General features: G+C 37.9%; 2 protein-coding genes across 3 annotated transcripts; both read right to left on the reverse strand.

Moving 5' to 3' along the window:
• Positions 1-26,264: 26,264 nt before the first annotated feature.
• On the reverse strand, positions 26,265-113,798 carry TLK1 (tousled like kinase 1). Its single transcript, XM_039361766.1, has 21 exons — positions 111,832-113,798; positions 68,914-69,032; positions 67,596-67,667; positions 63,100-63,175; positions 61,983-62,029; positions 54,871-54,957; positions 51,603-51,692; positions 49,532-49,624; positions 49,084-49,194; positions 48,258-48,394; positions 47,521-47,709; positions 46,026-46,092; positions 40,948-41,045; positions 39,216-39,297; positions 37,915-38,006; positions 37,739-37,828; positions 37,419-37,588; positions 35,876-36,011; positions 33,040-33,151; positions 32,462-32,569; positions 26,265-28,080 (listed from the first exon to the last, which is right to left on the reverse strand). The coding sequence occupies exons 1-21, from the start codon at positions 112,013-112,015 to the stop codon at positions 27,904-27,906; spliced, it is 2,337 nt and encodes a 778-aa protein (XP_039217700.1). The 5' UTR covers positions 112,016-113,798; the 3' UTR covers positions 26,265-27,903.
• Positions 80,016-93,226, reverse strand: LOC120316322. Of its 2 annotated transcripts, none has more exons than XM_039361767.1 (2): positions 93,119-93,226; positions 80,016-91,542 (listed from the first exon to the last, which is right to left on the reverse strand). In XM_039361767.1, the coding sequence occupies exon 2, from the start codon at positions 82,254-82,256 to the stop codon at positions 81,294-81,296; it is 963 nt and encodes a 320-aa protein (XP_039217701.1). In that variant the 5' UTR covers positions 82,257-91,542; positions 93,119-93,226; the 3' UTR covers positions 80,016-81,293. The 2 variants fall into 2 exon arrangements, with proteins under 2 accessions (XP_039217701.1, XP_039217702.1); XM_039361768.1 differs by lacking the exon at positions 93,119-93,226 and having other exon boundaries at positions 80,016-88,397; positions 88,885-91,892.
• Positions 113,799-144,179: the final 30,381 nt, after the last annotated feature.

Raw genomic sequence — 144,179 nt, forward strand, 5'->3', positions numbered from 1 at the left:
AGCAGTCAGGGTTGATCTCTAGGACTGATCGGTTTGATCGCCTTGCAGTCCAAGGGACTTGCAGGAGTCTTCTCTGGCACCATAGTTCAAAGGCCTCAGTTCTTTGGCGCTCAGCCTTTCTTATGGTTCAACTTTCACAGCCATACATTGCAACTGGGAAAACCATGGCCTTGACTATACACACTTTTGTTGGCAGGGTGATGTCTCTGCTTTTTAGTATGCTGTCTAGATTTGCCATAGCTTTCCTCCCCAGGAGCAAGCATCTTTTAATTTCTTGGCTGCAGTCCCCATCTGCGGTGATCTTGGAGCCCAGGAAGATAAAATCTGTCCCTACCTCCATTTCTTCCCCATCTATTTGCCAGGAATTGAAAGGGCCGGATGCCATGATTTTGGTTTTCTTAATGTTGAGTTTCAAGCCAACTTTTGCACTCTCCTTCTTCACCCGCATGAAGAGGCTCTTTAGTTCCTCTTCACTTTCTGCCATTAGAGTGGTATCATCTGCATATCTTAGGTTGTTGATATTTCTCCCGGCAATCTTTTGATTCATCTAGCCCTGCCTTTCTCATGATGTGCTCTGCATATAAGTTAAATAGGCAGAGCGACAGTATTCAGCCTTGCCGGACTCCTTTTCCAATTTTGAACCAATCAGTGGTTCTGTGTCCAGTTCTCACTGTTGCTCAAATTTAATACTCAATGCATTTTGACATGAAAATTTTGTCCCTGTACTCATTGTTTGTTTGGTACTCAATGCACAAACTAGAACTTGTCTTTGTTGGCTGCCTTTGACTCATTATTATTATTCCTTATGGGAAAAATCTTTTTTTTAATTAAAAGTTTTAAAATTTTTACAATATATATCCCCAATCCCTCCCCCCTCCCCCACTTCCCAGAACTGATTACAGGGTTACAAATAAACAATCATAATCTAACTAACATTACCCAACTATACTAACAATCAAATCCATAACATACTTTAACTCCTTTTCAAGATAAATATTAACCAATTAAAAACTAAAATAATAATATGGGAAAAATCTTTTTTTGGTACTCATTGTTTTAGTTACTCATCACACCTCCTGGAATCAATTAATGATGAGTACTGAGGTACCATTATAATAGAGGAAGAAAATTGTTTTACTGACAAATTCTGTCCCAAGCTACTTGTTAAATAAGTTTCTAAATTCTGGATAAATGAAAACCTTTCTTAAGATCAAGCTTCCCTTCTAATGACTATATTAGTTTTCTTAACAGCCATACAGAAATAGTTTGCCGCTACATTCTTCTAGAATATATTTTCCATTTCTTCAGCTTTCTTCTGAGTTATGTAGTGGTGATAACTGCACTTTGCTCTACTTCTCTTTATAGGTTCTTTCAAGAGAAAAAGATCTAGCACTGATGATGTTACCCAGTTTGGGTAATGAAACATCGGCAAGAAAACAACCAAGCTCAGAGAGCGCCAAGGACCCCTCAGAAAAAGATCTGCATTTAGCATTTAGTAATCTTTGCTTACCATGACCATTTGTCTTTGGCAGCTGCCTCTGCCCCAGCAGTCCTGGAGGCCACCAACTTTTCCTGTCTGTTTTAGATCACTCCATAGCCTGAAAGAATTAGAAACATTTTTATCAAAAGTATTTTTTATCAAGAAGCAGATAGAGATATTATTTTGTTTTTAATTATAAGACTGGAGAGTGGCCAGTGATCCCAGTTGTTTCTTCTGCTCCAAGAATCCACCAAAAATGGACCCAATCCCCAAGCCTGACAGTGATTAAGATTTTTTTTAATGCTCTCTGTTAGTCAGTTTAAAATATTTTTATAGCAGGGCATCTTGAAAAACCAATGATTTTTTTAAATCACATTAATCTATGCAGCCTACTCTTTAGTAGCCTAGTAACAGAGGATCTCTGGTGGGTTTACATATAGAGCAAAAATTAAGTTATGTTTAAAGCATTGACATGAAATAAAGATCGACATTCAAATGCAACAAGAAATCAAAATGCATTACGCTGCAAAACAGAGATCAAAGGAAATAGAGCCATACTGTGCCGGGGGGGGGTCCAACCCTTTCTTAGGCTGATGGTTAGCTAATATTACCTACCTTATCACTTGATAGTCTACAAGGACAAGAGATGGGAATCTCAAGAGAGCTCCCTGATTCAGCTGTCCTCTTCATCCGTACCAGGAGGAAAGCGGATTTTTCCTTCTGCTGACCTTGCCATTCATCCATTCAGAAAGTAACAGAACACAACTGGCTTCTACTGAGTGATTCTCCTTGTGAATCGTTATCCTTGGAGGAAGGCATTTGCTCAGTGAACTCAGTGAAACATGCAAGATATGGTTGATGACTTCTTGCTTTGCGCTTCACACTGCAAAATTGAGACCTCATAGTGTTCAAGCTTAATGGAAAGAAGCCTAAACATCTGATACAGCTGCTTTATGGGATCTCATTGATCGGAGTGTGATTGCAGATCTAGATTTACACCTTTGAAACCTTCATCCCATTAACTGAAGTAACGTCATCATGTTATTTTTAAATGAAGCCTACAGGCTAATTTTAACAAGGAGAAAAATCTCTGTTAATGAGCTCCCTTTTTAAAAATTTTAGGGGCAGAGGCTTTACCGAACATCTGAAAAATGCTCAGTTCAGAATTAGTGTGTGAAGATGGACTAGATCTCCTTTTTTGCCAATTGAGAAGCATCTTGATTCAGATAACCCAGAACTGGGTGGCGAAAAAAGCTAGATGAGCAATAAAAAAAAAAAAAACAGAAAGAAGAGGGGGAAAAAAGAGAAAAGAAAAAAGGGAAAAGAAAAGTCTCATTGTTACCACTTAGTGATCGATTGTCTTGGTTTTTGTAGTTTATATGATAAAGCTACTCTTTAAAAAACTCTTTATACAAAGGAGCCATGAAGTTGATCAAACTTTAATTTTTTAAATTTATATACACTCCTGGGCTATGAATTCCCAGGATAGCTTCAAACCATTATTTATTTATTTATTTCTTCATAGCTGTCCATCTGAAATATGGGACTCTATCACCATTGCCATCATTTCAATGTATTATGGTTGATTGCACAGTCAGCCAGATGTTTAGATTGGGTCTGGCATTTTTGTCCACCTATCAAGTCCTTCCCAAGGACCTGGGATAGGCAGGTGTTGTTGTTTGCAGGTGTTAAAGGTATTGTCATAGAGGCGGCTACTTTGTAGCTGTCCTCCTGGGTAAGTGTAATGAATCGCTATGAACAGCGGACACCAGCTGTTCAGCGGTTCAAAATCCCCCTCCCGGGCAAAGGGGGGGGGAATAAGTTGTCTGAATAGTGGTAGAGCCTCTTATACACCCCCAATATTTTTTTGGGGGGTGAAAAGAGTGCTCCCACGGAGTTCAGACTGTCTCCGCTTCCCAGCTGCTTTTGTCCTTAGGGACAAAACAAGCCGTTGCAACCACCTCCGCGTTTAAAGAGATCTGGTGAGTTTTTTAGAAGCGGACAGAGTTGACTGGAGGATTAGCTTTTACTTTCTTTGACTTTATATGGATTTTTAGTTTAAAGATTTATTTTTACGTTTATATTCCCTCTTTTTACTTTTTGCTGAAAGGGAAAGTAAAATGGCGATCGGCAGACTTTCCGGTGTTTTTTTTTTATTATTTCTTTTATTTTTCCTTTTGGGAAGCTAGAATGGTGATCGGTAGGTTTTTTGGTGTTTTTCTTTCCCTTTCTCTTTTCTTTTCTTTTTAATGATTGGAATGGATGTTTTATTCTTCTTTTTTTTTTGATAAAAATGAAAATAAAATGGCGATCGGCTTTTTTGGATTTTAGAAGCATTATTATTTTTGTTTACTTTTAAAGGCAGGCTTCCTGGTGTTTCTCTTTCCCTTTCTTCTTCTTTTTAATGATTTTTTTTTCTTGCTGAAAGGGAAAATAAGATAGCGATCGGGTTTTTTTGGATCTTAGAGGCATTATTATTTTTGTTTAACTTTTCTGTTTTGTTTTTTGTATTTTTTTTAAAAAAAATGGAATGGATTTCTTTTTATTTAATTCCTTTTCTTTCCCTTTTTTTTCTCCCTTTTTATTATAATGATCTCCCTTTGAAGGATTTATTGATTTTTTTTTCTGGAGTTAATCTTTCTTTTTCTTTTGTTTAATTTTTGTGGCCCCAAAGTGTTTAGTATTTTTTTTTTTTGCTATAATGATTTCCTTTTGAAGGTTTTTTTGAAATTTTTTTTTTGGATTTAATCTCTCTTTTTCTCTTGTTTAATTTTTGTAATTCTCAAGAAGGAGTAAAGATTTTTTTTTTTAAGATGGCTCCAAAGCGTCCAGGGATTCCTACAGCTCCCAAATCAATAGCCTCACCTTCTTCCTTGGCTCAGCCAATAATGGTGAAGGATCTGCAAGATATGATGGGAAATGTTATATCTCAAATTAGGGCAGAAATGAAAGAGATTTTAGAGGAAAATAATAAGATTTTGAGGCAAGATATAGTTTTGGCTTTAAAAGGAGTTGCCTCTGTTTTTGAAAAGCTGAATTCCCGTGTGGAAGAGGTAGAAGAAAAAGTGGAATTGATGGAGGAAAAATTTGAAAGTATGGAAAAAGAAATGGAAAATGAGATTCTTATGCTTCAATATGGACAAATGGAATACGCCTTAAGAATCAGAGGCTTGAGAGAGTCTTTGCAAGGAGATCTGAAAGAGATGGTTGCAAAGGACTTTGCTGTGATTTTGAATAAAGAAAAAGAGGAAATACTTAGTGAAATTGAAAAATTATTTAGAGTTAATTCTGTGGTGGCAGTGCAAAAGAATTTGCCAAGAGATGTGGTAATTTACTTTGGGAAAAGATCCCTGCGCAATGAAATTATACAAGCTTTTTATAAAAAGAGATTTCAAATTGCCCTACAAGACATTATAATTTTAAAGGAGATCCCATCTAAAATTTTAAGAAGAAGAAAGGAGTTTGCTTTTTTAGCAGATGAACTTAAAAAGAGACGAATCTCGTTCAGATGGGATGTTCCGATTGGAATGGTGGTGAATTACCTGGGGATATGTTATAGACTTAATACTGTTTTTCAAGCAAAAGATTTTTATACTTCGGTCCTGGGGGTATGTTCATCGCCATCTACTAAGTCTAAAGCCTTGGAAGAAAAGAATGTAGAATTATACCCTGAAGAGCCTATACTTATGAAAATTGGGGAACCTCAGCTTGAGGGGCCTCAACAAGTTCAGATAGAGGAGCAGAAGATAACTTGTGCAACATATAACTGTAAAGAGAAGCAGCAACAGAAGAAGGTTAAGGAAGCCTCACATCTATTGGTTTCTAAACCTGCGGGAGAAGCAAGACTTATAAAGATTTGGGAGCAACCCTCAAGGGTAAAATTGCTGTCTGAAGAAATGGAAAATGGGAAATCTCAGTCTGAGGGGCTTCAACAAGCTGAGAGGAAGAGGCGGAGGACAACTTGTGCAACATATAATAGTAAAGAAAAAGACCAACAGAAGAAGGAGTTTAAGGAATCTTCACATGTATTGGCTTCTGAGCCGGCGGGAGAGTCAGGATTTATAATTTCGGAGCAACCTTTAAGGGCAGATCTCAAAGCATTTCTTTCGAGCCTTATGGATAAGAGAGACTGATAAGGATGGAGATCGAATGAAAATTTTATATGGACAATCGAGACTGATAAGGACTGTGTTTTTTGTGGATGGAACTTACTATTGGTAAAGATTTAAATGTTTAATGTGTCTATTGTGGATGGAATTTATTATTGGTAAAGATTTAAATGTGTATAAGGGAATTTTAATGTTTTAAGTTTTAAGTAATGTTTAAAGTTGTGTTTTGGAGGGAGTTTATAAAGAATGATGGATAATAATATAAGTATGATATGAAAAGGTTTGGAGTATATTATAATGTGTTCAATGTTTGGGGTTTTTTTAATTATTATTATTATTTTTAAGATGGAATTTGTTATTGGTAAGATTTTAATGCGTATAAGGGGATTTTAATGTTTTAAGTTTTAAGCAATGTTTAAAGTTGTGTTTTGGAGGGAGTTTATAAAGAATGATGGATAATAATATAAGTATGATATGAAAAGGTTTGGAGTATATTATAATGTGTTCAATGTTTGGGTTTTTTTTAATTATTATTATTATTTTTAAGATGGAATTTGTTATTGGTAAGATTTTAATGCGTATAAGGGGATTTTAATGTTTTAAGTTTTAAGCAATGTTTAAATTTGTGCTTTGGAGGGAGTATAATTTGTTTAATTAAATGTATTCAGATTTGCCTATGATTTATATTAGATTTTATATTGTAGGTACATTATAAGTATATTAGAAAATGTTTAGAGTATTTAATTTAAGGTATCCAGATTTGTTTAGGATTTATATGTGTTTCAAGTTTTTCTTTTCTTTTTCTGGAAAAATTTAATTAAGCCTGTACTCAACTCTGGGAAGGTTGGGGGAGGGTTTGGGAGGTTTGGGGAAGTGGGGGAGGGTAAGGGAGGGTGGGGGGGTCTGGGGAGGGGATTTGTTTTGTAAAATTTAAAAAACTTTTCAATAAAAAAAAAGGTATTGTCATAGAGCAGTTCTCATCTGCCCTATTAATACCTTCCTTCCAGATGTATAATAGCAAAGGAAATAAATTGCCTAATCCTTACCATGTTACTGAACTTCATTTTAAGGCTTATCTTTCCTGAGGGGAAATGTGCACAACCCTTCCCCCATACAGATTTTGCTACAAGCTTTTTTTAAAGACCTTAATTAATTCAGAAGCAGAATAAATGGAAGCTGAAACTGAAGTTGAAGAAGGATAAAATGACTTTGACAGATTTATTCCTGTCCTTTGCAACCTTCTGCTCTTAGGCCAGGCCTTTCTTTCTTGAAATTCTAGGGTCACATGGTTCTCTGCAAAACCATGGGGAAAGACAGGTGCTCTATTGGAAGAAACCACCTTAAGCTGGTGATTTCAGTCAAAGTAGTTGTCTATTGTTACGACTCAGTGAGGTTTGTGGAATTTAATGCCACAATTTCTCTACTTCTTTCTCAAATGATCTTTGTAGACTAATGTACCCATGCAAATTTTTGTTCTTCTGCCTTAGAGGGCAGAAGGCAATGTATACATTGATTGGATGAGGTTAAAAAAAAAACCTCAACAGTTTTTTCATTTGTCCAAATATGCATTACTTGTTTTTAATGTTTATAGTAGGTAAAAATGCAGAAGAGAGCCTGTGGGAAATAATACGGATTGAACTGACAAGATTTCTTCATTTACTTCTTTGTTGTTGTTGTTGTTAATTGCGAAGTCGTGTCCGACCCATCGCGACCCCATGGACAATGTTCCTCCAGGTCTTCCTGTCCTCTACCATTGTCTGGAGTCCATTTAAGTTCACACCTACTGCTTCAGTGACTCCATCCAGCCATCTCATTCTCTGTCATCCCCTTCTTCTATTGCCCTCAATCTTTCCCAGCATTAGGCTCTTCTCCAGTGAGTCCTTCCTTCTCATTAGGTGGCCAAAGTATTTGAGTTTCAACTTCAGGATCTGGCCTTCTAAAGAGCAGACAGGGTTGATCTCTTCTAGGACTGACCGGTTTGAACGCCTTGCAGTCCAAAGGACTCGCAGGAGTCTTCTCCAGCACCATAGTTCAAAGGCCTCAATTCTTTGGCGCTCAGCCTTTCTTATGGTCCAACTTTCACAGCCATACATTGCAACTGGGAAAACCATGGCCTGGACTATACGCACTTTTGTTGGCAGGGTGATGTCTCTGCTTTTTAGTATGCTGTCTAGATTTGCCATAGCTTTCCTCCCCAGGAGCAAGCGTCTTTTAATTTCTTGGCTGCAGTCCCCATCTGAGGTGATCTTGGAGCCCAGAAAAATAAAATCTGTCACTACCTCCATTTCTTCCCCATCTATTTGCCAGGAATTGAGAGGGCCGGATGCCATGATTTTGGTTTTCTTAATGTTGAGTTTCAAGCCAACTTTTGCACTCTCCTTCTTCACCCGCATCAAGAGGCTCTTTAGTTCCTCTTCACTTTCTGCCATTAGAGTGGTATCATCTGCATATCTTAGGTTGTTGATATTTCTCCCGGCAATCTTAATTCCAACTTTTGATTCATCTAGCCCTGCCTTTCTCATGATGTGCTCTGCATATAAGTTAAATAGGCAGGGCGACAGTATACAGCCTTGCCGGACTCCTTTTCCAATTTTGAACCAATCAGTGGTTCCGTGTCCAGTTCTCACTGTTGCTTCTTGACCTGCATATAGGTTTCTCAAGAGACAAATAAGATAGTCTGCTATTCCCATTTCTTTAAGAACTTGCCACAATTTGTTGTGATCCACACAATCAAAGGCTTTAGCATAGTCAATGAAGCAGAAGTAGATGTTTTTCTGGAACTCCCTAGCTTTCTCCATGATCCAGCATATGTTGGCAATTTGATCTCTAGTTCCTCTGCCTCTTCGAAATCCTGCCTGTACTTCTGGTAGTTCTCGATCAACATACTGCTGGAGTCTAGCTTGTAGGATTTTAAGCATAACTTTACTAGCATGTGAAATGTGTGCAATGGTGCGATAGTTTGAACATTCTTTGGCATTGCCTTTCTTTGGAATTGGAATGTAAACTGACCTTTTCCAATCCTGTGGCCACTGTTGAGTTTTCCAAATTTTCTGGCAAATTGAGTGTAGCACTTTTACTGCATCTTCTTTTAAGATTTTGAATAGCTCAGCTGGAATACTGTCACCTCCACTAGCTTTGTTGTTGCTCAGATTTTCTAAGGCCCATTTCACTTCACATTCAAGGATGTCTGGTTCGAGGTCAATGACCATCTCATTGTGGTTATCTGGGATGTTAAGCTCATTCTTGTATAGTTCTTCTGTGTAGTTTTGCCATCTCTTCTTAATCTCTTCTTCCTCTGTTAGGTCTCTGCCATTTTGGTCCTTTATCATGCCCATCTTTGCATGAAACATTCCCTTCATATCTCCAATTTTCTTGAAGAGATCTCTGGTCCTCCCTATTCTGTTGTTTTCTTCTATTTCTTTGCACTGTTCATTTAAGAAGGCATTCTTATCTCTTCTAGCTATTCTCTGGAATTCTGCACTCAATTGGGTGTATCTTTCTCTTTCTCCTTTGCCTTTCGCTTCCCTTCTTTCCTCAGCTATTTGCAAAGCTTCCTCAGATAGCCATTTTGCTTTCTTGCATTTCTTTCTCTTTGGGATGGTTTTAGTTGCTACCTCTTGTACAATGTTGCGAACTTCCATCCATAGTTCTTCAGGCACTCTGTCTATCAGATCCAGTTCCTTAAATCTATTTGTCACCTCTACTGTATATTCATCAGGAATATGATTTAGTTCATACCTGAGTGGCCTAGTACTTTTCCCTACTTTTTTCAATTTAAGCCTAAATTTTGCAACGAGAAGCTCATGATCTGAGCCACAGTCAGCTCCTGGTCTTGTTTTTACTGACTGTATAGAGCTTCTCCATCTTTGGCTGCAGAGCACATAGTCAATCTGATTTCTATGTTGACCGTCTGGTGATGTCCATGTGTAGAGCCGTCTCTTGGGTTGTTGGAAAAGAGTGTTTGTTATGACCATCGTATTCTCTTGACAAAATTCTATCAGCCTGTGCCCTGCTTCATTTTGTACTCCAAGGCCAAACTTGCCTGTTATTCCGGTTATCTTTTGGCTTCCTACCTTAGCATTCCAATCCCCCATGATGATAAGAACATCATTTTTTGGTGTTAATTCTATAAGGTGCTGTAGGGCTTCATAGAACCGGTCAATTTCATCCTCTTCAGCACCAGTGGTTGGGGCATAGATTTGGACTACTGTGATATTGAATGGTTTGCCTTGGATTCGAATTGAGATCATTCTGTCATTTTGGGGATTGTATCCCAGTATTGCTTTTCCTATTCTTTTATTGACTATGAAGGCTACTCCATTTCTTCTGAGGGTCATCTGAGTTAAATTCACCCATCCCTGTCCATTTTAGTTCGCTGATTCCTAAGATGTCGATGTTCAGTCTTGTCATCTCTTTTTTGACTACGTCTAGCTTGCCTTGATTCATGGATCTTACATTCCAGGTTCCTATGGAGAAAAAATCTTTACAGCATCAGACTTTCCTTTCACCACCAGATATATCCACAGCTGAGCGTCCTTTCGGCTTTGGCCCAGTCGCTTCATTCTTTCTGGCGCTACTAGTACTAGCCCTCTGCTCTTCCCCAGTAGCATATTGGACACCTTCCAACCTGAGGGGCTCATCTTCCAGCGTCATATCTTTTTGCCTTTTAGTACTGTCCATGGGGTTTTCATGGCAAAGATACTGGAGTGGTTTGCCATTTCCTTCTCCAGTAGATCACATTTTGTCAGAACTCTCTGCTATGACCTGTCCGTCTCGGGTGGCCCTGCACGGCATAGCTTATAGCTTCATTGAGTTACATAAGCCCCTTTGCCACGACAAGGCAGTAATCCATAAAGGGGATTTACTTCTTAGAGATGGAGTTGAGACCTGGTAAGTTCAAAGCAATGGGCCAGTTATATTATTAGGTGGCCTGAGTTCACTACTGCAGGCCTAGGATTGTTGGTCAGGGTAGCATAATAGCATTATTAAGTAATTTGGGCTGTGTGTATATGTGTGTCTGTGTCTGTGTCTGTGGAAAGATGAGTTCCATCTGAGGATGGAAGACAAAATTGAGAAATGTTCTTCTTTAAATACCAAACAACGTGGCTAGTGTTTGGCTCCATACATTTTGACTTCAGAGAACAGAAACCATTTGTCTTAAGCAATTCTGTAAAGCAACTTTCTTAAATATTGCCCCACTATCATATTCCATCTGTAGCTTCTTTGCTCAAATGAGGACTGTTGTCTTGCTATCATGCTTGAATTTGGGGGCCTCTGTACCCTGAGATTCCAATAATGACATCACAGGGTTTCTATGTACATACTTTTTTAGATGCTTCTTGTTCAACTGTGTGAATCAATCAGTTGCGTGGATTTGTTCCAAATCTTGTACTCCTAGGATTATGTCAGATGATTTGTCAGATGTTTGATTTGCCCTCCAGGATTGAAAAATTATTACCCAAAACTAACATAAAAGGAACAGGTGGAGATAGGGTGAAATTTATGCAGTTTTCATATGAATGTAAATTAAAATTAAAACAAAAGACAACCATTCTCTAATGCCATTCCCCAGAGTTGCCACAGACAGCAAGATGGATGACATATAAATTTAATAAATGAATAAGTAGTAAGCAAAGTAATAAAAATATTCATATTAGATGAAGACATACACCACAGAAAATGTGAAATCTCCTTCACCAGTATTAACAAAAGCTTTAGGACTAATTGGCGTGAAATTGTTATGCTGTCTAAAGAATAATCACAAATACAGAAACAAATCAAAACAAATTTGACAATAGAAGAATAGCAAAATGGAAAATATTATAATGGTCAGATCTTTTTAATTTTAAGGAATAACATGCTGCCAGAAAAAATAAAGCTCCTAATTAGACAATATTTTCTTTTAGGACTATTCAAATTTCCCCAAATAGTGAGCAAATTCTCAAGAATTCTTACTCAGGTGAGATGGTAAACCAAATGAATAAGAGAAGGAGAACAACATGTAAAGCTAATTTGAAACTGAAAGGGCAAAATGCACCATTATGTTCTTAATTATGAAGTGAAACTCAGATTACAGCTGGAGTAGCTGAGGTAAATAAAAAGCTAACATGCCCTTTCCACTCTGAAAATATGAAATCGGAATATATTAAATGCAACTTCAGTCATAAGCCAAGCATAAACCTTCTATGTGGGGTAAACAATATAAGAGAAGAGAAATAAAGTGGCTTCCTGTTAGTAAAACTAGAGATGAATGGAAAAAACTTCAGGAGAAAAATAATTATCAGTATGCCAGAGAGCAGAGTTGTGTAATTGCTTTTTTGTCCAGTCAAAACTGTCCAGTTTAAACATGCTGTTAACAATTCAACAGTAAAACCTTTAAAACGTTATTGGCACTACAAAAGGGATTGAGGATCTATAGCTATTCGTGGGATATGATGTGGTACAACATGTTCATCTTCATCCCTTTGCACTGTCCACACATTGAGAAATCAGGAGAGCTTGTCTAATTAAAATCTAAGATTCTTGAATACACAAAGAGTCTACATGAATAGAGTTATCATAATGTCCTTACAGTTCTATGCAAAAGTAAAAGGCTTTCAGGGTCATAACTATTAACAGGATGGAAATGTAATTTTACAGCTAAAAATCAGCTGACATAAATCTACAGATAATAACCTGGGTACATTTTGCAGAAACAATGTATTTTGCTTTTATAAGACTATGCTTTGTTCTTTGTGATCTTTTACTTCTGAAATCAAGAAACAAATAGCTTGGCTTTCTAGCAGGAGAATAGAGAGAGGAAATTAAAAAGATGGCTTTGAAATCTCAATATGCCAATGGATGAAGGACCCAGGGTGAGAAATAACTTTCCTAAACAACAAACATTTTGGTAAGAAACAGATTACTAAGAAACAGATTATGGTTGTTTATGTGCCACCAAATTGTTGTCAACTCTCGGCAACCATATAGATAGACCTTCTAATAGATGATCTGTCCCCAACCTGGTCTTTCAGGTCTTCACAGAGTGCAATCACCGAATCTATCCACCTTGCTGCTGGTTGTCTACTTTTTCCTCCTTCCTTCTACTTCTCCCAACTTTTTAAACTAACCAAGAAAGGTAAGGTCTTTGCATAACATGTCTAAAATTGTCTGATCAGAGGTAACTTTAGAGAAGACAATTGGAAACTGAAACTCTGTATAGCATCCCCTGTTTATTATGAGGTGGTTTTTTTTTTAAAGGATGGAATTGAAGGAAATCTAAAAGAAGATACATTAATTAACAAGAAAAATATATCTTAAGCAATAGGAATGAAACCCAAACATATCTAATCTGTGATGCTTCTCCAACTTACTATATGAGAAGTAAAGAAAGTAATGAAAGTGTAAGAAAGGAGAAAAAGAGAAACATGTAAGAAGTCCTGGAAATAAGCCACAGAAATCCTAATTTCAAGATCATCACAAGATGCAAGAGGAGAACTGAATGCCCAGTCAGATGTCTTTAACAGAGCAATTATTAGCTATTTTTGCTTGTATTATTGTTGCAAAGAAACAGCAGAAATTAGAGAAAGCTGAAGAAATTTCCTCTGCACATGTGTGGCTCAACACCTTGGTAGAGACTAGATAATGAATAGCCTGAAGGTCCCACTAAGTTGATGTCTATAGCCTCTATTTCAAGTCATTGTGGTCACCAAACTGCTCCCCAAGTAATGGATAGCAGAGGTTTTACACACCATACAGGTGTTAGAAGCTGGTATAATTAAGGAAAATGTCGGCCTGGCTCACTCATGGGTGAGAGTGTCAGAACCTTAATTTTTAAAGTTCTCCTTAATTCCTATGTTTAAACTGTCTGGGTTCTGCCATTCTCCTGAGGGGGGATGGGGAACATGTATCGCATGTAGAACACTTCCTCTATCTGCTTTAATGTATTCTCTTCGGAGTGTAAATGGAATGCCTGGGGCCATCTGTCTTATCTCAGTGTGGAGGGAGGAAACAGCGAGGACCTAATAACCCTGAGAGAGGCACCTTATTGGCTCGTTTCCCACAGCATGGTGTCACCTGTGGATTGGCCTGTTTGAACTGTCCAAATGGACCGTTGGGGTGGGGTTTTTATTGCGTGGTTTTACCTATTGATTCAGGCGGGAAAGCTCTTGGATCCTGCCTAGATCTCCTGCTGTCTGTACCTGCCAATAAAAGTTCCTGTTGAAATGATGCAAGTTTCGAGAGTTCTGCTTTCTTGGTAGGGGCAACAGAAGTAGATCCTTACATTGGGCAAGAATGAAACATTACAGAGACACATTAGAAAAAGATATTACAGGACTACCTGTAAAGTAGGTGATGCTTGCCTTTTCTGAATTTCCCCCCTAATCTTTATACGTAGTTATAAATTATTGGTATCTTTGCAAATGTGTAAATATTGAGTTTTATTTCAATTCTTTATGTTTTAATTCTACTGTACGATTCCTTTCCAACTTCTTTACATTTCTGAATAAAGTTCACGTCCAGCAACCAATGATTCAACATTTAAAGATGTCACACCTATATTCTGGATTTACTTATGAATGTACCACACGTAGCAATATAGATTAGGCCCTGATGTAGATTAGGCCTGGAAAGATGGTGAGTTCTCATTCATTTTTTATTATGTACTATGAATAGATTGACATTTCTGTGGTTTATATTACTACACACTTTTCCTATTTGTTTCCATAGCTGCTTCAGGTATTCCCAGAATTCATTGCTTCTAAGCACATCCATAGATATCTGAAATCCCTTCTCAATTTCATAGTTTGAACAGAGCTGAGTTTTCAGAATTTTCAAACTGTAGTTAGCACACTATAGCAGCTGGATTTTTGTAGTGGTCTTGATGCAATAGCTTTTCAGATTAAAAACTTCAGCTCAGTAGCCAAAACCAAGGAGGCTTTCACATTAATAATGAGCTGTCAACTGAGTGCAAGTAAATTATTACAATAGTTACATATGATAGCTGGATCAACTATTCCAGTGATGGCGAACTTATGGCATGTGTGCCAGAGGTGGCACTCAGAGCCCTCTCTGTGGGCACACGTGCCGTCGCCCCAGCCCCACCTCCCACATGGCCCCCTCCTCCCCAGCAGCCCCCCCAGATGAGAGTCGCCCCCAAGCGTGACCTGCACAGAGCAGCGCAGCCAAGGACATGGCAGCCGGACAGCGGGAACAAGACTCCGCCCTTGCACCCTGTCAGGTGCAGATGATGCTGCGGGGCACGGGCAGAGGTCGTGGCCGCCATGGCATTGCTGGGCTGCCTGGGCGATCAGTGGGCCGTGGAGGCAGTGGGTGGCCCTGCAGGTGGGCGGAGCGCGGAGCAGGGGTGGAGCAGGCAGAGCAGGGGCGGAGTGGGCAGGAGCGGAGTGGGCAGCGGCAGAGTTGGGTTTTGGGTACTCGATCTCTAAAAGGTTTGCCATCACTGAACTATTCTATAGGTATTTTATCGTAGACCACTAATTTATGAAAAAAAATTAACCAGTGGAATAGCTAAGGGTCTTAGTCTTTGTACAGAAGCGGGCAATTTTCTCTAAATGAATTCTGTAGACAGATAATCTTGCCTTGTCAGTGAGAGGGGTGGCATATAAATTTAATACAGGCAGTCCTCGACTTACGACCATAATTGAGCCCAAATTTCATGTTGCTAAGCAAGACATTTGTTCAGTGAATGTTGCCCCATTTTCTTTCTTTCCACAGTTGTTAAGTGAATCATTGCAGTTGTTAAATTAGTAGCATGGTTGCTAGATGAATCTGGTTTTCCCACTAACTTTGCTTGTCAGAAGGTCGGAAAAGGAGATCACATGATCCCAGGACACTGCAACCGTCGTAAATGTGAATCAGCTGCCAACTGTCTGAATTTTGATCATGGGACCATGAAGATTGCTGCAATAGTTTAAGTGTGAAAAACGGTCATAAGTCACTTTTTTCAGTGGTGTAACTTTGAACCGTCACTAAATGAACTGTTATAAAGCGAAGACTACCTGTAAATAAATAAATAAATAAAATTAAAAAAAAAATCCTGCAGAGATTTTGAGTACAGCTGTCGGTGCAGAATTGGCTCTACATAGGAAAAGATTCTGGGGTTTAAAATGGCTGGAAATCACTTTTTTTTTTTAAATCCGGAAGTCTTTTCTTCTCATTGTACTTTTGGGTTGATTGATTTGAATATTAAGTGATGAGGAAAGGGGGGATCAGGCCGTGCTTAGGGCCATTTCTCTCCATCCAACCTGCAGAAAAAGGGGAAAAAAAGTCTCATCAGAGAGATATTTGGAAAAAAAAACTTTGTAAATCAGAGTGTTGACTTTCACTTATTATCTTATTTTCACAAAGATAAATTCTGTAGCAGCTTTTCATTTCCAATTATATTAAGACAAGTCTAATTACAAACCAAAACCCGCTGAGTGGGAAAGCATTAGTTTAAAAGCCATCATTTCAGTATTAAATTTGTTAAGCATTTAATTATCAGAGATTTCACAACCAATTTTGCTGATTAGCTGTCCTGCCATTCAAGCGGATTATTGCCCAATTCATGAAGTCTGAGTTTCTCAAGTCCATTTACCTTAAAAGGAAAATTGCACTGCTGGGTAGAATGATATTCTCTATGTATTATTAAATACTTCACAATAATCAAGTTTAATGTTTTAATTCTTATTCCTGACCATTTATAATGTTTTTCATGGTTTAGTATTGTGTTTTTATTATGATGTCAGCTGCCCAGAGTTTCCTGGTAGTGAGATGGATGGCCTATAAATTTAATAAATAAATAAAACTAGCAGAAAGATGTTGGTGCTTTGCAGATATCACTTCTGATAAAACATTCCATTATTTAATAATAATAATAATAATTAGTCAATTGCAAAAGGCGGCCTTACTAGGAACTGCTTCCATCCTGCGACGATATCTGTAATACCATCAAACATCCATATCTGCCTATCCCAGGTCCTGGGTAAGGATTCGATAGGTAGACAAAATGCCAAATCCAGTCTGAACATCTGGCTGACTGTGCGATGATCAATAATAATAATAGTAAAGTTGGAAGGGACCTTGGAGGTCATCTAGTCCAACCCCCTGCTCAGGCAGGAAACCCTATACCATTTCGGACAAATGGCTGTCCAGTCTCTTCTTAACAACTTCCAGTGTTGGAGCATTTACTGCTTCTGGAGGCAGGTTGTTCCACTGATTAATTGTTCTCACTGTCAGGAAGTTTCTCCTTAGTTCTAGGTATTATTTATGCGAATGTGTGTACTTTAGCCTATTCCTATACTTAGTCATTCTATTGAAGCCTCCAAGCTATGATGCCCTGAAATCACAAAATTTTAATTTATAGAGCCATGGTGGTGCCATTATTAGAATGCAGAATTGCAGGCTAAATCTGCCAATTGCCAGCAGTTCGATCCTAACCGGCTCAAAGTTGACTCAGCCTTCCATCCTTCCGAGGTCAGTAAAATGAGAACCCAGATTGTTGGGGGCAATATGCTGACTCAGTAAACCCCTTAGAGAGGGCTGGAAAGCACTGTGAAGCGGTATATAAGTCTTAAGTGCTATTGCTATTTGTGGAGAAGGGGTTTAATCCATCTAAAGCAGGAGCTGAATTCTAAGTTTACTTGTCTATTACTGATCTGTGTCTTCTGAATCAGTATGGCAGAGTACTAAATAAGGCTACCAAATCTGTGTTGCAAAATTGTGAATGACTGGAAGATGATAGCAAAGAGTCAGAAGGAACTCAATTCTCTGCATCATTTAGCAGCAGTCATTGCAATCTTTGTAGCACATTATGGTAGTCCTAAATCTTGCCTAGTTGCTGATTTTCAGTAAATAGTCATGAAAATTTCAATGACTATAGATTAAATTATAGGAACTAAATAATAAACAAAAACTGAGATGAAAGGAGAAATTAAAAAATAGATTAGATTCCTTCCTGAATCATAATCAGAAAGTTAATCAGTAAAATAGAACTTAATTTTCTTTTCTTTTTTTTTTTTAAAAAAGCAAGCTTATTACAGGGTTAACTTAAGAACGTATCTCGTTTCACCTCCCCTTTCTCCCCCCAAAAGGGATATTTCACAGTTGGAATTTTTTCCTGACTAAATGAACCTTGATCCAGCAACCATATTGCAATAATTAATTTATTTGTACTCAGAGTTAAATTTATTTACTGAGAGGTTTTTAAAGAAAAATGTTCACCAACATGGAATAAAATTAATTTTGATTAAAATAAGACATTAAAAACAGTTATGACTAGAAAGTTATCAAAATAATAAATATAGTTTTAGGATGTAGAACAGCTATGATTTGGTATTATAAAATATATTACATTGATTATGGACAGTTTTATAAGTTTGCATATTGATTTTCAATTTGTTCTCAATGGGATTTTAATTTTGTGAGCCTCTCAGAGTTGCTTAGATCAGTGATTCTTAACCTTTTTGAACGAATCGCCCCCTTGAGCCAATGAGGAAGTTGTCATCGCCCCTCTCCCCGAGCATAACCTCTCAATCACAACATAGGAAATAATTCTTCAATTTATGCAAACCCTTTTTTTGTTTTCTTTAAAATTGTCATCAGGACATATGATGCAAATAATTTATTTCCAGTCTTTTTCCCATATCTCAACTGTGTGAAAAATTTTGGTGCCATCCGTCACTTTATTCCCGAACTTCGTGATACATGTATTTCATTATTATCTTATTTATTCAAGACACTTAAATGTAATGACCACTGAAAACAAAACACTGGGAGCCGCAAAACTCTTTTGACATCTAAAATGAAGATAACACTGCATACATCCTTTTTTACCTTTATTATATATATATATCTTCAGTGTTATCTTCATTTTAGATGTCAAAGGGGTCTCTCTCTCTCTCTCTCTCTCTCTCCCTCCCTCCCTCTCTCTCTTTCTGCTCTTGATCTGCCAGTCCTCTTCCTCCACTCAGTGTGTGTGTGTTTGTATGTGTGTGTGTGTGTGTGTGTGTGAGAGAGAGAGAGAGAGAGGCACTTGCGCTTCCTCTCTTTCCTCTCTCTTTCTCTCTCTCTTTTCTCTTTCCCTTCTCCCTCTCTCTTTCTCTCTTTCCTCTCCCTCCCTCCCCCCTTCTTTCTCCAGGTAAGGAGAGAGAGAGAGAGAGAGAGAGAGAGAGAGAGAGAGAGAGAGAGAGAGAGAGAGAGAGAGAGAGAGAGGGAAGCACAAGTGCCTCTCTCTTTCTCTGTCTCTCTCTGCAAATGGCGGAGGAGGCTCGGAGCTGCAGGGGAAGGCTCAAAAGTGTCCCCAAAACATGGGTAAATTTTGTTCAGAACAAATATGGGATTAGAAAGTATTATTTAGCTTTTGAATAACTTATTGTATAAAGTTGTTATGGTTAGATTTGTTGATTTTATTGTAATGGAGTTAAAGGGGTTTTAAAATTTTTAGGATTTATGTATAATTGATTGATCTTTATTTAATTTTTTATGTTCTTTTTTTGTTGTTTTTAGCTCTGTACTCAGCTCTGGGAAGGGGGGGAGGGCTAATGGGAGGGGGGAGGGAGAGAGGTGGGGAGGGATTTTATTGTAAAATGTTTATAAAAAATTTTAATAAAAAAAGTGTCCCCAAAACATTGTGCTCCATCGCCCCCATATCACCCCCTTTTCGTTCCTTTGCCCCCCGCGTCACCCCTTTTCGTTCCATCACCCCCCTGAAAAATAAAATCACCCCCTGGGGGGCAATATCGTCCAGGTTAAGAACCACTGGCTTAGATGATATGGGTGGCTTTATGAATTGAATAAATAATAACACAATCTTCCATGGGTGCTCTCTTGTCATGAGGGAGAGGCTTGGGATGCTCTGATGAGGTTCAGAGCTATGGTGCTGGTAGCGTGTCTACCAGAAGGGTCACAGGATTTAGCAGAAAAATCAGAATAAGTGCATTCATCAACCTATTTATTATGTTAAGAAAACAGAAAAAGAATCCTATACTGGATTGATCATTGCCTGATCAATAAGGACCATATGAGGTAGTAGAATTCCTAGGCATCTGTCAACAAATGGATAATGGGATTCAGGAGCTATGTCAGGGCAACCAGGATTACTGGAAGAACAAAAAAACTATAGACAAGACACAAATATACAAATATGGCTTACTACCTGAATAAAAAGATTAAGGTTAGGGTTAGGGTTAGGATTAGGGAACTGAAGGCTTGATTTTGGCTGCACAAGAGCAAGCTATTAAAACTAATGCCAGAATCAAAACCAGAATTGAAAAATCATCAAATGATTCAAAGTGCAGATTATGCAAAGAAGCAGAAGAAGCAGTAAATCATACACTTAGCTCTTGCAAGAAAATCACACAAACTGATTATAAACAATGATGTAACGCAGTCACCAAAATGATTCCCTGGAACACGTAAAAATTTGGGGCCAATAATAAAAAAATAGTGGAAACATAGAGTTGAAAAAGTAATCAAAATTGAACTGGTTAAAATATTGTGCTATTTCCAAGCACAAACTGATAAAAGTCTTGGCTTGAAATACGCCAGATATAACTGTGATTGAAAAGAAAACACTGTGATTAATTGATGTGGCAATATCAGCGGACAGCAGGGATCTCCTTATTTGACAAGCTGATCATTCTCACTCCCTAATTTATAAAAAGCCTCAGTTTTAGTCAAAGGAAACTTTATTGTACCAGATATGCCAATAGGAGAGAATATTTGTAGCTCAGGGTTGAAGTGCGGGGTCCTTGCTGCTCTCGTAGTATCAGGTATAATTGCAGAGCAGATAAATTGCATAATTTATGAAACTGGGAAGTGCTGGACAGTTCTAAAATTTGATTTATTATGCAGTTCACTTATACCCATAAAGTGCACTACAACAACATTTGGACAGGAAGCCAGCTGTGCCAAAACACTTGGTGTCAACCTTTCTAGCATTGGAAAACAAAAAAAACAAGGCTCACCTTCTCACCTCTTTATCCCCAGTCCTCCGCTGTTCCTGCACTCTGTTTATTTGGCATTTGCCTACAGAGTGGCTGTGTAGAGAATACAAAAGCTTACCAGTATCATTTTAACATGATGGAGTCCTAGAAGAAAACTACCGTAATTTTATGGAATTAGGGCGAATTAAAATAAGAGATCAAATCCACTATTTTGCATTTTAAAAGCCTGGGGCAATAGAAAGATCTTCCATTGCTGTCTGTATGTATACAGATCTGGTGCTATGGGAGCCTTTCTAAATACAACCACTAAATAATCTTTTTCCAGGTAGATTCTATCTTTTAAAGAGAAAGTTAATTCAGCTGTGAAGATTACTTAAATTGATCATTTACAGAACTTTTACAATGACATTAATTTTAGGGGAATTTCTCCTAATGTCCATATTTTTTCATAAGTCCAACATTCCCTTTCTCAATAACTTGCATCCTAACTTCAATCCTATAAAAATGCTTTCTCTCCTTGTGCAATTCATTCTACTGTCTTCCTGCTCTCTTTAAGTATATAAGCATTTCCCTTGGATCCAACTTTCATATGCTTGCCTTTGGTCTTATTCTACAGTTCATGTGAACAAGGCTTAAGTGGATAGCTTCCTTGTCTCCTTCAGCATGGTCTGTCTTTAGTGTCTGTCACTTGCAAAAGAAGTAATGTATCAAAATATGGTGAAATATTAATTATTCCAAGGTTGACACATTCAAGCTAAGTTTATCTGGTAGATTTTTCCAGTCTATCCTACAAGGAATGCAATAAGATTAAGCTTGCCTGCATGTTGCTCAGTCAGGTCAACCAAAAGTGAAAATGACATAATCAAATGGCTTAGTTTCTCTTCTAAACTGTTTTGTGTCCTACTTTTTCTCACCTGTTACAGGTAGGAATAGGATCAGCAGAACACTAGGCATTAAGGAGAGGAGTTGAAACTATAGGCCTGCCTAAATGCCATTGGGAAGAATTCCCTCATCCCCATGCTAATCAAAGTAAAGAATGAGTAAAAACAAAATGCATGTTGTCAATTACATATTGTGTGTCTGACTTTGTCAGTTATTTTATGGCAACAGATAGGCCAAACTTTGTTTAGGGAAATGGGCACTTAGTTCCTTCTAAAAAGGCTATTCAGCTATGAAACTGGATGACTGGATAATCTCTGGATTGTAATCCAAAGTAAGAGAAAAAGTGAGATAGTTGTTGGATACCTACTCCCAACTATCAGGCTATAAACATAAAATATTTTAAATTTTGTAATTGCCCTTGGTCCTAAATATATCTGTCTCACCAACAGGAAGGGTGTTCTTCAAATGGTCTTCTTGTTAGTAAGATAGGCATATATTCCTATCCATCATAATAGATTCTCCATGCTCCTCCTGGAGATTCCTTGGAACTGTATCTTTGCCTCTTGCATCTTCTCAACAAAGCATACTATTTCATATAAAGTGGAGGCTGAAGATACATTGCAACTCTTGTATATTGTTACTGGATCCCAAGCTAAAGATACTCAAGGTGACAATGTATATGAAAAATTGGAAAAGAGTATGGCAGAGGTAGTATTGCTTGCATGGAGTCTCTGGACCAATTAAAGGATATCAGGAGTCTTGGCCTTGCATGTTTACCTCTGTGGACAGTATGTTTTGCTGCAGTAGTTTCTGCCTGCAAAACCTGTTTCAAAGAAGCACTCTGATGGGTAAAGATGCTTTGCTTACTTTCATAAAGCAATGGCTGTGCATGGAAATAACAGCAAAGTATCCTGCAAGATCAACAGTGGGGACATCTATAGATTGTGGTGCATAGGACCACAAAGCTTAAGACAAAAGTTGGCAACTTCATGTACACTGGGCATCATTGTCAGCCACTTGAGTAACCAAAATCTTGTGAAAGAGTCAAGTCTCATGAAATCTTGGTGATTTAAGTCATTGCACGAGGTGGAGCCACCAGAAATTAGGAACAAAAGGAGTGACAAATATAGACAGAAAAGTTGCATAGGAAAGCAGAAAAGCAATCAAAATCACTCAGTTTAGAGATCTTTTTTTATGGTTTCTAATTGCTGCAGTGATTAGAACAAAAGGCTCAAAAGAAAATATAAACTTCCAAACATTGTCTGTAGTATGCAATGTACAAAAACACACATACACTTACACAAGACAGAGACACACACATATGACAGTAAACAAAACTGCATAATATATAGAAAAATCCCATTCTAAGAAGGTGATATAATCCAGGCGAGATGTCTAAGGTCCCATCTGGCCTGAGTATTTGAGGAAAGACACGTTGCTGAATTGGAGAGATGACAGATCCCTAAAAATCGGACAGAAGGGCAACTGTGCTTGATAGCAAGACAAAGAGAAAAGTCATGGTAGTTGATGACTCACTGCTACAAGGTAGTGAAGCAAACAAATGTGAATCAGCCCTCTCAGTTTAGGAAGTGTGCTGTCTGCCAGCAGAAATTTTAATGCTATGAGGACAATTTCCAAGATCTATCACGTCCACTGACAATTATTTCTTACTGCTGATGTATGTAGGGATGCTATAAAGAACAGCCATAACAATATCACTACCAACTCTGAAATTCCCAGATGGAAGCTCGAAGTGCTTCCATCCAGTTCACTGAAGAGGAAAGAATACCACAACCAGCCACTGTCTGTGTAAGTGATGGTGACAGAGAGATTTATTTCTGAGACTACTACCTCAGATAAGCTGAGTTTCACCTCACAAATAATGACAAAAATGCATCTGACCCAAGTAGAATGAGGTAAATTAGAAGGTGGTAGAAACAAACTTCTTAATAAAGACCTGAGTAAGAATCATAAAATGAAGATGTTAATGAAATCTAACTGCTTCTGAAAATCAGGAAAAAAATGCCCATTTAGGTTTATAGCCCTCATTATCTATACATTAATGCTCACAATATGGGAAATAAGCAAGATGTGCTTGATCAATGCAGGCAGAAGGGCTTCCATGACTGAAATGTAGAATTCTGCCATTCTCAAAAGCATCAGAAAAAAATGGCATGGGAGGAGTTGCACCAAATAGTTTCTTTCCTGCTCAGAAGTTGAAATGAACGACTGGGCAATGTTACAAATGGCAGAATAAATAAAAGCAGTATGCACTCCTATCAACTATCACACTTCCAAGGAAGGAGATGTAGATTATGGATCTTTCAAAGAGGCAAGAAGTTATATTGGGGGGGGGGGGTGAAGTTATTTCAATTTTCCTGAGATCTGTTAGAAGAGGAACTCTATCAAAGATAATCTTAAGGAATCCCTCAGTTTTCAAAAAAGAAAGAAGCCACTATGTTGAAAGAAAAGCTTATTAAAGATCTGCAAAGGATAAATGCTGGAAATGGATAGTGAGATGAGTCACAAAGGAAGAAAACAGACAGCTATTCCTGAACTGTAGAATTGATGAAGGAACGCAGACACTCAGAATGAACTGAGTGAAGGACGCGGAGAATAGCAAAAAGGACTTCCTTAGATATATATGTAGTCCTCGACTTACAACCATTCATTTAGTGACTGTTCAAAGTTACAACAGCATTGAAAAATGTGACTTATGACCGTTTCTCACATTTATGACCATTGCACCATCCCCATGATCATGTGATCAAAGTTCAGATGCATGACAATTGATTCATATTTATGACAGTTGCACTATCCCAGGATCATGGAATCACCTTTTGCAACCTTCTGACAAGCAAAGTCAATGGAGAAACCAGATTTACTTAACAACCAGGTTGCTAATTTAACAACTGCAATGATTTACTTAACATCTGTGGCAAGAAAGGTTGTGAAAATGGGCCAAACTCACTTAGCAACTATCTTGCTTAGCAACAGAAATTTGGGGCTCAATTGTGGTCGTAAGTCGAGGACTACCTGTACTCCAAATAAAAGAGATATTGGCAGATCAGCTGCTAAATGAAGAAAGCAAAATGTTGACAGGCAACATAGGGTAGAGCTCCTGAAGTACTTTTGTTGTTTCCTCCAACAAAAAACCAGCATGTTATTTAAGGAACTAGTGAAGCATAGGATGACTAAGATTGAACCTGGAGATTTATAGAAATGCAATCAGGGACTATTTACTTAGAAGGAATTTATGTCTCTAGGCGCAGATTAATTGCATCCTAAGGCAGGGGTCTCCAACCCCCGGTCCATGGACCGGCGCCGGTCCGCGGCATGCCAGAAACTGGTCGATGCAAACAAGTGAAGCTCCATCCACGGAATGCAGCCACATGCAAAACTATGCACTCTCCGGTCCACGAAAAAACATCTCTCCACGGAACCGGTCCCTGATTCCCAAAAGATTAGGGGACCTCTGTCCTAAGGGACCGAAGGAATTAGAAGGCAGTACTGTTTAGCTGAACTCTTACCTGTTGTGTTTGAGAAAACTTTGAGAACAGATGAAGTGACAGATGACTGGAGGTGAGCAAGTATTATCTCTGGCTAGCTTTCCCTCTCAATAATTTGCTAAAACAATGAAGATATCCATATAATTACAAATGAGGGACTTGTGTGCAAAACTTGAAAAAGTAAACAATGGGATGTTTTAGCTGTGAGCTGTTGAAGAAACTGAATTTAGCCTGGTTCACACTAAAAGCTGGAAAATATGCTTTATATGAGCGCTAGGTACATACTATTTACAGCTCATTATCCTCGCCAACTAACCTAGCTATTGTTTCTTAATACTTCCCCCCACACCTCAGCTTAGGCACTGCATTCTTTTGTGCTGATGTTCATTTTAATTTCCACAGAAAAATTAAAATGAGTAAATGTGGAGCAAGTTGTGAAAAGCAAGAAAGATTAAATAAGCAATAATACAAATGCTGAAAAACAGAACTGCAGTCACAAACCAGAGGATTTTCAATGTTCTTGAATAACAGGAATCATTTTACACATTACGTACAAGAGATGTAACCCTATATGTGCACTTGTGTGATCAAGCACACATACATTTCACCTATTGTGAGATGAAGCTTTTAGAACTTGTGGCAAAAAATATAAAATCTTCCCTTCATGTGCCATTGCAAAAATTATAATCACAGGGGCCGTTGCTCTGATTGGGTTGGATAATGTCAAGCGCCAGAGAAATCAGGTGATTCAGCAAGCTCAAATGTATTGTAAGCTTAAATTCTCTACAAGAATCTGACAAAAGAGTCTATCAAGGGAAATGAGTGGGAGATTAAGAGGCCTTCAAGGGGAGGCAGACTTAGATCTCTTGTGGGCACGTAGGGACTCATGACTTATGACACATTTGACCTCTCCCTCGGGCTCATCCTGGTCATCTCCAAAAGATAGGGTTTCACAATAAAGAATTTTTTTTCTTAAATCCCCCAATCCTCCTAGGACTGCTTTGGAGGGCTGCAGGGCCCTGTAAAATAGTGTATGGGACTTAAGAGATAAGGAAATAAATATACAAAATATACCAGATTGCTTTTTCATCCAATGGGATGCTTTTACTAATTTATTTTTTCTCTCTATTAGCAGAAAGAATCCTTCAATTTGTGATTAGGCAATTCTAAATTTGGTGCATTATACTACATAATAGATGGACTGGCTCCAAGACAGAATGTAGTAGTCTGATTAAACACAATTGAACAGAAAATAATTGGTTTTACATTGAGTGACTTAGGGAAACTATTCCTTGCATTATGAATAAAAGATATTGTAACTGTCTTTTATATTCCAAAATAAGACCTTGAAAACCAGTTTAAATTTCAACTCTCATTATTTTATTACTGTTTTGGCTACATTCTCTACAATTTCAGCAGCATTTTGAAGAGACAGTTAATGTATCCTTATGTACAACAAAAACAAAATGGCTTGCAACATCAGAAACAAGAGCCACATTTTAACTGTACAATATTAAATGAAAAACCTGTGGTAATACAGCCTCCCTTTCTGCAACATGGACAAAGTGACATACAAGTATTCAGCATTATGAATATGACAAGAGGAATCTTGTATGGGAGAGAGATACTGCATTCGGAAAAAGAAAAAAATCTTACCATACAAGGCAGTTAGAAAATGTTTCACATTTTAAAATATCTGTACAAGCCACAAGAGACATCTCTTTAGAGGAACATCTTCCCACCTTGTAGACAGTACTTCCAGAAACCGAGAATAACCATAAACAACTTCTACATCTAGTATCCACGTGCTCCAGGTCAGGAAACTGACTTGAACTGTACTGTATAGTTCCAACACAGATCGGTTTGACATGCCTTGATTGTTAATGAATTATCTACTTTCAGTCTCTCTAGGACCTTCAGCTGACTTGCACCTTAAGGAGGTTGTTTTGATTTTTTTTGTTTTGTTTTTGTTTTTTGCAAAAGCAAAAGCAACATTTAGCAGCAATTAAAAGCGCCTTCAATGAGACTTAAAAAAAATACAATATCCAATTAGAAAAAGCCATACTTTTAAACATTTGTACAGAAATAAGTTGCTGAATTTTTTTAAACTGAAAATATGACATCTGTACAATACATTTACAATAAAATTAGAAGGGAATTTGTCATTATCCTGCATAGAAACATTAAACACGACCAATTTGCTTTTGGTTACATACATGGCCTTGTAAATCCTCCACAAAAAGCCTGGATAGCAGACATCAGCTGAAAACTCTGCTAAATATCAAAATGCCACTTAAATAGTTGAGCTAGTTTCAAACTAGATTTTGCTCCCTCACTGGAACTGTTATTTTTATCCCTTTGAAAATACAGTCATTCAATCAACAAACACATTTTTAAAAACTTCGCACCAGCCCTACCCCCATCCCACCCCGATATTAAATCCCTTCTATCCACTGAAATTAAGAAACAAAGCTGTGTCACTCAACTTGACTTTGGTTTTTGAAATGTTGACTTCTTGGGAAGAAAGATTCTTTTATTTAGCTTTTTCTTTATCTTGTCCAGGCACTGAGTTGTTGTTCTGTGCTCCATTTTCTTCTTTATTGAAATAATGAAAACTACCCCTCTTTATAAGAACTCTCCAGTATCAACCAAAAGGTTTTTTTTTTAAAGTAAAAAGATTATTTACAGTATTCCCTCCCTAGAAGTCCAAACACACATTTTCTTCAGTCTTAATAACACAGTACATCTGGTTGGGAGGCAGCGGGCAATGCTGTCCTTCCAGGTTTTCAAAGTGAACATCTAAAATAAAGGTACCCTTCTCAGATCATGATCCAGTCTCCTCAGAGAAACAACTTTTCTTTGAAGGGCCACAGTATAAAGACACCATTGTTAAACTTGTCCTGCCGTAAACAAGGCTAACAGGATGCTTTCAAATGAAAGTCCACTGCAGCTAAATATCATGAAGGTGTCAAGCAAACCATCTTGGTGAAGAAGCTTCAGTAAGGAATAATGCTTGATATAGGTGGTGTGGGAGAGGCTGCCAGTCCAGTCATATGCAAGTTTCCTGAAGAGTTTGATCTTCTCATGTGTGGAAGTAGGTAAGCATCGTTAGCCAGCTGATGGACATCAAATCGATCCTCCTTACGGTATGCCAAGCAACGCCTGATAAAGGCCTAGAAGGTAAAAAAACAGACAGTATGGTGTGGAATTAAATGCAGTTTGCTGATGGAATGTCAACCAACAGCACATATTCTTCCTTTTTCTTCCATCTCCCAAATGTGTCCTAGAGATTGAGCAACCTCAATTTGAAGAGCATGTAGGTGAAAATCCCACTGTTCTAATGGAAATCCATTCACATAAACGATGAAGTAGCAAAATATAAAATTTGAAATCTCTGATTCAAATTTCACTTTACATTGAATTTTGCAGATGTTTTCAATAAGCCATGCTTGGCTAGATTTGTTCAGGACCTCCTAACAAATTCAGAACCTGTGTTTCATTTATAGTTAAGTATAATATGTTAAGTAATCAGAGATGCTAATTATAAGTAACATTTTCTAAGTATTACTAAGAAAATGCAAGCAGGCCATAAATGAATTGCTCAACAATGTTGTATTAGGTATTCTTAACAGCCACATTATAATAGTGGGAGTAACATTGTTCTAAAATCTATTGAATTTAATTTAAGATTAAATCATTGTAAAGGGATGAAAAATCAAAATCAGTTACTGACGTACATAATAATATATATTGCCAATTAATTTTTTAAAACGTTTAATTCTGTGCCATTTCTCCCTGATTTTTCCTTTTAAATGTATAATCTTGTTATTGGAGACAGAAATTACTTATTTCTTCCAATCATCATTTGCATAATAATCTTCGATAAAACTATAGAAAGCAAACTCAGAATTAGTGTGCATCTAATGATCCCTCCATTTACATAAATCCCTTTGATTCAGGAGAGGCATCAATGTACCAGGGAGAAAAAAGTGAATATGCTGATTCACTTTCCTTTCTGGAACCTCACTTTCTTCCTGTGATACTAAAGAGATTTCCCAATCCCTGGAAACAAATATGGAGAGGCAAAAGAGAAGATGAATGGATGAAAATAACGTTTATTTAGATACTGGGCTACTTGATGCCAAAACAACTCTTTTCTTCCTGTTCTGCTAATAAACGTCCCTGTTTTCTAGCTGAGGAGCCATGGTGAGTTAGACATCCCTGCAAGCATCCCTATGAGAAAGGAGAGCACTATGGCCAAGCTTGCCAACCAGACAGCAAGTTCTAACCAACCAAATTCCCTCTGGAGGAGGAGATATTAGGAGATTGCCCAGTTATAGTCTGGATAACTGCTCCTCACAAACAGATCACAGAAATTGAGTTTCTTGTGGTCAATCACAAGTTTAGTGGCTTAGGAGACAAGAGATTAACATTGTGTTCAAAACTACTGTGTAGTCTTTATGGACATATAACCAGCAAAAGTCTCACCTTCTTAAACACTTCTGGGCACAATTAATGTGACTCGGGCAAGTCACTCTCTTTAAGCCCAATTAAGCTCACAGAGTTGTTGTGGGGAAAATAGGAGGAAGAAGGTGTGTTGGATATGTCTACCTTGAGTTATTTGTAAAAATAATGCAGGGGGAATACAAAGCAATAAACAAGCAAACTTAAGAGGGATCTTTGGAAAGACAGGAAAGAACAAAGGCACTTGGGAAGTCACCTTTTTGTAATTAAGATAAAATAAAAACAACTTAAAATATTTTGACTTAAAAGATAAAAAATTAACAAAACTGTCAATAGTTTGGATGCTTTTTAAAAAGTAGTGGAAAAAGGATTTACCGGGATTGAAAAAGAATACGAAAGAAGTTAAGAAGATTGAGAAATCTGTAGGACAACTGGCTGAAAAATGTAAAACAAATTAATGACAACACAGAAGTTTTGGAAAGTCAGACAGAAGTTATAACTAGAGAGGTGGAGAAAGATTTAGACAACTTGGCACAACTGGAAGTGAGAGAAAAAGACTTTTGTTTTAAAATTTAGAGCAGATCTGGGTATTCTATGGCCCATAGGCCACCTCTGACTTTGGATGTTTCTATGAGACCCGCAATAATTCATGGGGAAGACATCAAAGAAAAAATGATTACATTTCCAACTTTTTAGACTGGGATGAAGATGACACAGAAGCAGAGATTGATAAGGTTTACAGGATCAATATATGATTTGCAAAATGAAGCAGTGTTCTAAGGTATGTACATGTTATCATGAAGAAGAGATCATGTTTTGCAGCAGCACTGTAATACTCAACTGAAGATTGATGATGATAACATAGATATATTTAAGGAAATTCCAATTAGAATACTATGTAAAAAAAAAAAGAATTTGGGAGGAAGTTTTTGGTGTGATTTATAGTGAACCACATCTTCAAAGGAGTGGAGATGGCATTGTGGCAGAAATCAACACCCAGAAAGTCAACATTGAACAATCAACTCTCTCTGAATAAAGAAGAGATTGTGAGATAACCCACTTGTTATCTCACAGCTGCTCCTCATAGGTAATCAGTGGGAAGAAATTTTTTTGCATTTTGCTTGTTGAGTTAGCTGAGCAGCTGGGAGGCATGAGATACATGTGATAGAAAAAAGAGAATCATGATGTAATCTTAGGCAGGTTTGGTTAGAATTGCACTATAGCTGCCAAAAGGAAGATTGGAAGCCATTTATCTATATTTTCTTCTCATGTTTTCTGTTGTTTTTCTCCCATCTCCTTTTTTTTCATAGTTCTTTTTTCCATGATCATATTTACTATACTTGTAACTATATTTTGCTTTCTTTGAATGTGTTTATTATCAATGTAAATTTTTTCAATAAAAACTATGTTTTTTTTAAAAGTCTCTGCATTCCATCAGCACTGTTTTTATTAGATGCAAATCTCCTGTAGTGATTGACTTAAGAACTGCATTTTTTTCTTGGTTCAAAAATCCTATTTCTTCTAAAACCTGAAAAGTTTGATTCATTAAGAGGTTCTGTATCATGCTGTCTTTTATATGTATTAATATTATCTTCAGAATTTCTCAGCTCCAAAAATCTATCCAATCAGTACAATTATTCAGCGATTTGCATATATAAAAAACAGTTTGCTTTACTGAGATGGGATAATGTGTGGGGTAAACACAACTCCAAATATCAGCCTGTTTTTACTTTAGATTATGATTGTTCTGGACTAGTAACTTTCCAAATTTAGCATTCACTATACTTTTTGTGTTCTTAGATGTGGAAAGTTATTGATGATAGAGTATTAACAATTTTGTCAAGAGCAAAGCAATTATAGAATGAAAGAATGGATCAGGTTAGATAATAAGTTACAGTAAAAAGGATGACACAGTTGGAAAGAAGTAGCACTATACAATATAAAAATATTTAATCCAAGCCCAGAAGCACCAGGCAAGCCCAGTCTTGCTAAGCTCACAGAACTTGTTTAACTTGGATGGGACTACAAACAAATATAGTGTCCTTGGACATATTCTTCTGTGGAAAGTAGAGAGAAAATGCAATATTCTCCCTTCATGTGAAAAGGATAAAGAGGCTATCAACATGGAAAATTAAGCTACGTATGGCGGAATTCTATGAATAAGTTTCCACTTGACTCCATACAAGGACTAATGGTTAAACAAACTATTTCTGTTTAGTCAGAAATTATGGCTAAACCAACCAGAAATTGTGTCCGAATGCCATGGCTGATTTTTTTTTTTAACATAAACTCCATTAAAACATGCCATTTTATTAGGTTAGCTTGGAGGAAATAGATAAAACTTGTTCTGAACTATTTACGTAAGCACATCAATGAGCTAAAACAAAGATTTAGGTTGGATAATCCCTTCTTTCCATTTCAGGACATTTGCAATTTCTTTTAAATCAGAGATGTTTGAAATAGTCAATGATTAAATTTTAAATTAAAAATTTAAATTTAATTAAACTAAGATTTATAATGCACTGCTTGAAGCTGGCTTGCTGGGAAAGTAGTAGTGTTCATTTTAACCACATGCTTGATTTAACATTACATAATGCCTAGTTCACAAAATAGCAAATATAATTTTAAAACAAATGACAGTGATACTGTACTTTAGGATTTAGGACAATATAACTGTACTTTAGAATTTTTTTCTACAATTGAAGATTACAGAACAAAACAAATTGGCTTATCCAGTTAAAATTTCTGCAATTACTGATATTGAAAGTATTTTTAACGTCACTCATCTTAACATTTAGTTACACTTATTTTCTATTCAACAAGATCAATGTTCAGGATTCCACAGAATCATTTTCAGTATCTGATAGTTTTTTCCAACATCTGATAACAGATTTACATAAATTGGGGAAACACAGAAAGTTTGAAAAAAAATGCATTTGCTTTTAAATGTATGAATTCCCATTTGAAATTAAAAAACAATTCTTACAAAAATTTAAATACATTTTGTTTGTAGTTAGCTTCAAATGTTTTGTCTGACTTTGTGTCAGAATATATTACACTCTATCAAAATTGATAGTTGAACTCTTTTACCTTGGCTTCATTGCTCGCAACAGGCTTTACTGGGAACTGTACTTCAGTGGCTTTTAATATTGTGTTTTCTTGAAGTATATCTTGTTGTGATTGGTTATGACCAAATGGCTGGAAAGAGGTTAAAAAAAATTTCAGAGTTCATTATACCAAGCATACATATATTTGTTTGAAAAAGAAAACTTATTTTTTAAAATCTAAAATTATGCTACATTAAAATATTTTAAAGTATTTCAGAACAATGGGAAATGAAATTATGTGTAAGTTGAATGGAGAGCCCTTTTGGTGTAGTAGTTAAAGCATCAGGCTAGAAACTGGGATACTATGAATTCTAATCCCACCTTAGGCACAAAGCCAGCTGGGTGACCCTTGGGCCAGTCAACTTTCTCAGCTCTAGGAAGCAGGCAATAAAAAAATTATTTCAAAAAATCTTGCCAGAGATTTGACCAGGAAGTCCCCGAGATTTGGACACAATTGAACAGAAGAAAAAAAAATTATTTGCCTGCACATATTCTTGATTAATGGAATTATGCTAGTCAAACTTTTCTGTATGGAAAATTGCAGCTATTGTGCACGCTTACCTTTCGGCCATATAGACACTGGAAAAAGATTACTCCAACTGACCACACATCCACCTTGTTAGAAATTTTGGGTGGTTCTTTTCCTACAACAAAGCACTCTGGAGGCAAATACCTGAACGAAAACAAGAAAGGAAAAGATTCATTCAGGGTAAACAGGCATGCTGTCCACTAGAAGATTGATATGTTTAAAAACCTAGTCAAAAATGGTTAAGCACAAACATAAAAATACCATGTATGTTGTAAATGCAATTCATAAGAACCCTAAGTTATTTAGTTAGTTAGTTTATATTAAAAGTTTATTAAAAGCTTTCAGGACCCAATATTGTTGATCTAAGAGTTTATTTTAATTATTATGAGTAGAAATATTATTTCAGTCAGAGTATAGAAAAACAAAATCACAGTCATAAGTATATAAAAATGCGAAATCATTGCCTCATAAGCTTGTCATACTAGTAAGAAAACATTAAAAACACTCAAAATTTGCATCTTAGGATCAGTTATATCTTTCTTCTCTGACTTGTGAACTACACTACTACATAAAATTTTTCTACTTTTATCCATATCTCAATGTCCAAGCTATAAAGTAAAATGAAGCAAGCAATTCTTCAGTCTCATCCAAATAAGTTATGATATGTGGCAATTAGTATGGTGAACTAATACTACACTATTTGTTGCAAGGCTAATAGTACAGAACTTTGGAGCACATGGTTTACTGTGCTCTACCGCTCCAGATCCTCAAGGGTAGACTCTCTAATTGAATGGAAATTTCCTGTTTTCTGTACAGCATTGCAGAGGGTCAGGCATTTCATCTTACTAATGAGTGTGCTCTTCTATGTGTAGGAGTTGTTAAGACATAAACACACTAAGTTGGTTTATGGGAGCAATTTATTTCTTCGAAAGCAACTCAGAAGCAAAGAGGTCTATTTGGTGCTCTGAATTCCTGACTCAAAAGAAGAGTCATCCCGATTAAAAACCATATGAATGAGCTTAATGGTGGCATCATGAAAGAAAGCCAGTGTTAAGGAACCAAATTCATATGGCTAGACTTAACTATTCTCAAGCTATTCTCCAAAGCACTTGGAGGCAGGACAAGACGCAATGGATGGAAACTAACCAAGGAGAGAAGCAACCTAGAACTAAGGAGAAACTTCCTGACAGTTAGAACAATTAACCAGTGGAACAACCTGCTTCCAGAAGCGGTGAATACTCCAACACTGGAAGTTTTTAAGAAGAGACTGGACAGCCATTTGTCTGTAATGGTATAGGGTTTCCTGCCTGAGCGGGGGGGGGGGGGTTCGACTAGTTGACCTTCCAATTATTATTATTGTTGTTGTTGTTGATGTTGTTGTTATTATTGTTACTGTTATTGTTATTACTTTAACAAACATAAGCATACAGTCCAAATCCTCAGCTCTATCTTCACTAGTCTGGACTTAAGACAGCATTTGATATGCATCTGGAGTCTTGAAAGTAGTTCTTACAATTCAGATTGGACCAATAGGGAAGTTAGAATATAACTCACACTGGGCTCCACAGAGAACTAAGCAAGGTTGCAGGAATGTATGTGCCACCTCTAGTTGAAAAGATATTCAGTACTATGGCATTGATGCACTGTACATTTTGACTCACATATTTGGTATGTTTGTTTCAGACTCTAGAATGAAGGAAACCTACTTTGAAGGTCTGGACCTGTACAATATCTACCTCATTTATAAACCAGTGATGGTGATAACATTTAGGTCTCTATATAATGAGTGCTACTGATTTTGAGTTATTAATCTTCATCTTAATATCTGTACTCCATTGTGTAAAACCATTTAACTCTCTCCTCCAAGTAATTTCTGTTCTATAACAAATGATACGATTGCAGCATATTTAACAGCAGAACAAAAATCCCATCGTTTTCATTTTTCTAGAGTACAAAGACAAAAATGCATCTGTTTTACACTTCTCAGTGTAGGAGGACTAGTAAGGATATATCATAATATCTTATTACAAGTATTGGTTTCTAGTTCTGGATTAGCAAACAAGCTCAAATTTACTGAATTGTAATAAATTATGGTAGACCAAACTAGAAATTGAATTGATAAGAGAATTCAAAACCCAGGTCAGAAGTTGGTAAGATACATAACTGAGATGAATACAAGCCACTCTGAATGCTCACAAATTACAACTTTATAAACCAAATACATTCAAAACATGGCCACATCTTCATGCACTTGCAATCACACACTTTGTTGTTTTTCCCTATGAAGGAAAATGGCTTGGCCTGCACGTGTCGTTTATGCACAGCTTACAAAGTTCTACAGTCACAATACAATGCTGCTTTAAGGATCTGAGGAAAAATCCTGTCCTTGATATGTTCTTGTCTGTTGCAAAGCATTTTTCCTGAAGTATCTGCAAAGTGCTAATACTGGTGAAACTTTGATTTCAGCATTGAAACATTTAATGATCACCACAATTCATAAATCAAATGTTATCTGTTTACCTTCCCCTTTTCAATAGAAACAATGTTTTACATTTAAAATATATATATAAGATGGCTGTTTCTCAGCCTGAATGTATATGTTGAATATTGAAATGCCTTCAGTGAATACTTCTCAGTTTGTATATGCATATCAGATTTTTATTAAGCTAAGCATGATAAAAGATAAATTCTATACCATTAAGATATAAACTGAATTAGGTACAATACCTGTCTTTTTACTATATTTGTATGGCAGCTGTACATAACCTTTGTTATTCATGAGAATAACTAAAATATCATGTAAAAATTTTATTTCATCTTTTTGTTTAATAAAAGAAAAAAAAGTTTGTGAAATGAAAAATAATATACCAGTAAGTCCCAGCTCCTTGTGAAGTTAGGTCCATTCCATCAACACCATAGCTATCATCATCCATTATTTTGGACAGGCCAAAATCTGTGATTTTTATTTCTCCACATGCTGTTCCATCAACCAACAGGATGTTTCCTATCAAAAGAAGAAAATCTCATTATAAAAAACAAGTTCTAGCCCATTACAGTGTCTCAACAACATTTCATTCAGATGATGAGAATGTAATTGTTTTTAGGGCTGAACAAAGGATTAAAGATGTGTTTCATGATTTGCAGGAGCATGAACAAAGCACCTCTCTTTGAATCATTCAAACACCCACATCTTTTGTAGAGTTCATGTGGCTGTTTCAAAAGTTGCTCCAATTCTCAATGATATACATACTTGCTTAGCTCCTTTGCTTCATTGGTGGACACAGGAAAAGTATTGTTATGCTTACACATACCCACGGAGTTAACAGAGCATAGCTTTCAAAGCAACCAACGAGCCTTACAGCGTCAGTGAATCACTTATTCTGAGATACTCTGCTTTCAATTGCATTGCACAGCCCTAATGATTTTACAGAACTGAAATATCTAACAGGTATCTTACATATTTATAGAACTATCCCATGTAGCACTTGAAACCTGTGAAAGGCAATTTATTTACTTTATTTAATGGATGTGCTGCCCATCTCACCAGTCAGATGACTCTGGAAAGCTTACAACTGGTAAAAAGATAAAAGTTCCTGTATCTCAAACATATTTAAAGTCACAGAATGCATGCAGACTTAGTTATTTACAACTAAACCTACAAAAACTTTACTAAAGATTAGTACACATTTCACAAATTCAAATCCAAATGATGGATTTTTAAATAAAGAATGCAGTTTTGGGTATTATAATAATGTCATGCTATTTGTACTGAATTTTATAGTTTTCATGTATTAAATACTTTATAGAAAAACAAAAGCTTCAAGAATTGGACAACAATGCCTGCAATTATAGTTGCATTATACTTGTGTTGTATTTCAGTTTTTCTTGATTGACTAAGCTCTGTAGCTGCTGTATTTTGTTATTTCTATTTGTACATTATATTGAGTATCTACTGAGAATCAATCCCAAAATAAAGAAAATAAAAATTTTTTCCTGCCTATTCAAAAACATACAGAAATTAATAGGTTTCTATGCAGTGGAAACAAATTAGACTATAGTTATTTTATATTCCGGAATATTACACAATAAAATAAGCAATACATTAACTCTCTATATAGATTAAGTAATTCAAATTAGATCATAGTTTCACTTAGCAGCCCCTTCCAATTTTTCTCTATTACAACTATTCTGAATGGTAAGTTGGGTTGAGAGAGAACGATAGGGCCAAGTGAGGCTCAATCTGCCCCTTCTTGTCCTAACCTAACACCTTAAGTTTTACCCTATGCTACCTCTTTTTAAGCAATGCAAACCTGATGGATTCAATAAGGACAAAAATAGAAAATTGAAGTGAATGATATATTTTACAGAAACGCTATATAAAAAGGAAGTTGTATTGGTATTTCTGACTTACCTGGTTTAAGATCATAATGTATAATGGGCGGTTTAATTTCATTGAGATATCGCAGCGCATTTACAATCTGCATTACGATGGACCTAGCTTCCTTTTCTGTCATTAGTTTATGTTGTTTGAGATAGAAATCCAAATCATTGCCTTCACAATATTCTAACACTGTACAAAACCTATAAGAGAAGAAACAAAGATAGTCCAGATACTTAAAAAAATCTATGTATTTGTTTTAAGCACAAAAGAAAAATATGAAATTGGATATTAAAAGTATTAATATAATTCAAACTGCTCTTAAACAAAGAAGCATTATTTTATATACTTACGTATCTGTATCCAAGGAGAAGTAATCATAAAGTTTTACTATCCGTGGATGATCCAACTCTTTGTGTATTCTGTACTCTCTGCAGGCATGCCTTTTGAAAGAAGGGAATCATTAATCGTGGATACTGGAGTATCATTTTAACTTGCTACCAGAAGAAGTGTTTTTAAAAATGCTTACTTGTGATAGTTTTCCTTTTTCTCATCTCTCCAGCTTTTGTTAAGTTGATGTATTTTCACAGCAGCATATCTTTGTTCATAAAGATCAAATGCCTGCAAGACCCGTTAGATGACGTTAGTAAAAAGAAAAATACTGTTCAAGTTTCAAGTAAGCAACTCCTAACACTTCCCTGTGTCATGTGAGTCTATAGAATTTATTAATTAAAACATGTAAAACGGAGATAAGTAAAGCTTGAGAGTTCGTGTATTATGGGATAAACATTTGAATTTGGGGTGTTGAAAGAGCTTCGGAGATATTTTCGTCCAGCAATTGTCCAGGCTGACAATTAGCCTTTCTCCCCCCCCCCTTGTACTTATCGTGATTCATCATAAAACACATGTTTTTATAAGGAAAAATTGATGGGGTTAAAAAGAGAAATATAGCACAAAATTGAATTAAAAAATGCATTCTAATTTCTGTAAATATTCTGGGAATTATGCTAAAGGCAGTCAGTTTACTGTATCCAAGGAGAAGTAATCATAAATTTTTACTATCCGTGGATGATCCAACTCTTTGTGTATTCTGTACTCTCTGCAGGCATGCCTTTTGAAAGATGACTACTCCTAAGTTTAGAAATATTTTTTTTAAAAATCACAAGAACTAGGCAATACAGTGGACACTATTTGAGTTTTCTATCATGGAAACACTAAGTGATTTTTACAATTTGATTTTTTTTTTATTTATAGGCCCGGTTTTGTAAACTGCTTTGCAACTATGATTTTTTTTTCCTTTTAACGACCCTGTAATCCCTTGCATTGGGGTGGAGTAGGGGCGATTTTGCAACTATATGATTAAAAAATATGTTTTTTTAAATTACTATCAATGTAATGTTTTATCCAAGAGCATACATAATCTTAACTATAATTAACTGAAACAACGCAATTTCATAATCTATGGTACACCACTTGTCTTAACAAACCATAGCTCTATACCATTGATAAGTATAGCAGAGACAGCATGCTGTTCATACAAATAAAAGTAGAAGTTTCTAAACTTCTCACAATAGTGCTAGAAGAAATGTATTGCTTTAAACATATTAACAATGCCTTAGGTTAGGGGTGTAAAACTACCAGCCTATGGGCCAGTTTCATCATACCAAAGCCGCACCCACCCCATTGCCTGGCAATGCAAAAAGAGTTGTGATATGTTGCGACACGTCACGTCATGTCACGTCACGTGGCGAGTTTGACACCTGTGCCTTAGGTAGGTTTCTTTAGAAGTGTGTTGGCAATCGGTGTATAACAACAACAACAACAAGTTACCTTATATACTTCACTAAATCCACCTCGACCAAGTAAATGAAGTAACAAATATCTCTCATTTAATGTTGGATGGTCTTTGAACCTTAAAAAAATTAAGCACAAATGTGGTTTATATACAAGACAGGGCTTTAAAGTTAGCGCTATCTACAGTAAGTCTTTAAACAAGCAAGGGGGAAAAAAGAAAAAGAAGAAGAAAGCTACTTATTGAACTATTTCAATTCCTACTAGTAAAGGACCACAGGTAAGATGCATGCCCACATTCTGCCCATTTCCTCAAGCACACAAAATTTCCCCTGCAGAGGGATAATAGGCTCCTATACTTAAACACTTCTAAAACGGGGCCCTCGTGAGAATATATATTTGAACTACTGAAAGCCCTAGTAGTTCAGGCAACTCATCTCGGGGGGGGGGAGTCAATATGAATTCATGTTAATGAATAAGATTTTTTTAAAAAAAAGAAATGAACAGAGAAATTCAATTACTGATGGAAAGGAACTTTCAGAAAATACTTGCAAAATTACTACTATTGTGGGAATCGATGGGAACTGAGGAGACAATAAAAGGCAACCTTACCCAGCAAGTGAAATGGGACGAAAGAGCACTATCTTCAACTAAGAAGGACAAATTGACAAATAACTATTCAGCTTCTGTTTAAACACTTTGAGTGAAGGAGAGTTCACCACCTCCCAAGACTGTATTATGTCATTAACTGTGTACTTGGTACTTTTAAAAAAAACCAGATTTTTAAAATGAGCAGTCAGTCAATTCAGACTTGTTTCCAAGCTAATAAGATTTCTAACTGGACTTGAATGGAAACATTTAAAACACTATGAAAGGGATCCCAAATAACTGCTTCATGAATTGCTTCTACTCATAGAAAAAACATTGAACTTGGGGAATCCATGAATGACAATGTTCACGTTATAGAATAATACAAGGTTTATCAAGAAGTACAAAACCTGTAGGTTTGACTCTTTATTCTAAAAAAAACACAAAACCCCCACCTTCAGATAGTCATTGCTATGGGTCATCCTTTCTACAAAAAGAACAGGATGCAAGTTTGTGGAATATAGTTTTCCCATAGTCTCCTTTGCAACCTCTACAATCTGATGACATTTGGGAGCCCTGTACATGAAATTGGAGGGACTTAATCCAGTCCTTACATGAAAGAAAGAGCCATTCCCACCAAAATCAAACACAGATGGCAAAATGCCAAACTAGTTTAGCAGTAAACAAGGACTATGTGAAAATAAGATATTATTTTCTACTACTTCAGAGGACTCTTGAGATGGATAAAAAGAAATTGGAAGCCTTTTTTAATTACTATGAACTACCACACAAACTTTCAGGATATAAAGAATTTAATGGGGTAAGGGATATTACAAGTGGAAAAGGAATGAATTGGCTTGTTAAATCTCCTAATAGCGGATTTTCAAGTATCTTGAAGGAGGGAGGATCGCGAGGTAACAAAAGCCCGCTCCCTGCATTTTTTATTATTATTATTATTTTTATTATTATTATTATTATTTTAAGACAGTAAGAATACAAAGGAACAAGAGCACATTTTCCATTTTTTAAAAAAATCATCATTAATAAGTGCATTTTGCTTTTTTAAGATAAAATTTTCAGAATTACTTTAGGAAGTTAGTATGTTTCGCTGATTGTCACATTTTACCTAGAGCCAGTAAAGATTGAGAAAATGAATATGTGAGATTAAAATCTAGACCCTTACTGAGAATTATCTTCATTGTTTATTCTTTTGAGTTCTCGTATATGAAGATTTCTAACTCTTTCCAAACGTTCAAGTTCTGCTTGTATCTCAGCTTCTTCCTGCAAAATATACATTACAAAAATGAACAAGGAAAAAATAATTATTTTACCCACATCTCAACTGCAGTGATATTTTTTTTTAAAAGTAGCACATCACTACTTTTATTTGTTGTATCCATTTTTTTATTGATGCCAATTAACAGCTTTCAGCCAATCTCAGGACAAATGAATGGCAATATGGACTACAGGGGAGCTAAAGTTGTTCTTATCTTCAAAAAAAAAAAAAAAAAAGGTGGGAGAAAGTAGGACAAAGGAACTGTAGACATGTCTGCATTGATACCCAGGAAGATTCTAAAGTAAATAATATTAAAATGGTTCTGTCAGGAATAAAACTTTGCCTCATCTTGTTTTTAATCAAGTTGAAATGCTGGAGACATAATATCACTGCCTTTAGCCAAACGTCTACCAAATGCATATGACATACTGATTAGTAGACTAATGAAGCTGGTTGACAGAAGATTAAATGGATGTAGACATCTTAGAAAAATATTATATTTATATTTTACACAAACACACACACAATCATGTGACACATATTTACATTAAACTGGAACAAAAAGTGGAAATGAAGTGCCACAAGATTCTATCCTAGATCCAACACCCTTTAATATTTTTATGATTTATTTGGAGGAGGTGGCTGAAAAACCTCCTGATTTACAAATGGCATAATTTTTGGTGGAATAACTAATTTCTTAGAAGACAGAAATAAAACTCAAAATTTTAATATGGGTAAAAAAATAGATTAAAGAGAAGAGTTAAAAATAAAACAAAAATAAAATAAATGTAAACAGCAACTAATGCCAAATTCATTTAGGAAACAAAAATCAAATGCATGGGCACAGAATAGGGGATGCCTAATAATAAATTACAAAAAATATGAATAAAGAAAATAGGATTATAAAAAAGGCAAAACCAATTTTAGTTGTATCAAAATAAGCATACAGTGTATTCAGAAAGTATTCAGACCCCCTTCACTTTATGTTGCAGCCTGATTCTACAGTTGCTGAAATTCATTTTTTTTCTCACTAATCTACACTCAGTAATCCCATAATGACAAAGTGAAAACAGAGTTGTAGGAATGTCTTGCATGTTGAGCTACATGTCTGCGCTCCGGCCAGCCATTCATATGGCCCAATTCCAAATAGGCCATGGCCTGGTAGTGGCCTGTGCCCCGGGGGATTGGGGTGCCTGTTCTAGATTATTCTGTCTTGATCATTCCTCCCCCCCACGAGCTTTGAATATTCTATTTAGTTCTCAGGATGAAACTGCAAAAGGATTCAGACAATTAGATCTAGAAACTAAGCTACAAGACAAAGTGAAGAAACTGATAATTTTGATAAGGAAAGAATGAGAGGAGATATGATAGCACTTTTTAAATACCTGAAGATTGTTACATAAAAGAAGATCAAGATTTTTGGAGAACATGGAGTAATGAATTTATCTAGACAAAGCTAAATTGCAACGAATTGTTAGAAAATGTTTTCTAACAATAAGAGCAGTTTTACTTTTGAACAAATTACAGAGAAAGAGTAGGCACTTGTTCACTGGGTGTGTTCAAGCAGATGTCAGGCAGCATCTGTCAGAAATATCTTAATTTAGATAGCTGCATTGAACAAGAAGGTATATTGAATAGCTTAAATTATTTTTTCCAGCTGTATGGCTTTTTTTCATAGTACAAACTGAAATGCAGCTAGTTTCAAATGAAAGTAAATAAGTAAGTAAATGAAAAGTTTGCCTGACTGACCAATCAAAATTAGTCCTACTCAATGACAAGCATATATATACATTGCTATATGTGTCAATTTCTCCAGCATATTTCTCATTTACAATCTTGGTATGACACAATTGATAACCAATATCTACTTTGGACTTCAATCCAGATAATACTGGAGATATACAATACCACTCACTGCTTAAAATTAATCAAGATTTCTTCAAGAAACTAAAAATTAATCATTTTTAAACAATGAAAAATATAATAGATCTCTTTTAACTATTTTGTTCTACCTTTTCTTTGGATGTTGCTGATCTTAAAGAGCTCAGATAATATAAAAATGTAACATTAGTTGGCAACCTTCTATTCTTTCCACAAGCAAGGATACTGTGATGGCCACAACTTTAAGGTCAGGTTATAAGTACCACTCATTCGGCACCACTGTAACTTTGAGCAGTCGCTGAACAAGTAGTTGCTAACTGACTAACTATCTGTAGACATATCTATTGTCAACAATATAGACTACATCTGTACCTACAAGAAAACATTTATGCTCCATAATATTAAGTAGAGAGAAAAGGATTTAGTTATCTGCAAGTTAGAATCTTAAGCAATCTTAAGCAATCCGTTTCTCTTTTGTATAAAATCTTCAGAACCTACAGTAAACCCTTATGATAAACTGTTTTGTGTTTTTCAGTGCTGTACTATGTTCACATCAATCCTTTATTTAATTTCATGTATTCAGGTATCAATTCTCATATTTGAACATATTCATATTAAGGATGATTTGTGTTATCTATCATTCTTAGTTCTGAATATTCCAAAATGTTATTCTAACATTAAAGATCATTAAAGATGTGCTTTGGAGGCCTAGAACAGTGGTTCTCAACCTGTGGATCGGGACCCCATTTGGGGTCGAGCGACCATTTCACGGGGGTCGCCAAACCACGCTGTCCACCAATTTTTTCCCTTTTCCCTAGCTGTCCTACTCCCTCTTATTGGTGGCCACACCCATTTGGGGGTCACCACAACATGGGGAACTGTATTATGGGGTCACAGCATTAGAAAGGTTGAAAACCACTGGCCTAGAATATCATTTACAGCACATTTGGGATATACATACAAGTTGGAGGACAGGAAACCAAAAGAAAATATGCAAATTAAAGCCCATTCAAACAATATAGTTGTATATATCAGGTACTATGGGCACAAGTGTACAATCACCATCATATCAAATGGTACAAAGAATACCAAACGAATCCAGCATGATTGGTTAAATTCTGCAAAACTTTTTATAATTTATTTTAAATACTGAAGAAACTTTAACCATGCTTATCCATGTGTAGTGATACAAAACAGCGGAGAGAGCGCGGAAAATGCACAAAAATCCATTTTGGTTTGGTTTGTGCATTTTCTTGTTTTCTTTTTTGTTTTTGTTTTGTTAATTCAGACTGATTAACTACACCAACTACTTTTCTGAATTTTTTAAAAATATGACACTACCCAGAGACTAAAAATCAACTAATACAAATGAGACTTTTGCTTAAAAGAAAACTGATATAATTTGAACAACAAATGAATATGAAGTAGAATATTAATATAAATAAAATGGATGTCAGAAATCATTGATATAAAATTATGTGTACACACAGACATACACACAAACATTAACACAGTATAGTTTAGCAGTGTTAATAGTGGAACTCGTAAAATGGCTCTTGATTTCTTCTCAGATAGAAAAATCTGAACAAGATTTAGAAGCTTTAATGGCAAGTAATAAGAACAAAAATATTACTATTTGGTAAACTGTTCAATTTTTGGTATTTCATGAACATATCCATATACTTTTATTGGCATGGATTTGGTTTGTCATTGCCTTCCTCCAGAATGCTTCTTGACCTTGTAATCTAATTTATAGTCTGTGTATTCCTTGGTAGTCTCCTGCCCAATCCTAGCCTGCTTAGCAACAGAGCCCATAAAAGAGGAATTATATTTTGCCAAACTGGAAAAGGTTTTATGTAAGCTAGAGGCAGATCTGTACTAATTTTTTGATTTATTCTAATACTTATACACAATTATTTATAAAACAGAATCCTGGAACAGTAGCTGTGGCTAGGAACACACTGGATCTCCTTAAAAGTGACTCATGCAAATATATTGAAAAATGGACTGTCTGAAGTAAAAATACTTATTAAGAAACTTTCAAAGACCAAAGGAAGGCAAGTCATAATGAAACCATAATGAAAAATTAAATTAAATCAATACGATTTTTACATACTTAATTTCTTTTTATTATTCTTTTTATTTCTGCTCATCTTGTTTTGAAGCGACTGGATGACTTACAACAATACAATATTTTTATATTTCTGATTTCACATATATATACAGTTAGGATTCGTGTGTGTGTGTGTGTGTGTGTGTGTGTAATAATATCAAATATAAATAAACATATGGGATTTATTTTTCTAAATTCACCTCCAACTACTGAGTGGGAAAGTTTAAGTAGCATAACAATCACATGAGAATGAAAATAATCATAGATCTAAAGAAAATAGCTTGAAGAAATTGTGAAAGAAAAGACAAGTGAAAAATCTAGTTTTTAAAGATTAGTTGTTAAAAAATTGCAGCACTGACCACACACAAAAAACAATCTTTTAAAAATAATCAGCTGCCATGATTCTGAACAAAAACATTGTTTAGAAATTCACTGCAACTGGCATTTAAGCAAGCTAATTAATTCAAATGTGCATCTTCATTAATGTATAAATATCAGCAATTCTAGGAAATAATTGAAATTGTTTTAGGAAAATGTGGTTATGGATGACTAATAAAAGACTGATTAAATGAATTTTGGAAAAATGTGAATTAGTATAAGTTAAAAAAAGGGGGAAATGTAATCTAACATGAATTTCAAAACCAAATCTTTTCTTTGAATTATGGAACATATCTTTTCATGAAAAAGTAACTTTTTAAAATTATTTAATGAAATCAAGTATCTATCGAACACTGCAGGTTGGCTTGATGACATTTATTTTTACTTGTGTATGTTCACTGTACACAGTACTATGGATAACTGTGCTTGTTGATACATAATGATGTTTTTTACAAGCATTTAAAATGAAATAGCTATTACACGCACAATATAGAATTAAGGGAACGAAGAGACACAGGAGATGAAGTTTAATAGAGTGGTTTCTTGTGTGATTATAGCACTTCAAGGTAATCAAAACTAAGAGTGGATTAGGAAAACTGATTACATTACATACCTTTTTGAGATGTCCTAATCTAAGCTTGAAAATTTCTTCTTGTTCATGATATTCTGCTAGTGTTAGCCTACAAGAGTAAATAAAAGTAATAAGATTTTTAAAATCAATGAAAAATATAACTGCATATAAAACACATTGCTATTCTAAATACAAAGAAGCCTGTACATGATTTAAAATGATAGGAAACAAAGCTTGTGCTTTGATCTGACCCAAATGCTATTCACTAAAATAGTTTGACATTTTTCAGACTTTTGCATGGGTCCAGCAATTGTTTTAAGAAATCTATTTACTGAAGTTCAAGCAACTTATAAAGCAGCCATAACTTTTTTTAGGTTCATTTAGAACTCCGAAAAAAAAAATCAATCTGCTTTAACAAACCTGAGAAAGCTATGCTCCCCCCCCCAAATCAATACTGAAGTGTACCCAGCCCTATTCTGCAGACTTTGCAAAAACAATTGCCTCTTGAATAAGCAAGAGTTGAATTAGAATTGAAGTACTTCAGAATCCAAATTAATTCCCTTCTTCTCTCTCTCTCTCTCTCTCATCTCTAGGAGAACCAAATACTGATCTGCATTGTTGGGTATCTTCAGTATTTTTGGTCTAAAGAGCTTCATATGTTAGTTAGATAAAGAGAAGTGGTACTAATAATGGTGACACTAGAGTCTTAATCTAATTTAGAAATAATTCAATAATACTGGAGATCTAATAATGTGGGATTACCCATTAAGAACTATGCTTTATTTCAACACTAAACCACTGATTATCCTAAAAATAGTAGTTTTTAAGAGATTAAACTTTACAGATCAGGAACAAGATTTTAAGACTCGTCCAGAATAAAATCCTTCTATGAATTTATTTTTAAAAGTATATTCAGATGCTGTACTTAACTGCATTAACTTAATTTACCCACCAATAAAACCTAGTCTAATCTAAGTTATACATTTCCATAAATATGGGTATTTATAGAAAACAATTTTTATTACATATCTGCCACCAAAATGATCATGTAAGAAACAAGTTCTTTTTCAGAGAGGTGGGAGAAGCTATAATTAGCACGATCAAAAGAATTAGTTCCTAGTTTCTTTGAGTTGTATGGGGGAGAGCAAGCAAGTAACAAAAATGTTGTTACAGAAATAACCTTAAAAATAATCTAAGTGTTCAGTACACACTGGAAATTGGAAGAAAATATAACTCCACTCTATACATGACCCCATTCACTTTAATACTAATGAATTCCCACACAAAGAAGACTGAGTGCTGCTTTATCCATTTATACTGTTTGTATTGACATGTGCACATGTGGAGTGTATGTATCAACAATATCAAAACTATGGGCATGACCAGGTGATCAAACACCTTTCCTTTTCTAAAGCTTGTTAAAGGAGGGAGGGGATACTTTGATCTCTTGCTCATGCCTGCCATTTGGCATTGCTGACCCTGCCACAGATGCCCCTATATACATCCATTTGTCTTTAAGTAAATGTTCTGAGCTTACAGTTGTGGCAAATTGGGCCTAACAAATGGGTCATTTTCTGCTCCATTCACGGCTTTGTTTTTCCTCTGTTTAGGCTCTGAATTGGCAGAGGGTGCTTGAGAATTATTTGTAGTTGGAGGTTTCCGTTTTGCCAGAAGTTTTCTTTGTCTTTCAATATCTTCTCTTTGTTGGTTTACCCACTCCTGTTGCCTGCAAATCAAAACATTGTCTTTAAATTGCAGAAATCGTACTTCTTAAGAACAAGTTACATGTTTTATTAACTTTTGCCTTACTTGTTGCTTTTGGTTTATTGCAACCATGCAGACTAATTACACATAGATCTCCTACATTGTGGATTTGAGATCTTTAACAAAAGACCAGCAAGTTATTTGATCTATGTTTATAATAAACTTTATGCAAAGTGGTCAATATTCTTCTTTTAAATTAGACTCAACTAATTGTGGGTGGGTGGGTGGGAGGGAGGGAACTAATTGTGGGTGGGTGGGTGGGTGGGTGGGTGGGAGGGAGGGAAGGAAGGAAGGAAGGAAGGAAGGAAGGAAGGAAGGAAGGAAGGAAGGAAGGAAGGAAGGAAGGAAGGAAGGAAGGAAGGGCAGTTGATTAATCTAAGTACTCTGTCTTTTTGATTTTCAAAACAGAATAATACTACTGCGTATAAAATTAGCTGTTTGAACTAATATAAACCAACCACTCCAGGGAACTGATATTACTAGCAATTTAAAAACAAAACATTGACTAACTTTACAAGATTCTGAAATGCAAAGCCATCTGTCCACTGTTCAGTAAACGAAGCACCATGTCGAACAGTTGTAAAATGCCCAAGGCGTAATCTGTCTTGCATACTTTTCTCTCTGCTTGCCAGCTTTTCTTGTGTGCTCTAAAGAAATGAAAATATTCAAGAGGTGTGACTTAACTGTTTCTGAAAAGGCAATTTTATCTACTAATAAAAAAACAATATAGATATGTTCCCCTGTGGCCTTTTTAAAGCATTTTGTAATGTTATACAATTATTTTTCCTAAAATATTAATTTTATTGCTTTTATTTATTGTGTAAGGACCCAATAATCTTTATTCAAGATTTTCTCAGATTAGAAACAACAGCTTGTTTCTGTCACTTAGTATATCAGCTGAAATTACCAAAGCTAAATAGAATATCATGTTTCAGTATCACAAATGCCGTACTACAGGGTCACAAATGTTTTTAAAAGTGAGAACTTCAAAAACTGAATTGTTAAAAAATAATTATGGATTTCACCACAATATGGCTGCCACGGGATACCAATTTATTCAGTCAAGGTAGCCACAAAGTGTTTTATTCACTGATTGGAAACTGCTCCACCTATCAGCTGCCCTGATTTTAGAACATCTGTCTGACTATAGATAGGAAAGCGGAGAACTCTCACAAGGTGTCAATCACAGCAATTCTGTCAGTATTTTGATCTCAAGATTCTTTTACTAACTCAATACTGGTTGAACTACTTCTGGTCCCATCCTCTATTTACAAGGTCAAAGCAAAGTGTCCCCTCCATAACATTCTAAATACAAATAAAATACAATCCAACTTACTTTTTCAATTAAAAGTTTCTTGCTCATTGAAATGCATTTATTTAATCTTTCTTTATATTTTTCAAGTAACTTTTGTTGTTCATCTATTTGCCGTCGTAGATCACAATTAGCCTGAGGATTAAATGAAAGTATATACATATTATGAATACCGATTATAAATTGCATATAAATAAAAGTACATTTTGTATCTTTTCTTTAAAACCTTGGCATTTATTTACAAAATAATTTGCAGCAGAAGTGAGGCTAAAGAACTCACTTTAAGCATATGGAAATGTGGGAGGACATTATATTTAGAACACGATAAGCAAATTTTATGCCATTTTGTTTTTGTATTTGAGTCAAATACAACTATATAAGTTACCATTTTAAAACAGCATATATTTTCTCCTACTCCATTAATTTAGCACATGTAACCCAATATTTCTATTGATCTTATTATCACATTTACCCTGAGCAAATCATCTATACGGCCTTCTTTTTTTTCCAAGTCTTGATTTTTATTACTTTCAAGTGCAGTTAATTTCAACATTGTGAGATCAGTCTGTATAAAAAAAATGGGAGTGGGGGAAGAGAGAGGAGAGAATGTAAAAACCCAGCAAATTAAATGAATATCATAACAGACCTTTCTAAATTATTACTGGTCTCTTTCACCCAAGCAAGACAACAATTTCCCATAGGAATACAGAGAAAAAAATGAGCACTATATAAATTTCTGTGTTTTATTTAGAGAGCACTGACTAATATTTAGGTTGTCCCTATGCATTAAAAACTCCAAGCAACTACAATTTACAACAGAAAGTCCAAAACCTTCCAAACCCAAGGAAAAGAAAGGGCAATCAGTCTCCCCACCCCTATTAGTGCAAATGTATCTTAATGGCTTTTATTATTTGACTTGAACAACTAAGAAATATGTTAATGTGCCATAAATGATTTGTGTCAACAAAAAAGTCAGTTCAAGCTCCAGTCAAAAATTTAACTTTAACAGAAATTTCAGAGATTAAAAAAACTCAGATGTACTAATAAAGACAAAATGTCCATTGACAGATTTTTAGGTCTTAATCTTTAACAAAAATGAAACAGCCTTATAATCAGAGCAGTGTATGCTGTGCAGAATGTGAAAGTAGATTCTCAACTCTGCTTTCTAAGAATTTTATATTTTAAGTTTCCATCTTTATGTAGGATAGTGAGTATCTATGGAAATTAAAAAAAAAAAAAATCAGAAAGATGACAAAGTAAGATTTTCCAGTATTGGAGGAAGATTCTTGCCTCTTTCCCTCATTATGCCTGGACTTAAGGACAAAAAAATTAACTTGTCTATATAAAGAGATAGGGGGACTATAGTTCTGCATCCCTCACAAAGAAGGTTCAGATTTAATCCATGGCATAACCAGGTAGAGTAAAAACATCACTGTTTAATCCCATAGACAGCTCCTTCCTTCCTTCCTTCCTTCCTTCCTTCCTTCCTTCCTTCCTTCCTTCCTTCCTTCCTTCCTTCCTTCCTTCCCTACCTACCTACCTACCTACCTACCTACCCTCCCTCAGTGTAATAAAAAGAATTTCAAATTTCAAGATCCAAAGATATTTACCTACCTACTTACCTACCTACCTACCTACCTACCAATCAATCAAATTTATCTAGCCATTCATCTTGTTAAAGACAACCCTGGACGGTGCACAACAAATATATAAAATATATAAAAACACATATAAAAATATAAAATCACATAAACAGTAAATATAACAAAACCAGACACACAAAATCTAGGCAAAGAGAGAATAAAAACAGCCAGCTCAGCAATGGAGCTATCGAAGCATGACTGGCTACCAGGTCGTAGGTAATTTTCTGGAATATCAAAAGGGAAGGAGTTAATCTAATTTCAGGGGAATTGAATGTTCTGTAAGGCAGGTGATATGGCACAGAAGGTTTGTGTTGTGTGGAACTCACCAAATATAGGTCCCTAATTGATGATATCCCTCAGATAACCTAATCCTATGCCATGAAAAGATTTATAGATCAAAACCAGCATTTTGAATTGAACTCGGAAGCAAACTGGCAACCAATGCAGCCCACAGAGCAGAGGTAGAACACACGCTGTACTAGGAGTGCACCTAACTACACGTATTGCTGCATTTTGTAGCAGCTGAAGCTTCTGGGCATTCTTCAAGGGCACATTGCAACAGTCCAATCTGGATGTGACTAAGGCATGAGTGACTGTGACCACAGCCTGCCACTCCATGAACGGGCGCAACTGGCATACAAGACAAAGTTGTGTTAAGGTCCTCCTAGTCACAACTGCCGGAATTGTGAGCCAAGGACGATCCCCAGATTGCACAATGGGTCTGTATGGGGCAATGAAACTGCACCCAGCACCAGGGATGCATAGTTCTGACATCTATGGATCCCAAAATCCAGAGCCACTCAGTCTTGCCAGGATTCAGTTGAAATCCACACAGAATGCCTTCATTCATTCATTCATTTACTTAGCACTAACTAGATAGTGACAAGTCAAGATACATACCTGAGTGATTTTAAATGATAACTGTTTGGGTTGCGTAACAGGGTGGTCCCCAAAAGACAATGCCGTAGGAGAAGGGCTGTTTTGTCGAACCTAGATAAATAAATAGTATTTATCATATAGCAGAAAACTGGAGGATATCTTTATAAAAATGTTTTGTCTGAAAGGGGAGGCTGCTTGGATACATACCAGCTTTTTCCACCACCAAGGTTTGGTAAAACAAATAAAACCCTCCGCCCCTTTTCTCTATTAAATAGCTCTGTTTTACTAACGTAATTACAGTGAGGGGAAAAATTATTTGATCCCCTGCTGATTTTGTACATTTGCCCACTGACAAAGAAATGATCAGTCTATAATTTTAATGGACTATAGTCCCAGCTGCCTTGAGATCATTGACAAGATCCTCCCTAGTAGTTCTGGGCTAATTCCTCACTGTTCTCATGATCATTGAAACGCCACGAGGTCAGATCTTGCATGGAGCCCCAGACCGAGGGAGATTTACAGTTATTTTATGTTTCTTCCATTTGCGAATAATCCCACCAACTGTTATCACCTTCTCACCAAGCTGCTTGGGGATAGTCTTGTAGGCCATTCCAGCCTTGTGTAGGTCTACAATCTTGTCCCTGACATCCTTGGACAGCTCTTTGATCTTGGCCATGGTGGAGAATTTGGAATCTGATTGATTTATTGCTTCTGTGAACAGGTATCTTTTATACAGATAACAAACTGAGATTAGGAGCACTCCCTTTAAGAGCATACTCCTAATCGCAGCTCATTACCTGTATAAAAGACACCTGGGAGCAAAAAAAAATTTGGAATTCTGATTTTATATATGGTGACAGCAGCAAGATTGCTCTTTATATAAAAGTGACAGATACCTCAATTCCTACCCCGGACAAATGGTTACAAAAGCTGAGGGAATTAGCAGAGATGGTCAAATTAACTGTGTTGATAAAAGAAAAGAACGTAAGTACTTTTGTTTCTACTTGGAAACTGCTTCTGGACTTTGTGCTTGAGATGGAAAAAAATGATACTATGATTTTAGGTTTTACCAATTAGACTGATTTGCCAATACAGAAATGGCTAGCGCATGCTATTCTAGAAATGTAAAAAGTTGAAATTTAATTTTAATGTCTGATTTTACTGCAACAGAAAGAGTCGGAAATCAATGCCTTTTGTTTCTTCCCCTCCCTTTCTTCACACTTTTTTTGTTTTCCCTTTTTCTTCCTTTGTCCCCTACTATTTGCTTTGGTATTTTCATATTTTATGTTATAAATGAAGAAAACTAAATAAAAAAGACACCTGGGAGCAGAAATCTTGCTGATTGATAGGGATTCAAATATTTATTTTATTAAAGCTTGAAAGGTTATTGGGGGCAACCCCATTGTTGTACCTACCCCTGTCCCAACCCCCTCCCTGAACCCCACCCTGAATCCCACCCACTACCTACACTGACCTTATCCCTTATAAAATCTAATAAAATATCTTTAAAAATACTTATTTTACTCATTAAAATGCAAATCAACTTATAACTTTTTAAAAATGCGTTTTTCTGGATTTTTTTGTTATTCTTTCTGGATTTTTTTTGTTGTTATTCTGTCTCTCACTGTTAAAATAAACATACTATTAAAATTATAGACTGATCATTTCTTTGTCAGTGGGAAAACGTACAAAATCAGCAGGGGATCAAATAATTTTTCCCTCACTGTAAATCATGTGACTCCTGGTGCAAATCAATCAACCCGTATGCAAGCTGTTGAGAGTTATGTATCTGCATTAGGGTTTTCAATGGGTGACAATTAGACAACAGGCAAGAGTTTTATTTTTCATCCTCCAAATTTAAAGGTATCCATGATGCACAAAAACCATGAGATATTATTGCAAAGTACATTAAGGTTTTTTTTAAAAAAAAATCAGTAAAAATAAAGCATCTTGGAAATACCACAGAGTATCAAGAAATTTATTTGATTTTTCATGCACTGAATATAATCACTCCTGAAGAAAGAAACACTTTACACATCACTATATAAATACAATAACTATGCCATGAAAATTCCAAACACTGTTGTAGAGATGTTCCCATAGTACTATGTTTTTTGTTTAAAAGCTGGTTGACTTACATTTCCCCTACTATAAAGAGACACAATGGAAAAAACAATGAGAGCATTTGCTAGCTTCAAATTCTTCCAGTAGCAACTATCATCCATTACAGTAAGTCGAAATTGTGTTAACTTTCAATAAGCAACGCAGCAACTTCAAGTAACTAAAAATAGATGTGGGATGAAAGGCATTTACCAGACAATAATCAGGAAGTCTTATTGCTATTGATGAACTAAGTTGATTTATCTATTTTTAGCTGTCTGAAGCTTTATGAAGCCCCAGACAAAGGGACAGATAAGGACATTCCGAGAATTCACCGAAGTATAAATGCTACTCACTTTGCTAGATTATTGGCTAGAAAAGATGCACTATCCATGGATACGGTTATAGATGGTAAAGATTTGTCTGGTTTTAAAATATCTGCTATTCATGATAATAATGAAAGTGCAAAACTTTTATCAGTGCTGAATAAAATGTCCAAAAAAAGAAAAAAAATGGGATGGGGATTCTTCTCAGCTAAATCTTTTTTCCCAAGTAAAACTGGCAACTACAAATATTTAAAAAAAAAAAACTGGGTACTTTCTCTTATATATATGTGATATAATTGCAAAGACTGTTTACCTCCCTTGGATATTGCAGCTTCCCTCCCTGAATTTTAAGTTTTTTATTTTTAAATAGCTTATAAATGTTTCCTCCCAGTTGATGAAACAAAAGCAACCACAAAACTCCTCAGTAAAAATAAGCTTTCATCTTCCAAGATTATGCCACTGTGAAGTAGTAGGACTCAATGGACCACATTTAAACATTCAGGACTTTAAATTTATTTAGGTTATGGAACAACATTTAACATTTTAGTTTATTTTTAGACTTCTTTCTTTACATTTCCTTGCAATGGCCCTTCATAATATGAATTTTGGTGTTTCTTAGAAGCATCGACCTATAGGTACCTCGTGCTAACTTCACCCCAGACATTATAAACAAAGGAAATTAATTTTACTTCTGTACAGATTTATGGCCAAATAATTAGTCAGTAAAGACATAAAACAACAGGATAAACAATTTTGCTCAAATAACATCATATAAAAACAGTCTTTGTAATACTAGTTTCTAAGGTGCACAAGACATTCTACATTGGATGCTGACCATAATGATGTCTATAGATTAAACTTACAGAAGAAGGGGCGGAATGTGAATTTTGAGGAGAACGAATTGCAGGAGGCATTCCTCTTACTGGACTAGACCCATTTCCACCTTGATACTAAGGGGGGGAAAAAAGATGTATTATTTACTTAAGCATCAGTTGATGGCAAATAATCAACTCTTGTCTCTCCATTATAATTTACCAGTTAAGGCAAAAATGTTGCTTCCCATGTACTATTGGCTTTATTCTTAATAAGTGTGATTATTAGATTATTATTATTGATGTTAAATGCGACAAAAGTAACACTAACAACAATGACACGATCTGAAAGCTTTGTACAATGGTTTCAAATTTTTTAACTTCACTTTTGCTACATTCTGAATGCTACAAAATTCTAGGCATGCCTAAACTATACAACAATGAAAATATTAAAAGAAATTGCTTCGAAAAAACAAATATCTTCTCAAGAGATATAAATAACCCGTCTTATAAGATTTTTGCAGTTTGTTTGATTTAGGTGCTGTCTCTGAAGTTCTTGCATCATGTAACACTTATTTATTTAAGAAAATTTGTATTGCTGCCCACTCTTAGTGACTTTAGGCAGCTTACAAAAATAAAAACCCAATATACCAGTGATGGTGAACCTTTTAGAGACCGAGTGCCCCAACTGCAACCCAAAACCCACTTATTTATTGCAAAGTGCCAGAGCTGCATCAGGATTGTGGTGCTCTCGGGGGGACAGGGGACGTGGCTCACTGGGTAGGTGTGGCTGCAGTGGTCACGGCAGACTGGGTGAGTGTGGCTTGGGCCAAGGTGGTGTGGGCCAGTCCCTCATCATCTCTGGGGCATCCCTGGGGGGGGCAACGCCGCTTGCTCACTCACTTCCTGCCCTGTCGCTTCCAAACACCACGTGCTTGCTACTCTGGTGAACTCTGCTGGGGCAACGGCGCGCGTGCCCACAGAGAGGGCTCTAAGTGCCGCCTCTGGCACGCGTGCCATAGGTTTGCCACCACTACAATATACAAACAATAAAAAATAATAACTCACTCCTCATACCTCCCCCAGCAACAACAATCAATCAGACAAGCCACTTGATGGGTTCTATCCCAACTGTGTGTTCTCTAGCCCCATTGGCACTAGTGGGCCATGAGCTTTTTGCAACTGGGCTGCAGAAATGGTGAGCGCGTGTTCACGCATCCCCATGTGCATGAGAAGGAGGCAACCATGTGCGTGCATGCATGCTTCATTTGCATCAGGCACGCATGCATACCACACACGCGAATGGAGCTGCGCATACATGCATGCTTGCCAGCTGCTTGTGTGGAACCATCCCCCCCCCTCCTGTCTGCAAAGCTGGAAAGGTTGGGGAACTCTGCTTTAAACTATATGTATAGTTTAGAATTCAGAGTGGCTTGTCAAACTTTCCACTGGCTTAACTTTATCAGTGCTAGCACAGGTGAGCCATCAAATGAAGTTCTACGTCTTAACTTCATGTATGTTGAAAGGGCATCAATAACACAAATAAAAAAACTGCATGGTTAAAAAAACTGAACACAAATTTGCCTTTCGGAAGCTAATATAAGCTCAACAAAGCCTTATTAAGATTAATATTAGATGCCCCAATTAAATTTTCTTTAACACTAGTGGGTAAATCAGGACCTATAATTTTAGACTAGTTTCTGATATTAAGTACCATCTGGATATGAAATGAGCACAATGAAAATGAAGCTGAACTTTAATTACTAAAAATATCACTCTACAGGAAGAGTAGCATCCATCAGCAGGAATGTATTCCCAGTGAATCCCCCCAATCTCTATTAGATGTCAGAAAATCTTACAGAGCTGATTTCAAGGCACATACAGAGGGAAGGGAGCAGGGAAGAAAGATGGAAGGAAAACCACATAGTGCAAAGGGAAGTCTGGTTATATACTACTGGATTCAGACCAACACTATTACCTATCAATGACTAAATGGAAAAATAAGCCATACATTTTTAATACGCAGTCTTCTCTTAATGTAGGCACAGGAAGTTAACAGGAAATTTAGCTACGCTAATACTTTCTTGCCAAACTATTTGTGTATTAGTCTTGGAACAGCTGGGGATTTCTAATTAAGAAGTTGTGTTAATTTAGCCAGCTTCTTCACCAAATATCCAAAGGTTTGCCTAATATGTATTAGGATGCCTAATACAACTTCAGATTTTTTTTTTCAGCTCTAATCATTCAAAGCCTAGGGCAGTGTTTCTCAACCTTGACAATTTTAAGGCATGCGGACTTCAACTCCCAGAATTCCACAGCCAGCAATGCTGGCTGTGGAATCCTGGGAGTTGAAGTCCACATGCCTTAAAATTGTCAAGGTTGAGAAACACTGGCCTAGGGTAAGAGAGATGATTAAATGAAAAATGAGTTCTATCTATCTGGAAAATGTTATGCCATAATTAAATCAAAAAGAAGCCATAATTTTCTCAGGTGAGGAAAAAAAAATAATACAACTTGATCCCTAAATTGCTATAAGGACCTACTTTTAAACAGAATAAGAAAATGTAAGAAAATACCAACTATTGGGAGAGAAAACTGAGAACACATAGCGAAAGGGAAGGCATCAATAATTTTCAAGAACAATACACAAGCTCTTAAACTGTTATTCTAGCATAACTTCTAAACCAAGTCAAAGAAACTCATTATATAGGATCATTAAAATTATAGGATCCTTGATTACTGTTTGCACAGAGGGATGACTGAAGGAAAAAACCCAAAACTAATAGTAATAAGCAGGTATCTATAGTTTGGTTTCCATATATTTGTGAGAAAATTCTACTCCTGGCTTATTATTATATTGATTTAAAAGTAGGTGACTACTGTAGCAACAGTAATGATTCAAAATTGAAATCTGAAATGTTTTATTCTTTTCCCTGAAATGTTTTATCTGAGTCTTGAAATACATATCTTTTGTTCTTATCATGTCATCTTTTGTACTATCCCATTTTCCAAGTATTTTTATGCAGAAAAGATTGTCTATAAGTAATATAAATGATGAAATGAAGACAGATAAGCAAGTTTGTTGTCTTTTCCAAGCCTCCATAGTTCACTTAAAAATAGAGTGGAAGTAGAATTGATAGTCATTTTAATAAGATCAGCATAACACGTCAAACTTTTAATCCTCCTTTTGAAATTTGCTATTCAGACCAAAACAAACTACAAAGCAGGTTCTAAGTTGGCTACAATTCCTAAAATATCTCTCACCTATGCAGCCTAATAATACAATTTGAGATTCAGAATACCCAATCCACTCTCACCTGTTTTAGCATTATGTTGTAAGAAAGCCTCAGTTTTTAGCTTGCCTGATTGAAAGCCAAAAATAATTTCACAATTTTGCATTGTGAATGAAGATAAATTAATTGAAAGAACCTGAAACAATTATTTGCACCAAGGGCTCCACTGCTATTATAAACAATAATGGAGTGCAATCAATTATATGCTGATTATGGAATGGGGGTGAAAGATATATACATTGCTATTTAAATTCAAAGACTGTGACACTAGGCGGTTTGAATAAACCAAAAAAGGTAAACAACATAAAACAATAAATAGCCCTTAGTTGGCAATCAGCAATTTAAAATTATTATTTTATGATGGGAAATCCAACCGTCCTGGCTCCAATATACAAGGCTGGGCTTAAAAGGTCTCCTAATGGCCAAAAGAGTTGGGATCAACTGTATGTTGGTGGAGGAGACTGTTCTAGAGCAGGGATCCCCAGCCCCCGGTCTGTGGCCCATTGCCAAGCTGAAGCCCACTCAGAATTGGGCCATGGAAGTAGTGGGCAAGTCGGTACAAAACTGCATTTATGAAAGCGCTGTGCATGTGCAAAACCATCGCCTCTCCCCTCCTGCCGCCGGCAGCAGTCCACTAAGCCGGAAAGGTTGGAGACAGCTGTTCTAGAGAGCAGGTGCCTCAACTGAAAGAACATGCCTCTTAAGTTCTACCAGAGGGCAGAGTTTTAAGGAAAGGAACTAAAGAATGCTGACAGTTGACCAATTTTGTTACAGTATGGCCAGTTGAGAGATGTAATTGTGCCACTAGGTTTGTAGGAGATACTTGATACTACTGAAGGAAGAACCCAAAGAGTGGCTTAAACAAATATGAGAGCTTTATTCTAGTCTTTCTGCTCTGCTAATTGCAATAGGATCATTTCCCTTGTAATTAAGATGCAGTGGGGAACTCTTCAAGATTTCTATTCTCTCCTATAATATTTAATTTGGTAGGGAACTTTTGGCATCCTTAGTAAGACATTTGGGTAACGTTGAGGAATTGAACATAAATTGTTGCTTATTTCAATTATCTCTTGGCTCTTTTTAATAATTATCAAAGATCTTAATACAAATTTGTTTTTACAGTAATTTTATTTAGAGTTAAAAAGATACAAAACTAAGAAAGAAAAATGTTAAGTACAGAAAAAAGAAAAATAGAATATAAATGAATTAACTCTTTATCACAAGTCTAAACAATTTTAATAATTTATCACCTTCTCTTAAAATACAACAAATGATCTTTTCTTCCCACATTCCAACTCTTATCTAAAAACAAGCCTCCTTGTTCAGTCCTGATCATAAAAAGTCCATTAAAGGTTACCCAGAGATAAAAACATTATCTATTATAATCTTAATCAGCTAAACCAACTTTATATTCCTTCTTTTTACTTTGAATAACCTTGATGTTTAATCTCTTCAAATATACTAGAACTTGATTTCATTTTTTTCTTTTTCCCTTCTCACAAGATACTTCAAAGTTTTAGTAAGTTTCTTTTTGTAAATTAAATATAGAAAAGTTATTCAGGTCATTCTTTTGGCTTGTTATTTGAATATCCTTTTTAGCTAGATTTATTTGTATATCCAGTGTAGCATCTTTTTTCCTAATGTTCCTGTAACCAATCATTTTAAAATTTACTTTATCAGTTTCACTCTCCTGATAAAAGTTGTTCTCCTTCCAAAATATCTTTTAAACACAATCTGTCTATAAAGGCAGATACCCTTAAGATTAATTTCTGAGTCCATTGTTCAAAAATATCCTTTAATTGTTCTTCTCCTTTAACAGAAATCTTTAGTTCCTTCTAGTGTTCTTCTCTTTTAACAGTAATCCGTTTAGCCCCTTTAGAGACTTCCTTCAAGATCTCAACCTATCATTTTTTTAAAAAAAGAGCATTTTTCCATGGTAAGTTTCTAATGATTAATTCCATAATGAATTCCAAATCAATCTAGACTCTTAGCTTGTTTGGAACTTTCCAAAAGAAAAATTCTAATCGTCATTTTGCTATTTATTCCAAAAAAATGTTAAAAGTCCAAAAGAAAGCCCTTGAACTTGTATTTAAAATTTCTTTCACTAACATCAAAGGAAACTCACCCAGTGCTATAAAACCTATTGACTCTAAGGTGCTCAACAGCTGAAAAATGGTTAAGAAGCAATTTCCAAAAGTGATTAGAAAAGAAAATATGCAAATGCAGTGTCTTTTTGAAGGCACTGACTGTGGTTGAGCTAAAAGATGACTTTCTCTTGTCCCCTAGAACTCTAAAGCCACTGGATACCGTCATCTCATGGTCTCTTCCTGAGAAGCAAACATACACCTGGGCGGAGGGGTGATCTCAATACCTCTCCATGTTCAGAGAGGAATTACAAAGAGCCAGGCTATCCAGGCTATAATCATCATTCTATTTATTCATTTCAAAATGAATAAATGGATACATTAAACAGATTAGGTTTATTTTTCTCTGAGGAAAACACACTGAAAATGAATATGGGTTTAAGTTTAAATACATATCAAGCGTGTAAGTCCATATGGCTCCCTCCCTGTGGAACATCTTCCCTGCAAAGATAGGATTGGCCCCCCACTCTGACACTCTTTCACAATGCCTTGAAGATGTGGCTCTGCCAATGGGCCAGAATGATGTGGAGTCCATCAAGTTGCTCATTTGGTTTTTGTTGCCAGAGGGAGAGTTATTGCTTTTCGTATTGTTTCTGCATGGGGATTTTATCCTTGTATATGCTGCCCAAAAGTCATCGAGAGGAAGTTGGGTGGCCATATGAATTTTCTTATATAATAAATAAAAATAAAATGTACTCAGGAATCAGACATTTGGCTGGGAATATTAGAAATAATTTTTAAAAATCTAGCGATTTGGTGATTTAATGTGTTGGTAGCAGCAAGAAGGGTGATAATCAATAACTAAAAGCCTCAACTTTGACCCTTAAATGAGCTTAAATGAGTGGGGGAATAAGCTTTGGTATATAGCCACAACAGAGAAGACAAACTAAGCTCTATTCCTTCTTTTCGATATGACAAGATTTAGTAACTTTTTTAAACCAAGAAACTATGGTAAAGAGTGCAGGTAGTTCTCAAATCACAACCATTCGTTCAGTAACTGTTCAAAATTACAATGGTATTAAAAGTGACTTATGACCATTTTTCACATTTACAACAGTTGGAGCACTATATTTAGCAGAATCAATTTAGGGAGCAAAGAAAAGGTCTTGTATCAATATCATGGTCACATGATCAAATTGAGGCGCTGAGCAATTGATAGGTATTTATGATGGTTGCAGTGTCCCAGGGTCATAGGATCACCTTTTGCGACATTCTGACAGGCAAAGTTGATGGGCAAGCCAGATTCACTTAACAACTATAGTACCAGCTTAACCACTGTAGTGATTCACTTAACAACTGTGGCAAGAAAAGTAGTAAAGTGGGGCAAAACAAGTGTTATTGCCTAGCAATGGAAACGTTGGGCTCAATTGTGATTGTTAAGTTGAGGATTGCCTACTGTGCTTACTATTCTCTGATATGGCACAATATATGTTAGTAATAAAAGAATTTAGAGCCAGTAGGCAATAGTTTTGAAGCCAGCAGGCAATGGTTTGGATTGGTAATACTTAAAATAATAAATATAATTTTGTATTCTAGACACTTACTGTACATGAATATTTATGTATGCTATGAAAACTATATTATAAGCTCCATTTAAAAACTACTTTTTAAAAATAGATATCAGGCAATTTCCTATCAAATGAAGTACATTTTAATGTACGGATACTTTTTATCAGAATCAAAATAAAAGATCTATCAAAATAATTTATATTAAAATTGAACTTACCTCAAAATAGTCACTAATTTTGTGCCCACGTCCCCCAATGTTTTTCCCTGAAATAAAATCAAGATTAAGAAAAAATAGTTAAAAAACATAAATAGTGTAGTTTATATTTCCTAAAAAGTTTCCTTACAGCATATTCTTTTTAATCTGGCAAATATTTAAATAAAATTTGCCTAAATATATCTACTTGAGAAAGGGAAGTATGAGAAAAAATCTAGTTTTCCCAGATTTATTCTTACAATTGACTTACATATAATAAAGGTTGGCTAAAGTTTGTAAAATAGCACCAATTAGTTTGCTGCAGAAAACAAAACTACAATCCATGACTAACAGATTTATAATAGCATGAATTTTGAAATAGTGTAGCTTACTGTTTTTATATGTTCTTGTTAAAATAATTATATTTAACTTTTATTCATATCTTTTCAAACTGATTCTATGATTTTTCTATGATTCGAAATATATTTAGCAGAATAAATTTAGGGAGCAAAGCAGAGGAAACTGGCAGCATGGAAAAAATGGATTAGTTATTTATTGTTATGGCTCTTAAAGACTAAAGCATTGTAATTTTAAAATATTATTTACCAATTATAAAATTAAAAATGTCTAATCAAAATTCTGAATTTGAAAATATTTTCTTCTGATACTTCCAAAGGAGTTCACTTAAAAGGCCTGAAAGTCTATTGCATAAGAACAATCTTTACTTAATGCCATCATGATAAGTTTTTTTCTTAAATTAACATTTTATTTTGTCTCACAAAATATTTAAAACATTTGAAGGAAAAATATGAGCATAATGTTAAATATTTACCTGGCAATCATAAAAATAAAGAGCTATTCAAACAACTATCTTTTCAAAATACTGTTAGGATTAATAACTTAATAACAATTGATAGGTATCAGTTCTGTTATAATATTAATTACTGGGGTTTTCGTTTTTTTTAATTTTGGCAATCCAACTATGAAATATGGATAATAATTAAAGGAACCATGAAACAGAAAGAGACTCACAACAATGTCTAATATTTCAAAAAGCTGAACCTTTACTGAATATGGCATTTTAATCATCTGACAACTTTCATTCATATTATCAAAATGATTCCATAGTAATATATCTTACCTTGACTACTTTCACTCTGGTTTTCTGCTTTCCTTTTTCTACCCCTAGAAGACTCCAATTGTTTTTTCTCAGGAGTCTGGCAAAAAAATTAAAAAATGTTTTTCCAACAAATAAGAAGAGTTAGCAATTAATCTACATATTGTATATCTGTACCAAAAAGAAGGAAAAATGTGTAATTTACTTCTGTAACTCACATATTACTTTTGTAAGAGAAAACTGTGTAATTACCTATTTACCATCTGTGAGTAATTACATAATTACCAATATGATGTCATTGTATTAGCACTCAGAATTTATCTGAGATAATTTAAACAAAAAAATAAAATGCTTGTATAGAAATACCAAAAATATCCTTAAATATTGGTATCTAAACAAATACATCTACTCTGTTATAAACAAACAAACAAAAAAAAACATTAAGTGCCTTTCCACAGAGTTCATTTAAAGTCCTTTCCATTTGTTAATGAAATTATACATTAATTTTGACCAAGGAAAGAAAAAGTGGAAACATACAAAGAATGCAGCACCAGAATATGGGGATAAGATCAGATCAGATAAGATAAGATAAGATAAGGTAAGGTAAGATAAGATAACCTTTATTGTCATTTTTTTACTGTGGGAACAATGGCACACATCAAAAATGAAATTTAGTTGCCCGCTCTCAAAGTGAAACACATACATAACACACACCTAAACATACTATGTACAACACACCATTTACAACATGTACAACATGTATCAACTGCATTAGTGACTCTTGCTTACCAGCATACAGACTGCTGCATTTTGTACCAACTAAAGTTTCTGGATAGTCTTCAAGGACACCCTTAAGTCAACTGCACCACACATATCAAACTACAAGGTAATGAAGGCATGAATCACTGTCCCCAGCTCTAAAAATGGACATAATAGGCAGGCCAGCTGGAAATAAGCAGAGTGTTCCATAGCCATGGCTTCTACCTGGTGCTCCAACAGGAGCCATGAATCCATGAGAACCCCCAAGTTATGCACCTGTCCCTTTGAGAAATAAGATACAACTCCTTTAAAGCCAGACTATGGGATACAAGCAAACTTCCTAGATGAACAGCAACTTCAACTTTCTGGGAGTTAGTTACAGTTTCATATTTTACAGTTTCTAGATAATAAATCAAGAGAGCTACTGTATCTCCTGCTTGGCCTAAATTAGAGATATAATACAGGGTATCATCAGCAGACTAATAATAATTCACCCTAAACTGATAGATGACCTATCCCCTAAACTGATGGATGACCTATCTCAGCATTTCAACATAGCTTTTAAAAAACATTCTATAGCAGCTCTTATAGGAACAGCCAAGGTCTTGTTCATTCACCCATCATTAACACTGTCTGAACTGTCCACTCAGGTAAGAGTGTAATCACTATAAAATTATGCCAATCTCAGCCCTTGCAGCTGATCCACAAGAATATTATGATTGATGGTACTGAATGCCAATGAGAAATCTAATACCAAAATAGCTGTACTCCCTTTATTTAGGTCTTGACATAGAGCATCAACAAAAGGGAGCAAGGTACCTTCCACCCCTTATTCAGGTCTGATATCTGAATGCAACAGATCAGGGTAACCTTTCTCATCCAGCACTCATGTATCTACATTCCAAATACCTTTTGCAAAAATCTTCCCTAAAAAGGGATTCAAAGCATTGCATATACTGCCCTGACCAGTCAGATCTTTAGATGTTCTCTTCCTGAAGAGTGCACCTCCACATCTTTCAAGGCTATAATATTCCTTCCTTAAGGAGTCATTACTCATGTCCCAAATCCAATCATTTCCTTAACTTTCACTGCTTAACAGAGCCAAGTGGCAGGTTCCCATCCCACCGGTCACTAAATTCATAATTCATCACAGAATCACCCAGATCAGCAGTCAAGGAGAGGGCACAATTGGAGGTGGAATGTGAAGATGTGTCAGATTTTATTTATTTAAAAGGTTTGTATGGCTGCCTGTTTTATTCAATATAGTGGATAACAACAGCAAGACAGAAAAATAAAGCAAGAATTCCACAGAATTAAGACCAACAAGGCAACACAGCACTCCCCTGCTTGTAGACAATTGTAGAGAATTAAGTAAAATGATCTTGACAGAACTAAACAAGAGCAATTACTGAGGCAAAATGACCAAAATATTTTTTAAGCCCAGAGTAAAGAAACAACATTCAGAAGCAACTCAGGCAGACATCTCCCTAATTCACTGGAGTATAAGAAAGGTGGTATGTATACCATAATCAGACTTCCATTATTACATTACATGATTACAGCCAATCACAGTAACAGTAGTTCTAGTCTTCTGGTAGAGTTTTCCTGGTCTGGTATGCCTGACCTGGGCTCAACTCCTACCTTGAACAAGTGTGTGTGGGAAGAAATTGTCTTCACACTTCAGAGGTCAACAATTATTCATGGCAGAACTACCTGTCCCACCTTAGGCATGAAAGCTTGTCAGGTGACTTTTGTTCACCCACTCTCAGCCCAACTCATCTCACAGGGTGAAAATAGGAGGAAAAGAAATATTAGGTACTTTTGCCTCTTTAAATTACTTAGAAAAGTATTAAAGGCAGTTTCAGATCTGCTATCACACCGCTTCGCTTTAATGGCAGCCTGCCATAAAGTATGGGAGGGGAGAGGGAGGATGTAGGGAAGGGGAATGATAGGAACCAGAAGTGCCAACCAAAGACATCAGTTGAACAATCCAAGGACACACGGATGGGAACGGAATGTGATCGGAATACAAACCAAAGAGGCGCCAAACTTTTAAAATGCTATCCAAATCAATCAGTTCAAACTTCACTGGATATTAGCACAATGACCGAGGGATAAGTGGCTGGGAGAAGCGGAAAACTATCAGCTTTACATGGGAATCCTCAGATCTGGCTTTACATACACTGTAACAACTTGGCTTTAGTAAAAGTATACATTTTGCTACAAATAGAGTCGAGGGTCTTTCTTTCCTAAACCCCCAAGTTGGGACAGATCTGTCAGGCAGGATAAAAATAATCTTTAAAAAATCCCCAAATGCTGACTGGAACATAGGAGTTCTTTAAAAAAAAAAAAAAAAAAGCAAAGCCTCCCAAGCCAAATAGAACTGGTTTCATTCTTCAAATGCAGTCATTATTTGCATTTAATTTTCAGACAGTTTGAACATAATCATAAGTCATTGGAAATTCATGTTCTTGCCATTTTCAAATTACTGCTGTGGTTTTGAATCTCAATGTTTCAAGTCACAGAACATTTTCTATCAGCTGAACAGGGATAGAGGATAGAGGGCGGTTGGCTCTTTTTCCTACAACCTCACAAACAACATCAACATCTATTCCTTCAGGATTTGGGAATCTTTTAGAACAGAGGTGACATGATAGCAGTGTTCCAATATCTCAGGGGCTGCCACAAAGAAGAGGGAGTCAAGCTATTCTCCAAAGCACCTGAAGGCAGGACAAGAAGCAACTGATGGAAACTGAACAAAGAGAGAAGCAACTTAAAACTAAGGAGAAATTTCCTGACAGTTAGAACAATTGATCAGTGGAACAACCTACCTCCAGAAACTGTGAATGCTCCAACACTGGAAGTTTTTAAGAAGAGACGGGACAACCATTTGTCTGAAATGGTGTTGGATTAGATGACCTCCAAGATCCTTTCCATATTATTATTATTATTATTATTATTATTAATAATAATAATAATAATCTGGAGTAGAGAAACAGGAAGAAAGTCTACCAGTGACAACAGCCTGATTTTAACATATAACCCTAACATACATGGTCAATACTTAAATAAGTTGGAACCATTTATTAAACAAACTGCTTAATTAGAGCATTTTCAGTAATAGTATCTTATTTTCCTTTTTAGAAATGTGAAAATAAAGTTCCCTGTCATTAATAGATTGAAAAAAGTGTCAAACCATCAAAATAACAGAAATGCAGAAATACAAAAAGACACAACTTCTCTTATTTACAATTCTTAAGGATAAAAATGTTATCAATTATCTCGAATCTAATAATAAAATTTTTACGTATTTGATCAGACTGGATTTTATCCATAACAGTACCCTGAATAAATCAGTAATCTTGTAAGCAACATATTCTTTTATTCATCTAATAGGTTAAAACAAGCTTAAGATATATGGCTTATTCACCTTATTCTCTCCCACCTGATGTGTGTGTATATTCTTTTCTACATTAACTGTTAAGAAAATTTGAATGGCTCATAATTTTATCCCAAAATTTCATTTGCTTAAAAAATAATCAGTTAATTCACAATGAAGCAATACATCATTTTGAAATAATCTTCCTCTAAGTGCATCAATTCTGACAGGATGTGCACCAATTTTCTCCATATCTTTAATGCAAATATTCTAATTATAATTAGACAGGAAACCCTCCTAAATGTGTCTATCTTTTACTGAACCCAGTAGTATAAATGACAGATTAGAAATGCTCACTTAAATATTTTTAACTACTTCATACCTCAGATTCTTTATCACTTAGAGATCCCAAGCTGCCAAAACTGTGGTTAGAACTCTCATTATTAGTTGAGGCCTAGAGAATAAATAAAAGAAATAAAAGCATCAAATGTGTGAAATTGCTAATTATACGTCAAATAATGCATTACTAATAGATTTCATGGTTTGAAAAATGAATGATTATACACACACACTCTGGTCATCGCACGTGACCAGTTGTGAAACAAGCAGTCACAATTGCAACTGTTTACAGAGGAGAAATGTAAGAAATAAGATTCTATATGACAAATTTAGTTACATTTATATTTTACACTATTTTTCATTAAAGAAGGAAAATTGTGTACAGTAATGATAATAGGTATAGTAAAATATTGATTACTAACAATAAAAAACTAACAGTTTAAAACCAACAATTAAAAATAAGCAATTGTGGCAATGAATACAATAATTTAAGGGCTAGGTAAATAAAAACATCTTTAGTTTCTTGTGAAAATACTCCACAATAAAAGCAAGCTTAATCTCACTGGAATTTTATCCAATAAGTTGGGCAACAGGAAAGAGAATGCCCTCTCCTTAATAACCCATGGTTTGGGCAGCAGTGGAGTCCACAACATGACAAAAAGGTGCAAAAATGAGGACACACACGCAATAATGTCTGGATAGAAAACCGCACTCTTACATATTTGTGCAGTATCCTGTTATGATGCTCAAATGGTCACTTTACTACTATCCTACAGAAACAAATGAAGATCACCGGATAACACACTTGCTCCTGTAGAGGAAGTGTATGTCTGAATGTGCTTCCTGTATCAACATTATGCAGCTGATCCAGGATGCCATGGTTGATAGGATTAAAAGCTGCTGAAAAATTAGAAGAAATACAAAGGTCACAATCTTAACTTTCTCCATGAAAGTGAGGGGTTGTTGCTCATTGTATCGTTTTGAGTGATACACAGCAAAAGTGTTCCTAAATCTACCTATATGATAAGACTTGATAATAGCAATAGCAATAGCACTTAGTCTTATATACTGCTTCATGGTGCTTTACAGATTCTCTAAGTGATTTACAGAGTCAGCATATTGCCCACAACAATCTGGGTCCCCATTTTACCAACCTTGGAAGGATGGAAGGCTGAGTCAATCTTGAGCCCAGTCAGGATCAAACTCCTGGCTGTGGCAGAATTAGCTTGCAATATGCATCCTGACCGCTGCGTCACCATGGCTCAGGGTTAGTTGCAATTACAAGCAGAACTGTGCGTAATCCATATTAATTGTAAAAAAATATTAACCCTCTGAATAAAATAGTCTACATTCCTTTTTACCTTTGCTCCAACGCTACAGCTTCCCGTACTTCCAGTACTGCCACTCACAACTCCAGTAAATCTAGCCTCTAACAGTTCTTGCCTTCTTGGATCCAGGCTGTGAAGCTCATCCATTGCACCTATAAAACATGTTTAATTTGTTATACAACTGCAAATTATTTTATGTAACCATGAACAATTCTACTATTTCCCCCCAAATTTAAATGAAATTTTGCATTATGTAGTTCTCCTCCAGAAATATCTTTTTCCAGTAAAAATGCATCTGTGTTAAATGCAGAACACAAAGTTTCAGAAAACAAAAAAAGGATACAAAAGGTAAAGAAGAAAATGCGTATGAAATTCATAATAATATGAAATTCAGTAATTTATAAATCTTCAAATATATCAATAGCAAGAAGTAGGAAGTTGAATCAAAAACAGCAAGACTGTAGAAAAGTTAAGCACATTATCTGCATTTGCCTTCTTTGTAGAAGATGTAGTAGAGATCTTTAATCACACAAATAATTGTTTTTTTCATCAAAGAACTCCAAGGTAAATAATGCTTATAAAGTCTCAAATTTACTGACAAATTGAAAACAAACTGGGTCCAGATGGAATCTATTCATAGTTCTAAAAGCATTCAAATACAAAATTGCTGATCTAATAATTTGTTCAAAATATGTTTTTGAGAACTAGAAAGTGATTAGTATGACAAATTTTAAAAAGGAATCCAGGAAATTACAGGCTGCTTAGCTTAAAAATAGCTTTTTCATTGTGATTCACTAGTGATCCACTATGCACTGTGCACAAGTTTACAATTTGAGACCCCACAAATTAATGACCCTCCCAAAAATCATGGAACGCATCTCTAAATTCCAAATGTAATTTTTAATGTGAACAAACAGAAAAATGAGAAACAAAAACATGAGAAACAATTAAACATTAGCTAAATTTAAATAATGCAATGTCTTATATCTCCCGTGCTTCCAAATTAAATCTATATACCTCAATACAGCAGTTTAATATATTTTCAAAGGAATAGAAACAAGATCCACAACTAGCCATTCTCAAGTTTTAATGAAAGCTTAACCTTTATTGACAAATGTATACCCTCTTTAAGCTACATGCTTTCATATATCTTAATTTTAATCTCTTAAAAATATAATAAAGCCATCCATTTCAGTTTTAGGAAAGAGCATATATATCTATCAGTGTTCCATTATAAAAGTATCACTGCATCTGACGCATTTAGGAGAATTTACAATCATTTAAAATACCAACAAGTTTACATTAGTTATATTAGTATTACTAGTATTTTCACTAGGCACTTTCAAGTTTCTAAAGTTTATTATTCTTTTTTTTTTTCAATTGTTGAAATGTTATTTAATATCCAGGGTAATGAATATTTGTTTTACAGAAAACTGTTTCAAACATTTCAACATCTAATTATTGTCTTAAGACCACAGATCAGCACTGGAACACACAATGTTGTTTGTACTAAATTTTCACACCATAACACCTTGATTCAAAAAAAGTGCATGTCTTCATTTTTTTTGAATTTATACACACAAAGCCAAGATTAAAACAGACAAAACTTTTTCCATCTCACCTGTACCTATGCCAAAGTCTGTCTGTCTGTCTGTCTCTCTCTCTCTCACACACACACACACACATACATACACACACAAACACACACACAGAGAGTATATATACTATATATACCGGTAGCCCTGTAGCAAATAGTTATTTGAACAAATATACTTATTTGTTTTTATGTATGCTAGAATTATATCTTAATTTTCTCCCATGAGCTTAAGGCAATGTACATAGAACTCCTTTTCTATTTTTTTCTCTACAATTCTGAATAAGGTTGGGTTAAAAATAAGTGTCCCTGAAACTCAATTTTTGCAAGCTGCATATACCCAGTACATTCAAGAAACAAGGATCACTGGATTTCAGAAATGCATATTTAATGCTATTTAAGGAGGAAAATAATATTAAAATCTTCCCCAGGCTATCCTATGGCAAGTGAATTAAAGTCTTGTTGAAATGTTTCCTCCTCACAGCCCACCTCTCAATTATGCTGCCTCTTTAAACTGCTACTGAACTTGTTCTCTCATCCCTGCTTCCCACCATCTCTCATACCTAATGTGCTTCCATGGCTGACTGGTGCCATCAGACTGGTGTTAACTCTTAGTAATCACACATAGAGAGCCCTTTGTCCACAGTCTGGCCCTTCAGATTTTCTAATAGGACACTCAATGTCATAGTAAACAAGCCCATCCACCTTGCTGGTAGTCATCCTTCTCTTTACTTCCACCTTTTCCAGTATTATGATTTCTAAGAGATGTAAACCTAAGTCTCACCAACCATAGACCAACATCCAGTCTGGCAGGCTGGGCATGCCCTGAGTTCTGTCAGCTAAGGAATGCAAATTGGCAAGGCACAGAAGACTTTTCTGGCATGGTGCCCACAATTTGGAACATTCTCCATCTGGAGATTACATTGGTCCCAATTGTCCTGTACTTTCATAAGGTCTTGAAGACCTGGCTTTGGGTTCATGTCTAAGGCCCCCAATAGGTGAAGAGACTTGTCTCCTGGCTATGTGGATGATAACTAGTTTTCTCAGCTGCTGTGTATTATCTTGGGTGCTCATGGTTTCTTGGTTGAAATTATGGTTTGGTCTGTCCATGTGCTGTGAAATTAAGGAATTTTTGCCATGTCTTCTGACTGCTATTTGGCATGAGCACCCGAGACCAAGTCCAGTCCAAAACCACTAGAAAATTTCTAGAAGCCTGGCATTCAGACGAATCAGTCATCAACAGGCATGCAGAGATAAATAAATCTATGTATAATTCAAAAGAGGCAATCAAAAAGCTAAAAAGGAAACAAAAAGACCTAAACATCTCTTCACCAGCAAACAACACTCAGATGAGCAGAGATTAACAATAAAAGTAACACTAGACCAACAGTCAAGAACTAAATAATACCCCCATCAAGGAACTACCAACTTAGACAAGCAGGCTAACAGTAAACAACAGCCACTGAAACCATTCGCACCAATGCTGAAAGTGCAAGTCACTAGTATATAAGATGAGAGCAATCCCCACCCTCTTCTAGCACTGAAGTCACTGGTAGTAATGAAACATCTACAAGAAAACAACCACATTCAGAGAGCATTGAGGACTCCACAATTATATTACATTAGCTTTATTTAGCAATAGCAATAGCATTTACACTTATATACCACCCCATAGAGCTTTATAGCACTCTCTGGGCGGTTTACAATGTTAAGCATTATTTGTATACTGCCCCCAACAATCTGGGTCCTCATTTTACCAACCTTGGAAGGATGGAGGCTAAGTCAACCTTGAGCCCCCATCACAATTGAACTCCAGGCTGTGGGCAGAGTTTGCCTGAACTACTGCACTTTAACCACTGTGCCACCAGTGATTAAACATATGTAAATGTTATTTAAATAATGTTTAAATGTTACCAAGATCTATCTGAAAGACAGCACTGCATTCTATATCGTTTTTACAGGCTTACAAGAAATAATTCTTGAATGCTCTGGCTCAAATGGAAAGTATCTTCCCTCAAGTCAATTTTCTTCCAATCATGACTTCTTCTCACTTCAGAGGCCCATAATCACGGAAATGCAAGGCTCTAATAAATGAACCAATACTGCTTTATTTTTATGTATCTTCATGAAACTTCAAATGTATCATTTCTTCTCCTGAAGCCCTCTAACCTTTGAATGTGAAAAAGAAGTAATATTGAGCAGAATGCCTCCTACATATTCCAGAATCCTACTTTTAATGGTTCTGCTCTCATTGGTTGATTTTCACCCACATTTCAGCATTCCAAGTACAGAAGTTATTCTGTCTTTCCGTATTTTTAAAACAGTATGGTTTCTTTCAAGAAATAATACTACTAAACATAAATATGAAATATTTCTTATCAAATCAGAGTCAACATGAAACACAATGAGGTATCAGATTATAGTACTTAAATATTTTTAATGAGTTCCCGCTAAATATTCACTTGCTGTAATAAAATTGCAGAAAGTAAGTTGCATTACAAAATAAAGCCACTTTGATATAGTGATTAAGGCATCAGGCTAGAAACTGTGAGATCGTTGAGTTCTAGTCCCACCTAGAACCAGTCAGCTAGCTGACCTTGGCCCATGCACATTCTCTCAATCCTAGGAAGGAGACAATGACAAACCATTTCTGAAAAACCTTGCCAAGAAAACTTTAGGGACTAATCCAGGCAGTCACTAGAAGTCAAAAACAGAATCGAAAGCACCAATATACTGTATATCTGTATATCGTATCTATATAAAAATCAGTATATGCATGAAGCTTGATATATATATGTTAAACTCCTAATGCTGTTCTCCAGCACAGGAGATGGAGAATCCACCAATCCACCAATGGGTTTGCTCTGTCTTCCTGCCCATTAGATCAAGTCAGTCGAACTTGCCACACCTGTCCTGGACTAGGACACACCCAGTCTTGACTTGATCTTCAGCCCAGACAGACGTGGCAGATAAATCAGACTTTTACTGGTGAATTCTCCATTCCTTCTACAGCCTCCTAAGTAGTGCTGGGATCAGCACTACCTAGGCTGGGCTGTCGGAGACTTGAATTTCCCATTTTACCTTTAAGGCAGAACAGAGGCTTCCATTCTCCCTGCCCTCACACAGACAGCGCTGGGATCAGCGCTGTAGCTGCCACCCCCTCCTCCTCTTACCCATTCCTCTTATTTGGTTGGACAATTAAGGCAGAACGGAGGCTTCCGTTCTCCTTCCCTTCATACTGGCAGTGCTGGGATCAGCGCTGTAGCTGCCATCCCCCTCCTCCTCTTACCCATTTCTCAAAAGGGCAGGGGATTCTTCCCTTTGATCTCAGGCCTCGCAGGGGCCTTCCTGAACGCTCGGACAGTCGCAGTCGCCATTTTGACAGCCACGTGAAGATCCGCCCGCTGAATTGGCTCGCCCTCAAGGGTGCATGGCCCGGATCGCTGTTGCTCAGCCTGCTGTCGTTATTGGGCGGTAGGCCGTGGAATAGCCTCTCCTTCATGGCACGCAGTTCTTCTGGCCAGAAACAGTCTCCATTGTCGCGGCCATCATTTTGAGGGCCATGTGGCTGCCGCCATCATAAACTGAGGAAAGGCCAGGGGGGGAGGGGGTTCCTCCCTTATCGCTTGCTTCATTACCATCAATGAGGAGGTACACACTAGAATCCCTCACGGCCTTGCTCCCTCCCACAAGTCCATCTCAGGGAAGTTGCAAAAGGCCGCGGCTGCCATTTTGGTTGGCTGGTGCATCACTAAAAAGGAGGCCTTTATAGGCCCCTATAGCCCTTAGCTCAGTCTCCCCAATCAGCCTCTGCGTGCTCTAAAGGCTGCACAGTTCCTTCGGCCCAATTACAGGCCTCAATCTGGTGCTTCCCTCCTGGACACAATTTAGCAGGCTATACATCGGATTGCGGTCATTAAGCGATTGCTCTTGCCACCCCCACAGATCCACCCACCGCGCAAACTTGCTGACACTCATCAACTCGCTGGCCTTGTCACATGGCGCCCTCTACGAGCAGGCTGACTGTCATCACTCACTAGATTTTGCCACAGCCGTAGACACAACTGGACCCCCTGGGTCAATTACTAGTCAGGTGGCCAGAGGAGTAGGACGAACCCTAGTATTCCCTTGCTCCGACTGCATTAGTCCAATCCGCCAATTTATCCGCTGCCAGAGTTCCCTCTCAGCACTACCTGAGATAACTCACATCAGGATGGAGAAATCCACGGCTCTCCAACCTAAGGAGACCACCCCTCTATCCACTAGCCGAAAAAGGCACAGATCCTCCAACCAGGAGGCGGCAGGCAGGATTAAGGCCAAGGCTAAGACCATTTCTGGAAAGAAGCCTTCGAAATTGGCAGAGAAGCAGGCCAGCAGAAGACACCAGGCTTTGGAGAAGGAATTTTCCAAAGTGCAGAGGTAGGCCCAGGCGGAGGCGGAACAGACAAGGGCCTCATTCTTTGATCTCCCGCTGGGGCCTTCGACCTCTGCCCAAGGGGTCTGGGCACTGGTGGGGATTTCCAAACCCCCTTCTCCTGGGGGGAACAAGGTCCCATCATTCACCAACCAACAGTGGGTCCGTGGATCTCACATTCCGGCCCACAGGCCACTTTCACTTCAACAGCTGCCAGACTCAGGGTAGCTGAGCTGAAACCTTTCCATCTGATATTCAAGCCTTGATTTCACAGGCGACAGACCGGGCTCTTGCAGCCAGGTCCTACCACATGCCCAGGGCCGAGTCAGTGGCACCCTTTCCTCCACCCTACCCTCTCCAGGCGGAAGCTCCTGAGTACCAAGGGCCTCTCTCACCATCCCGATCCTCTTACAGCAGGGCATCTTCTACGGATCCTCATGGCTGAGGCCTAGCTGTTGGACTCTTGAGCAGAGACCAACCTCGCATCCATCAGGGCCGGCCACATCTCGGGGGAGGCGAACCGACAGGCAGACCTTGAGCAGGTCAACGGTGGACCACTCAGAATGTCACCTGCACCTGGACATCTTCAGGGAGATATCCGACAGATTTGGCCTACCGGTCATAGACCTGTTCGCCTCTCCGGCGTACTCCGAACTCCCAAAGTTCTTCTCCCGATTCCCATCCCCATGGGCGGAGAGAGCGGACGCTCTTCGAGGTCCATGGCCGGAAGGTCTGCTTTACGCGTTTCCTCCTCTTCCTCTGATTCCGGCAGTCATCCGCAAGCTCCTACAGGGGAGGGCAGAGATGCTCCTCGTGCTCCGTGTTGGCCATAGAGGCCGTGGTTTGCCGACCTCGTGAACCTCTCCAGGTCTCCTCCGTGGAGGATTCCTCCAGGCCGTATTTCTCTCAGCCAGGGGGTCCTGCATCATCCAGACCCCCAGTGGCTTCAGTTGACCGCCTGGCACTTGAGTGCCGGATCCTGACTGAGGAATCCTGTTCACCTGGCTTCATCTCTATGATTCAGGTCTCCCAGAGGCCTGCGACAAACTGTATCTACAATTCCACATGGAAGAATTTCTGTCTTTGGTGCGAAAGACACCATTTGACTATCTCGGATTTGACTGTTCCAAGGATCTTGAACTATTTGCTGAGGGGTCTTGACAGGGGCTTGGTGTCTAATACCATACGCAGAGAGGTGGCAGCTCTCTCCACCATACTTACCTGTGACAACTCAGTGCCGTTAGGTCATTATCCTTTGATACACTCCTTTATCAAGGGCGCCACTAACACCAAGCCCCGTGGTCCATAGGTATCCCTCTTGGAGTTGCCGTAGGTCCTACAGACCCTCACCAGGTCGCCCTTTGAGCCTTTCGGAACCTATGACATATGATCCCTGTCCCTCAAGGTCTCCTTCCTGGTGGCAATTACATCTGCCAGGCAGATTTCTGAGTTGGCGGCACTTTCCATCAGGGATGACCTATGCATTTTTCACCAGGACCGGATGGTCCTTCACTTGGACCCTACTTTCATTCCCAAGGTCAACTCTTTGTTTCATAGGGCTCAGGAAATCGTACTTCCGGATTTCTGCCCTAATCTGTCTCATCACCTGGAACGGCAATGGCATTCTCTGGACATCTGCAGGGCCCTTTGCTGCTATATCAAGCAGACAGCGGCCTCCCGCAAGTCTGAAGCCCTCTTTGTTTCCTTTCACCATTCCTCTCTGGGAAGGAAAGTGTCTGCCTCTACGATGGGCCGATGGATCAGGGCTTGCATTGCGGGGGCGTACCAGTCGCATTCCCTACCGCTTCCAGGTCGTGTCACGACACACTCAACGCGCAGCACGGCTATCTCTGTGGCATGGGCCACTCAGGCGTCCATCGAGGACGTCTGTAGAGCGGCTACATGGTCTTCGCTTTCACCTTTCGTGAAGCATTACAAACTGGACAGGTTTGCCTCTGCTGACGTCTCCTTTGGTCGGAGGGTCCTCCAGCAGGTGGTATCTAGGGACGCGAAACCGGACCTGATTGCTTCCCTCCCACATGGACAGTGAGGCTTTGGTATGTCCCATTGGTGGATTCTCCATCTCCTGTGCTGGAGAAGGGGCGTTGTCTTACCTGAACACCTTTTCTCAGCACGGAGATGGAGAATCCACTCCCGCCCCTTTTAGGTCCGTCAGGTCCAGTGTTAGGGTCTGGGAGCCTACACGCCAGACAATAGTCAGTGGCTTTCGCCCTTGTCAAGACTGGGTGTGTCCTAGTCCAGGACGGGTGTGGCAAGTTTGACTGACTTGATCTAATGGGCAGGAAGACAGAGCAACCCATTGGTGGATTCTCCATCTCCGTGCTGAGAAAAGGCGTTCAGGTAAGACAACGCCCCTACTCCTTCACTTTTGTTCATAGAATAGAATAGAATAAACGCCTAGCAATCTGAATAAGTATAGTTTAGAATTATATCCATTTTCACAAGATGCTAATGTAGCAACTCCAATATTATTTTATTAGACTGTACAAATATTTTGTGTACACATCATCCAACAAATGGAATAGTCCATGCTCAAATCCAGGCAATGTGTTTGGTTTGTATGTGGCCTAAAATGTGCGTGTTTTATCCAGGCTTGAACCAAGAATACACAAAGGAGAGAATGAAAAAAAAGTAATAGTAGTAACGACAACCCATACCTGAACAGATAGAAAGGAAAAGAAAGCACTCAGAAGGTTGTGGGTTAGGTATACTATGCTTGAATTCAAGCACTGCAATGGTGGCTCAGGAGAAGGAAGATATTGTCAAGGCTGTGGCGAGGAACAGGTGGGACAATCAATTATGCTGTACTGGAATTCAAGCATGGAAGCTAAGCAAAGATCGTGGGAAAGGTACAAAAGCCACATAAACACAGCAAGGAGAAAGGAGTGATGTGTATCAATCTTGTGCTAATTGCCCTGTTAAGACCCTTCAGGATTTTGACTCAGCTGAAATCTGGAACCACCAAATGCCTTGGCTTTTAGTTTCCTGGACTGTGAACCAGTTGGAATGCCTGGCTTCACAGCGTGTTTGTTCTGTACACAAATAAACATATTTTCCATGGACAAACTTATTATTTTAACTTCAATTCAATAATTCTTAATTTAGCAAACGTTTGTTCTGTGGCGCTTTTGTGTGCAATTACAAAAGAACACTATAGTAGTTACTGCTTATCTACAGTATATCATCAACAATCTCTCATCCTTGTGGATAAATGGTCTCAGAAACCTATGGAGTAGTGTAACGATCCATCGGAACTATCTGCCAGATCAGCTATATCCAAATCAAAAGGTGACAAGATATTTTATCATTATGCTTTATATCCACAGGACCTTAAAGAATAAATTGTCGCTTATTTATAGCTTATTTATAGCATTTTTATCCTGCTCTTCAGGCAGAACTGCTCTCAGAGAAGCTTATATAAAAATCAATGAAAAAAACTAATTCCTACCAACAGGGATATTATTTTAAGAAACATGACATAAAAAAGAAAAGAAATGAGGGAGAAGGAAAAAAATAACAAATTCAGGTTACAAAGGGAAATGTTAGTTCTTAAACAATACCCAGCTGCTTACATAGTTCAGGGAGAGGCCAAGCCTGAGGGAGGTGCTATATCTGTAAGATTGGAGAAATCTTTCCCTTCCCAAGTGATTTCTCTCCTTCTGAAACTAAAACTATTACAGCTACTATGTACTAACTATAACAAGTGGATGTTGTTTCAATCTTGACAATAAACCACTAAATATACACAACGCAGTGTTTTTCCTGTCAGGATTTGCAACATTAATAGTTTTACTGTACCATTACTGCACAAACTGTAGCAATGAGTATTACACTCTTTCTTGGATTAATCCTCCTGAACAAAATGAGATTTAATGTGGAGAAAAGCAAAGTTTTACATTTAGGCAGGAAAAATCAAAAATATAAGTACAGATTAAGTGAGACCTGGCTCAAAAACAGTAACTGTAAGAAGGACTTTGTAGTTCTAGTTCTAGTTCTTCACTATGAGCCAGCAATGTGTGTGCAACAACAGCCCAAAAAGATAATACAATCCTGGGTTGTATAAACAAAGGCATAGAATCAAGATCATGCAAAGTATTAGTACCGTTTTATAAAACCCTAGTGAGACCACACCTGGAATACTGCAACCAATTTTGGTCACTACAAAAAAGATGTTGAGATCTTGGAAAAAGTTCAGAGAAGAGCAACTAAGATGATCAAAGGGCTGAAGACTAAAACATATGAAAAACGGCTGCAGGACTTGGCTTTGGCTAGTCTAAAGAAAAGAAGAAATAGGGATGACATGATAGCAGTATTCCAGTATTTGAGGAGCTGCCACAAAGAAGAGGGGGTCTCCAAAGCACCAGAAGGCAAGACAAGAAACAATGGTTGGAAACTGATCAAGGAGAGAAGCAACCTGGAAATTAAGGATAAACTTCCTAACAGTGAGGCAATTAACCAGTGGAATAGCATGCCTTCAGAAATTGTGGGCACTCCATCACTGGAGGGTTTTAAGAGGCTAGACAGTCACCTGTCTGAGATGGTATAGGTTCTCCTGCTTGAACGGGGGGCTGGACTGGAAGACCTCCAAGGTCCCTTCCAGATTCTATTCTATTCTATTCTATTCCTATTTCTATTCTATGAACAAAAGTGAAGGAGTAGTTTCTGCCTTTTACAATAAGCTATCAACAATGAAGGAATCAGCAGTCAAGAAACATGCCACAAACTAGCACTTGGAAGAGTAGCAAAATAGGCCTTGAAAAATATATTCAGATACCATGCCTACAAAGATCACAATCATGCAGGGAATGTTTTTCCCTATGACATTCTATGAAAGCGAAAGATGGACTCTGAAGTTGTTGTTAGTTGCAAAGTCGTGTTCGACCAATCGCGATCCCATGGACAATGTTCCTCCAGGTCTTCCTGTCCTCTACCATCTTCTGGAGTCCATTTAAGCTCACGTCTACTGTTTCAGTGACTCCATCCAGCCACCTCATTCTCTGTCGTCCCATTCTTCTATTGCCTGGACTGCAAGGCGATCAAACCGGTCAGTCCTAGAGGAGATCAACCCTGACTGCTCTTTAGAAGGCCAGATCCTAAAGTTGAACCTCAAGTACTTGGGCCACCTAATGAGAAGGGTGGACCCTGAAGTAGCAGGATAGAAAGAATATTGATACTTTTAAATGCTGGTGCTGGAGAAGACTCTTGAGAATACTATAGATAGCCAAAAAAGAAAATCCCCAACAGGTGGATAGAACAATCCAGAATACTCACTTGAAAAACACATAATCAGACTTAAATTATTATATTGCAGACCCTAAAGGTAGGGTCCAAACGAAGGACCACCCAGTCCCGATGAAAAATGCATAGGTCATCCCTAAAAGAAAGCGCTGCCAGCTCAGAAATCCGCCTGGCTGATATGACCGTTACTAGGAAGGTGACCGTGAGGAACAAGAACCGCAGGGCACAGGTTCTGATAGGCTCAAAGGGTGGCTTGGTGAGGGCCTGTAGAACCCACGGCAACTCCCAAGAGGGATACCTATGAACCATGGGGGGCTTGGTGTTGGTAGAGCCCTTAATAAAGGAGCGTATCAACGGATGTTGAGCCAACAGTGCCGAGTTGTCACAGGTAAGTAGAGTGGATAGAGCCTCCACCTGTCTATGTATGGTATTAGGTGCCAAGCCCCTATCGAGGCCCTCCAGTAAATAGTCCAAGATACTTGGAATAGTCAAATCCGAGATAGCCAGGTGGTGTCTTTCGCACCAATGGAAGAAATTCTTCCATGTGGAATCATAGATGCGATTCGTCGCCAGCCGGCAGGAGGCCTGAATCATGGAAATGATGCCTGGTGAATAGGATTCCCGAGACAGGATCCAGCGTTCACGTGCCAGGCGGTTAACTGAAGCCACTGGGGTTCTGGATGTTGCAGAACTCCCTGGCTGAGTTTGATGCGACTTGAGGGAATCCTCCATGGCGGAGAACTGGAGAGATTCACGAGGTCAGCAAACCACGGCCTCTGCGGCCAGTGTGGGGCCACGAATATCACCTTCGCCCGCTCTTGCAGTATCTTGCGGGTAGCTGCCGGGATCAGAAGGAGAGGAGGAAATGTGTAAAGTAGGCCCCATGGCCCCATGGGCTCCGGAGAGCATCCGCTCTCTCCGCCCCCGGAGATGGGAACTGGGAGAAGAATCTCGGGAGTTGGGAGTTTGCTGGAGAAGCGAACAAGTCTAGAACCGGTCGGTCAAACCTCTCCGATATCTCTGCGAAGAGGTCTGGGTGCAGGCGCCATTCAGAATGATCCACATCGCCCTGCTTAAAAAGCCCACCTATCGATTTGCGTTCCCTGAGATGTGTTCGGCTCTGACGGAAGAAAGGTTGGTCTCTGCCTAGGAGCCCAACAACTGGGCCTCGGCCATGAGGGACCTGGACCAGGTACCTCCTTGCCGGTTCATGTGGGCCTTTGCCATGTTGTCTGTGAGGACTAGCATGTGTTGCCTCGCAACCCTTTTGCATAAGTGGCGGAGAGCCAGGTGTATGGCTCTGAGCTCCAACCAATTGATGTTGTGCCTCAGGTCTAACTGGGACCACTGGCCCTGAGCCAACTGCGACTGAAGGTGTGCTCCCCAGCCAAACAGACTGGTGTCTGTTGTAAGGGTGAGCCGAATGGGTTCTTTGAAGGATGACCCTCTGGCTACTGCTGAGGAGGACCACCATCGAAGGGAATTTAGGGTCTGGGCAGAAACCCTTAGCCTTTGGTTGGACGAGCTGGTGCCTAACCTTTGAAATGGGAGCAAGAACCATTGGAGTTCCTGGAGTGCAGTCTGGCCCAAGGCACAATAGCGATGCAGGATATCATCTTTCCCAGTAACTGGGAAAGCATTGCCAGTGCCACCACGCGCTCTCTGCGGACCTTGCGGACCAGGGCTCGGATGCTGTCCTGACGTTCCTGAGACAGGTAGACCTTGCATTGGTCTGTGTCTATGACCGCTCCTAGGTGGACGAGGCGGGTCGAGGGAACCGTCTGGCTCTTTTGAAAATTCACCGAGAACCCGTGGTCTTGATAATGCCAGATCCAACTGGGTGGCCGAAAGGGAGGGCGACTGGATGAGAATGTCATCCAGATAGCATTGAATGCGTACCGGTGCCAGTCTCAAGTGTGCGGCAAGCACTGCCAGGATTTTGGTAAACACCCTTGGAGCTGACAAAAGGCCGAACGGCAGGCCTTTGTACTGGAAATGATGGCCCATATAACAGAACCTGAGAAACCGCCGGTGGTCGGGGAGGATGGGGATGTGGAGATACGCTTCCATGAGGTCTACACTGCACAAGATGGACTGGAGCGTTTGCATCTTGAATTTCCTGTATGCAATATGTGAGTTCAGACCTTTGAGGTCGAGAATCGCCCTCCATCCTCCCGAGGTCTTGGAAACCAACAAAGAGAATGGAATAGAATCCCCTCCCGTTGACCAGTCGGCACCGGTTCTATGGCTCTTATCTCCAAGAGATGTCGAATGGCCTCTTGCATGAGGCCCTTTTTGATTGGGTTCTTTGATTGCGGACAAGAAATGAAGTGCCCCGGTGGGTGGGACACAAATTCTAGGGACCGCATCGGATGGTTTGGAGGACCCAGGAATCTATGGTGGTGACTTCCCATTGGTGGGCAAAAAGTGTTAGTTTGCCACCTATGGGAGGCGCTTTCCAAAAGTCACTTGGACCTTCTAAAAGGGTGACCCCCCCCCCAAAAGGGCTGCTTGCCTCATACTGCTGCCTGGCCGTGAAGAAGCAGGGGGGCTGTGTGGAATCCGAACCTGTCCTGATCGAAAGGACAGCCTGCGGGAGTATGGATTAGAACGCCTGTCAGCCCACCTGCTGAGGTGGGTCATCACTTTCCGCTTATCCTTATTCTCAGTCAAATAAGGTGCTAGGGCCTCTCCAAACAGCTGACCACCCTGATAAGGGACTGTAGCCAAACACCACTTGGATTTGGCGTCAGCCTGCCAATGCTTGAGCCACAGTAGTCGTCGTGCTGTGACATTGGAGTCCATGGTCCTGGAAGAAAATCTGGCTGCATCAGTGATGCATTAGAGGCATATTCTGATGCTGCAACCAATTTGCTCAGTTCTTGGTGCGTGCGTACCTTCTCCTGAGGGATGCTGGCTTGGAGTTAACGGAGCCAGAGGAGAGAGGTCCTGGCAAAGAAAGATGCGCAAGTGACCGCTCTTACCGCCCATGCTGCCGCCTGGTGAGTCCTGCGGAAGGTCAATTCCCATCTCTTGTCCTCAGCCTTCAACGCCTCGGCCATATCCCCCAGCACCGTAGATGAAGACAAGAGAGGGGTCAAGGGTTCATCCACCATTGGCACCTCAAGAGCGTCAGCCAAGTCTGGTGCTGCGCTGAACAGTCTCCTGTCCATTCCTCCCAGGGAAGATAAGGTGCCAGGTGAAGCCCATTGCTTCCAAAGAGCGTTCAAGAATAGAAGGGGACAGGGGACATGGTGTTGAGTCACAACAGGCTCAGAAAACACCGGATTTGGATCTGGACTGGTTGATGGACCTGGCTGAGGAATCCAATCAGGACCTATGTTAGCGGTAATGCTAGCCTTGCAAAGCAGTGGTAAGAAGAGGGCCGGGTTAAAGAGACCCCCAAATGGTGGGGGGTGGGGTCTTCCTCCTTCGACCATGGAATGTCAGGTTGGTCGTGTTCTGCAGGAGATGAGGCCCTACTATGAGAGGATCGGGGTGGTGAGGGAGAACCATGGTACTCGGGTGCTCCCGACTGGAAAAGATATGATGGGGGCATGGATGCAACCAACTCGGGTCTAGACATATGATAAGACCTGGCGGCAAAGGCCTGGTCGAATGCCAGTGAGGTTAGGGCCTGAAGGTGTTCAGTGGAAAGAGCTCCTGGAAGCTCAGCTATCCTGAGCCTGGCAGCTGTGGGGGTGCAAGTGGCCTCTGGGCCTGACTGGGTGGCCCATTGCGCCACTGACGCCTCTGCGATGACATTGGGGAGGGGGTTCCCGGCTGTAGCGCTGATCCCAGCGTTGCAACGGTGTGAGGGGGTAGAAGAATGGAAGTCTCCGCTCTTACCGAGGTCTGGGAAGAAGCCCTCGCCTCCAGCAGTCAAGCTGAAGCAGCGCTGATCCCAGCGCTGCTGAGATGACTGTGGAGATCAAGGGAGAATCCACAAATGGAGTAGTCTTTATACAACCTGCAGCTAAGTTGGGAGCCAAGCTTGTCATGTCCGTCTGGGCTGACTAAGTCAAGACTGGGTGTCTCCTGGTCCAGGACAGGCGTGGCAAGTTTGACTGACAGTCTAATGGGCAGGAAGACAAAGCAAACCCATTTGTGGATTCTCCATCTCCTATGCTGGAGAACAGCTTCAAAACTTGAATATGGGGTTATGTAAAAAGGAGATTGTTTTTGTGTGGGAGAGTAAGAGAAGAAGGTGCAGGTGCGAGATGAGGCCAGGACAAAATGGAGTACACCGTGGGGAACTGGCAGTGATGGAAGAGTGGGTGTGAATTCCAATGAACCAGGAGCTGAAAACTTGAGAGGTAGAACAGAATCTCATTTGTAACAAAAAGAAAAATTATTCTTCTTTTCTGCGATTGGAACCATTTCCCCTAAAGAATTTGTCATACCTGAACATAAGTGACAACAATTGAGTCCAAAATTTCTGTTGCTAAGTGAAATATTTGTTAAGTGAATTTTGCCCCATTTTACGACTTTTCTTGCCACGATTGTTAAGTGAATCATTGCAGAAGTTAAGTTAGTAACACTAACTTAATTGTTAAATGAATCTGGCTTCCCCATCGACTTTATAAGAAGGTCGCAACATGATAACATGATAATATGACTGACTCTGCAACCCTCATAAATTTGAGTCAGTTACCAAGCATCTGAATTTTGATCATGTGACCATGGGGATGCTGCAATGGTCATGTGAAAAATGATTGTAAGTCACTTTTTCAGTGTCGTTGTAACTTCAAATAGTCACTAAATACATTGTTATGTCGAGGACTACCTGTAGTGCATAGCTTCCAGGGTCTGGAGGAAGCAGATCTTGATCTTTTCCAAACAAGATTCAGACAGGGTTATAATGCCAACACTGGTTATGTTTATGGATGACCTGTAGGCAGATATGATGCATCCAGCCTTGCCCTTCTAGATCTCTTTGATACCTCTTTGATGACCTGGTATTTAACACTGGGAGTTGCCCTTGAAGAATACTCAGAAGCTTCAACTAGCGCAGAATGTGGTCTTGCACAATCTTGGAGGCTTTGAAGTTTGTCCATATAACACTATTACAGTGTGAGCTCACAGCATATTTCTGGGTAGAGTTCAAGATTCTGGTTATTAGTCTGAAAGACCTACATGACATGAACCTGGCTACTTGCAGGTCTGTTCCTCTGGAGGTTTCTGCACATTGCTTCAAATCTAACAGAGAAGATGCCCACCAGGTCCTGTCTCTTAAATAGTGTGATCTTCAGATAAGTTTATCAGCATGCAGATTTATTGTAATTATCATTGTTTACAGGAGAAATTCCACAGAAGTTTTCTCCACAAAAATGAAGAGATATGAAGATTTCTAACATTCTCAATGATAATGTATACACATAAACCTATTTATTTTTATGCAAATTACATATTTAATAATATAAAGCTTCGTTCTATTTATTCAATTTTACTTGGGGCCTAAGAGTTGCTGGACAGCATACAAATTTAATGAATAAGTTTAATAAATAATTCATTGGTTTATTCCAATTCTGAGCTAAAGTTTATCAAATTCTAATGTCACTATATTTTCTAAATTTTTAAATTTTTTATTAAGTCATTTGACCATATCAAATATATAAAATGGATACAAAAATACAAGTTGATACAAAGAAAACAATAGGATATGTATATTTTCACAACATGGATAAAATGCTTAAAGCCTTTGCCAGCTTTCATACACAATTTTCAAGTATGGTAAGCATTTAATTAGTTCAGGTAGAGAACAAGATTTAAAGGTCACAGTGATTTTTATTTTAACTATACAAATAATTGGCAGGGTCTTCTTGGTAGTAATTGGTCTGGAAAAATTGTGTTCTCGTTCACCAAAGATTATCACTGCAACTTTTTCAAAGTTGTTGACAATTTCTGTTCTTACATTCTAAGAACTCAGAAAATCTTAGCAAGCTTCTTTGCAACTAGCTGATTTAAAACAAGAATTATATTGAATTAAGTATGTCCAGACTTCAACCTATTTTCATTGTAATATTTTCTAAATGCATGTTATTGATATATACATATTAAAATTTTCTGAAATCTGATTCATAACCAGATAATGCAGACAGAAACAGAATTTGAAAGCTTACTGTATTATCTTGGAATGTTTCCTAGCCATAGAGACCGAATCATATGTTTGTGCAGTTGTATAATTTTGTCCCAGAACAGCTTGAGCATAAATCCATGGTTTCTGCTTTCATATAATTTGCAATATGAAATATTCCAATGTTCATTATTCAGAAAAATACTTTTTTCATAAGAACAGCTAAATAAGCCCTAAGGTGCTCCATCTCAAGATACAGATGAGATGATTATGTCCTAAGACTACAGCTGTTGGAAGTGAAGAAAAGAAAGCTACTAATGTTTTCACTAAGGAAAAGGATATCTTCCATGTTTCTCAAAGCTAAACATTGACCTAGGTTCAATCAATGACCTTTAAGATTTGGTTCCTTGCACTCTTCTTCACAGCTGGTTATGTCAGGCATGAAAGAAGTGAAACAATTATTGTACAGACTGTAAATAATTACTGCTGCATTAACTTACAAAAAAAGAAATGTAATTCCATTCTTGGAATACCAAAGAGTATATTGTATTCTTTCCTGAAACAAAGTATAGTGCTTCATTTCAAATACCAAACAGTATTTAAAAGTGAGTTCCCCTGTGCGCAACCGGATATTCCAAGGTAAGGAAGGATTAAATATTATAAAGAATCAGTGCAGACATTTTAAATTCTGAGTTGCTAGCTTTATACTGGTAGAAGCTAATTTATATTTGCCCTTCCTCCAAACAGAATACATATTTAAAATGTTATGTAGTTTTCATATAACCGTTTTTCCTAATTTTATGTATAAATACCATGTTTTAACAGCCTTTCTATTGTTTTTATGACTTTGAGTAGAAATGGATTTATTGTTTATATCCCATCTTTCTCTTAAGACAAGCAAAAATAAAAAAAAATAAAGTAAAATAAGAACTGTGGTGGAATGTACTCTGGATTCCCAGGAAGGATTGACTGTATTCCAGAGGACCAAGAGAGAGCGAAGTTTAGATAGTTTGGTTGGGACAAAGAGAGTTAAGGTAGCTCTTCTATAGAAGTCTCAGAGTGTATCTTTAATGATGATGTAGTTGCTTTAATTTGGAAACTGTTTAGAAATAACTCTGCATGTCTTTCTTGTTATTTGGAACCTGAGCAAATCACAAACAGTAACCAATATCAGTCTTTTATGAGGACATGTATAGTCATGTTCCTGGACACAGTTAACAGCTTACCTCATATTCTAAACCAAGAAAAGCTCCTAGATAAGCTTTTAAGAAAACCCTTACACAATCTGAGTTATAGTAACCTAACCTAATCATGATAAAACCATATTTGTGAAGAAATTAGTAGTAATAAGAGATAAGGAGGAAACCAAGAAAAAAGCATATAAGAAAATTAAGATAGAATAAATAGTAACAATGCGAGCTTTTCAATTTCTTTCTATGTCTAAAAGAAAGCATGGCAAAGGTTACAATTTGACTCCTAACAGCTGGAGTAGCATTTGTAAGAGATAGTCATCTAACATTGAGCCCTTGTTTGTTTATCATTGATATTTCCCTTTTCATCATAGATAGGGCAGTAGAATGATGTCCTCCACAGGGCTGACCCCATCAGGCAGAGGCAGTTCCAATGAAATGTTTACAAAATCTCCCTTCAAAGTGTGTGGTGGCAGATGGTCTGAAAGTAAAGAAAAATCCTTCTTCAAAGAAATGCTGGAGATGGTGACCCAACAACACTAGGAGAGGCTTCTGTTTTTCTTATAAAGGTATCAAGACAAAAATTTTGAAATTGTATCAGCATCTCTACAGGTATCCCATTCAAAAAGTTTATCTCTGATGTACAGCTTTAAAACTAAGCTCTCCTAAAGGGAGACAGGGAGCCTTTGAAGTCTAAATCAGTACCAGGGCACGGACTAAACAGTTTACTGATATCCAACTAGGATTCCATGCAGAGCATAGGATGCTTCTCTTTCTGAAAACCACAAATATATATCCCTTATTGAAAACTGGTCTTTGTTCAATTAGCTTACAGTAAGAATTACCTTGATTTAGATGAAGGTCCAGAAGTTCTCTTATGTAAATTTTCCTTCATATTGCTGTTTTTTCTTAAACAGTGTTTTCTCACTTTGTAAAAATTACTATATGTTATTTTGTTATGGGATTATTAATATTCATGAACAGCTGTGAAGGAAATCAAAGGGAATCAGCTGATAATTAAAGGGAAAAATGGCTAAATAAATAATTTTCCTGGACAGGATTTTAGTTCACTGCCACTGAAGAAACTGGTACAAACCTTAGAAACCAAAATAGTTATAAAAAGTCCTAAACAGCTTGAGGTCAGGATACCAGAAAAAAACCTTTCCCTATATAGATCTGGAATACCATCGCTTTAAAAATAAAGTATACACTGACTCTTCTACAATCTAAACCTATGCCAAAATAATTTCATTCACCTTGACATCTATCTGAAATTTGTGCATGATGCAATAGAACTAATTATTACTATTGTTATGTCTGCTTTTTAATGTTTTTATTTTATTTATATTTATGTGTAATGCTAATTCAATATTCTTCTCAATACTGCATGACCAGTAATATAAAATTTACATTAAAATATACTAGACAACCCATGCCCCACTGAATCATCATTTCAGAGATATTTCCTTACCTAAATGACCAAAGACAGGCAAAAAAGTAGCAGGAGTAACTTCCAACTTCCCCATTGAATTTCTTTGTAGAAAGTTGGGGGGGTGCACAGATGGGCCGCACATGTCAGGAAGGTTGCCTAGGGGTACCCAAGAGTGTGTAAGAGGTTTTGTAAGAGCCAAGGATGGCACACGGGAGAGCAGCTTGCATCAGGGAGGGCACACAGGGGGGCAGGCAGCACAGGTCAAGGGTGTGTGAGAGATGACATACAGATCAGAAAGGGTATGCAGGGGTGCACTGAAGATGCCATGCAGGTCAGGGAGAATACACAGGGGTAATGCAGGTCAGGAAAGGTCCATGTGTGTGTTCAAGAGGTATCACACAGATCAAGGAGGGGACAGGGGGGTAGTGTGGGATAGGAAGGTGCACGATATTCCCTCCCTCCCTCTTCCTCCTTCCCTTCCCAGAAGACAGGTAAGCAACTACTGTTGGGCACGGGAGGAAAAAAGAAAATTTTTGAGTGGCTGGGAAACATCACAGAAAATTTAAAATGTTCATGTTATTGCAGCAGCCTAAGAGCACTGAAGCCACAACTTTCCCACATTTCATTCCCTCAGGAAGAATGAATCCCGATGTTCTATACGTCAGCCTATTTGAGGTACCTTTGTTGAGAAAGTTTTGGCCTATGATGCACCGCTTCTCCCGGTTTAAGATTATGGACCTGATAGTTTTAGTACTGCATAGATATAGTAATTCCTATGTATTGTTACTATTGTTCATCTAGCCAAATCTCAAAAATGTTTTTCAAAGATCCAGGTCAAAGCAAGCTTCAAAATATTCATCACAGTATACTGCATACTGTAATTTAACTTTAATAAATATTATCTAAATCAGAGAATCATCTACCAAGTTTACTTACTTCAATAGAACATTAACTATAATGTTCTTCCTAAAAATCAAACAAAAATTGATTCCTCAAAATCTTGGCCTTTGTTTTATGATCTCGTTTCTAAAACAAAAAAAAAGGTTGTAAATATTTTGATAGCAATGTAATTGCATGCCATTCAGATCAAATAAGACCATAAGACCAATTGTCCCCAAAATAGAACACATTCTCTCATATATAAGAAGCATTCAGAGTTAAAATTTTATTCTGTTCAGACTCTAGGTTCTCTTTACTTAACTCCCAAATTTATTCTATAATGGAAAGGTATCCTAATTAGTTATGGAGTAATTTCAATTACTTTAGAATGCCAAAGATTGTTTACACTGGCTGGACAACAATTCCAGACGGCAATGAAATACTGTTTCTTCCACTTATCCATTCTATGATAAGTACCTTTCACCCACAGACATCTCTACTGGGACAGGTAATTTTTCCAAGCAAACATTTGCATGTGAATATGCTGTTGTCTATAACCATAACAAGAGGGCTGTGACAAAGAAAATAACTAGTTTGGATTTGCTGTCTTCTTAGAGCTACACAGATAACATGGTGAAACCAAATCACTATTGTTTCTCCAAGTTGTAAAATTTTTATCTGGAATTCTGGGCAAGCCAATAAAAAGCTTGACTACAGCAAGTTTACCACAATCTGCAAAAACACTCATTACTTCCCAGCTTTTGAAAACATGGAGCTGGAGCAATATATTTCACATACTGTGTCTCATAGGAGAAGCCGCCGATTAATATTTATGTTCTTTGATCTTTGAAATACATATTTCCAAAGGAAATAATTGTAACACAGGGTAGCAATGGTTAGGAATGTTACATATCTCAAAGATAACTGCTAATTGTATTATAACTTTTCTTGACTGTGTGTCAGACAAAGAGCTGCAATCTAGTATTGGCTTCTTGTGGCAGTTGCAGAGTCTCAGGGTCGTGTGATCACCTTTTGCAACCTTCTGACAACCTTCTAACAAGCGAAGTTAATGGGATAGCCAGATTCACGTAACAACTGTGTTACTAACTTAACAACTGCAGTGTTTCACTTAACAAATGTGGGAAGGTCGTAAATTGGGGCAAAATTCACTTAACTCTCACTTAGCAACAGAAATTCTGGGCTCCATTGAGGTTGTACGTTGAGGACTACCTGTATATATGTTTAAATTCTATACTGATAAGCAATTATCTTGCTTTGACTATTTTATAACCAAAGACTACCAAACACAAGTATGGCATGACATTAAGTTTTGATATGGTAATCACACCTCAAATAAAAGACCTGTTCAAATACAGATCTATTGCCTCTTAATGTAAATGCCTTTCTCTCAATTAGAATTCCTAGTGTTGAGAGCCGACCATGATTTTGGCGAAGAATTCTGTCATTCCATTTGTTTGTGCGTCCTTGACAATCTTTCAATCTGAAAGTTACAATAAACTTTTACTGCCAATTTCTTCGCATTTTAAACATGATTACTATTTAATAAGCCAAAATGATCAGTAGAAAAAATTCTTCAGTTTTTACTTCTTGGCGTTGAACAAGTTTTACCTTTTCTGTATAATTTGCATAAAATAAGTCAAATATTTCATACTGATGAAGACAAAAACGATTTCTGAATTGCATTCATGAACGTAAGATATGTATGACTGGGCATACTCACTGAAAAGGTCCTTTCACCCAATGAAAAATGTACTTATTCCAAGTATTGGAATTCCCTAAGAAAATCATCCATTTCAGCTGTTGGGCAAATTTGTAAAATATAGATTTAGAGATCAAAACCTATTAAATGTAAAAACAATTTTAAGAGCCAATTATATTTAAGTACTGGTCAATGCATGATAATTAATTCCAAGTTAACATAACTGCTATATAGTGAATTATTTTGTTCACCTCAAAGTAGATACTTTGATTCCTTCAAAACCTTATTACTACCCTCAGTTTCCCAATATTTTCTTAAAGGAAAGATAGCTTTAAACTAAAATTGGAAACATATTTAACAATTAAGAAAATTACTTTTATGTTCTTGTTAGGCAAAACAGTCCATGGCAATAACTCATACAAAAGACTCATCAGTTAGTTTCCTTAGAGCAGGGGTAGGAAGCCTTGACTCTTTTATGACTTGTGGACTTCAACTCCCAGAATTCCTGAGTCAGCATGGCTGGTTCAGGAATTCTGGGTATTGAAGTCCACAAGTCATAAAAGAGCCAAGGTTCCCTACCCCTGCCTTAGAGGCTGGGGCATTTTTGCTGGGGTTTTTTTTGTTGGAATGTTATTATTTCGGTTATTATTTGGAGAGCCAGTTTGGTCTAGTGTTTAAGGTACCAGGGTACAAAGCAAGAGAGTTATCTGTAAAAATGATAAAGGCAACAAACAAATACATATTATACAATATTTTATACAAAGATGAAACCAATTACTATTCCTAGCAGGATTCAAATGAAAGGAAACAAAATCAAGTAGAAGATAAATAATATGCGATACATATATTTTGGATGCCCAACTGCAATTTTCTTCTTGTTCTAGTGATTTCATCATCCACTTCCAAAATTTAATTAAACAAAAAAAAAAACGGTGAAAATTACACTAAGGTATTCTTTTTTAATGTTTCAACTGCTTATCAAGAAGCAAAGTTGCTAACATGTTTATAATAAAAAAGGGCACTAAGATGTCAAATCTCCAAAACACCACTATAAAGTTTATGCGAGCCATCAAGAAAAAGCAAATTCTGGCACCTTAATATGATTCAGCTGAGACCCAACTTTGATCCACGAAATGGTGCTCTAAAGTGTCCTAGTGGACACTTCCTTAGCTTTTGGTTTTCACTCAATCATGATTTGCTGAAATATTAAGATTAGCACTAGCTACAGCTTCTCACGTTTCCAAATGACCCTCCATATAGCCATTTTAAATATGGATTGCAAAAGCCTAATCTTAACCTAAAAAAAGAAGAAAGCAGCATTCTAGGGAAGCATCCTGCAGAAACTATCTGATATTGAAACATTTCTATTCCTACAGGCAGAATTCAATTTAAACATTCTGCATGTACACAATTCTGATGTACAGCTTTATCCTACTACACTGATTCCCATGGTCTTCTTCCTGTTGCTTTCCAATGTTGAATTTTAAATTATAAGTTCCTCAAGACAAGCCTATATTTTTACTGATTCTGTAAACATATTCTATAGTACAGCAGTACTTAAAGCCATCAGATTGTTAAATATAATTTCAGATGATCTAGGGGCACACAATAAAATGCTGACTTTAAGAATTTAAGTAAGCAACATAAAAAACTTCAAAAATGCTATACACTAACCTCAGCATCTGATGGCATTCACCATGCATATTGTTCTATTGTTCTGAAAATCATGCAAACCACCATAAAGTTTACATTGTGTACTAAAATAGCACACCTGTAGCCAACTATCACAAAGATAAATTCCCTTCACTGAAATTTGCATTGGGTAATAAGAGTTTAATGTGCTGACATCACAATGCTCTTTTATGACATTCATATCTTTTTGCTCTTTCAGGATACACCAAATATTCAGTAGTCAGAACTAGGTCTATTAAACAATTCAAGAAACGGTAATACAAACCGTGCCACTAACTGAAAAGTTAATTGTAATAAAACTCTTATTATGGCATACTTTTTTAGACTATAGCACAATTGCATTAGATGAGTGAAATGTCTATCTTAGAATATAATCTTTCTTTGATTAGAGCCACAGGGTGACAAACAGACGTAACAGGATCAGCAGTGTAACTGCAACTTTAGAGGAGGATAGTAACTTTATGTTGGGTCATTACTCAGAATTTAAGACTAAACTCCATAAAGTCAGATATAAGGATTAATTCCAATTCAATACTTTTCACATTAGTGTCTTGCTCCAGGACAGAACAGTAGTTGGTCATGTCATCATTTGTTTTAATCTGATAACACTATTAGCCATATTGCATAATGCACCACTTTCCATTTTCTTAAAAATGTGTACATATGTTAAAATAGAAAACATGATCATTATCAAATATATAGAAATCACAGGCCTAAATATTAAGTCATTAGATATTTAATCCTGATTTACTGTATAATCCACAATTATACAGTTATTATTGAGGTTATTACATGTTAAATCAAAATATAGTTGTTTGGCTTACAGTATTATATGAATCAAGATTAAATATTTCAGATGAGAATTTTTCCTAACCATTCTAACTACTTGTCCTCAATTGCTCCCTATAAATCTGACATGCTTTTTCTTTTTGGTCTATGAGTTCTCTACTATTCTATATCAGTATCTGGGACCCTATAAAAGTTTTGGATCACAGCTCCTGTTATCCCCAAATCATGCTGAAAGTTACAATCTAACAGAAACATAGCCACAAGTTTATATCTGTCATGAAGGATAAATATGTCTATTACAAGCAGCAGCAGCAGCAAGCAGCAATGGCCTTTCCATTGTTAAAACTGAACACTGAGAAAGAGGGAAAGAAGATAAACACCTTTAAATTATGAATTTGGAGATTATTATAATCATTATCAGTACAATGGATTATAAGTAGAACCAGTGTATCAATCCTGGAACAAATAAAGACTGGTTCTTCTTTTGTAGGGATGCTCAACAAGCAGGAACTTATAGATTCTGGATTTGTGATGCAAGCAAATAATGGATTAAAAAGTTTAACAAAGATTAGTAAGGTTTAACTCATTGACTAATAAGAATATGCTGGAAAATGGAACCATTATAGCATTTCAAATATAACAAAATTCAATAGATTAGATATACTGAAAGTAATAAAATCTGATATACTGCAAACATGGATTAATTCAAATAGGACAATTACAAACATAAAGGAAAAATACTGATTTAAATGTAGATATTTACAATCCATTAGTTTCTACAATCAAGATATAAATATTGGTTTGTACCAATAATCTAAGATTTTTGGTTATGCGGTTCAAGTATCAATTGTACTGCAAAACTTACGGCAGCTTAAAAATATTCATTTCACATGAAACAGACATCCAAAATGACAGAGCCAAAGGCTCCCATCCCTTTTAAAGCACAATAGCTCCTCTTCCATGGTTTATCTCTAGATCAGGGGTGTCAAACTGCTGGTCGGCGGGCCGGTTTCATCATACCGAAACCGCGCCCATCCCATTGCCGGCAATGCACATCGTGACACGTCATGTGACATGGGGAGTTTGACACCCGTGCTCTAAGATGTTTCTGTAACATCTTATGTGTCCACACAGGAAATTATTTACTTGGCCCTAATTGGCGCAACTGTGGGCAGACATATAAACATCCCAATTAAAAGCCAACTTGTTTCTGTTCAGATTCAGAGGTAGAGCCTGTCTCACAAATGCTATTAAAAGGTCCATGGTACACCCAAATGGCAATCAATCAATCAATCAACATTTCTAGTTGCCATTGTGACCAGGAGGCTGTTATCTTTCTTCTAAGAAGGTTGCCAAATTTTTAGCAACAGCTATAGATGTTAGAAACCATCTGGTTCTTCATTCATGCTATTAATTGTTAACTGGAAATTGCTTTAGGATTTTCTTGCAATTTTAAAATTTCCTTTTATAGTTATTTTGTTCCATACTGGTCTTTTATTGTATCTGGTTTTGGACCATAAATAAATGTTGCATAGAGATATTAAGAGATTTTAATATCTTACAATAATATGAAGAGTTATGCAAAAATATTAAGAAAAATCATCAATCTGAAATCTAACAGTAGATTTATACATATTTATTTCTAAACAGTCCCCAATGAATAAAATTAAATTTCTGCACACATATAAACATAGCTAAGTCATCAAGAGGTTCAAGAATGAAGAACTGCTAATTATTGGGTAAAATTAAAAAAAAATGTCATAGGAAAATATCCTTATAAATATATTAATTTGAAAAATGACTATATTTTATAAGGCATAACGTTAAGAATATCAGAAAAGGGGCGTTGACTTACCTGAACGCCTTTTCTCAGCACGGAGATGGATAATCCACGCAGTGGGTTGAGACTGTATTCCTGGCCAATCAGATCAGTCAGCCAAAGTTGCCACGCCCCGTCTTGGACCATGATCCTTTAGTCTTGACTCGAGCGCAGCCATTGACTGACAGTAAGACGTTTTGGCTCCACTAAATATACCCTATTATTCTAGTCTATAAGGGTGGGTGTGGATTATCCATCTCCGTGCTGAGAAAAGGCGTTCAGGTAAGTCAACGCCCCTTCTCCAGCACTGGAGATGGATAATCCACGCAGTGGGACATACCAAAGCCTATTGTCCCTTGGGTTGGGGAATAGACTGGTCCCGTGTGCAACTTTGGTCTAGCACCTGCTGGAGAACCCTCCTACCGAAGGAGGCCTCTGCAGAGGAGTACCTGTCAATTTTGTAATGACGAATGAATGGAGAGGGCGAGGCCCAAGTGGCTGCCCTGCATACCTCTTCAATAGAAGCCTGCATGGCCCATGCTGCTGAGGTGGCAGCACTCCTTGTGGAATGGGCTGTGATATGCTTGGGGACTTGCAAGGACTCCGCCTGGTATGCCCCCGTGATGCATGCCCTAATCCACCTACCGATGGTAGAGGACGAGACCTTCCGGCCCCTAGTAGCAGGGTGGAAGGATATGAAAAGCGCTTCCGAGCGTCGGAATTCCGCTGTGCGTGAAATGTAATGTCTTAGTGCCCTGCGTACGTCCAAGGTGTGCCATTGTTGTTCCAGGGGATGAGCTGGGTTTGGACAGAAGTCTGGTAGGACTATTTCCTGTGATCTGTGAAAAAGGGAGTTGACCTTTGGAATGAATGAAGGGTCTATTCTTAGGACTACCTTGTCCCTGTGAAAATGGCACAGGTCCTTCCTCATTGAGAGAGAAGCTAACTCGGATATCCGCCGAGCTGACGTGATGGCTACCAAGAATGCTACCTTATGGGTCAGATAGCGAATGTCACATGTTTTGAGTGGTTCGAAGGGCGCTCTGGTAAGAGCTTGTAGTACTCGTGGTAGTTCCCACGATGGATACCTGTGCACGGTTGGCGGTCTGATGTTTGCAGCCCCCTTGAGGAAGGATCGTATTAAGGGATGCTTGCCCAAGGATTCACCGGGGCTGGCAGAAAGTATAGTTGAGAGGGCGGCGATTTGCCTGCGCAGTGTGTTTGGCGAGAGGTCCCTCTCTAGGCCATCTAGTAAAAATTCTAGGATCTTGGGAATTGTGATCCCTTCGAGTAACAATTCCTGTTTAGAGCACCATGATTGGAAGCTTCTCCACGTGGCCTCGTAGATACGGTTCGTGGAGGGGCGCCTTGATGCCTGTATGACCCTAATTACACCCTGTGAGCAAGCCCCCTTGGCTAAAATTGACCGTTCAAGAGCCAGACGGCTAGTTGTAGCCATTGTGGCTCTGGGTGGGAGATCTCCCCCTGCTTGAGGGAGATCCTCTCCGGAGGAATCCGCCATGGATTCGTGCGGGAGAGACTCCTCAAGTCTGCGAACCAAGGTCTCCTTGGCCAATAAGGGGCCACAAGGATTACCTCGGCCCTTTCCCGCAGAATCTTGCGTACTACCGCCGGAAGGAGAGGTAAGGGTGGAAACGCGTACAGGAGCCCCCTTGGCCATGGGCTCCGTAACGCGTCCGTCTGCTCTGCTCCCTTGGATGGGAATCGGGAGAAGAAGCGAGTTAGGTGGGCATTGGAAGGAGAGGCAAAAAGGTCCACCTGGGGAAGCCCGAAGCGGTGACAGACCTCCCTGAAGATCCTCGGGTGTAGTTGCCACTCCGAGTGATCTATTGTTGATCTGCTCAACAGATCTGCTTGGATGTTTGCCTCCCCCGATATGTGGTCGGCCTTTATGGAGGCCAGATTTTGTTCCGCCCAGGCCCCCAGTAGGAGGGCCTCGGCCGAGAGCGAGCGAGAGTGTGTGCCCCCCTGACGGTTTATGTGGGCCTTGGCTGTCACGTTGTCCGTCAGGACCAGTACGTGCCTGCCTTTTATGCTGCTGTGAAAATGCCTTAACGCTAGGTGAATAGCCCGCAGCTCGAGCCAGTTTATGTTGTGTCGGAGATCCACCGCTGACCAGCGGCCCTGTGTCCACTTGGTCCCCAAGTGGCCTCCCCAGCCGAATAAGCTCGCATCTGTTGTGACTACTACTCTGTCTGGTTCCCTGAAGGGGGACCCCCTGAGGAGAGCTGGAGATAGCCACCACCTGAGGGAGTGTCGTACTCTCAGAGGTATGCCTACCCTCTTCCGGGATGCACTGATTTGTTGTCTCTGAAACGGGAGCATGAACCATTGCAGTTCTCTTGAGTGCAGCCTTGCCCAAGGAACTATTGCTATGGTCGATATCATCTTCCCTAGCAGCTGGGAAAGGCAGACCAGCGTCACTGACTGACCGCGGCTTACCTGTTTTACGGCTTTCTTTATGCTGCTGAGGCGTTCCTGTGATAGGTACACCTTGCATTCCTTTGTGTCTATGACCGCTCCCAGGTGGAGTATTCTCGTAGTTGGGGTTAGATGGCTCTTTGGAAAGTTCACCGAGAAGCCGTGGTCCTGCAGCATTTTTATCACTAACTTTAGGTCCGCCCGAGACTGCTGGGCGGACGATGACTGGATTAGAATATCGTCCAGGTAGCACTGGACTCTGACTGGTACGTTTCTTAGTTGTGCTGCCAGAACCGCCAGAATCTTGGTGAACACTCTGGGCGCTGATGACAGGCCGAATGGAAGTGCCCTGTATTGAAAATGGTGCCCCCTGTAGGCAAACCGTAGAAAGCGGCGGTGAGCCAGAGAGATAGGGATGTGCAAGTATGCCTCCGTGAGGTTGATCGATGCCAGAAAATCCCCTTTCCTTACGCTTCCAAGGATGGAGCGTAGTGTCTGCATTTTGAATTTGCGGTATTTTATGTAGAAATTTAGCCTTTTCAAATCCAAAACGGCTCTCCAACCCCCCGAGGGTTTTGGGACCACGAAGAGGATAGAATAAAACCCCTGGTCTCTCTGGTTCATAGGCACCGGCTCTACGGCCCGTATGTTTAGAAGGTGCTGAACGGCCTCGTTCATGAGCCTTCTCTTTGTTGGGTTTGTGGGACAGGGGCACGGGCGGAAGCGGTTCGGGGGCTTTGAGAGAAATTCTAGAGATAGACCATGACGTATGGTGTTCCTGACCCATACGTCCGTGGTGGTCTCTTCCCACTGGGGAGCAAACCCTGCTAGTCTGCCCCCTATGGGAAGGTCTGGGCGGGAGTCATCTGGTACGGCGGAAGGGGCGGTTGTTCCCCCGAAAGGGCCGTCTTCCCTGTGTTTGCCTATGTCTTGTGTTCTGTCTGTCCCCCTGTCTTTCCCTATCCTGTCTAGCTTGGAAGGGTTGGGAATTTTGAAAGTAGTTGACCCTGGCTTCCGTACGAAAGGATTGTTTCCTTCCCCAGGAGCCGGGTCTCTTGTCCTGCCTTTTAAGCATGTGTTTAAGGACCTTGCGCTTGTCCTTGTTCTCTGTCAGGTATGGCGTTAGTGCCTCACCAAACAGCTTTGCCCCTTGGTACGGAGCCGAAGCCAATTTCCACTTGGATTTGGTATCCGCCTGCCAGTTCTTTAGCCAGAGGATGCGCCTGCTCGTGTTGTTTGCCGCCATTGCCTTGGCTGAAAACTTGGTCGCTAAAAGTGTTGCGTCCGACGCATATTCCGTGGCCGCTACCATTTTGCTGAGTTCCTGATGAGTGCGTATATCTTCCATGGGAACCCGGCCCTGTAGCTCACGGAGCCAACAAAGTGTGGCTCTGGTGAAAAAGGACGCGGAGGTAGACGCCCTGGTAGCCCAAGCTATTGCCTGGTGCGTTCTCCTGTAGTTGGACTCACTCTTTCGGTCCTCGGCTTTAAGAGCCTCAGCAAAATCTCCTGATATGGCCGTGTCCGATATCAGGGGACCTATGGGTTCGTCCACCACCGGCACCTCCAATGTTCCCTCTAGCTCCCTTGCTACGTTAAATAGCTTCCTCTCCGCATTGCTAGGAAGCGGTAGGGAGGTTGGCGCTGCCCACTGTTTCCTTATTGTGTTTAGGAACATGGTCGGGCATGGTATGCGGTGTTGAGTGGTTACCTTTTCGGCGAACGTCGGCTCAGCCTCCGTGTCAACTGTGACAGGCTCCGCTGGTGTCCCATGCCCCAGATGGGCTGTGGCCTCAGCCTTGCGCAGAATAGTAACAAAAAGAGAAGGGTTAAACAGGCCGCTGAAGGACGGCCCTTGAGGTGAGGTGTCCTCCTCCTCCTCAGACATTTGAATCCCTTGTGACGTACCTGGCTGGTCCAGGTAAGCTTCCTCCGAGACCGACGAGTCTGAGACGGAGGAGAGGTCCTGATGGTCCTCCGTTTCCTCCCGATGCCTCGTTCTAAGTCCTAGAGACTTGGCTTTTGAAGTTTGAGCCCTGGCCTCAAATGCACGGTCCACTGCCTGTGCTATTAGGGTAGCTAGCAGATCCCCCGTCAATGCAGGAGGAGTGACCATTGCCTGCGACCCTGCAGGTGCTGTGGTTAGCATGGTCCTCGGGGTTTCCTGTAACCTCCGTGGGGAGGGGGATCGGGAGAGCGATGAGAATTCGCCTATCCCACCCTCTGTTTGGGACTGTGATGAGCTCCCTAATGACCAAATGGCCCGTGGGGATGAAGGGAGACCCAGCGGTAGATCAGGACCTATTCCCCCATTCTGCCTATTTTCAATTCTGGCCCTTTTCTGGGCTCTGTCGAACTCTTTTTCTAGGGCTTGGTGTCTTCTGATTGCCTGTTTGTCAGCCTTCTTTGATGACTTCCTTGCAGCCTTTCTAGGGGCTGCAGAGGATTCCGAATCCTCTGAAGCAGGTGCTCCAGAGGATGAAGGCGGGGCTCCAGTGGAGGGAATGATTGCTTCCTCCATTCTCCACTAACGCTGGGCCGCGATAGGGGGGACCCAGGTAGTAGGAGAGCTCCAACTTTGAGTAAGGACAGGCGCACTACTGGGGGCGTCTGGAACTCAGGAGCAGACTCTGCCAAATTGTCAGAGTTAGTCACTGTGCACGGATAAGAACAGGCACGCTAATGGGAATGCCTGGAACCCGGCTTGACTATGGTGGGTAAGGACAGGCACGCGACTGGGGATGCCTGGAACCCACCACTAAATCCAGAGGCGTACGGGCCACTAATGGGGGACCCGAAGTCTGGAAGGAGCCAAAGGCAACTAAACACAGTTAGTTATGAAAGGTTCTTATTTACTTTAGGTAGAAGACACCAAGTCCTGGAACCAGTAGCTATGTGTCTGATTTGAATGTCTCTGAATGAATAATAGATGCTTTAGTACCCCAGTACTGCTTGCCTATTAATTCACTCCAGCGGCTGAACCTAGCTTTCTTAAGGAACTTTAACTCCCCTGTTTGGACAAAAAATATGGCCGCCGCTGCCAGGAAACTACTGCGCATGTGTTAACAAGGCTGCCTATGCCACGTGCGGTTGTAACAAAGAGCTGCGCGTGCTTCCAGCTGTGCAGACAATGGCGCCTCGTTTAAAAAATCCTGAGCAGCCTGGAGTGAAAAGACTGCTCCTTCGCACGCCAGCTGTTTCCCTTAATCAATCTCCCTCCCAGCATGCGTCCCCTTTGTCCTACGCTTCCCTCACTAACTGCTTGCCTTTCTGTCTTTTTTTTTTTGTTTGTTTGTTTTAAACGCGAGGGGTTGCCCGAGCCTCCCCGTTTGTTTAAGGCGGCTGCCGGCTGCTGGAAGGTGGCTGGGGTTGGTTAGGGAGGGGAGTTAGGGATTTCCCCTTTTTAAGTGGGGGTGGTTTCCCCTGTAGGAATCTGACTTCCTGAGTTTTACAATTTAGCAAGGAAATTTTTTGAGTGGTCAATTAAATTGAATTAAATTATCTCTAATTAACTTTTAAACTAAGCAATTTCAGCTACTAGAAAAAATCCCCCCTAATGGAAAGGAACTATACCTGCCCAGGAGCCAAAAGTTGTAGATGTCTCTGCATGGCTAGATCAGTCAAGACTAAAGGATCATGGTCCAAGACGGGGCGTGGCAACTTTGGCTGACTGATCTGATTGGCCAGGAATACAGTCTCAACCCACTGCGTGGATTATCCATCTCCAGTGCTGGAGAACATGGCCTAATTATATTAATAATTTCAATTTGCAATTAAGGACCATTGGTAGTCTGCAGTGATCCAAGAGGTGGAGGGGGAGAGAGATAATATAATACAGAAGGTAATATAGGCTGTAATTTATTTGTGCTAAATTCTTGTTTTTTTTTCTAAACTCATTAAAAATGGTTTCTTGTAAGTAAAATTTGTAATGAATCCCACTTAATGTTTAATATTAATGACTATTATCCTTATGAACTAATTCTACAGCATTTTGGGGTACTTAATTCTCCCAGGACCAAAAAAGTCCAGCACATTATATTATATCCATGAAGAATGAAAAGATCTGCATATTTTCTCTCCATGCATGGCAACCATTGAAACTAAAAATATAATAGTTCCAACTGTGTTCTTTTAGCTAAGCAAAGATCATCAACCAATCTAGCAAATCTTCTTCACTTGGAACCAAGTTTAAGAGGGCAATAATCAAGAATTTAAACAACCTATGGTTTGTTCATGCCTACCAATGTTGGGAGAGAAAAGCAGGGAGCCAGTGGTCCTCAGATCAAGGCTGGCATCATTCTACCTCCAGCTGCTCAGTTTCATGAGCTTCAGGTGCATAACAAAAGTCCATTAAGTTGTAATAAGAATGGGAAGAAAAAAACTAGTTTGACCTTCTGTATATGAATACAGAAGCATAAGGCACTTATTCATACAGGAAATAGGCAATCAATTGTTTAGTTTGGTTTTATGCTTGTTTGCGACAAAGCTAATTATCCAACCAAGCTATGTCTGAAAGTCTTCAAATGAGTCCCAATCCAAGAGCCTAGTTCAGGCAAGTTAAATCGGGAGGTCTATGAATTATTGCCAAGTCCCTTGTCTGGGGAGGCTATCATAGTACTAAAATCTGGATCTATCAAGTGTAAGAATTGTAGCAATGGAAAGTACATTGAGTAAAATAAAGTGCATATTTCTTTGAAAAGAAATACACCGGATGTATTTTAAATGTAAATGACTATGCTCTCGTTTTTCATTAAGAAAAAAAATATTAAAATATGCTATTCTGTAGATTCAAACTCTGTATACAACAATTAGCCAAAATTGTTTTGTGAGCCCATTCTGAGTTCCAATGTCATTATATTTGTTCAAAATTCAAATTATGCAGCATCACATCAGTGAATTTGATTTAGATTTAAGTATAAGCGAAGACACTACCGTAGTTATCCTGCTATATTCTATAATCTTTATTTGACAGGCAATCTGAACAGATAAGTGCTTGTTTACAAAAATACAACCTGAAGAACAGTTTATAGAATTGAGATAGTTTTTAATATTTTTAAGAGAAAACCATATGCCCAAGATATAGCAAGATTTTTCCATAAAAGTGATCATGCAAGTAGATTCACATGCTGTATAACTTGGGTTTTCAAGCTAAATAACAGTGGACTGAGATCACACAACATACTAAACCATTAAATATTATTTATAAATCAAAATGGTTGGGTTAACCAAGACTCTAAGCCAAAACTAACCAAGCTATATTTCAGTGTAGTGCACCATGTGATTCAACCAACATCTTGCTTAAATAGATTTTGCCAATTCCTGATAACAAATTAAAGGAATTCCTGTGACGCCATACATGAAATGTGAGGTGACTACTGCAATATAAAGTTTAATAAAGAAATGTATCTAGTAATCACAACACAAAAATGTCAAAGTTTAAATTCAAGATAAAAAGATTCTTAAAAAAAATTCTGCTGCATTTTAATGTTATACATTTTTCAATGTCACAGTTATAGCTTAACAATAACAATTGTTAAACCTTTCACCCAATAAATATATACCAGATCCCAAAACAAACCACAGCTTACCACATTTCACTAATCTCCCACTCCTTTCTGATCAGTAATCCAAAATACAAAAAACTGTTATTTGCCTGCACTCTTTTTTTGCAAATATCTTTCTTTTCAAAAATCAACTAATGTAGCCTGTGATGGCTTGGTTGGCTGAAGCCACCTCCAGGACAATTTGGATAAGGAAAGATTTGTTCTTCCCTCCAACCCCTTTGTTTGTAAAACAAAACCCTTGCATGTCCATAGGGAATGAAAATAAAGTGGGAGCAGCAAAGACTTCAGATACTCATGCAATCTATGTGGATTTCCCAGTGGATTAGTGATTGCTTAACCACAAATTACTATTACTAGATTTAGATGACACACCAGAATAAACAACATACAATAAGGTTATGCTCTATGGTTAAGAAAGAGTATGTTAATCACAATCTAACCTGTAGTTGAGGTTCATATGCCATGTTAAGGCTAACTAAAACATAGCATAGCTTATTGTGTGACCTTTGGTTACAGGATACAATTCAGATACCACATCCTAGTCATTCAAAAGGACCCTATAGTTATACCATTTTGCCTTGTATCTGTGAACACAATCTGTGGTTCTAGTACTACAATATATGGCCAGCTTCTAGCCTCCAAACCAGACTGGAAATACAGGGCAAGAAGTAGCTTTGAGAAATCAAAAGTCAAAAACTCCAGCTTTTAACCTACTATGAATAGTTGTCAACAACAAAATTTATTAACATTAATAACCTTGTTTTCAGATTCTCATCAAAGTAAACTTAAGATAGTGTGGTGGACACAATGATAGATGATAGTGCATAATTATTAACTTGGCTTTTTGCTTAATATGTCACAGTCACAATAGGAAAAACACATATTTTGTATTTTCCCAAAGCATTAATATGGTTGCATTTTAGATCTACCTAGTGAGCTACCCAATGACTGGGTGTTTCAACAACCTACTAAGTAAAAAATAAGTCACATTATGAATTAGTCATATAAATTATTTTCACAAAAATCTGATGTGTTAATATATGTGTAAGTCATGAAACTGATTCACATAGGTTTAGTACAGCAATTTTATCCACTCAAAGATGCCCAAACTCAGGAAACTTTTTCATTAATTACAAATTTATTAATTTTGAAACAGTGAAAGTTCCTTCACATATTTAAATTTCATTCTTTCTGAAATTTTGTTTTGTAAATTTCTAAGTTTACTCTTTTATTTAAAGAAATATTCATTATCAGACGCTGCTGAACAATATTTTTAAAAAGTTTTTACAATTAGATATTGCTTAGCAATGAGAATCAACTTAATAATGAAATTGATTCTCCTTGCTAGGCAGTATCTAATTGTACAATTTTTTACTATTATCATCATCCCAAAATGGCAATGATTGAAGAGGGGGCATGTTTTAATCTCTCACCTATCTCAGCAACTTGTGCTTGGCAGATCAAAGACAATAAATATCCATACAGAAATACAAGCAGTCCTCGACTTACAACAGTTCATTTAGTGACCATTTGAAGTTACAACAGCACTGAAAAAAGTGACTTATTACCATTTTTCAAACTTATGACCATTGCAGCATCCCCATGGTCACATGATCAGAACTCAGACCCTCGGCAACTGGCATGTATTTATGCCAGTTGCAATGTCATGTGATCAACTTTTGCGAACTTCTGAAAAGCAAAGTCAATGGGGAAGCAAGATTCACTTAACAACTATGTCACTAGCTTAACAATTGCAGTGATTCAATTGTTGATTCAATTGCAGTGATTAACAACTATGTCACTAGCTTAACAATTGCAGTGATTCAATTGCAGTGATGAAAGGTCATAAAATGGAGTAAAATTCACTGAACAAATGTCTCACTTAGCAACAAAAATGTTGGGCTCAATTGAGGTCGTAAGTCAAGGACTGTCTGTAATCACTTTGTTAATAGCATCCCTCTTAGCATCACAACTAATCTTATGCAATTCCAGCATTTTATTTGCAGACATTTAAAAACAGACACTAGTTCTTAATCCCGATTATAATTTAGTTTCAATTCTCATTTTATAAAAATATCCTGAAAATACTAACATTTTGAAATAAAATTGCAAATGTTGAGACAGACCACTACGTCATCTAATCCTACGTCCTGCTCAATGCTGGAACTCAAATAAAGCATCCCAGACAGATGCTGTCTGGTGTCCACCTGAATGCATTTAATGAAGGTGCATCTACCATCTCTCTGGATAACTGGTTCCACTACTGAACTGCTCTTCCTGTTAAGAAATTATTTGCCTTCTTGTAACTTAAATCAATTGTTTCATATTCTGCATTCTGGGGCAAGAGAAATCCAGTCTTGACTTTCTTTTATATATTGTAACAGGAATGCTATCACATTCTGTTCAGTCATTCTTTCTCAAATTTAAACATGCTCAGCTTCAATCTCTCTTCATAAGACTTATCATTTAGCCTTGTAATTATCCTTGCTGCCCTTCTCTGCATCTATTCCAGCCTGAGTCCTTAAAATATGATGCCCAAAACAGAATTGATTTAATATGTAACATGCAAATCTAACTGCAATACAATATAGAGGAACAATTACTTCTTATAATTTGGAAGTTCTTTTTTGATGCAAAGTAAAATTGTTTTGATCTTTTTTGCAGTCACCTCACACTGCTGGCTTATATTTACTTTGCAATCAACTATTATTCCAATAGTTTCATATTCTCTTTCACAGGTTACTTCCTCTTTTGTACTTACATATCTGTTTGTTTTTTAAGTGAAGAATTATGCATGTGTCTCTTTTTAATTTCATTATATTACTTTCAGCTTATTTCTATAAAGTATCACAATAATTTTGAATTTTATCAGTTATAGAAATGAGTACTCTTCAGGGGGATGTCCTTGAAAACCATGCAGAAAGAACAATTGGTCCAGTATAAAGCAGTGTGTACAGCTTTGGGTGCCCTAAGTTTGCCCATGTTATACTGCTGCTGCGCAAGTGCACTGGTTTTCAGTTTTTTTTCTGGGTGCAATTCATGGTACTAATTTTCACTTTTAAACCGTGAATGGCACAGGGCCAGGTTATTTGTGGGACCACCTCTCCCTGAGGTTACCTGCCATTCTATCAGATAAGATAGTATGGCCTCACTCCTGATCCTTTCCCTTATATTGTTCCTTTATAACATTGTAAGTAAGGTATTCAGAGTCACTTGACAGTGAAATGGGCAGTATGTAATTTTAATAAATAATAATAAATGTTGCCATCTAGCAAGACCTGGACAACATGCCTGCTTGGTAATGTTCTCTGCCTTTTGGAACACCATTTCCCTTGAGATCTGGGCCTTCTAATAAACCCTGAAGGTCTGTTTTTTTCTTATAAATACTAGGGTACTATATAGCCGGAGCCCAGAAAAATAATTTATAGATATGAAGATTGTGTTGTTTGAGGGCATTAGGAGTTTTAGGCTGGTTCTATGTTTTATTGTTGTCTGTAAATTGCTCAAGATTATGCTGCATAAGAGCGGGGTTATATAAATTTTAATAAATAAATTTTAAAAATTACAATCCATAACATAAAATATCAAATAAAAGTGCAAACCATTTTCACCAACATTAATTGCAAACCTCCTCATGGTACAATGGATATCACTAATCAGAAGATTCACAACAATAAAAACAATACAGTTGTCTAATCTTAAATAAATACAGATACATGATAAAAGAAATACTGTCCCTTACTAACAGGCTTTAAGAGAAATTTTATAGTGGTAAGAGATGATAAACACTGGCACACTCTTCCTAAAACAATGAACAGCAACATCTATATACACAGCAATTATGTCAAAATGACATACACGTGGGGATGTCATCATATAAGCACCATGTGCTTATATCCTGATGTTGAATTGTCATATTTTGCTATTTGTCCACTTCCATACAAATGCCCATAGGAAATAATTTGTCCTTGCAGAAGACTTTCAAAAAGTGGATGGATGAACCAATAAGAGATGGTTCAACCAATTTCTGCCCTGGACTAGGTGAGCCATGAAGACAATTTAAACTGATGCATTATATAATTTTGTAATATAAGATACAGTAATTCTAACTACGACTTACTGTTGGCCATGCATACTACGTAGCCTTAATAGAAACCACACTCCCTTAAAAACAGTGGCACTAACTTTTGAGTAATCATGCATGGGGTTAGTATCTAATAAGGGATGGCTCCTCAGAATCCCTCTCCCCCTCAGTGAGAAAGTGGCCCATTTTGGGTAGGATGATTTCATTTTCTTCACAAATCAAGAAATTGGTATGGAAATAAAGGTCTCTGAAAGGCAAACCACTCATATATCTTCCACTAACTTGCCTCCACAAAACATATCTAAATCATACCAAAATGCATCATTTTGACGTGCTTTAAAGGTGAGGACAGAAGCAATTTACAACGCATTTCCCACTATATCTCTAAATACCACCCACAAGAAACCTTCCCTCAAAAATCAGATAAAAAATACCAGGATTAAAAAACATATCACTGGAAGGCATCCTGTGACATGCCAACAGGTTGAGTTGCAGGCCCTAATAAAAAATGTACTGCCTTCATAAAATTGTATGTTTGATTTTTTTCAACAATAATCTCACTTTTTGAAATACTACCTCTTTCTTAAAGTCTGATATTTTACAATACTCTAAATCTTTACTTCTGCAGTTTGTGAAACATTTTATATTTAAGACAAACATATTTTGCATCCCAATGATCTTTTTAGGGAGTTGCATCTTCCCATCTAGCCACCTCATGTGGCTCCAAAAATTACAAATATTTAATGATTTTTAAAAATCTTTAAATGAAAGCTATGATTTAGATAGATAGATAGATAGATAGATAGACAGACAGACAGACAGAGACATAGATGTTCATTTTTGTTGCATATAGTCCTTGAATTATGGCCACAATCAAAATTTCTATTGCTGAGAAAGGTAGTCGTGAGTTTTGCCCCATTTTGTGACCTTTCTTGCCACAGTTGTTAAGTGAATCACTGCAGTTAAATTAGTAAAAGGTTATTACGTGAATCTGGCTTCCCCACTGACTTTGCTTGTCAGAATGTTGCAAAAGGTGACCACATGACTCCAGATACTGCAACCCTCATAAATATCAGCCAGTTGCCAAGTATCTGAATTTTGATCACATGACCATGCAATGGTTGTAAGTGTGAAAAATGGTCATAAGTCATTTTGTTCAGTGCTGTTGTAATTTCAAATGGTCACTAAATGAATGGTTGTAAGTTGAGGACGACCTGTATATATTTGTTTTAACTGCATTACTTCAAATGCTTGAAAAGTGAATACAGAGAATTTAGAGGCTTATTGCCTGTGATCAGAGAGCGACTAGAAAGAATTACAGTTTAAAAATATGTTGCCCATTTTAAAAGTGACACAGGCAATTCTTTTTGTTCAATGGGCACTTCCTCTGGAAGTGATCTATTGAGGACAGCATGTCAACAGTGAGGCCTAAGCAAGGAGTGGGCAGGGCCTAAGACAAAAGTTGGAGTTATCTATTTCTAAACCTCTTTTCTGTTTCTGATGTCCAATTGTTTCTTTTTAATATTTTATTCTGATTTTTTCTGTACCCCCCCACCCCACCAATCTGCAAGTTTTATTGCCACAATATGGAATGACTGGTTATAGAGAACTTTTGAATTTTATAGAAGTTTTGAATTTAGGCGAACAAATTACAGTACACTTACAGCTATCCATGTAGCCTGTTTTATGTTAGTGAGTTTTACTGTAAATTGGGCATTGACCCCCAGTAAATATTTTTTTTTATTTCTTCTTCTAGGACAAGGCCTTCATTAAATTAATCTGAGAGCCATATATGGCCCTTAGTTCTGTTGATTGTTCACCCAGCTCTAGTGTCACTTTTTTCCATAAGGTTTATTATTTAAATCAAAGGTGCAAGGGGAACTCATAGGTTTATAACAAGTACTAAAGGTCAGATGAGGGTGGATTAAAGTTCTCATGTGACATGGAAATTATCTTTGTATCGCTTAAGTAATATTTCTAGCTCCCAATGCCAGAGATAAACTTTAATGCCAGTAAATTGTCTTCTGAAAGAGTTACTGAAGCAATTACTATACATGATGGCCTTGCAAGTTGAATTAAGTTAAATGAGAAAACCAACATCTCAGCACAGTAGATAAACATTAGGTACAGCAAGTACTGCAAATAGGAAATGCAGCCAGAAAATGGGTAGTCTATTTATATATTTCAAACAAAGTAAACAAGTAGTTAGACAGGTTTATTTTATTTGATCTAAAAATAAGGACTGACCCAATATTAAAGATTACTGTACATATTAATGGCGTTAACCAGTTAGCCAACTGTGCATTAGCAACTTAATAAACCTGGTTCAAACTGATGTATACAACTTTAGCTTTTCAAAGTTTAATTTCCCCAAAGAAACCAGAAAGAACCAAATGTCATATCATTCAGTGTATTAATACATAATATAAACCAAACAATTTCAGGTATTTTCTATATTACCTTCATTTCAAACAGGGCTTAGCATTTTCAGCTTCCTATCTAGGAACGTGTGCAAAAATGACATAATTCATACAAGTCTGAATGGGGGAAACAAGGTAGATACTTCCACCATGTATGGCCAGGATTTTAATAAAATTTTCATATTAGATCTTTTAAGATCCTACTGACAAATACTAACAATTTTATCATGTAAATGTATTTTCAACTGGAAACATCTAGTTTCTCAAAAACAATGTAATGTTTCTCATAATTAAAGTTTATATACTTCTCAGGAACTGCTTTTTTAGAAACACGCATATACAACACTAACAAAAGGCAAAAGGCACTGAATTCACTGGAGTAAGCACTGTGGTCAGAGAGCTATCAAAATCCAAAAATCATGAATATGCAGTATTCATTCTTCCAGTATACCATATGTTGTTGAATCAAAGTTCCTTTATATCCCCTGCTCACCAACATTTTAAGTCAAATTAATCATTTCATAAAGCAGTATAATTGCTACATCTTGTGGCAACACAGTTTAATGCAAGAAAGAAGGGGGGGAATGGACAAACAATAAAAAAGACTTGTTTGCACATAACCTTCATACAGATATTCCCTGCAAACACCCACAACACACTGCTCTCTCACTGTCGTTCTGCTAGGAGAGGGTGGGGGAAGGAAAAGAGGGAGGGAAGAAAGGGGGGAAAAATCGTATAAGATGCAATGGAGAAAAGGGGGAAAGTTGCAGTTATTCTGCCCTGGTTTTTAACACATCTCCCTCACTTCTGGCGAAACCTACGGCTGAAGAAAGTGTCTTCTCTGTATCAATAAGTGCGTCGATCTTTGTCTCTTTTCCACCATCCTGCACCTCCATGATGCCAGAACGATTCGACTCTTTTTCATTTAAGCAACAGCCACGTTCATCACCATTATCAACATCAGGGGAGGGGGGGGGAGAGCCGCATTTTTTTTTTTTTTGTAACAAGAAATAATCAACTACCAGGGGAAAAAGGGAAATTTGCAAAATATTTCCCTTTTGTTAAAAAAAAATGGAAAGGGATCAGTTTAAAAACAAAGAGGAAGGTTATCAATTTAAGACCCTTACGCCGGGGATTTGCCAAGGAACTGTGGCGGCATTAAAATCTGCCCTCTCCTAACAACCACTGAAAAGTGAGAGGGTGGGAGGAATTAAGTCGACCCCGAGTGGTGGTGGGGATGGGTGGGTTGAAATAAATGGCTACATTAGGGCCGGAGTTTTCCTGAGGTCCCTGCCTCGGGGAGGGGGGCAGAGTCTAGACCTTCCACCCTCGGATGCAGAAGGAAGACATTTCTCGCCTCTTCTCGCTGCCCTCATCGCGCACTCGGCCCCGCAAGCCAGGGACTGGCCTCAGGCGGCGGCCAAGGCTGCTGATGCTATTGACACTGCCGTGCCCCTCCCTCCCTAAGGGCCCATTCCCCACATCAGCCAGCCAGCCAGTCATCTTCCTCCTCCTCACCTCCCCTTCCCTGCCGCGGAAGCAGAGCCTGAGCGCTTCTCGCTCCCTCGCCTATTTACCTTCCTTGAGCTGCGTGTTGTTATGGAGCAGGGAGGCCGCCGCTGAGGCCGCCACGGCCGCTGCTGCCGCTGCCGCTGCCGCCGCCGCCGCCGCGGAGCAGCCCTGCAGGCTCGTTGGGGACGTGGAGAGCCGGGACCAAGATGGCGGCCCCTCCAAACTTCCACTGCTACTTTGGACACTCATCAAGCTACTTTCTTGGAGCCCGGCGGCAGCCGCCGGGGGCAGCAGCACTTGGGGAAGAGGCGGCGCGGCGGCGGAGACGCGACCAGCAACCCGGCCGCCAGTGCCGCCGCCGCGGTCATGGCCGGGAGTGGGACGGAGGAAGCGGGGAGCGGGGACCCCCGGACGCGGGAACACGACGGCGAGGCTGCGGGGGAGGCCGCCGCGCGTCCGGGCAGGCGGGCAGGAGCTCCCGCGCACAGGCGGCCGAGGAAGCGCAGCGGCGGCGGCTCAGGCCGGAGCAACCTGCCCACACCTCTGCACTGCGTCGCTTCGGAGCAGCCGCCAATGTGGAAGACGGAGGAAATCCTCTCTCCGCCTAACCTTCTCCCCTGCTAGGGAGCGGGCGGCAGGGAGGGGTCATGCGCAGACACGATCGCGGGCTGGCAAATGGTGAGGGAAAGGCGACGCCGGCGTGCCGCTCTTGCTGCTGCTGCTGCTGTGCATCTCGGCGGTAGTGCTGGCGGCCCCTCCAGCTCGCCTGGGAGAAGGACGGCGCACGCAGTCGGCTGGGGCACCTGCTCCTCCCCCTGCTCCTCCATACAGCAGGCCGTCGCGCCGCCTGCGACGCGCCCTCTTTGGCCTGGTGGAGAGCTCGGCTCGGCTGCTGAGACGGTCCCGCAGAGCCTGGCCTGGCTCGCCTCCCACCCGGCGCGCGTCGCACGCCGTCCGTTCAGCCGCCGCAGCCGAAGCCGCCTCCTGTTAGACCTCACCGAGGCAGTCGGTCACGGTGTTGCCCCGCGCGGCTCTCCCGCGGGCAACTTTGGCAAGTCGCCTCCCATAAAACGTGGCCGCCCCCACCGGGGTGTTCAAAGTTGCTGTCCACATGGAGGAGAAAGTATGTTCCAGAAAAAGAAGAGAAATCGTTTTTGTTTTGTTTTTTAATTAAACATAGAAGCAGCGATAGGGAATCTGCCTTTCTAGAGATTGAATTGCCTGGCTCTTTGATGAGACTTGATGTCCAGCAATTTTGGAGGGCTGCAGATTAAAATGGATTGTACAAATTAATAGAAGATCGGTCATGAGTGGAGCGGCTATGTTCAGGAGCAATATATTTTTGAATGCCAAATGATATCAATAAAAGCAGGTTGCCATTTTCTCTGCTTTCTGACCTCTTAAGAAATCTGTATGACAACTGCTAGGAACAGCATGCTAAATTAGACTTTGGGTCTTACCCAGGAGGACAATATTTAGGATCATTTTGACATACACTAGTGTTTTGTTTTTTTAAACCAACAGCTTGACCTTGATAGTTACCGTAGATGTATGGACATTACTCTGCCAACCTTTCACCTGATAATTTAGAAATCGCTGCCAGATGGCTATGAATAGTCTGGCTGATTTTGATTGGGCAGATATGATTCTCAATCACATTGTTCTGCAATAATTAACTTGGAATACCAGCCACCTTTTGCATTTTCATGATTCAGATTTTTACTCCCTTCTGTGCCTATGTTGAAATGGGAAGATTTGTTTAGGTGCAAAAATTGACATTTTTCCTGTACCTATTAAAAACCACTGAATATAATAGAAAATGGAACAAAAGCAACTGAGAATATTTCAGGGAGATTCTTTTGACAAAATCATACAAAAATCATTAAATGCTCATGATAACAGGAAAGATATTGCTGAGTGGCTTAAAAATAGTAAGCATTAAGTTACATGTAGGAAATAATATTAGGAACCACTATACAGAATATTCTTTCTCTAAAGTTCTGCTGCTCTGCCAAGCTTCAAATGGCAGATCTATCCAAAGAAGAAGTGATATAACACAGGTAGTCCTCAACTAAGGACCACAATTGAGCCCAAAAATTATGTTGCTAAGCGAGAAATTATTGAGTTTTACCCCATTTTATGGCTTTTCTTGCCACATTTTGTTAAGCGAATCACTGCAGTTGTTTAAATTAGTAACACTTTTGTTAAGTGAACCTGGCTTTCCCATTGATTTTGCTTATCAGAAGGTCACAAAAAGTGATCAAATGACCTCAGGATACTGTAACCATCATAAATATGAACCAGTTGTCAAGCATCCAAATGTAAATCGCATGACCATGGGGATGCTGCAAAGGTCGTAAGTCACTTTTTTCAGTGCTGTTGTAATTTCGAATGGTCACTAAACCAACTGTTGTAAATCGAGGACTACCCGTAGTGCAAAAATGTTTGAACGGTATTCTCCAACATATTTTTCACAGGGTCTGCTGGCTAGGGCAAGCTCAATTAATCATACCTCATTTGGATGTTTAAATATGAGATTAGATTCCATCCAACGTTACATGGTGGGCTTATGTTCACAAATCTTGGAAATACAGTTCCTCTCATTCCCTGTGCAATCTCGACATGCACTCCAAATAAGCTCCCAAGAGTCCCCTGAACGATATGTGTGTCTTCAGGGAAGAGAAGAAAAAAAAAATAATTGCTCTACCAGTGAAATCCATTATACTGTTAGTAAGAGAATTAAATTGGATTTAAAAGCAGTAGGTCACAAAGATAGTTGATTTATTTATGAGCCATGAAACTAGGGCTACCCGATTTGGGTTACAAAAGTCTGGATGGCTACTTTCTTTGCTACCATCTAACTGTCATCCAGATTTTCGCAGCCCAGATTAGTAGCAAACAAATCCCATTAATATTGCTGCCACATTTTAGATCAGCTGCAGCTTTTGAACATGTCTTAATATGATAATATAGCAATTGTCTAATCTAGATACGACTACCTAGTATATAGATGAGTAAAGTAAGAGAAGTCTTATATGATGTACAAGCTCAGGTAATAAACTCTACTGATGTTATTTGAATATCCAAAGCAAAGCTTTGCCACTGTTATCGCCTTTATAATAACAGCTGTTAAAACAAATTATAGGGCAGGAGTCTGTAAAATTACCTTGATTGTAAACCTGTAGACTCTACAACATGTTTGCAATTTGTTGTCCACAATTTGTTTTTTGATCCTGTTACATATATTCACTTTCAAATAGATTTGCCCTTTCTTTTTGTACAACCAGCATAAATTAGTGCCCATGCTCCCATACAAATAGTCCAGTCTCCCATTTTGAGGTAGAAATATCCACTTTTCCAGATATTTGGATGACCCACTAAATGAATCCATTCTAAGGGCTTCCACAACTTGCTGAACTGCTAACTCCTATTGATTTCCAATACCATCCTGTCTGCTGCATTCAGAGCCTTCTATAAGGCCTATAACAAGGTCTCCCATTTAATCTTAATTGACAACATGGTAAAATGTGGGCAAAACAAAATTAGTTTTAGGTTGTTTTGGATCAACCTGCAAAAAGTTCTCAAATCAAATAGATTCTGTCCTTTTCATAAATAACAGGTGTGGGTACAGAGGCAATGTTTATTAAATGTGCAGATTAAGCAAAGTTGAAAGGAAATAGTTACTTGGAAAACTATTGACTAATAGAATACATTCATTTGTCATAACAGGTTTAAAAAAATCCCTGCCATGCTATGTCTAGGAATAAATGAATTTAATATACAGAAAATTAGCATTTCTCATTGCCCACAAGATATTTTCATGGAAATATTCATCAAAAATATTTTCTTTAGTTATGGATGCAATTTTAGGATTTGGATAGATTCCTGAATATTAAAGTGGGTCAAAGACATGATCTTTAATACATATTTGTAGGACACTGTTTTCTTGTGATGTGGTTTGCTTTAAAATTTGCTCCAAAAGTATTTTATAGAAAAGTGCAATATATGATGAGGCTCCAGCTGTGAGGATAAATATATTCTGGTAGAAGCTAAAGTAAAGAAGAATATGCTCAGATGTTATAACAAACTCTAGAGAGGGCTTGAGCAGACAGTCTGAAATTTAAAAAGCAGGAATGTACATTCAGAATAAAAAAGACTCACCTACTTGGGGGAAATAATACCTGGAAAATGGGATGCAAATTGATCTAGTGAGAATAAGAGTAATCTGGAACGCATCACCCCCAGCAAGCGGATATATTGGAATCCTGGCAAAGCACATAATAACCTTAGAATTCTTATTTAAAGAAAGAAAGGAACAAAAAAATTGGAATGGATGCAAGGCTGTTTCAAAACTAAAAAAGTTATTTGAAACAACTGCCGCTCTTAGGCATTTTGATAGCAATAGCAGATAGATCAAATCATCCTTTGTCCTTTAAAAATAGTTCTCGAATAACATTCATGTATAAGTGATTATTGGAAGTTTGTAACATGTACAGAAGTGTCACAAAGATGGAAACATGGACAAAAATGTTCAAGCTCAGCCTATGGATGGAAAAAGTATTACGTTTGTGTAGTCAACTTTTTATATATTCAAATTTGAAAATGATCACAACAAGCCTTTGGTAACTATAGTTAGAAAATGTCTAGCTAGTATATATGTCAGATTTCACATAATGTTCTTCTCAGTTGCAATTGCAGAAGCTGAATATTAATCCTGGTAAAATTTGATGATTGTGGAACTTTGCCCAGTGCAGTTGACCAAATTTATTGATTCTTGCTAATATCTATGACCAAACTACTGAGTCATATTTGAAGGTTTAAATTTGTTTAGAGTCGTCACTATAGCTAGCCAGGGTATTGTCTCTATGTTCTGTTTTATTATGTATTATAAAGATTGGTAAAATCTTTAGTTAACAGAAGGTAGGATGGGTGAGTTTCAATATGTTACATCCCAAATTGGTAAGAGAAACTAGATTAAGATCAGTGAGATTCTAATTACAGGTTAGAATACATTCAGGCATTTTTTTCCCCTAAACCTGGGATACCTTACAAAATTGGTTTAGAGAAACTCTATAAATTAAGAATGTCACAGTGTTCCTCTTCACATGACCCACTTGATTGGGAGGTTAATGTGTTGGAGAAAAAAAAGAAGAAAGGGTTGATTGATGCATCCACTATCCCCACAGAAGTTAGATTTTGCTTCAAATAGACACAGTTTCTTTGAGGTTAAAGTAATTCCCCACCCCACTGAATAGCTATAATACAGACTTGTGTTTAAGGACTTAACTAGTTCTTAACTGCTTCGGAAATCAAGACAGTGTCCTAGAGAGGCTCCATAGCAATAGGCAATAAGAGCATAATCTCTACTGCCATTGTGATTTTTACCTCCCTGTAAACTCTCTGGTGGGGAGAATGGAAAATGGACAGCAATGGACAGAAATAGAAAAGAACCACAATTGTGACAGTGTTTTTATGATCTTCGAGAAAAAGAAAATACAATCAGGTCAGATCAGATCAGAGACATGTGAACCAGAAAGCAGCAGCTTCCTAGGATTCTGTAGGACAGCTAGAAACACTATAAAAATGGCCAGCATTCAGAACCCAGGTATCTGGGCTTATGATGCCTGTTTACAAAAGTGAATGAATTAATTGAGAGAGGAGTGAGTGGGATCATTGTGTCATGGGGAAAAGAACCACTGAGTGCAAGATACGTGTTGTCTGATCTGCAGCTTATTGAAAACAGTCAAAAGATTTTTTTTAATAATACTGCAAATGTTACTGCTTTGAAGGAATAACATTAACTTTAATATATATTTATATAAAGAGGGAAAGGAAAAGAGAGAACTCAATTGCAATGTATATAGCTCAAAACTGTTTTGAAGTGTTAAAAAAAATCATAGACAGAAACAGATAAAATGCTTTATATAGGTATAGGATAAATCAGGTGAAACAAAAATAATCCTTTGATAATTGTTCTGAAGTATTTTCATGTATTAAAAACTCAGTTATATTCATATTTTCAGAGGCAATTCCTGGATTCAAAAAGCAGATGTGTTTTGTTAAGAACGTTCCTTCAATTTATGAAGTATTAATTCAGAATGGTGCTTCTGTTGATATAACAAAAGTATTTGTAATTTATTCCTGAGAAAAGTGAGATCTGTAGAAGCAACAAAAACTGGATGAGAGGCCTAAAAAGGGTGAAACTATTATTAGAAACCAGTCTTGATTGGTTCCACAGAGATCAAGCTCAATATGCAGAGTAGAATACCAATTACTAAATACTTTTAATGTCTATTTTACTTTTTTAAGGAAAGATATAAAAACAATACCCTATCCCTTTAAAACCTGAGCATATATGTATTCATGAGAATTGATCAAGGGTTTTAGAATCTAGCTGACTGACTCTGTTGGAGAGTGAAAACGATGTATTATACTAAATGCAATGTAAACTTTGTAATAAATAAGGCTATTTCTTTTCAAAACTCATATATATTGCCGTTGCTTCTTAGGAAAACAGTACATTATACAAAAAACAAAATGAAAGTGGAAAGGAAGCAACATTTTAACTAAGCATTAGGGAAAATATATTAATATTGAGCACTGTTTGACAGTGGAACAGACTGCCTCTGGAAAGTGAAAATTTTTCTTTAGTTGAGATGCTTAAGTAGAGATTAATTACCCAACTGCCAGGGATCACTTTTTCCAACTGGGTTCATACATTTTGCTAAGCTTATACCACAAAAACCACATTATGGCTTTCACACGAATTCAGTTTCTTTCTGTCATTTTCCCTATATATATTTTTTTAATTTCACAAAAATCTTCACATTAAAACATTCCCTTAGCAGAGGAATCATCTCTATATAGTTCTGATGATTAATCCTCAAAGGAATCTGCTAATATCAGCCAATATTAACTCCTTATGAGAAAATATCAACTGCTGGCTATTAACAATCAGTCTTCCAAATAGAACTATAACATTTTGCATGTATTCTCAGAAATTAAGTTCTATTACAACAAAGTGAGCTTTTCCTGAGCTAGCAGCAAGAACATCAAGGACAAGGCTCAAATGGCTTAATTGCTTTTATTGCAGTAACAAGAAGTCCCAATAATAAGGCAATTCAGCTACTGTCAGATGCAGCTCAGTATATACAGTATAACAGTTTCAGGGTTTAAATCTCATTTTCCTGCTCTTGTGTGGTAATGCATTTCCTTCTTTCTTGACATGGAAGGCACTTGCATTATGTTTTGAAAAAATCCTATCTTATCTTAGGCTCTTCATTCCAGCTTTGTCAACTTAAGCCTTTACAATGTTGTTGTTTCATCTGCTAGTTGCACATTTAAAGTTTAAATACAGAAAGAAAGGAAGTAAAGGGAGTAATTGTAAGCTAGAGGGGCTGCATCTTAGCTGAGAGCAGAGGAAATCCATCCCAGCTTGCAACTGAGGAGAGCCTGCATAAAAAAATACAAATGGGGCAGTCTCCTAACTGTTGGATTCAACTCCTGGTGACTTCATAGGCTTATCTAGGCAGTTTCCTTGAAAACAGTACAGAAATAATTGGCCATTGCCTTCATCCAGGATATCTGACTTTCTCACACTAACTGTGACAGGGATCTTGGAGTCTTAGTGGACAATCAACTAAATATGAGCTAGCAGTGTGCAGCAGCAGCCAAAAAAGCCAATGTAATCCTAAATTGCATTAACAGAGGAATTGAATCAAGATCATGTGAGGTACTAATACCACTCTATAAAGCCTTAGTAAGGCCACACTTAGAATATGGCATGCAGTTTTGGTCACACTCTATAAAAGTGGTGTTGAGACTCTAGAAAACTAGAGTGCAGAGAAGAGCAACAAAGATGATTAGGAGCCTGGAGCTAATTTAATGAAGAGAAGGACCAGGGGTGACATGATAGCAGTGTTCCAATATTTGAGGGGATGTCAGAGAGAGGAGGGGGACAATCTGTTTTCCAAAGGACCTGAAGGCCAGACAAGGAACAATGGATGGAAACTGATCAAAGAGAGAATCAACCTAGAAATAAGGACAACTTTTCTGACAATGAGAACAATCAACCAATGTAACAGCTTGCCTTCAGAAGTTGAAGTTTCTTCATCACTGGAGGCTTTCAAGACTGGATAGCCACTTGTCAGAATTGGTATAGGGTCTCCTGCTTGAGCAGGGGGTTGGACTAGATGTCCTACAAGGTCCCTTCCAACTCTTAAGTTATTCTATATTCTGCTCTAGTTCAAAGTGTGGCATTTCCCAACAGTGTCCCTTTTAAGTGTTTAACCAAGTGTTTAATTTGGCTTCTCTCTCCAGACATGGTAAGATTTTGGGATTCAAGGTTGGCTCTGCAACTGCTATCATCAAAAGCTGGAAAAAACTCTTGCTTAACTATGTGAGATGTATTATATATTAATAGATTGATAGAAGGGAGTGGAAGATGTACTTATACATTTGTGTGATTATGTGTGGGATAATTATGTGTGACTGGTATATTCAGAAGAGAGATTAATTGCATATACGCAGATATTGTACAGGCAGGTCATTTTAATCAATAGTTTCTTTTTATGATTCTTTCCTTTTTAAAACCGGCTTCTAGTCACTGTTCACACACACTTATACAGCCACAGGTTTATGGAGAGAGGGAAAACCCTAAGATGATTTGGGTTGGCTGGATTTGACAATTTTAGGTTGACAAGGTGGAAAAACTGAGTATTTTGTTTGTATTTATATCTTTCTTCTCTTGGGGTATTTTTTTAAAAAAGCTCTAAGATTGTCTTTTTATGTAATTTTTCAGCAGAAATCTGTGAGTGCAGTGTAGTACCTTTATAGAAACCTCCCTATTATCGGAGTAAATAGGAAACCCATCCTGAAATGTAGCCCCCACCTATAACTGAATCAAAAGATGCCCCTACTTTGTCACACAATTCAGAACTATCTTTACCTAAAACCTGGTAGAAACTGCTATTGTTTTATATGTGGGTTGAATGGAAATTAATGCCTCCATATCCATAATTTGTTTAAATATGAAGATTGTAATAAATGAAACCAGAAGACTGTCCTTGAAATGAAGTTTTTGTTACTTGTATCTTAAGAAATATAAGAACACTACTTTATTGATATAAGCTATAATAAAAGAATATTGAAGGCTGTTTTGTTGGCTGTCAAAATGCAGTAAAGAAATCCCTCAACTTTATAACATAATAATTGCTGACAAATTTCAGCTGTTGAAGGTTTCACTTCTTCTATCAGCATTCAAGGAACATATCTTACGAAAACCTTCCAAGATTGAACAACATCAAAGATGTTATAGGTCGTTCTTTACTTAAGAACAGTCACTTAGCAACCAAAGTTACAACAGACCTCCAAAAAGTACTTATGATCTGGTTCCAATGGCTGTTACCGCCCTGTGCAGTCATATGACCACATTTCGGACATTTGCCAATCTGCCTTCATTTATGCTTGTAGTCACACGACTGCAATTTACAAGGTTTTTGCAAAAAACAGCATATACTTCCAGTTTTCAGCAAAAATGCCCCAACAAACAATGGGTTTGCTTAAGGACTGCGACAAAAGTTGTAAAACAGGGTTGGTTGCATGTTGACTTACTTTGCAACCATCATGACTTAATGATCATAAAGGCAGGCTGTATAATGTCCTAAGTTGAGAACCTCCTATAACCCACACCTTACTGTGAAAAGCCAAGCTTCATAACACTTTCCTTCTGAGTGAGCCACCAATTCTCCTTAATCAGTTTAACAAACTTTTTCATGTCAAACTCATTGGCTCCTCTCACAAATTATCTACTTCATTCTTGATCATGTAATCAGGTCTTCCTGGTTCACCATCTTTATATTTTTGGCCCAGGAAAATACAGTATTCATGTCTTTATACTCATCCCCATAGACAATATTCATTCATGGGTGAATTTCAGTTGGAGAAACTGCTTTGGTTATCAATTAAATTGCAGTGTGTTGCTTAAGGTACACTGGCAAGCACTCACTGCAAGCTTCCATATCACAAACAATAGCAACACAATGTTTTCTCACGGCAGTTTCCTGCCAACTGAAGTAAAAGAACAGATGTAAAAGACTCATCAAAGGTTCTAGTGCATCGGCTGCAAATGTATAACATCAAAGGCATTACTTTTCATTCAACCCCTATAGATTATTGATCTGGTGTATAATCTGTATGGATGCAAGAAGATTGAGATATATGTTGTAGCAAATTGGAAGCAAGCAAATGTAATTTTTGGGCATTTGATTTTCTTTAGCATGTGTTAATAAATTGATGCCAATCTTACGCAATTAGTTACTTCCTCAAGCCTGTAAAATAGATTTTTAGTTCATCTTGGAAGCATCTTGTCATGCGCCTTAGTGTAGGTATACACTACATTATCATAGTGTACCAACCATTTAGTATGCTGAGGATCTATTTGAATTATTAATAATGCAATTTTGGACCACCATTTCCTACACAAACTAATTTTACAAACAAAACCATAGACTTACAAACAAAACCATAAGCAACAAATTAGGTTATTTTTCAAAGGCATCCAAGTTTTTCAGCAATTATATCTTCCCGTTCTTTGTTTCATTTGATTATTTTATTATGAAAAAGTATAGGAGGGCCTTCCTCAATTCACAGGTAATTTTTAAAAAATCCTCATATTTTGGAATTGGTACTATCCTTTTGAGAACCAGTTTAGTGTAATGGTTTAAAACAAAGGTCCCCAATCTTTTGGGCAGCAGGGACCAGTTCTGTGGAGAGAGGTTTTTCTACAGACTGGAGGAGGCGTGGTTTTGTGTGCTGCCTGCATCTCACAGATGGGGCTTTGCTTGTTTGTGCGGACCGGTTGCTGGCATGCCGCGGCCCAGTATTGGTCCACAGACTGCAGATTGGGGACTCCTGGTTTAAAACATCAGATTAGAATTTAGGAGATGAGTTCTAATCTCATTTTAGGCCTGAAGCCAGTTGGGTGTCTCTGAGCCAGTTCCTCTCTCTCAGCCTTAAGGAGTAGCAAACCAAAAACCTTAATAAGAATACTGCAGGGACTTGTCCAAGCAATTGCCAGGAATCAAGGCTGACTTAAAGGCATCAAAAAACTCATCATTGCTCTGCCTTTATGCTCTTTGGTGGTGCTATGATTGATTTGTAAGTCCAAATCATATTAATAGATCTCCTGTAAGCATTCACGCCTTATTTGAATATTGAGTTGTTGCTATTATTGTCATTCCATGTTACTATTGAGCAATTTCCTCATACCAGATGAATCATTGTCTTCCAACCGTTCAAAATTGTTACAGCTGAAAAGGTTTTCATGAACAAAAGATGCTTATCATCATAAGCATTGTTACCAAGATGTATAGAAAGCTTTATGAAATAATATATCTGCAAAATAACATCTTACATCATTGCTAAACTCATGGTAAAACACCAGATTACTCTTAATATGAAAGCGGAAACAGTTACTTTAGAGATGCTGGTTGTATTTTAACTGCTGCAGCTGTTAGTCCTAAATTACAAGCCTTAAAGGAAGATAATAATATCTTGAATTCTCCAGAGTTTGTAATCTGAGTTGGAATTAGATCTAATAGATTCACACTCGCTGTGTTTTCATTACACGCTAAGCCAAAAAGCTCAATTAAAAAGTATGTATACTGTTATTTTACTACCATCTCATCATAAATTATCATTGCTTCAGATTTTGATAAGCTAAAGTTACCATATTATCAAAATCTGGACCAACTACAGTTTTTGCTTTATGGGAACTGGAATTTGGAATCAAAGTTTATGGAACATTTAAAACCCAGAATAATGGTTTATTTTATTGAGGTAATAGTCCTAAAACTCTGAATTAGAAATAGTTAAAATGGCAGTGCGCATGTGCTTGTTAACTGGGTTGTGGGACATATTGGATTATACATACATAGCCACTTTTAGGCCCGTTTGTGAGTGAACAGAGTGAAAACCTTTTTTTAAAAAAGGACACATTCACTTACCTTTCCTTCCTTCCAGGAAATAAATCATAAACCATCACAACTGATGGTTGTTATAAAACTCTTTAATCTAATCCCAAATAAATTTTAAACACAGGTTAAGAACTGTAATTGCTAAACAAGCTTTTTGCTACTTTGGCTGAGTTGCACACTGAAGTTGTGAGTTTGTGTCCTCACCTAAGACCTCTTAAACTAGAATCAAAAACAATTTTTACATATATTTGTGTGTACGCTTGTGTGTGTGTGTTTTAGCTCCTTCTCCCCTCTAAATTTCAAGAACCTTTATGTTGGGAGAATAATTCTAGCTGGGGGATAATATATAACAATTATAAAAAGATGGATAATAGAATTCTATAAAATAAAACAGATGGAGCTATGCCTTATCTGAGCTGGGAAATGAATCTGCAAAAGAGAACCAGGAGAGGTTTGTTTGAGGTGAATTAGGATCATTTGATTCCTAAACATTCCTTCTTTGAGTAATGTGTTGTCTTGATCTAGAATGTGGTCTGAAGTTTACTCTTCTATATGGGGTGGGGGAACCACAGAGATGGTTTAATGTTCAGTCTAGGTCCCAACCCTTTTCCTTTTTCCCCAGATACCAAATGTTGAGTGAATTCATCAACTTAATTTGGCACTGTTTTTTAATCTAGGCAATCCATTCCATGAATATTTCATAACATTTGTTCTTATAACTCCCAAATAGCTGTGCTTTGGAATGTCAAGTGTTTTATTGTCTGTAAAATATTGCTAAATGCTTTCCAAGTATTCCAACTAACAATTAAATTCTAATTCAGCTTCCTGCTGAAATTGGGAAGCCTACAAAAAGGGAGCGATTTTGCATGCATGTTTAGAAGGGCATACATGTATAAAAACAACATGTATATATATGCACACCAGGCACTTGTCATGTTTTTGTACTGACTAGATTCATAATCCAAATGACAGTAAGAAAGAGATTTCTAACTCAAAAATACGTTTTTCCAGAGGGACAATAAAAATCTGCTTTTAATTATTTGTGTAATAGAAACTTTATATCAGTGACGGCGAACCTTTTAAGACACCAAGTGCCCAAACTGCAACCCAAAACCCACTTATCCATCGTCGGGTGCCAGGTGGGTGTGGCCCATTGGCTGGGTATGACCCATTGGCTGGGCGTGGCTGCGGTGGTAACGGCAGACTGGGTGGGACTAAAAAGTTCAATCAATCAATTCCAACTTTGCAAGATCTTTTTTTTCCCCTTGAGAAGTTGAAATTGACTGATTGATTGAACCTTTTTTTTTTTTTTTGCAGACGGCGATGGCGGCCTAAAGCAAAAGGGTTTTATAAAACCCACCTGAAGGCCAGGACTGGGGTGAAGGCGCGTGCCCACAGAGAGGGCTCTGAGTGCCAGCTCTGGCACCCGTGCCATAGGTTCGCCACCATTGCTTTATATGAATAAGAATTCTGGTCAGCTTTGGAAATTGGCACACTGAAATTCTACTAATGGCTTCAGCCCAACCTGATTTCTCTCTGCCAGCAGGAATAATCTAAAAACATCCTCAAATTCAAGCAAGAAGTATCTATTTTTGGATTAATTTGCCTCTTGCTTCTTCATGCTAGCTTTGAACTAAATTTGGTTCATTTTGTGATTTCACTCTTATTTCCCTTCCAGAAATCAGGTTCTAAAGTTCTTTTCATTATAATTAAATTGTGGAATCATTTATGTAGAAACTGGAAGTCACCTGCTTCCATATATTATTTGAGGTACTTTCCTGGAATAATATGCAAAATTAAAAAAAGAAAACAGGGTCAACCAGACTCCTGAAGACTGCCCCAGTATCAATTTCGTGAATGCATTATGGACGTGCAAGAATATAGTCTGTCAGTAAACACCTGTTAGAATCATCTTAAAGTAGATTCAGGGAAGATTGTGTGATAAATAGCGAAATTTTCCTCAAGTGCCAAAATATGACAGGAGGAGAAAAAAAAATATATCCAAAGGGAAAGATATATTACAACATATTATATAAATTGAAAGATATACTTCCGGTATTTGAAAAGAAAACAAGGAAATGTGCGCATTGCAAGACTTCAGTAAGACATCTGGTAGCACCCTTTTCAACTAATATCCATATACTACTAGAAATCTCATTCCCATTACATTTAACTGGGTAAAAAGGTGCATCACAGGGAACAATTTTTGAACCAAGGTACCTCAAATGAGCTAGCTTACAGAATGTGTTCAAAATCCGAGACCTATGACTCTTGTGGAATTGAAAATTGGCAAACACTAAATGACCTAAAATTATCATAAACAGTTTATGACGTAATACAAAATGCCATAATTTCCTATGCTGTGTTTGTGCTCTACAGTTCAACACAGATTATTTTCAAAGCAGATGCATCTCTGAATATATCCCAACTTTTCCAGGGAAGGCAGTACATTAGAAGTTCTGTCATTGTTCAAGGCATTGAGGAATCTGGTAAGGAAATATCTCCGAAAGAATGACTCAATAGGTCATGAGTTGTCTAATTTGATTAAAAGGCATAAGCTTTTGTGAGTTGCAGCTTGGTTGGTTATTACAGATGCAGGGGACATGTGAGACAGATTACAAGTGCCTTATCAGTGTCTTTTAATACAGTTTGATAATCCCCCAAAGTGCTACCAGACTCCTGATGTCTTGCCATCATAGACTAACACAGGATTTCTTCTACAACAACTTATACATTGCCAAAGAAAAGGAAATGCATCAATAAAAAAGAATGGGGATTAGGCTTGCTTAGATGTGTTTGTATATATTCATTTATAATGATGCACCTAGATAAACATTTAACAATAATTAACACAGTTAAAAAACAAATATAAAATACCCATCTAAGTTGGGTAAGAGGGTAACCTGTGTGCTTATTTATTTTATTTATTTATTTATGAGACTTATATACCGCTTTAAGTGCAAGCACTCTCCAAGCGGTGTACACCAGTAAGCAATGTATATATATTTTACATTGCCCCCAACAATCTGGGTCCTCATTTTACCTACCTCGGAAGGATGGAAGGCTGAGTCAACCTTGAGCCGGTGATATTTGAACCGCTGACCTGCTGAACACAGTCAGCTAAAGTGGCCTGCAGTACTGCACTCTAACTGCTGCGCCACCTCGGCTCTTGGTTAATTGGTTGCCTATGTTATATTGTTTGTTAGAAATTTCAGGAAAATAGATGTCCTTCCTTATAATACTTTATTCTAAAATCCCATTTGTCCAGATAGTCCTTCAAATATAGGATGTCTTCAAGCACATGACTATACTCTGATAGGCATTCAAATAAAAGACCATTTCCAGTAAAATGTGACATATTGCCATCACAGTCAGAGTAATGCATGATAGGCAAGGACAGTGGTGGTGAACCTATGGCACGGGTGCCAGAGGCAGCACTCAGAGCACTCTCTGTGGGCACGCGCACCGTCGCCCCAGTCCTAGGCCTTCAGCTGGGTTTTATAAAACCTTTTCGCTTTAGGCCTCCGCCGCTGGGTGCAAAAAAAAAATAAGGTTCAATCAATCAGTCTATTTCAACTTCTCACGGAAAAGAAAGATCTTGCAAAGTTGGAATTGATTGACTGAATCTTTTAGTTCTACCCAGTCTGCTGTTACCACCGCAGCCACACCCAGCCAATGGGCCACACCCAGCCAATGGGCCACACCCACCCGGCACCCGAGGATGCATAAGTGGATTTTGGGTTGCAGTTTGGGCACTCGGTCTCTAAAAGGTTCGCCATCACTGGGCAAGGATATAATAACTGAACAGTTTTCAATATCTATTACAATATGCATTTTTCTTTTTTTCTTTGTAACCTTTTTCCTTTTTAAAATTCTCTATAGGAAAATAAAAATTAAAATCATGTTTAGAAGGTAGAATAATACATAAAAGAAGTCTTCATAACCAAATTATTTTAGAATTTTAGGCAGACAATGCAAAATATTAAATAGGATAATAATTAGATCTGGATAAGAGAATATTCGAAATCTAGTAGGCCTGTGACCATTGGTTTTTTGTTTTGTTTTTTTTGGAGAAAAATAGGCTGGCTTTCATTTTCCATAATTCTTTGACTTAGAAAAAAAGAAATACATTGGGAGAATTCTTCCCCCCCCCTTAATTTAAGATGAATAGATTTAGAATTTAGATCATGAGATAATGTTTCAGTGTTGGAAGGGAAAATTGTCACTGAAATTCTGTTTACCTAGGAAAAGGCTTAATTAGAATCATTTGGATGGCTTTCTCTTAGTAAGCATATAAAGAATTGTACTGTGAAGGACTCATATTCAAATTTACTTAGAGAAGTCATTTCTAAAAAGAAGATATTTTTAAAATAAAATATCCTCCTGGGTAAACCAGATTGGAGACATGACTAGATGAACAAAATCTACCTCTAAGTTTACATTAACAGAATCTTGCAAATCTGAAGGTACAAACTCCCTCCCTCCCCGCCACTTTTAATTGGCAGATCAATTAGGGCGAGTCCTTCCTAAATTTATTTCTCTTAAAGTCACTTAAGTGACTGCAGTCTCCTCCCTCTCTCATCTTGATTGTCCCCATCATTTTTCCTCATCCCCCAAGGTCATCCACACATTCCATTACACTGAATGGATCAAATTAAAGGCATATCCAAACTGGCCTTCTATTTCTATAAAACCAACCAATGTAAATGGGAGTGGTAACTATGTGTACTCAGACCACACAAATCAAATCAATGGTTTGCATTTTGGCTAAACCCCTTCACAGCGCAGACATGGAGTAACCCTTGAATAGATCTATATTCCCTACAAAATAATTTTACAAATCTATAAAATTGAAGGATTGAACCATTTCAGAAATATAATGCAAATCTTACAGTAATGTAATTAGTCCAGAAGGGATTGTTTTTTTAACCTTTAAATGTTAAAGCCTTTGAGTCTTATATGGTTAATTGAAGGCACCTTTTAACTGTACTGTATGTACCTGACTATATAGTGAGGTAATTGACAGGGACTAGTGTCTCATATTTGATTAAGGATGTTTCCTGCAATAGCCTCATCCCTCTGGAATTAGTTGCCATCTGGGGCCCATTAAGTTTCATCCTTATAGAAAAGATGAATATAAAAAATCTCTGGATAGGAAGGAATGCAATGGATGGAAACTAATCAAGGAGAGAAGCAACCTAGAACTAAGGAGAAACTTCCTGACAGTTAGAACAATTAATCAGTGGAACATCTTGCCTCTAGAAGTTGTGAATGCTCTGTTTGTCTGAAATGGTATAGGGTTTCCTGCCTGAGCAGGGGGTTGGACTAGAAGACCTCCAAAGTCCCTTCCAACTCTGTTATTCTGTTCTATTATTCTGAATGGATGAAAGAATGAATACATAATATGCTTCTCTTGACTTGTTTTTATATTAACAATTCTGCTGTATAATTATGCTAGCATTCTTTCATTCGACATTTGTTTTTCATTATTTATCAGGAATTCACCAAGGAAAACTAAGCCTGTAGGTTAAATTAAACAATCCCAAAAATATCCTGCAAAAAGGCAATGGCAAAGCCATTTCCATATAGTTAAGCTACCAAAACCTGAAAAAAAAGCTAGATTGAAGTAAACAGGTATAAAACTCTTGTTACCACTCCTAACTGGGTCTTCAAATGTTTGTAGCCCAAAGCTGGAGGTTTTTGTATTGATGCCAAAAAACCCAAACAATAATGTGTCCATTCAGTCTCCATGAGTCGAGCTTGTTTGAAAGAAGATTTGACTTTGATGCTAATTACTACTTATTTAGTAAGATACTGGACTGCCAACATGTAAAAAAATTGTTAACAATTGCTAGGGTATAATGGGATTGTAGGTTTAATTATGGTTTAAAAACTTGGCTAGAGATTTATATAACCTTCCACAATTCTGTGCAATGTTTCTAGTATAACATTTATTTTGGTTTTGGCCTGTTGAGGGATTATACAGTCATGAGATTAGACGTTCTGGGGAGACTGCAAAGAAAAAAAAAGATAATAGAAACAGTTGATGGCTCTGACTTGAAACCACTTGGTTAGGATTCAGAAGAAATACCAGAGACATACTTCTATCTTGGTAGTCCTCGACTTAAAATCTTTTGTTTAGTGGCCATTCCAAGTTACAATGGCAGTGAAAAAAGTGACTTATGACCAGTTTTCACATTTAGGACTATTGCAGCTTCCCCAGAGTCATGTGATCAAAATTTAGGCACTTGGCAACTGGCATGTATTTATGACAGTTGCAGTGTCCCAGGGTCATGTGATCACCATTTGTAACTTTCCCAGCAGGCTTCTGACAAGCAAAGTCAATGGGGATAATAGCCAGATTTGTTTTAACAACTGTATGACTCATTTAACAACCGCAGTGAGTTACTCAACAACTGTGGCAAAAATGGTAGTTAAAATGAGACACAACTCAACAATTGTCTTTCTCAGCAAATTTTGGGCTCAATTGTAGACTTATGTAATATCTTATTACAACCTGTAGTAAGATTCTAGATAAGAACCAATGGCAATAAAAATGAAGCAAACAAAACAGTTTATTGACCAAAAAAATAACAAAGCACCTGGGCCAGATGGTCTACCTACAGAAATGTATAAAATCATACAAGAATCTTTAAGCCCAATACTGTTGGAACTATTTAACGAGATCTTAACAAAAGCTAAAATACCAGCCTCATGGGAAGAAGCTCTTCTCACTCTGATTCCTAAGGAAAACGCAGACCTGGCGCAAATTAAAAACTATAGACCCATTTCATTATTAAATTCGGACTATAAGATTTTTATGGCCATAATGGCTCAAAGACTTGAAAGATTCCTAGCAGATTTTATACATTCTGATCAAAATGGCTTTTTATCTAAAAGGTACATAAGAAACAATGTCAGGATTGTTTTGGATATATTGGAGTATTATGGGGTACACAATGAAAAGCAAATGGGTTTAATTTTCCTCGATGCACAAAAAGCATTTGACAATGTGAAATGGGATTTTATGCTCAATCAATTGTTGTATATGGGTTTTGGGGAAAATTTTATAAATATGTTTAAATCAGTTTATTTTAATCAGGCAGCAAAAGTAATAATTAATGGAGAAATGACCGATAGCTTTTCAATTCAAAAAGGTACAAGGCAAGGTTGTCCGTTATCGCCATTGTTGTTTATACTATCCCTAGAGGTATTAATCAGAGTAATTTGGAAAGATGAACAGATCACAGGTTTAGAGATCAAGAAAGAAATGTTTAAAATGCAAGCTTTTGCAGACGATTTAGTTTTTATAATTGAAGAGCCATTACAATCAGGGACAAGATTGATGGAAGTATTCAGTAAATATGGGGAAATAGCAGGTCTAAAGATAAATAAAGAAAAAACTAAAATGCTCGTCAAGAATATGACTAAAATACAGAAAAATGAATTGGTTGACAGAATAGGTATTCAAATTACGAATAAAATAAGATATTTAGGGATACAACTAACTGCTAGATGCGTTACACTCAAGAGAGACAATTATGATAAACTAATTGAACAGATTAAAACTGATTTAGATACTTGGACCAACCTACAGCACTCCTTTATGGGCAGAATAGCTGTAATCAAAATGAATGTGCTACCAGAAATTTTATTTTTGTTCCAATGTATACCCATAAAATTGGATAAGAAATTTTTTCAAAACTTTAACAAAACTATACTCAAATTTATTTGGCAAGGAAAAAAAGCAAGGATTAAATTAAAATTACTGCAGGATTCGAAGGAGGGACTTGGCCTGGAAAAATACTATCAGACCATAGTACTAGTATGGGTGCGGGATTGGATACTTTTGAAGGACAGGAGATTATTATGTCTGGAAGGTCATGATTTACAAATAGGATGGCATGCTATGCTATGGGACCAGAAATATAAGACACACAAATATTTTCGAAGGCATTATATCAGACGAGCTTTAATTGATGTATGGGTTAAAACCTGGCAACCAAACTATACTCAAGTCCCTGGCTGGATCTCATCGCTAGAAATGCATGTACATCCAAAGTTTATCCAATTAGGGAAGATTATAACATATAAAAACGTACTAGATGAGAAAGGGGAATTGAAGCCCAGGAAAATTCTTCAAGACAAAGGGATAGAACTAGAATGGTGGGCATACCTTCAACTACAGGCGAGATATTGGAAAGATAAAAAAGAGTTAGGCATAAAAATGGAACCGATAGGGCTGGATAAAATATTACTAGGTACTGAAGATAAAATGATTAAAAAACTGTATCATTATTTGTTAGATCAGGCAATGTATGAAGAACAGGTAAAAGAAACCATGTTAACGAGGAGCAGGGATTTTGATCTCAAATTTGATCTGCATATCTGGCAAGAACTATAGGTACGAAATAGGAAGCTTACTTTGGCCACCTCCTACAAAGAAAACCTCTACAAAATGTTCTACAGATGGCATCTCCCACCCACAAGATTAGCTAAAATGGGTCCAAATATTTCTTCCACGTGCTGGAAATGCAAATTGGCAAGAGGGACATATTACCACATGTGGTGGGAATGCTCAAAAGCCCGTGACTTTTGGAACAAGGTTAAAAAATGGCTGGAAGAAATGCTAATGATAGAGGTAGTGTTAAAACCAGAACTCTTCCTACTAGGCATAACTACGCAGAAATACGACAAAGGGATACTTTACTTGATGCTACATATTCTCACAGCTGCTAGATTGGCGTATGCACAAAACTGGAGGAATAAAGAAATTCCAACAGAAAAAGAGATTTTATATAAAATCCTATCGTGTGCTCACAATGGAAATGAAGGACAAGACAGAGTCAGATTACTTTGAAATCTGGGACAAATTCTATTGTTGATGTGAATCAAGGAGAACTGTTCAGGTTTTAAGTTAGTGTTAAGATAGAGATATATAAAACTGTATGTTTTTATATATAGAGAAACAAATTAGTGACTGTATTGTATAGAAAAATATGTTTATATAGAGATTAAGAATTGTATGTATGATGAGGAACAAATTGTAAGGAATATATACACTGGAATGTTACATTATGTCCATCTTTGTTTTAATTGTTTTATAAATAAAAACTTTAAAAAAAAACAAAACAACAGTTTATTGACCACGACCTATGTAAACTGATTCTTACATCCAAAATTATTCAAACCTGCAGGCATTTTTTGCAGTCCCCCCCCCCACTGGTAGTGTTTGAAGAGGTGTGTAGAAAAGAAAACAAGTTGGCGTTTGTGGCATTGTGATAGAAGACCTGCCCTTTTTGTATTTGCACTGAATGCTTGTAAAAAAGGGGTGGGGCTTCTATCACAATGCTGCCATCACCTCTTTGCCTTTTTTTATTCCCATGCTCCCCCTGAATTAATGGACTCGTTCACTGCATGGTGCTTGGTGGCTTTGAAGCTGAGCAACTGTCCAGTGTTTACATAACTACTAATTCTGACCTGAGAACTGTTGGCTCTCAGCCTATTTCTCATACCAGCCATTTTTCTTGTTTAAAACTTAGATCCAGTATTTACCACCTATACAAAGCACTGCCGGCTAGAAAAGTGGGGTTATTTTGCCCCTGCAAAGTCTTATATTACTACTCATTCCAGGTTCTTTACCCCTATTTTGAATTAAAACTTTTCCTCCAGACTTTTTTCCATGTGGGTACTCTTACTATCTAGAATTCTTTAGTGATATATTGAACTTTGGGTGTTAAGTCCAAAGAGAGTGTGTAAACATCAGCTTTTATCATTGTCAGGTTGAGTAGCAGAATTTAAAAGGAGGATTTCTGTTAGCATTTACAGGATTGAGACTTTGTTAAAACATAGATATTCCATATGATGCCTGCCCTCACTTAGTGCAAAAATCTGTAGATAAAGAAATATCAATGGCATTTTCCGTTGCTTCTTGTTGATAATGTAGATGCTTCCAGTTATGTTTTTGCATCCCTGAGTGGCAATTAAGTCTCCAGATATTGTTGTGTACATGAGGAAGCAAATATGCTATCTTAAGGGAATAATAATAAGAGGATTGATAATAAGCACTCTACTCCTTGTTCACATAAACACTCTTGTCAGGAGTTAATAACACTTGACATATAATAACAGTTTTATAATTTAAAAAAAGGCCTAAGAAAGAGAAAACTTGTATATAAAAGGTTGTAAAAAAATTAAAAAATAAAGTAAAAATTGAGAAACATACTGGGTGTTTTCACAAATCACACAAGTGACAAGTTAAATAATCAAATTACATATTCTTGCATGAACACTAAACTTAATGGAAGGTCATAGTCAACCTTAACTGATTTCTTAGTCTTATACCTGTATAATGTTATCTATTTGCCAAAGTTACCTACTTAAATCATTTACACGTGCTCACAGTATAATTAAAATTCTTTCTCTCTCTCTCTCCCCCCCCTCCCTCTGTGTATCTTTTTCTCCCTCTCTCTTTCTCTGTGTGTGTTGTGTCAAAAAGCTCCTTGGAAAATATATCTTTAGTAAGGTGACCAACTTTTTTACAATGAAAAGGAGGACACAAATAAATTGAAGAAAAAATATCATAAATAAAAGAAACATTTTATTCATTGCAACAATAATACAGACAACTTGCATGTGCAAAGTTTGCCAGCCGGGTGTTTTGGCGTGCTCAGCAGCAATTCCTATTGGCTTTCCAAAGCCAATAGTGGGAGTAGCACAGCTCATGCAAAAGTTGAAAAAAAAAACATCAAAAAAAGGTGCCAGAACGCCATTCTGAGCATTCTATGAGGCAAAAAAAACCCCTGCAAATTAGTCTTCAAATATCAAAAAGGAGGACATAAAGGAGGACACTTTTTGAGGGACGACAGAACTTATAAAAGGAGGACTGTCCTCCCTAAAGGAGGACGATTGGTCACCTTAATCTTTAGCATATATTATACCAGTCACATAACATGTCTAAAATACTACTAGTAGAAATCCATAGATATTTTTTTTACCTTTTTGCTATGAAACTACTGGGAGGAAAGAAAATAGCAATAGAAATAAGAATGACGCAAATAAGAAAATAAAGGGACCTGCACATTCATCACAATTCTAGGTTTCCATTTTAAAAGCTAAAAGAACAACCTGTAATTTGAGATGTGTTTTTATAAAAACACTTTTATCGTGGTTCTGACAGTTACAATAGCCCTTCCCAACATATTTTTCTATGTAGACCCAGTACATTGTCATCTAAAACATCTGAGAACAAATAAATAAGCAGGAGTTGGTAGTGTAGTTCTTATGGGCACCATGGCACAAGGAACCCACCAAGAGTTGGCATTCCTTTATAAATCCTTGCATGATCCTGAGCAACGACACCAAAAATCTTTCTCAAGATTTGAAAATGAGATTTTGCTACTTCAAACACAAGCTAGTTCCAATCAAGAAGAATATTTGTAGCTGAGGGTTGAAATGAGGGGGTCCTTGGTGCTCTCTGAACTTGGTTGTTTCCTTGCAGACATTTCATTACCCAAACTAAGTAACATCATCAGTGCTAGTCAAGCACTGATGATGTTACCTAGTTTGGGAAATGAAACATCTGCAAGAAAACAACCAAGCTCAGAGAGCACCAAGGCCCCCTCAAAAGCTGGTTCTTTTTTCAGATTTTCACTTGTACCAACAACTACTTGCAGTAGCTGTCATGAGAGCATAAGCTGGGAAATACTGATCAGTAAAAGAGCAAAATCTGTTCCCTGTCTCTGTAATATAACTACATGTGTGATTTCCTTTCTGAATGAGTGGTAAATGCAACACTATATTTTATACATTTGGATGGATTCTTTCTGATAACCTCATTGATGGATAATTTGTTCAAATCTGAGGTTTTCAGAATCCCTTAATATAATATACAGATTCTATTCCTGTGTAGGAAAAGAGAAGCAGACAGAAATAAATTAAAATAATTCATCTTTGACTTGTCAAGTGTAGTATTTATATACCTGGAAAGGTGGTTTTTAAGTGACTTGCGGATATAAATGCAACTCCAGTTTTGTGTGGCATTTATTAAGCCCCATATCTAGTACTACTCCCATTATCTTGCTGGAGAAAACAATGAACCATTGCTCCTTTGCATGTAGAAAAATAGACCCCGCTTTGTCAAACAAGAGAAAAAGGCAAAATATGGGTCCATTTGAGGGAAAGAGAGAACCTCATTTGATGTCCTGAGGGGCAGTTGTTCCCAATCTGTAGTTCAAGGCAATTAAGTTATTGTGGAATTGTATACAGCTTTCAATGTATAAAATAAATCAAAGATCTTGAAAAATCCTGGCCTTTGATCCCTCTTAATTGTAGGGTGGATGGAGTAGAAGGGGATTGTATACAGTTCTGTATTCACAGAAGAAAAGAAAGTAATGGGCCTAGATTTTTAGTGAGCAGATAGCACTTTGCTCAGGTCCATCTGGTGTGCTAATTGCACCTATTCCTAGAGTGAGAGGTCTTTCAGGCAGTCATTCATGCCTTAGTGACCTCACAAATGGATCTCACGGAGGAACTACTGCAATGCACTCTACATGGGACTGCCTTTGATACCACTCAGAAACTACAGCAAGCAGTGATAGACATACTGTGTGGTGTTATTCCTTTTTAAGCTTCTAGATCAGTGTTTCTCAACCTTGACAATTTAAAGGCATGTGGACTTCAACTCCCAGAATTCCACAGCCAGCATTGCTGGCTGTGGAATTCTGGGAGTTGAAGTCCACATGCCTTAAAATTGTCAAGGTTGAGAAACACTGTTCTAGATGCAATTCAAGGTGTTGATTGTCACCTATAAATCCTTCATGGCATAGGACCTAGGTATGAAAGACCATTTGTGCTGCAGTTCCCTTCGGTTAAACAGTATAATCTGTCAGGACCTAAGAAATACATCTTCTCTGTCATGGTGCCTGCCTTGTGGAACATCATTCCCCAGAGAGCCATGCAATTTCTATCCTGCAGCTGTTTTACAAATCTTTGAAAACCTGGTTTTGGTCCCAGGAATGATTGTTAAGCCTACATTAGTTTTCTTTTGACGTGTTGGATTGCCTGTTCCAGACATACTTGTCTTTTTCCTGTCATTCAGTTGCTCTCTACTTTTGTGATGTAAGCCATTCAGAGTCATTGGGAGTTGACTGGCCTCTATAGCCAATAATCAATAAATAGTCTTCCTTCCTTTCTCGTTAAATCTAATTTATTACATTGCCAATTAATGAGGTCTCTCAAAGGTTTTCAACAGAATATAAAATCAAAATAACACATTTTAGAAACGCTATACAATTAAAACTGTTTAAAGAATATTGCCTCAGACATTAATTTAAAGAGGTGGGATAATAAGTTTCTAACCTCTGATATTTTCCTAGACCTTCCCTCTCTTTTCTTTTTTTCTTATCCCTAAGAAATCCATTTGGAAGGAAAACACAGAAGGTTCAGGCTCACATTACTTAGGCCATACAGCTAAACAGGGCTTTTTTTCTCATAGAACACCCAGAACGGAGTTCCGGCACCTTTTTGGGATGGAACCTTGTAGGGTAGGCAAGGTGGGTTGTATGACGTGTGTAAGTTCCGGCACCTTTTTTTTTTTTTTTTTTTAGAAAAAAAGCACTGCAGCTAAGTCAGAGGTCTTCAAACTTGGCCCTTTTATGACTTGTGGACTTCAATTCCCAGAATTCCTCAGCTAGCATGCCTGGCTGAGGAATTCTGGGAGTTTAAGTCCACAAGTCATAAAAGGGCCAAGTTTGAAGAGCCCTGAGCTAAGTAATGTGAAAAGCAAGCCTGTTTTGCTTTTCTTAAACTGCCCTAAAGGTTGGGAAGGGGTATCCAAACTCATGCCAGAGTTAAATAGGATCTGATTCCACTTTCCTTCTGGAAATGGAGGGAACAGGGCACCAGCTTAACCTTTGTCAAAGAATCCCCAGAAAGTCTGAAAGAATAGCTGCACGACGATAATATGAGGAGTTGCCCTCTTGGAAGCACCCAGTATTACATAGTTTAGTCACTACTAGGTGGCATTGAATTCAGCCATTGCAGAATTGCAGGAGAATTGGGTGTCAAATATTTCCTGTGCTTATTTTGTTGAAGAACAATACAGCTCCTGGCTGGTTTGTCCTTCAAGTCTTTTGTGATAGTTGCTGTCAGAGGTCCTAATTAAACAAGATCTCCGTACATACTGCAAGAAGGAAAAAGAATTTCTTTTTCCAATTTCATTTAGCTGTAGTATATAAAGGTTAACTATATTCTTAAGCGCCGTATTCAGACCACTTCTTAAAGGTGGAGAAGAAACCTATTAATGCATGTTGTATCAAATGTTGAATCCGCCTGAAATCCCAGCTAAGGTAAGATGGTCATTATAGCTACAAACAAATGACTAAGGAAATGTGTCGCATTCAGTTCAGAGTCCTGCACGACTACCCTATTATGCTGCATTGAAATGTGTTACATGCCAACTAGTTTCCAAGGGTTACTCTTTCATTTGGGGAAAGGACTGCAGAGGTTCAATCCGTGCAGCAATCGCCAACATCTGAAATGGATTCAGTAAACCCAATTAAACCAAAAGGACCACTCTCTCTAAATGCAAATTATTCAGGCTTTATTTGAGCTCTTTTAAAATTAGTTCTAGAATCCCCTTTTCTCACTGATTAATGGGAATATAGAAAAAGTGCAGAATTTGTGTTTCTAGGGATGGGAGGGGGAGGAGGGTGTTAGATCATCCTGCTGTTGCTACATTATACCAGACTTTTATCAGCTGCAGTTTTATAAGCTGTGATGGGCCTTTTTGCAAGATCATTCCTAAGCAAAGGAAGAAAAAGGAAAGGAAGGATAGCTTAAAATACTACTGCATTACCAAATTATGTTTATTTATTTATACATATCCTGCCTTTATTATTTTTATAAATAACTCAAGGCTGTGATCATATCTAGTATTTCGTCTTTTCTTCACAACAGCAATCTGTGAAGTAGGTACGGTTGAGAGAGGATGATTGGCCCAAGGTAACTTAGCTAAAGTGGGATTAGAACTCACATCACCTGGTTTCTAGCCTGGTGCCTTAGCCTAGCCCAAACTGGCTTTTCAATGGATGCTCATGCCCATACTGATCTGTTTCACACATTACTTTAAACCATAATACGTTTTCTTTGGTTTTAGATTAGTATATTGTATAAACCTTTTTGTGGTTTATAACCCTTGGTTTAAGGCTTACCATGTAGTATTCCATGTTAAGTAAATTGATTACCCATACTATAGATTAGTATGATATATGATTCCAACAGTAATTTTATACAGTAGTTGGATTTCCACATCTTCCTAAGCCACATGTTGAAATTATATCATATTTCACTGCCTAAAGCATAATAATCTAATATATCTGGAAGATATAGGCCATTATTTATAAACTGTAAAGATTGGTACTATACAATGTACTAAGCCAAGTCAAACAAGCCATCTTATGATTTTACAGTTAGTAGGCTTCAATTTCTCAATCCTTGGGATCTGGCCCTGTCTGACCTCATAATTGGGATATATCAGGATGAAATCATTTCCTTTTGTTATTTTATTACTTAAACTCTAGATGACGATAATTAGTGAATTGCACTCTTTGGAAAATATATTACCTGATATTGAAATTAATCATAGTTGTCATAGCCAATGAGCCCCATACAGTGGTGGGATTCAGCCAGTTCTCACCAATTCAGCAGAACCGGCAGCTACTTTTTTTGTTGCCCAGGCCCAGAATGGACTTCTGGAAGCGGCATCCACACAGAGAACCTGTTGTTCACATATTTGAATCCCACCACTGGCCCCATAGTTATCATCTAAAGCATATGGAAGGTGCCAGTTTAGGAAAGACTGCTCTGGAGCTATAGGAGAGGCATTCCTGAAGTCTACGCTGAAGAATCAGCTAGGATTGCCCATCTCACTCTTTCTTCCAGTTGGGATCCTATATTGATGCTTTGTATTTTTAATGGTTGGAAAGGTATCTTGATCAACTCGTTTTCATTAAGGCCTGTAGTTGTCAAATCACACTTTGTCAAAAGTTTTTGATAAAGCAAGCAGTAGTATATCAGTTAATGAAACAAATAGGAAGGAATTCTTAAGAGGCGTGCTGCTAGAGAGGGACTATCAGAAGACCCTCCTTCTCAGCCACCCATCAAACTTCACAGCAACTTATGCTGCCGCCCCTCCAAATTGCTTGCAGACAGATTACATAAGCTTCTATATCCCACTTCCTGGAAGTGAAGCTTCAATAATAACATTTTTCATTCCATATTGTGGCTTTTCTCTGATGCTTATGTTACTCTGATTTAACCTGAAGATTCTGATTCGGCTTTTAATTTTGTAAACTTGGGATGTCTTGTGGTTAAAAAAAAAAAAAACAGGCAGAAAGGTTGAAAATCAATATTGTTGCTGCTTAGCTAAAAGGGCTTTCCATTTGTTGGGATTTGTCCATTCTTCCTTTTCTGTGCTTGTACATCTCAGATTTAGCAATACCAGTCATCCCACGCAGGCAACAGAAGGCACACTGTTTCTAGAAGTAGAAAGCAACAGCCACGTTGGTTCTTGCTTTTCTTTGTTCAGTGGCATTGCTTCATACTCTTTTAGCACAGAGATATTTCAAGACAGCTCACTGGGTAAAATATGCCATGTACAGAACTTCATTAACCAAGACATTAATATCTCCACTGAGCTGCATAGATCAGCAGTAAAGAGTTTGGAATTCAGCATGGAGAAATCGTCTCACATTTCAGCTCAAGGCGCTCTGCAAACAAACTTCTTCGACACTTATAAAGTCTGTCCTTGGGATCCTGTATATATTATGTGAAGTAAATAAATCCAGTGAAATTCCTTAAGGATTTTGGCAAAGGATTACCAGAGATGGCTTTCTTCTTATTCTGAGCCTTTGACGAAACCATAAGGATGAATTATTTTTCTTCATTAGTGCAATCATGAATGGTGATCATGTAACAATGAGTCGGTTTTTTTTTAAATTTCTTTCATTTATTTAAAGCATAGCACACAGTATTTTGTTATGCGAGGTACATTCCATTAAGCGCTACTAATTCACTGATTGTTGGGGCAAACCCTTTCCTCTTATAGCTGCTTTCTACACTTATATATACAATGCTGTCAGTATTTGTTGCTTGGGTTTTGAAGATTTAGCCTACGACTCATCATACATAGCTGAACTGTCATTATTGATCTGTCGGATGACAAGTACAGTTATGTAATATAATAATGTTCCATTTTAGTGGCATGCACTCATTTTTAATTGTTCATCACGGTAGACAAGAAAGTATATATTTAGTTCCATCCTTGGTGAGCATAGCATTTTATAAATCCAGAAGACTAGGCTTCTGCCCTTGTGAAGCAGGAAGGAAGGGGGGCTTTTAATTCTATCAATCAATCAATTGTAAATGCATGGATTGTGAACTTTCTAATTCCAAGAATATTAAAGACAAGTAAACATATGATGATGATGATGATGATGATGATAATAATAATAATAATAATAATAGTAATAATAATAATAAAGTCTGGATAGTGGATGTGGCAGTGCCTGGAAATAGCAGAATAGACAAGAAAGAACTGGAGAAGATAAAAAAATACAAAGACCTACAAATAGAAATAGAAAGATTGTGGCAAAAGCAAGCAAGGGTAGTACCAATAGTAATAGGCGCCTTGGGTGCAATCCCAAAACAATTGGAGCACCACTTGAACACCATTGGCATTGACAAATTTGGCATTAGTCAATTGCAAAAGGCGGCCTTACTGGGAACTGCTTTCATCCTGTGACGATATCTGTAATACCATCAAACATCCACATCTGCCTATCCCAGGTCCTTGGTGATAGGTAAACAAAATGCCAAATCCAGCCTGAACATGTGGTTGACTATGCGATGATCCATAATAATAATAATAATAATAATAATAATAATAATAATAATAATAATAATATAGCTGGGAAAGCAGATAATAACAAGACCTGGCAATGGCTAAGAGCAGGAAAATTGAAGAAAGAGACCGAGGGACTAATTCTGGCTGCACAAGACCAAGCCTTAAGGACAAATGCATATAAAGTCAAAATTGAGAAGACAGCAACAGACAGTAAGTGCTGCCTATGCACAGACGCTGAAGAAACAATGGATCACCTGGTAAGCTGCTGCAAGAAGATCGCACAGACTGACTACAAGCAGCAGCATGACAAAGTAACAATAATGGTGCATTGGAAGATCTGCAAGAAATATCATTTGCCTGTAAGCAAGAACTGGTGGGATCATAAAATAGAGAAAGTCATAGAAAATGATAAAATTAAACTGCTCTGGGACTTCAGAATTCAAACAGACAAGCACCTGGAACATAACACCCCGGACTTAACAATTGTCGATAAGAAAGACAAAAAAGTGTGGATAGTGGATGTGGCAGTGCCTGGAGACAGCAGAATAGACAAGAAAGAACTGGAGAAGATAACAAAATTCAAAGACCTACAAATAGAAATAGAAAGACTGTGGCAAAAGCAAGCAAGGGTAGTACCAATAATAATAGGCGTCTTGGGTGCAATCCCAAAACAACTGAAGCACCACTTGAACACCATTGGCATTGACAAATTCACCATTAGTCAATTGCAAAAGGCGACCTTACTAGGAACCTCTTCCATCCTGCGATGATATCTATAATAACATCAAACATCCACATCTGCCTATCCCAGGTCCTTGGTAAGGACTCTATAGGTAGACAAAATGCCAAATCCAGTCTAAACATCTGGCTGACTATGCAATGACCCATAATAATAATAAGAATAAGAACTGCAAAGGTTTACCCAGGGCAAAGAAATCAAAGCCTTACCAGAAGTAATTCAGAATGTAGAGGCAAACCAGGGGGAGTTGGCAGTGAAGGAATCCAGCAGAGATATACAACTGTTCTCATTTGGAAACCAGGCACCTCTTCCTCAGGAAGAACAAAACCCTCTAACTAAAGAAATAAAAGAATTGAAACAAAGAATAACTGAGCATCTAGAACAGCACAAAAACAACAGAATAAGGCTACCTGCATTGAAGCTTGTTCCAAAGAAACAGCTAGCACAAGCATTAAAAGATGCAAATACTGCAATATCAAGTATAAGCACCAATTCACTGCAAGAAACAAACCAACTAATGTACAGCACAGCTGCAGTTATAACAGAATACCTGGGATGCAAAATCAACAAAAAGAAAAACAAACAAACAGTGCACCAGAAAAATGGAAGGTTAGACTAGAAAATAAGATCAGCAAGTTAAGATCACATGCAAGCAAGCTAGAACAGATGAAAGAAAAGAAGCTGAAGAACAAGAAGACCAAAGAATACCTAATCAAGAAATACCACTTAGAAACAAGGAAGATCAAGGAAGCACTGGAAATAATAAAGCAACAAATAACAGCTATAGCCAGGAAAATCAGTAGATATGAAGCTCGAATTGCAAACTATAGGCAGAACCTCCAATTTCAATCCAATCAGAAACGTTTCTACCAATCCATCAATGGAGAAACTGCAAGGAATCAGTCAGTACCTGACAAGGAAGAAACAGTGCAGTTCTGGAAGCAGATATGGGATAACCCAAAGAAATACAACAAGGATGCGGCTTGGTTAAAAGAGGTGGATGCAAATAAAACAGAAGTTGAAATGAAAGAACTAGTAATAACAACAAAAATGGTAGAAAAAAGAGCAAAGAAAATCAAAAATTGGTCAGCACCAGGTGAAGATGAACTGCATGGGTTTTGGTTGAAACATCTAACTGTTATACACCCACTCATTGCCAAGCAGTTCAACAATATACTACAAGGAGGAGAAATTGAAAAGTGGCTAACAACTGGGAAAACCTACCTAATAATGAAAAATCCAGCAAAAGGGGCAACACCAGGTAACTACAGGCCAATTACCTGCTTACCAACAACTTTCAAATTACTAACTGGTGTGGTAGCTGATGCAGTACAACAGCATCTAGTTGAAAACAATCTCTTTCCACCTGAGCAGAAAGGAAACCGCCCCAATAGCAGAGGAACAAAAGATCAACTCCTAATAGACAAAATGATCTTGGAAAACTGCAAGAGAAGGAAGACCAACCTGAATGTGGCATGGATTGACTACAAAAAGGCATTTGACTCTCTGCCACATGATTGGATAATAAAGTGCCTAGAAATAACAGGAGTCAGTAGAAACATCAGAAAATTTGTGCAAAGATCGATGGCACAATGGAAGACACAGTTGCAGATCAATGGTGAGAGGCTGGGAGAGGTTAATATCAAGAGAGGAATATTTCAAGGAGATTCATTATCACCATTACTATTTGTTATTGCACTGTTTCCTCTGTCAACAATACTGAATAACTCAGGACATGGCTATCAAACATCAAAAACATCTGCCAGACTATCCCACCTCCTTTATATGGATGAT

The sequence above is a fragment of the Crotalus tigris genome, unplaced genomic scaffold (genome assembly GCF_016545835.1).
Source record: "Crotalus tigris isolate CLP2741 ecotype Arizona unplaced genomic scaffold, ASM1654583v1 scf7180000019363.1367679, whole genome shotgun sequence".
Taxonomy (NCBI): Eukaryota; Metazoa; Chordata; class Lepidosauria; order Squamata; family Viperidae; genus Crotalus; species Crotalus tigris.

Excerpts from the sequence above, each read along its gene's own strand:
- LOC120316322 (XM_039361767.1), bottom strand. The coding sequence starts at position 82,256 with ATGCAAACGCTCCAGTCCATCTTGTGCAGTGTAGACCTCATGGAAGCG.
- TLK1 (XM_039361766.1), bottom strand. The coding sequence starts at position 112,015 with ATGAGTGTCCAAAGTAGCAGTGGAAGTTTGGAGGGGCCGCCATCTTGG. Across the intron at positions 41,046-46,025 it reads GATTAGGACATCTCAAAAAG|GAAGAAGCTGAGATACAAGC; the intron begins GTATGTAATGTA and ends TATATTTTGCAG. Across the intron at positions 36,012-37,418 it reads ACATTATGATCTTAAACCAG|GAAACATCCTGTTGGTTGAT; the intron begins GTAAGTCAGAAA and ends TTCTTTTGATAG.